Below are 106,704 nucleotides of genomic sequence, written 5' to 3'. Positions count from 1 at the left end.
AAGTGACAGTTTTCACTGATCACAGTTTTTAGATCACTAGGATAGTGACGGGGGGGTGATCTGGGGTGGGGGTGGCAAGTGGGGAATCAGAGGCAATCAGAAACAATCAAAGCCAATCACGAGAAAACAAAGCCAATCACGAGAAAACAAAGCCAATCACGAGAAAACAAAGCCAATCACGAGAAAACAAAGCCAATCACAAGGTAATCAAAGGCAATCACAGGGCACTCAAAGCCAATCACGGGACAATCAAATACAATGCCAGCACAATCAAGTACAATGCACTGGGAAGGTGATTGGGGGGGGGGGGGGGTCTGAGGGCGATCTGAGGGTGTGGGGGGTTGATTAGGTGCCTGCACGGGGGAAGACTGGGTCCTGATCTGATGGGTGGCAGACACGGGGTGACGATGGAAAATCAGTGAGGGATTACAGGGGGAATAGATGTAAACAATGCACTGGGGAGGGTATCAGGAGGGGGGGGGGTCTGAGGGCAATCTGAGGGTCTGGGGTGATCAGGTGCCCCCAAGGGACAGTTTAGGGTCTGCTCTGATGTGTGGTGGTGACAAGGGGTGATAGACAGGTGATCAGTGAGTAAGGCAGCTGTATACAAATGTATACAGTATACAGGGGGGTGGTCTGGGGGTGGGGGATCTGAGGGTAGGGAGGGGTGATCAGGGGACCCTAGGAGGCAGTTAGGGACCTAATCTAGGGGATAGCGTTGACAGTTAGTGACAGGGAGTTAATTAATGGGTTTTTAGGGGGGTGCTTGGGTGCAAATACTGGTGTGCTGGGGTGGTCAGGGGGTCTGGGTGTGCAAAAATGTGTGTGTGTGTCACAACTTACAAGGCTGCCGTCCTCTCTGATGGTCGCACGGCGAAGTGACCATCAGAGGAGGAGGCAGCCTGTATAATACACTTTGTTACATAAACAAAGTGTATTATACACTTTTGATTGGCCAGATCGGAGGTTTTGAAACCCGCCGGCGCTGCTAATTGGCCAGCGGGTTTTGCGTCAGGTGGGCGGAGTTTAGTGCCGGCGGCAAATGCGTCACGAATGACGCGATCGCCGGCCCCAGCTAGCAGAATGACCCGCCGCCCATCGGCGTATTGCGGTCGTTCTGCACACCACTTTGCCGCCGCCCATTGGCTGTGGGCGGTCGGCAAGTGGTTAATGTGCACATCTACCAAACCAGCATCCCTAAAGATACTATTTTTAATAGTTATATAGAGGTCCTTCTCAAAAAAATTAGCATATTGTGATAGTTCATTATTTTCTGTAATGTACTGCGCGATCGGCGCTGTCCGCTCCGGCCCACGTGGCGGTGATTGACAGCGCCGATCGCGCAGGTGCAGTACAGAGCGACCTCAAGGTCGCTCTGACGTCCTCACCGGGGACCGGGTCGGAGCTCCGGCAAACGGCTGAAGGCAGAGCTGCGGCGAGGGAGGTTCTGGGAGCTTGGGGTTGGAGGAAGCCCCCAGTAAATAACACTCAGTTTACTTTATATGCCCTGATAACTCCTTTAAGCTCATCCAGAGTGTTGGGTCTTGCATCTCAACTTTCTCTTCACAATATCCCACAGATTCTCTATGGGGTTCAGGCCAATTGAGCACAGTAATACCATGGTCAGTAAACCATTTACCAGTGGTTTTGGCACTGAGCAGGTGCCAGGTCGTGCCGAAAAATGAAAATCATCTCCATAAAGCTTTTTAACAGATGGAAGCATGAAGTGCTCCAAAATCTCCCGATAGCTAGCTGCATTGACCCTGCCCTTGATAAAACATAGTGGACCAACACCAGCAGCTGACATGGCACCCCAGACCATCACTGACTGTGGGTACTTGACACTGGACTTCAGGCATTTTGGCATTTCCCTCTCCCCAGTCTTCCTCCAGACTCTAGCACCTTGATTTCCAAATGACATGCAAAAGTTGCTTTCATCCGAAAAAAGTACTTTGGACCTCTGAGCAACAGTCCAGTGCTGCTTCTCTGTAGCCCAGGTCAGGCGCTTCTGCCGCTGTTTCTGGTTCAAAAGTGGCTTGACCTGGGGAATGTGTAACCTGTAGCCCATTTCCTGCACACGCCTGTACACGGTGGCTCTGGATGTTTCTACTCAGTTTCTACTCAGTCCACTGCTTCCGCAGGTCTCCAAGGTCTGGAATCGGTCCTTCTCCACAATCTTCCTCAGGTTCCGGTCACCTCTTCTCGTTGTGCAGCGTTTTCTGCCACACTTTTTCCTTCCCACTGAGGTGCCTTGATACAGCACTCTGGGTACAGCCTATTCGTTCAGGAATTTCTTTCTGTGTCTTACCCTCTTGCTTGAGGGTGTCAATGATGGCCTTCTGGACAGCAGTCAGGTCGGCAGTCTTACCCATGATTGCGGTTATGAGTAAAGGCTCATACACACATCAGACTATAGTCTTTGGAAACTGAAAGATCACAGACCAATCTTACCACCCTTCATGTAGTATGAGAGCCATACCTACCCAGTCTTTTCTATGGAGCTGAACTCCACTCAGAAAAAAATCTTTGCAAGATGCTGCACAGACACAAAAGATCAGTATCTGCAAAAGATCTGTTCCTGCCAAAAATCCATTCCTGCAAATTGCAATGATAGTCTATGAGATCTGCAGATCATCATACACACATGATTTAACTGACATTCATCTGCAGATCAAGTAATCATCCGCAGATCTGAAAATCCATCCTGGTGGATCTGATCTGCAAATGAATGTCAGTTAAATCATGTGTGTATGATGATCTGCAGATCTCATAGACTATCATTGCAATTTGCAGGAATGGATTTTTGGCAGGAACAGATCTTTTGCAGATACTGATCTTTTGTGTCTGTGCAGCATCTGTGTGTGCAGCATCTTGCCAAGATTTTTTCCTGAGTGGAGTTCAGCTCCATAGAAAAGACTGGGTAGAGTATGGCTCTCATACTACATGAAGGGTGGTAAGATTGGTCTGTGATCTTCCAGTTTCCAAAGCCTATAGTCTGATGTGTGTATGCACCTTAATGAACCAGGCTGGGAGTTTTTAAAAGCCTCAGGAATCCTTTGCAGGTGTTTAGAGTTAATTAGTTGATTCTGATGATTAGGTTAATAGCTCGTTTAGAGAACCTTTTCCATGATATGCTAATTTTTTGATATAGGAATTTTGAGTTTTCATGAGCTGTATGCCAAAATCATCTATATTAAAACAATAAAAAAGGCTTGAACTACTTCAGTTGTGTGTAATGAATCTAAAATATATGAAAGTCTAATGTTTATCAGTACATTACAGAAAATAATGAACTTTATCACAATATGCTAATTTTTTTTAGAAGGACCTTAATATCATAGCCCAGACAGATCCCAGCACCTTACCTGTCCATCTTAAGAACGGTATTTAAAACCTCGCCAAAGATCACATTCTGGGCTGTAAACAGAAATGGATCTTTGCGAAGAGGCGCTACCTCTCGTTCAGAGACTGAGGCCCTCAGCTACTGATCAGCCTCAAAGTCCTGCCCCCTCACATAGCTGTCCATGGCTAAACATCTCCAATTTCTACTTTACTTACCTACCGAAAAGCTACTATATCAGTCTTGAAAAAGGACCGCCACTCCAGTATGTGGCTCAGCCACAAGAGACCAATAAGAGGGACCATACCTCCAATTCATCTTGTAGGCAAGAGTAAGGGCCCGTTCTCACTTGAGCTGGAATCGCACGATTCCCGCTCAAGGCAACCTGCTAGCGGTTTTTAAAAAACGCTACAACATGTAACACTTGGCAGTGTTCTCACTGCCATGTTTGTGGTTAGCGTTAACCGCAAACGTGTTACATGCATCGGTTTGGGGGCGGTTCGCGATTAGCGATCACGATTAGCATACATAGCACCACTAATCGCGATCGTTCCAAAACCGCCGCAGTGTCCAGTGATTTTTTCACACAATCGTGGGAAAAATCAATCCCGCAAAACCGGTGTTTTGCGATTCTTAGATGTGAACGGGCCCTAAGGATTTTAAATCCAGGTGGATGAATCCTGCAGCAGAGTTCATGATGGACTGTAGAGGGGCCAAGCGGTTGGCAAGGAGGCTGCAGGGCAGAGAGTTGCAATAGTCGTGAGATAATCATGGCGTGCACCAGAAGTTGTCAAATTCCCAATATGGTAATAACAGATCACAATATAGTAATACCCAAAAAAAAAAAATATTTTTTTTTAAAAAATCCACAATACCATGATTGTAGACCAACCAGTGGTCGACCATTGATTAGATATATCAATAATACTTACCAATAGAATGTTGGAGCTTCCATCTATTTCTAACAATTCAGTACAGTCTTGCTTATCCGGCACTAACTGGGATCAGTCGATGCCAGATAAGCAAGGCAAAGGGGGAAATTGCCCCAGAGCTCCAGCGTCCATAGGGGTCCTCCCCCAAGTCCTCATCACACTTCTGAATAATGTGCCCAAGCCCCCCCCCCCCCCCCCCCCCTTCGCACTCATCTCTCCCCACTCAGCGTTATGTAGGCTACAATGCTTGAGAGAAAATGGAGTGTGTTCCAGTATGCCCAAGCCATGAAAAGTGGCCTATAGCATGTCAAATCAACCAGCTTAGTTGATCGATTGCACAAGAATCGCCTACTCTTCACATATCACTCGATCGATCGCATTGCATAGGATAGTGATTGTAGTGTGTGGACCACTAGTCAATCGACATACAATCAATGAACTGAATTTGATTGCTTAGTAAAGTTGCTCACATTGTTGATTGAATAAAAAAAATCACCAGATGTATGGCTACCTTAATACTAGGTACACACCACACAATTTTCTGGCAGATTTACTTGCCAGATCAATGATTTCCAATGAACAAGGTCCGCACGAAGTCTCCACAATCCAACGTTTATTCAGGACGTATCCAAATCAGATAAAAAAAGCACTTAGACTAAAGGTGGCCACACACGATACAATAAAATGATCCGATTTTACTCCCGAAAAAAATCGAAAGCTTTTTTTTCATTCGACTGAAAAATCTGATCGGATTTCCTGTTTTTTTCGATTTTTATCTATCCGGAATGCCAGCTATTTTTCTTCAATTTCTCTAAAGATTGTATGGTGTGTGTTAGATTGTCAATTTATTAATATACACACCCAAGCAATTTTCTCAGAGTTTCCAATCATTTTTATCATAATTGGGGAAAAAATGAACACAGGTGTGTGGTACATTGGTCAGATTTTTTAAATGTTACAATCAGTCAGAAAAATTGATTGCAATTCTTAAATTGAACAGATTTTTAAAAAATTGTATGGTGTGTGGCCACCTTTAGTGCTTTTTTTATCTGATTTGGATACGCCCTGAATAAACGTTGGATTGTGGAGACATCGTGCGGACCTTGTTCATTTGATCTTACGTTTGGGCTGGGCAGCCCTTTGTTCCAGCACTGTCTCCTTTCTGTGAGTGGAGCGGTATTTCCTCTGGTCTACATCAATGATTTCCAACATGTCCAATTTGAATTTCAATCGATTTTTTGAACGGTTTTCTGATCGATTTCCATAGAAGTGAACGAAAATCGATCAAAGAAAACGATCGAAATTCAGATCGGACATGTTTGAAATAATCGATGTGGCAGGTAAATCTACCAGAAGATTGTATGGTGTGTACCTAGCATTAGACTTCTGGTGAATTGAGTTCTGGATAACCGGGACTCTACTGTACTTGCTTTCACAATCTTCTGTACAGTGTTCTCATGCAAGTCATAGTTGTTCATCAGGCAGCTGTAGAATTACATATCAGAGACAGCATGCAGCATTCAGGAACTCTGATCAACCACTGCAATTACTTGGCATACAAACGGCAGTCACTACAGTCTGTTAGAATACTCAAATTCAGTGACATGTAATGAACAGCAGTAGATCAGTTATTGTCCGCTTAATTCACAAACACTCAGACACCAGTTCAAACACCATAAATGGTCTGCTCTAGGCCTTTCTGGCCACTGCCTGTGCAGCTCTCCCCACTGATCAGTGTGGGAACATGACACTGTTCAATACTTGAAGAAGAGACCTCCTCTGGTTCTTCTCCTGAGCACAGACAGGCTCAGAGCTCACAAAGCAGTGGTTTCAAGTTTCACCCCTCCTCTTCCCCATGTTCTCTGCTTAACCCCACCCCCACTGCCATTCTCTCCATCTGCAAGTTCAATTTTCAATCAGCAGCAGAATTACGTTCCTACCAAGCCTTATCAGGGAGCTTCAAGACCACTGTGTCCTGCTGCAGATAATAAACAGCTCACTGCTGAGAGAGCCATTTCACCCAAACTAGAACAGGCTGAACGTTTTGCTTTTTTATGCCATTTGTTGGGCTCATCTTATTTCTGATGTTTACAACAATTTATGTTCACATCATTAGGTCAGGTGGGAGAATCAGGACAGACAGTAATTGGGCTAGGGACCCACTGCTTTTTAGCAGCAATTTAAAGAGAACCCGAGGTGGGTTTGAAGAATATTATCTGCATACAGAGGCTGGATCTGCCTATACAGCCCAGCCTCTGTTGCTATCCCAAACCCCCCTAAGGTCCCCCTGCACTCTGCAATCCCTCATAAATCACAGCCGTGCTGCTGACAAACAGCTTGTCAGAGTTGGCTGTGTTTATCTCTATAGTGTCAGTCTACTGCTCTCCCCGCCTCCTGCAGAACTCCAGTCCCCGCCTGCATCCCTTCCCTCCCTGCTGATTGGAGGGAAGTGACGGGGGCAGGGACCGGAGCTATGCAGGAGGCGGGGGAGCAGCTGAGACTGACACTACGGATGTAAACACAGCCTCACAGCACGGCTGTGATTTATGAGGGATTGCAGAGTGCAGGGGGACCTTAGTGGGGTTTGGGATAGCAACAGAGGCTGGGCTGTATAGGCAGATCCAGCCTCTGTATGCAGATAACATTCTTTAAACACACCTCGGGTTCTCTTTAAGGCTCTTTTCCACTAGGAAACGATAAGATCACGTTTCTATTTTCCACTACCGCAACTGAGCTACTATAGGAAGTATAGATGCTCAATTCCACCGAAAACACAGCAGGACAGCGATTTTGCTCTGGAGAAAATTGTGCAAATAGATTGCACTAAAGGAAATTAAATCAGATTGCGAAATACAGCCAGCTGCAAAAGTATGCAAGAAGCATGACCTGGAAGCAACATCACCAAATGATGGGGGGGGGGGGAAGACTGCTGTCCAAGGCGCTGCCAACACTGGGGGAGCCGCCTACACCCCCCTCCCCACAAGAAGGTGATGTTGCGCCCAGGTCATGCATATTGGATACTATTGCAGCTGGTTGCAATTTGCTACAAGGTAGGGAATCTTTCCTTTGGGGGGGGGGGGGACGTGGGCAAGCCTGGGGGTGTGCTGTTTGTGGTTCTCTGCCCCCCTCCTCCCGCTGGGTGTAGCTGCTGTGCCAGAGTGGTGGCAGTGCTCAGGGTGCTATCAGCGCTGCCCCCCCCCCCCTTTCTTGGAGGCATGGGCGGCCCACAGGCCGCCTGTTGAGATGTAAAGAATTTTGCATGGGACAACTTCTGCGGGGCAAAGCACTGAGTTAGTTTAGACCCTGCACATTCTGGTAAGCAGATGCAATATGCAATTATTGTGCCATGTTAATTAGTCAATAGACATTTGGCAGCCAGTATATAAGTCAGGTGATACCTGGTTTACAATGTGAATATATATATATATATATATATATATATATATATATATATATTTTAAAAATGCATAGCAAGTTCCTTCTTTCTGCACACTGTATGCAAATTGCATGCAATGCTTTCCTTGGGAAATAAAATGCATGGGATTTGCATACCTTTTGAAAACTATGGTTCTTTTCCGTTAGCCGGGCGCAACCACTAGGTGGCGCTAAAACTCCGTTAGTCGGGTGACTGAGGTAAGTGATGTAGAATGTAATCTCCCTCGCAGAGTTACATTTTTCCCTACTATCCATGGCGGCCTGGAGGGGGGATAGTAATTAACGCCGCTGGGATTTTGCAGGCCGAGGGGGATTACTTTCTACATTACTTAGCGCCACCTAGTGGATGCGCCCGGCTAACAGAATAGTACCCAAATTATTTGATCATGTGTTTTTTTTTTTCAGTTGTTGAATGTAAATATTAACGCAACATGGGAATGCACAAAAAAAGTACACAAATGCGATTCATAAAATGCAAAGAAAACAAAAACCTCAAAAGCTCATGCTATTCCGCACAAACAACTGTACTCCCAGCCTAAGGTATTACCAAGCATCCTGATTAGGGATGGTTAAAAATTGCTGAATTCCAAATCCACCAAAATTCAACAAGAAATTCTGAACAAATTCCAAATTTAGCAGATTACCGAATTTGCACTGTGCAATCATTAAACAGTTATTGTAAATAATGACATAATTTGAGCATGCCCTCCTCTTTTTGTGTCCTGCCTGATCATGCACCTCCATTACTGTGCACCCATGCTATGCATCTGAGTGATCTCAACTTGCCTAATCTCCATGCTCCCCTCCAGTGACTGACTAAGCATTACCTTGTACTCATACTGTGCTGCATGATCTGTTCTTTCTGTAGTCCTGTATTGTCATATTGCTGTATCTCACCCTTATATATTGTCTATAACCTAAACTAATGTCCAGCGCTGCGTAATATGTTGGTGCTTTATAAATACAATAAATAATGCCCTGTAAATATTAACACGCTTACGACAATCAGAAATTGTTTTTGCAATTCATGCAAAGTTTGAACATACTAAGGGGGAATCTCTGCCAGTATACAGTGCATGCAAAACTAGTTTGTTTAGTTGCATACTTTCAGCATATCTTGTGTTGAACAAAAGAAATAGCTTACTGCAGAGTGTAGTTTGTAGATAAATCAGTCTTCAAAAGTCCATAGGCCTGGTATCCACCATACAGGCTTCAGAGTAGTCACAATACCTTCTCACAGCACATACCAGCTTGCCGTTCACCTGCTGCAAACTCTAAAAACCATTGTGCCTCCTCTTTAGGCAGACTCCCTGTATAGATCAAAGACAGGTGTGTACCAGGGTGGAAACTGGAATAAATGGGAAGGCCCATCCAAAGCCTTCCCTCCCATTCCAGAGTCCAGGCCCTATTGCTGGGTACACACTAAGATTTTCTGTGCAATTTTTGCAACCTGATCATTTTTTCCGCACGATTCTTCGCTCGATTCTCTTATTTTCATTCGTTTTTCTTTTTCCATTCACTGCTATGAGAAATCAAGCGCAGAAATGATTGTGAGCAATATCGGACATGATGGATTTTATCAATCGGATCCATCTATCGCACGGAAAATCGTACCGTGTGTATTAGGCATAAGGGCTCTTTCACATCAGCTCTGATTTTGGGCAATTTTGACACAACGGCCATTGGGCTCTATTCACAATCCATTTTCGGTAATTCCAGCAAAAAAAAAAAAATCGACATTCACTTATCGATTTTTTCTTTTTTATCACCTACTAGTTCTTGGTAATATATTTTGCTTCCCATTGAGTTAAAGGAGTTATCAGGCTAAATGAAGAAAGTAAGCGCTGCTTACCCCGGGGCTTCCTCCAGCCCCAAGCTCCCAGCATGTCCCTCACCGTAGCCCTGCGCACAGCTGTTCACCGCAGCTCCGTCCCGGTCCCCGGCGATGACGTCAGGGCGACCTCCAGGTCGGCCTGTACTGCGCATGTGTGAGTGGTGCAGTCTGCTCCGGTCCACGTGCATGGTTACCGCATGGTTACTATGTAATTATGCATGCTTCCCCAGTTTTTTTTACACATACAAAGAACATGCGGAAAATTTTAGTGAATGTGGAAAAAATGCGGAAATTATCACTGGCGCTACTATAGCGGTCAAAAATCTCTTACCGCATGTGTGATTGTAAATAGAGCCCATTGTGTGCATTTTCCAAAGTAAAATGAAAGTCCATAGACTTTCATATCACGTTTCACATCTAACATTGCGCAGCGGCGGTAGTTCTAATTCACCCGACAGGAAAACGCCAGCGCTGAACGAAATGAAGCACCCAGATGCGTTACAACGCAATGCTCTGGAAAACTTTGTCTAATGTGAAAGTTAACATGAAAGTCAAATAGACTTTCATGTTACCTTTCTAAGTGCATCCTAGGAGCGATCCGTCAAAACGCATGGATCAGCTCCCAGTGTGAAACAGCCCTGAGATGGCCAGCCTCCAAATGCAGAGTAATGCAGGAAGAACTTGCATATTTACCTAAACCATTCGCTGCATTGGGCTCTATTCACAAAACCATGTGCGGTAACCAGGGCCGGCTTTAGGGGGGGGGCGAGAGGGGGCAGAGCCCCCTCAAACAGACTCACTGCCCCCTCAAATCAGAGCCGCTCTCGCTATGCCGCTGGCTGCTTCCTGGTCCGCGGTGTGGAGCGCAGAGCGGTCATGTGATCAGTCACATGACCGCTTCTCCCTCGGACGGCTCTCCGAGACGAGTCTCTGGCTCTCTGCTGTGACGCAGGCAGTGGCGACCGTAAGAGCCACTCCGCATAGAGGAGGAGTCGATTCTCTCCAGGCCCGCCATCAGGGGGGGACATCCCCGGCCCTTCCCTGGCGGGTGTCGCCCGGCCGCCGCTCAACCCCCCCTGGCCGGTCGGGTCGCCGCTGATCTTGAGGTCTGACGCTGCTGGCAAGGTAGGGGAAGCAGCGGCGGCGGCTGGGGGGGGCCCTCCCTGTCACTCACTCACTAGCTAAAGGGGCTCCCTGTCACTCACTCACTAGCTAAAGGGGCTCCCTGTCACTCACTCACTAGCTAAAGGGCCTCCCTGTCACTCACTCACTAGCTAAAGGGGCTCCCTGTCACTCACTCACTAGCTAAAGGGGCTCCCTGTCACTCACTCACTAGCTAAAGGGGCTCCCTGTCACTCACTAGCTAAAGGGGCTCCCTGTCACTCACTCACTAGCTATAGGGGCTCCCTGTCACTCACTCACTAGCTAAAGGGGCTCCCTGTCACTCACTCACTCCCTAAAGGGCCTCCCTGTCACTCACTCACTAGCTAAAGGGGCTCCCTGTCACTCACTCACTCCCTAAAGGGCCTCCCTGTCACTCACTCACTAGCTAAAGGGGCTCCCTGTCACTCACTCACTAGCTAAAGGGGCTCCCTGTCACTCACTCACTAGCTAAAGGGGCTCCCTGTCACTCACTAGCTAAAGGGGCTCCCTGTCACTCACTCACTAGCTATAGGGGCTCCCTGTCACTCACTCACTAGCTAAAGGGGCTCCCTGTCACTCACTCACTCCCTAAAGGGCCTCCCTGTCACTCACTCACTAGCTAAAGGGGCTCCCTGTCACTCACTCACTCCCTAAAGGGCCTCCCTGTCACTCACTAGCTAAAGGGCCTCCCTGTCACTCACTAGCTAAAGGGGCTCCCTGTCACTCACTCACTAGCTAAAGGGGCTCCCTGTCACTCACTAGCTAAAGGGGCTCCCTGTCACTCACTCACTAGCTATAGGGGCTCCCTGTCACTCACTCACTAGCTAAAGGGGCTCCCTGTCACTCACTCACTCCCTAAAGGGCCTCCCTGTCACTCACTCACTAGCTAAAGGGGCTCCCTGTCACTCACTCACTCCCTAAAGGGCCTCCCTGTCACTCACTAGCTAAAGGGCCTCCCTGTCACTCACTAGCTAAAGGGCCTCCCTGTCACTCACTAGCTAAAGGGGCTTCCTGTCACTCACTCACTCCCTAAAGGGGCTCCCTGTCACTCACTCACTCCCTAAAGGGACTCCCTGTCACTCACTCACTACCTAAAGGGGCTCCCTGTCACTCACTCACTCACTACCTAAAAGGGCTCCATGTCACTCACTACCTAACCTGGGGGTCCCTGTCAGAATCCAGGTGAGAGGTGTCTACCATAATAAGGGGTCATTCTGCCTATTTATGTGAAATGCTGTCTATTTATGTGCCTCATGACTGCTGAATTTGTCTTGTTGGGGGCCTCATGATTTGTTGGAGGCCTCATGGTTTGTTGGGGGCCTCATGATTGCTGAATTTGTCTTGTTGGGGGCCTCATGATTGCTGAATTTGTCTTGTTGGGGGCCTCATGATTGCTGAATTTGTCTTGTTGGGGGCCTCATGGTTTGTTGGGGGCCTCATGATTGCTGAATTTGTCTTGTTGGGGGTCACATGATTGCTAACTGCGAGACTATGGGAAAAGCTGAATCATTACCATATGAGACAATAGCATTAAACCTACTTTTTTAGCTTTTTTAAACAGAAAATAAAACTGGGAGGTTCTAAAAAAATGATGGAGCACTTCCTCCTTCCGGCTTGAAGGAGGAAGTGCTCGATATCGAGGCTTGCAACGCGTCCATTCGGACACTTGCACCTCGTTGAAATGCTGGGCGGAGAGCGGCGTTCTGGGTAATTAACCCCACTGCATCTAGCCGCTCAGCTGTGGCAATTAGAGCTAACTTGAATCACGAGTATCCACCGTGGTTATTCGTGATTAATTTGTTAGCATTTGAAGAAAATTATTTCTGTGTTACACCTGAGAACATTTTTTTGATAATCTGCAGTGCGCAGAACTGTATTTGTGGTAGAAAAAAAACACGCAATATCAGCATATTAGCATTTGACGAAAAATATTTCTGTGTTACACCTGAGAACATTTTTTTCGATAATCTGCAGTGCGCAGAGCTGTATTTGTGCTAAAAAGAGCAGAGCTCAAACTTCCCTGGCAGACCTTTAAAGGACTTCCGAGGCCAAAAAGAAGAAAATGACACTATACCTTTTTATTATCAGAATCCATGGAGGACGTCCAGCGCGTCCTCCGCACCGAAAAGGGCTGCAATGACGGCGGAACGGTGCGGAGGACGCGCTGGACGTCCTCCGTGGATTCAGATATTAAAAAGGTATAGTGTCATTTTCTTGTTTTTGGCCTCGGAAGTCCTTTAACACCACTGTAAGGTCATGACATGTTTATTTGGCCCCACCCATGACCACGCCCACAGTCTGCTGCATGACCACGCCCATTTTTTGGCGCGCCGCGCTACGCGCGGCGCTGGGTTTTTTTATGCCCCCTGCACATTTCTGTCTGCCCCCTCATATGTGCCTGTCTAGAACCGGCCCTGGCGGTAACTCTTTTTTGGGTGAAAAATTACCTCCAGTGATAATTCACTAAAAATAGTGAAAATAGTGAGTATTCACTAAAAATGTACCAAGTGTGATAAATGTTTGATAAAAGTGCGATAAAACAGGTGATAAAACAGTCAGTAAGGGCCTGTTCAGACTATGCGCGTTCCTAGACGTTTTCAGGGAACACGTACGGGTACCAAAAACGCATAGGAACGGCTCCTAATGCTTTTGAATGGGCTAGTTCACATGTATGCGTATGAAACGCATACGTTTCTTATCCGCATTGCTGCACGCAGTTCTGTGCGTCACGCATAGAAACGGACGCAATGAAAGTCTATGGACGCGTATCAAAAACGCGTACTATTGCGTTTTTAGCGTCCGTTTTCCTCTGCAGTTCCCATAATTTCCCCCCCCCCCCTGGGTCACGTGTGTGTGCAAAACGCAATAGAATACGCATTAGAACGCAAGAAAAACGCATGCGTTTTTCAACTTGCGTTTCTTTGATTTTAAACGCATTCTTCATACGCAGATAGTCTGAACAGGCTCTCATATGTACGGAAATAAAGCTTTTTTGACCACTGTAGGGCAGCCCATATACTTGCCACCCATTACACAGAGACGACCCAGGAAAGCCTGTCACATTTACAATGGGACCTCAACTCTTGCACAGGACAGAAGGAAAACATATAGAAATGCACCCTGTATGTATATAATTTAGCCTGTCTAATTCCCCCTCATCTGTGATTAATCACAACTGTAATTTTAGCTCTCAGCTGTGTCAGCTGGCTACCTCAGCAGAGCAGCTAATGTGTAAACACAGGATGTTAACCCTATGTCTGCTTCCATGAAAGCAGGAAGTACATACACTGGAGATTTTTTGCTGGATTTGTATCAGCTGTAACAAAGAAATGTTTTTCTTTAACGGTAATTATGCTGTTGCTTATCTTTTAGAGCAGAGAGGAATTTCCTCCTCGGCATCTATTAAATCATCTAAAAGACTGTACGAGGTCTGAAAGTGCGCCTTGAGATTAGACACACTCGTCTTTTCTGCCTTCTATGTAAAATTGACATAAACTCGCGCAAACAAAGCTCAAAAGGCTCCATCCTGACGGCCAAAAGCAGGGAAGTGATAATTATCACCTACCATTTGTAGGTGATAGAAAAATCCTTAATTAACACCAACTTTTCAATTGAGAATCTCAAATTGGAGACACATTTTGAGGTAATTACCACACTTTTACCGCATGAGGGAGAAAAAAAATAGTGAATTTGAAAATGGAGATATTTTGGTCGGTGTTTAACACTACCTAATTTAACTCATGCAGTAACCCATTGAGAATAAAGCCCAATGTGGCGATTCTTTGGGTGGGGCCTAATCTCTCTATTGATTCATCCACCTGTGGCATGGGATACCCATGAAATTTGGAAATTTCTTTCAGTCTCTGGAAATCATTTCGGAATCATAGAGTTCCGTTGGGCTTGGTTACCAACACAATTGAGATTGACTATTCACTCTGCGACTCCTCAGTGACATCCAACTTTAACATTCTTTTCACCTCTGACGGCTGGTGCACACCAGAGCGGTTCTGGAGCGTTTTTTAAAATGCCTGCAGGGGGAAGACTGCTTGGCTAATGTAAGTGAATGGGATGGTGCACACCAGAGCGGCTCTTTTTTTCCACAAACGCAAACTCGGGGGCTGCAGCATTTTTTAGATTTCTGAGGCGTTTCTGTCTCAATGTTAAAGTATAGGAAAGTGGAAAACAGCTCTTAAACATTCTAGATCAGAGCGGTTTTCCAGGCATTTTTGTTACAGTAGCTGTTCAGTAACTGCTATACTGTAACAATATTTGTAATCTGCTACACAAAAACGCTACAGAAAAAGCTAGGCATGTTTAGAAAACGTCTCTAAACATGCCTAGAATCGCTCTGAAATCTGCTGCAAAAACCTCTAGCGTTTTGCATATCTGCTAGAGGTTTTTGGTGTGTACTGGGCCTAAGGCCACATACACACATCAGACCATAGTCTTTTGAAAATGAAAGATCACAAACCAATTTTACCCCCATCCATGTAGTATGAGAGCCATACCTACACAGTCTTTTCTATGGAGCTGAACTCTCAGAAAAAAATCTTTGCAAGATGCTGCACACAAAGATGCTGTACAGACACAAAAGTTCAGTATCTGCAAAAGATCTGTTCCTGCCACAGATCCGTTCCTGCAAATTGCATTCAGTCTATGAGATCTGCAGATCATCATACACACCTTGTTTAACTGACATTCATCTGCATATCTGACAATCATCTGCAGATCTGAAGATTCATCCTAGTGGATCTATTCTGCAGATGTATGTCAGTTAAACAAGGTGTGTATGATGATCTGCAGATATCATAGACTATGAATGCATTTTGCAGTAACGGATCTTTTGCAGGAACAGATCTTTTGCAGATACTGATCTGTTGCATGTGTACAGCATCTTTGTGTGCAGCATCTTGCAAAGATTTTATCTGATGGGGAGTTCAGCTCCATAGAATAGACTGTGTAGGTATGGCTCTCATACTACATGGAAGGGGGTAAAATTGGTCTGTGATCTTTCACTTTCAAAAGACTATGGTCTAATGTGTGTATGAGCCTTAACCACCCTGGCGTTCTGATTAAATCGCCAGGGTGGCTGCGGGAGGGTTTTTTTTTAAAAAAAAAAAACTATTTCATGCAGCCAACTGAAAGTTGGCTGCATGAAAGCCCACTAGAGGGCGCTCCGGAGGCGTTCTTCCGATCGCCTCCGGCGGCCAGAAGTAACACGGAAGGCCGCAATAAGCGGCCTTCCGTGTTTCGCTTACCTCGTCGCCATGGCGACGAGCGGAGTGACGTCATGGACGTCAGCCGACGTCCTGACGTCAGCCGCCTCCGATCCCGCCCTTAGCGCTGGCCGGAACTGTTTGTTCCGGCTACGCTGGGCTCGGGCGGCTGGGGGGACCCTCTTTCGCCGCTGTACGCGGCGGATCGCCGCGCTGCAGCGGCGATCAGGCAGCACACGCGGCTGGCAAAGTGCCGGCTGCGTGTGCTGCTTTTTATTTCATTAAAATCGGCCCAGCAGGGCCTGAGCGGCAGCCTCTGGCGGTGTTGGACGAGCTGAGCTCGTCCAGACCGCTCAGCAGGTTAAGACAGCCTTCCTGCGGGCCTCTGAGGTGCAGTAGGGTTGGACAAACACTTTTGCTTTGGGCTCAGTAATTATGTTATGCTCTGTCAAATTAATGAAACCCAGCAAATCTGAAAATATCCCCCGTTTTCTCTGAAATAACTTTTTACATGTTGAGTCTGAGATTTGGAAAGTGTGGGCGCTATTCTAATATTGTCAACAATAACTTTTGTTCCAACTCTCACACCAGCCATAGTCCCAGAACTGTACTTCTGCAGGGCTTTAACAGGTTAATGAGGTATATTTGATCTGGTTTTCATTTCCCAGGCTGATGAACTTTGTAGTTCCCTTCTCCCATTTTTCAATGATCTCAAATAGACCTTGCCACCTGGCCAGGACTCTCCACTTTTGGTATCAGTACAGCCACTCTGTCCCCTGACTGAAAATGCCTTATCTTGGCTGACTGATTGTATACTTAGCTCTAAAGGCGCGTACATACGCCATACTTCCGCAAACGATGGGTCTGCCAGACCCTCCCGCTGGGCGGATGTTCTGCTGACAGTAGCACATGTGTACACGCTGTTGGCAGACTGATAAGGCCTTATCAGTCTGCCGACCATGCGTACACCTGTGCTACTGTCGGCAAACTGTCCGCCCAGTGGGAGGGTCTGGTGGACCCGTTGTTTGAGGAAGTATGGCGTGTGTACACGCCTTTAGCCTCTTGGGCATTCTAAAGGTGTTCCTTAGCCAGGGGCATTACTTGTGTAATGCATTCTTGCAATTAGGAGACATGTTCTATAAGGCCTCTTTCACAGTGCGACGCTAAAGTTGCAGGTTAGAAAATTTAATAACGCAGACTAACGCACCGCAATACAAAGTCTGTGCGACATTCACAATGCACACGTTGAGTTGTGTGTAACATGTAGCAATATTTAACTGTGTGTTTAGCAATACATTTGCTGCGTTGTGTGTTGCACATGCTCGGTAAGGTTTTTTCTTTTAAAAAATTTAACGCATGTGCCGTTTTCGTTCCATCACTGTGCGATGAAAACGGCGCACCAAACGCATATCCTTCTCAGTTTAGGAACCTCTGGTCAACCATGAAGAAGGAGTGGCCACCTTCTCTAAAGAGACTAACCAAGAAACCATAACTTTCCAAAGGAAGGGAAGTCTAAGGGCCCGTTCAGACTACAAAGTGCGGACCGCAACGCATGCGGACCGCAACGCGTACGTACGCACGCCATCCGCGTTCGTATGCGTTGCGTGGCTGATCCCATCACTGAAAAGTGAATGGGACAGCCGTGCGTTTTTGTAAAATCTGCGTGCAGCATGCGTTCCCGGACCGCACAGGTCCGGAACGCATGCTGTGTGAACATCAGACATTGCACTCTATGCAATGTCTGATGTCCTGCGTGTCGGCCCCCCCGCACGCGTTTCCAAAACGCATATGGAAACGCGTGCAGTGTGAACGGGCCCTAACTTGAATTGTGCAAATTTCAGGCCAATATGGCCCCGTTTCCACTATCGCGAATCCGCATGCGTCTTGCGTATGCGGATTCGCATAGACAATATAAGTGAATGGGCCTGTTTCCACTTATGCGTCTGCGGGAGCGTTTTATTGTGCAGAGAAAATCTGCACGGAACACCCTGCAGAATTCGCCTGCATGTGGAATGCAGGCGAATCGCACACAATGTATTTAATAGGGAAATCGCATGCGTTTTCCCCATGCGTTTTTTGCCGCGAATTCGCATGCGAATTCGCATAGGTACCAATGTAAATTCACACAGGCAGTGACATGGTTAAAATCGCATATACCATCACCTATGCGAATTCGCATGCGAATTCGGGGCAAAAAACGCATGCGGAATCGCATCTGCATGCGATTTCGTCAGCGGTGGAATCCAGGCGATTCCGCACCGCAATAGTGGAAACGAGCCCTATCACTCCTAAACTGTGACGTCAAAATTTATGCAAAAATCTTGGCAAGTAGACTGAGTGGGGTAGCTGATAGAATTCTGGGCAAACAACAGGCAGGTTTTGTCAAAAATAAACAAATCCAGGATAATATTTATGCAGCAATACATTTGATACACATATGCAGAAAAAAGGGGAGTAGAAGCAATAATGATTGCTGTAGACGCAGAAAAAGCAGACTCTCTAGGGACTTTGTATTCTCAATTCTCGAAAGGTTTGGCTTTGGCCTCAACTTTATTAATAAAATTAAAAGATTGTATATGAATCAAAGTGCCGGAGTCAATGTTAATGGACACATATCTAACATTTTTTACATCAAAAATGGTGTAAGCTGTTATTCAATTAATTCAGTTTGATAACCAGGTAAAAGGCGTTAAAACAAAATGAAGATGAGACTAAAGTGCTTGCCTATGCTGATGATCTGTTACTAATCCTGACTGACCCGATTAATTCTATTGCTCGGTGTGAGGAGCTTTTTAATACATTCTCACTGTATTCCAACTTTAGGGCTCGTTCCCACTATCGCGAATCTGCATGCGTCCAACGCATGCAGATCCGCACATGTAATGCAAGTGGATGGGCCTGTTTCCACTGTAGCGTTGTTGAGGTGCGTTTTTTTCAGCGGTAAAAAAACGCACAAAAGAGCCAACGATTTCGCCTGCGTCGGGAATCCGTGCGAATCGCCGCTAATGTATTTAATAGTAAAAACGCATGCGTTTGTTACATGCGTTTTTACCCGCGATTTCGCGTGCGATTTCGCACCTTTTTCAATTTTATTTTGCCCTGGCAGTGTCATGGTTAATTTCGCATGGCACCCTGCCATGCGAAATCGCAGGTAAAAACGCATGCGGAAACGCATCCGCATGCGTTTTTACAAGCGTCGGAATGCGGCCGAAATCGCGTCGCAACAGTGGGAACGAGCCCTTAAGCTTAATCAAGAGAAAACTACAATTTTGAATCTAGGTTGTTCAGTTGCTACTGTACAAAATATTAAACAACATTTTTTTTTAAATGGAACGAGTGTGTAATTATCTCAGAATCTCTCACACTAAAGACCCCAAGGATCTGTTTAGGGCTAATTTCTCAAATTATAAAAGACTATGGGTATCATTCATAAAGAGGCTGTCGGTAGTGCGGGAAAACACCGTTCTTCTCCGCAACCGGTAATTAAGACTTCTGGGTGGTCATTCATAAAGAAGTTGCCTGTTGCGGTAGAAGTGCGGAGGTTTTCTGGAGGAAGCTGGCGGTAGCGTTGCGGAAGACATGCGGAAACATAAAAGCTGCACGATTCCCTCCGTGCGCTCCTCTGCCTGATGCTGCTTGGGAGGTCCGTCCCATTCATTTATATGTAATCCGCCCGCCTATCGCTACTGTCGAGCAAGCGGTATTTTCCTTCCAGATATCGCTTGCTCTAATGTTTATGAATGGATGTGTTTGTTACTTTTTCTACATTAATCTAGAAAAACTCCGCACAAGGCGGAAATGTATCGCTCTACACGGGAATGTAATTTTTTCATGCGGAAAGAGCCTTTATGAATGCTGACTTTGCCGAGTGGTCGGTAAAGTCAGCTGTTTTTAGCATTTCCGCATGCGGAAATGCTTTATGAATGATACCCTATAAGGGAAAACTTCAGTCATGGGATCGCCCTTGTTTTAACATCATTGGAAGGATCAGTATTATAAAAATGGTTGTACTACCCAAGCTCATCTTTTTATTGTGGAGTCTGCCGGTGACTATCCCAAGTTCATGGTTCCAAATCTGGCATAACATTTTTCAAAACTTTATATGGAGTAGGTCCAGACGTAGATTAAGCTACAAACTAATCTGTAGGGGGAAAGAGAGCCTAGCCACGCCAAACATCCAGAATTACTACAGAAGTACACACTTGGCCAGAGTTTTGGACTGGAGGATAGAATCCTCTCCCAACAAAACAGGCAAAGTGTGGATGGTACTGGAAAAGGAGGAAGGTAAACTTGATTTATTTTTTTCATGGATACAGAGTAATATTTATAGTATAGTATATTCCGGGGGCGTGACCGGAAGTCAGGATGTGAGGACGCTTTCCCAGAGAGCTCCCGTGCAGGACACCTAAAATCCTGATAATACCGACCTAAATACCCCTTTACCTGGGAAAGCGATACAGATTCGTGTCCTACTTGCCTCCCTGAGCATTTTGACACCAAGATGTCCCGGATACGCAACACTGAGGCCGCATCCAAGCTTCAAAAGTTCAAGCATGGCCAGGAAGAAGACGACTCCTCAGACGAGGAACCGCCCACGCCCTCTCTTCGGCAAATAATGGAGGCCATTACCAACTGCCAAGCTACCCTCACTACAATAAATACCAAACTAGAGGAGGTTAGGACCGATGTGTCACTTCTACGACAAGATATGCACACTCTCCGCTCCCGGGTTACCGATATGGAAGACCGTATGGGGAAAATAGAGGACGAGGTGAAGCCTATTCCCCTCCACTATCCGCACTATGAAGCAAGATGTCAAGACGGTCTGTAGCAGGCAAGAGGTTTTTCAAAAACCGCAACAGTCGCTCGAACATACGCATAGTTGGGCTTCCAGAGAAGGCAGAGGGAATGGTGCCCGAAGATTTCACTGAAAAGCTTTTAATTGATACCTTTGGGCGGGACTGCTTTTCCACGGTATTCGTTGTGGAGCGCGCCCACCGCATTTCCCCGAGAGTACCGGCTCCTGGCCTACCTCCTCGAACCTTTATTTTTAAAGTACTGAACTATCGTGACCGGGACGCCATACTGAAAGTGGCAAGAGAGAAGGGAGACATCGCATACCAAAACACCAGGATCTCCTTTTACCCGGATTACTCGGCGGAGGTGCAGAAGCAGCGTGCGCAGTTTGCCTCCGTGAAGCGTTCCCTGAAAGAGGCCTCCATTCCGTACTCCATGCTATTCCCCGCCAAGCTGCGTATAGTAGTAGATGGGAAAACGCACTTCTTCGAACAGCCTAAATACGCCTCTAAATGGCTTGAAGCACAACCTAAAGCCTCAAGATCTCCATCCAGAAGCGACGACTGATATTTCCCCTTTACTTGAACACTAACCGTAAGTGCATTTGAGCTCAAAGTTTTGAAGGCCCTATACGTCCGATAATATAACTGCGTGGTACTATTACGCATCCCCGCTAGAGTCGTGGGGCTCCCCTTTCTCCCCACCTATGGAAATAATATGTCTATTACCCCCATGTGCTTTAGTAGCCCGGACATTAATCTCTCACTACATTCATTGCCATGTTTGAAAATGGGCCTTTGTCTGTGATGCATCGTTTACTGCTTTTTGTCACCACAAAGCAATGTGAGGTTCCTATGGATCCGCATCTCACTACTCAAATGTACAAGGACAGAACATTCTACTATCAGGACCTGCAAGCATGTTTTAATGCGCGTGTCATAATTCTCTTTGCATGGACAAGGCAATTTATTCAGTGTCTATATACCTGCACCAACCCAATAACTGGCAGGACTATACATACATTTTATACTGGCTACAATGGCGATTGCATCTGTACGCCAATAGTGGGTATGGGGGGTGAGAGGAGGCAGTGACCTTAAAAGCTTTTTAAGTACCACAGATGTCAATGGGTAACCTAATTAGAACACTTATATGCCTAAATATTGTGTCAAGAAAACGTGCACGGGGCTTTGCTCTCCGAATAGGTGATAGATGTATGAATAATGCATAAATAGTGCTACTATCATAAAAATGCATTGTATTCCCCCTATGCTGTCTACCCCTTGTCTCTCCTCCATGTCACCTATCCATATGTCTATACCGCAGAGGATTTGACTCCTCTTGCCGTCACTGGACCCCTTTAATCCTCCTTCCCAGTGTGTCATAAATGCTCATAGGCAAACTCTGTGCACTCCAAATTTAAGGCTGTACCACACTACTGGTAGTGAATACAGTATATTATGTGTCCTGCACCGGTAGATTTGTGCCTCTGCACTCTCTATACTAAATTATATTCTTTGCAGATGCTAAAGCAAAGAGATGTGGCTGCCACACATCGACCGGTTCCCCAGCAGGTGTATGTAGGTGCACCTTTGCACCTGTTTCTAACAGTATTTCTGTTTGGTTTGGGTTTAAGCTCAGTCAAGTTTTTAGGTCTGAGCAGGGTGGGGATACTCTGGGCTATACTGTATTGGAATGCAATAACACAAGGCAAGAAACATGATTATTTACAGGCAAGCAACGTATATCAGCCAAAGTGGCCTCTATGGGATCTGTCACTACTAACGCCTCTATTAAAAGATAATGCAAACATTTAACGTGATCAACTGGAATGGACTTAATGAAAAATCAAAAGAAATGTAGTGCTACAATATTTAAAGGGATATAAACCTGATATCATAACTCTTACAGAAACCCACCTTACAGGAAGTAAATTACTATCTCTATGTAGGGGGTGGATTGGCTGGTCTTATCATGCTCCATATTCACAATATTCTCATGGGGTGTCCATTCTTATTGGAAGGCATGTACTCTTCAGGGCACTGGAAGTGGTGACGGACCCCATGGGTCGCTATATTTTTATGCACTGTATAAAAGCAAGTGAGCCTATTCTACTTCTGGCAATATATGTACCTCCACCGTATAGTTCACAAGTACTGAAAGAAGGTCTTAAATTCATGCTCAAACACTCAGGAGCCTCTGCAATTTGGATGGGAGATTTTAATAATGTCTGTAACACTGCCCTTGATAGGTCTCCCCCACAGGTCAATAAACAGACGCCTTTCTCCCACTTAATAAAATAAATTGATCTAACAGAAGTCTGGAGGATCAAATATCCACAAAGCCCTGGCTACACTTGTGAGTCCAGCAAGTATAACTCCTTTTCCCGTCTTGATATGTTCCTGCTTACTAGGTATCTCCTCCCTTTAGTAGCCAGTGTTTCCATTTTGCCACGATTAGTGTTGGATCACTCACCAATATGCCTCAAGCTACAATGGGGTGTCACCCCTCCATTTAAATTATGGAAATTTAATCCCATCTGGCTTGATTTAATACCCAGTGACAATCCACTCTCAAAGCAACTCAGGGTTCTTTTTTTTATTCACAGAGATGATGAGAACCGAGCCCTAGTATGGGACACCTTCAAAGCGTTTTTGAGAGGTGCTCTGATACAGGTGGTGGCTAAATGCAAAGGAGATACCAGAACTAGACTAGAAACCTTAGCTGCTCAGGCTATCCAGGCAGAAACTTTATATCATAACAACAACTCCTCCTCCAATAAACAAGCTTGGAAAGCTGCCCAAAATGCCCATAAAGAATTAGTTGAAGAACTAGCTCTAAGTAAAATCTTCTTTAATAAACAAATGGTATATGAACAAGGTGAAAAGGCAGGCACACTCCTAGCTAAAATGGCCAAAACTTACTCTTCCCCGCCAGTCATTTCTCAAATTACTTCTAGCCAAGGTACTTTAGTCAGTACCCCTCAAGAAGTAAACTTTACGTTTGCAAATTACTACCAGCACCTATACACAAGCCGCACTATAGCATCACAATCCGACTCTGAAATATACCTGGCTGAAATCAACCTCCCTAGACTATCTGAAGCCCAACGCACCCAACTAGACCTACCCATTACCTTAGACGAAATTGAAATGGCCATTGCTAGTTTTCCCAAGAAAAAGGCCCCCGGGCTGGATGGTATCCCCTTAGACGTGTACAAAAATACTCTGACATAATAGCCCAACCTCTACTGGAGGTCTTCACTGAAGCATATGGGAAGCAATGCCTTCCCACCTCCATGAATGAAGCTCTACTAGTTGTTTTACCTAAGCCTGGCAAGGACCTGCTCTAATGAGACTCCTATAGACCGATTTCGCTTCTGCCTACAGATGTTAAGATCCTAGCAAAAGTTCTGGCTACAAGGCTAAATGAGGTAATTCTAACACTTGTACATGAAGACCAAACTGGTTTCATGCCAGGAAAGAACACAGCAATAAATATCCGGCGGTTATTCACTAACATACAGGCCAATCACATCAATAAAGGGACACAAGTTATTGCCTCACTTGACATGGCTAAAGACTTTGATATGGTTAAATGGCCGTTTCTGTTAGCGGTCCTTGCCAGGTTTGGTATTGGGGACTCTTTCCAGAGATGGGTTCGCATCTTGTACTCTAACCCCTCAGCTAGGGTTAGTACTAGTGGCTAGATCTCTCAGTCCTTCCCTTTGGGGAGGGGCACGAGGCAGGGATGCACTTTGTCTCCCCTACTCTACGCCTTGGTGGCAGAGCCCCTGGCGTGTCGTATCAGGGCCTCACCTGATATTATCGGCTTTAAGACTGCATCCACTGAGGACAAAATCAGTATGTATGCGGACGACACTATCCTATTCTTAGCTGATGGAGGCCCATCCCTGTCTCGTGCCCTTGAAATCATAGAAGAATCGAGTTACTATTCTGGGCTACAAGTCAATGTCTCTAAATCTGTACTGCTTCCATTAGATCCTTGGACTCCTCCCAACCCAAATATACCCACGCCTCTTCAAATAGTCAGTTCTTTTAAATACCTTGGGGTACAAATATATATAGACCCTGTGCAGTACTTAAAGCAGGAAGTATACAATTTGCTCCCCCTAGTACACTCTAGATGTAACACCTGGGCAAAGCTCCTCTTAGCTGTGATGGGCAGAAATAGTTTAATCAAAATGGTCCTACTCCCCAATATACTATATATACTCCATCACTTCCCTTTATACGTCCCTAATACATTTTTTAAGAAATTTAAATCAACACTCTTGAGTTTTATTTGGGGTAAGGGCAGGGCTAAGCTTAAAAGCTCAATTTTACAGAATCCAATGAATCTTGGCGGCATTGCACTTCCAGTATTTTCAAAATACTACTTTGCATCACAGCTACAACATATATCGGCTTGGTTTACTGTCCCCTCATCCACTAGTGTGGAGCCCCTTGGATACCCTTCGGACCCTGTCTTAGACAGCCCCGCAATGGACACTTTGAAGTGCTATATACCTAGAGACAAAAAACATAACACAATTCTGATTCAGGCCGCTCGGGTTTGGAAAGCCATCACCAAGTTATATAGTAACAAAGGTATAGGAAAACCTACTCCCTTATGGAAAAACCCCAACCTCCCAGAATTTAATACCGTCCCTGACCCCACTTTTTGGATATCCAAGGGGATAGTATTTCTTGAAAATATTACGTCCAATGGTCAGATAATTCCATTTAACTCCCTAGTATCTACATATCATGTCCCTCTCAGCCAAGAGTTTCGGTACTGGCAATTAAAGCATGCCTTCTGCAAGCAATTCCCTAAGACACCCATTAAAATGTATGGTTCACATATCATTGATATGCTTAAAAACGGCCCAGTCAGACACATGATAGGAGAGTTATACAAAACACTGCTAGACTATGGTGCTGAGGAACTTACCACTGAGTCTCGGAATAGGTGGGTTGCATGCGGTCTGGACATCTAGGATGAGGATTGGGATGATGCTTTATTTCTCCCCAAGAAGGTGTCCCCATGCATTCGTGAGCGAATCACTCAGACTTATATTCTCCACCAGGCTTATTTAACCCCTAGACAAATATGTAAGTACAACCCACAATACTCGAATACTTGCCCCAAGTGCCAAGAAATATCTCCTTTTTACCACCTCATCTGGAGTTGTCCAGCTGTATCCTCCTTCTGGTCCCAAGTCATTAAATTCCTGCATGATAAGATGGGCTGTCCCGTAAGCTATGACCCTCTACTATGTCTCCTTGAAGTTATACAAGATGAATCGATAGATAACACACTTAAACCATTTCTGACAGAAGTGCTATTTTCTGTTAGACAAGAGGTGGCGTGTAGATGGCTTGCGCCCACGCCACCCTCATATGATAATTGGATCAACTGTATTAGCACTGCTTTACCATACAAAAAGCTTGTATATATTCATAGGGGAGCACGAAAGAAATTTCACTTGATATGGGACAGATGGGAAAACCATTAACCTCTAGAGTGGGGGAAAATTTTATGTACACTTTTCTTCAACCGTACTAGTACATACACTCCACAGTTCATTTCTAATTATGTTAAGATAATACTATATGCACACCTAGCTTATCTATGTATTAGGTTCATCTATGAAAATCTCGGCTGCCAATATATATGGATATACATTGTCGTTGCTATAATGCCTGTATGCCTGAATCCTGTATTTCGAGATTACCTTGTATGTGAAGAATTCTTTCAATAAACCTTTATTTTTGGTTTAAAAAAAAAAAAAAAAAAAGTATATTCCACTACCTATCCGCTGAATAGGCCAACACTAAAAACCTTCTACTGGTTTGTTCTAAAATGGCAAAAAGAAACAGGCCCCTCGCCTCTGACCACCTTGAGGGACAATCCAGACTTGGTTTATAAAGAACAAAATAAGTAGTGAAACTCGTATTATTAACCTCAAGGCAAACCCCACTCTGAGAATACCTAAAGTATTAAATACCGTATATACTCGTGTATAAGCCGAGTTTTTGGGCCCCAAAAAGTGGCCCAAAGAGGGGGTTTCGGCTTATACACGGGTCACCTCCAAAGGGCACCCTCCCCTAGTGCACCACCACAGTGCATGCTGTGCGGGCTGAGAGCGACCATCCCGCCCCCCGAGTGGAGCGGCATGTGTGAAAAGTTGTTACTGAACGCAACCGGATTGTCCCGACAGCAACATGTAGTCAGGTGAGGCATCGCTGCATTGCTCTCACCTGTTGGCTGCTGCACGGACTTCCCCTGTATAGGATGCTCCGGTGGTGTTTAACTTCCTTTTCAGCCCCGTCGCCCCGATCTCCCCGCTGTCCATTACCGGGTCTCGGTAAACTGCGCAGCTCTAACATCCTCTTCTCTCTGTTGCAGTTATGATGCCCTCTAGTGGCATCACTGTACTGCGACAGACAGAGGAGGATGCTGGAGCTGCGCAGTTTACCGAGACCCGGTAATGGACAGCGGGGAGATCGGCGCGAGGGGGCTGAGGAGGAAGTTAAACACCACCGGAGAAACCTATACAGGGGAAGTCCGAGCAGCAGTCAACAGGTGAGAGTAATGCAGCGATGCCTCACCTGACTACATGTTGCTGTTGGGACAATCCGGGTGCGTTCACTAACAACTTTTCACACATGCCGCTCCACTCGGGGGGGGGGGGGGGGGGGGGCGGGATGGTCGCTCTCAGTCAGCCCGCACAGCATGCCAGTGACAGTGGGACAGGAGAAGTCCGTGCAGCAGCTAATGCAGCGATGCCTCACCTGACTACATGTTGCTGTCGGGAGCGTTCAGTAACAACTTTACACACATGCCGCTCCACTCGGGGGGCGGGATGGCCGCTCTCAGCCTGCACAGTGTGCATGATTTAACTATGATAACCCTCCGCTTGGGGGGGACAGGATGGCAGTATAATGTCAGAAAAGGCTACCTAATCATGTTTAGCTACCAGTAGCTAAATTTGACAGTGTAAAGAGTCATAATAAGCTTTCATTGCAAGAGTAATCCCTAACTTTCTGCCTCTTGTAAACAACGTGTTTGGTGACAATGGCCTTGATTCATAAAGCATTCCCGCATGCGGAAATGCTGAAAACATGTCACTTTGCCGACCACATAGCAAAATCTGTATTCATAAAGGCTTTTTCCACATGAAAAGCCGACATTCGCGAGCAGAGTGATAAATCACCGCCTTGTGCAGTGATTATCTTAACAAAAGTAACAAATGTCAATTCATAAAGATTAGAGGAAGCAGTATGCAGACGGGGATTACCGCTACCTCTGATGTGGCGAGAAGCATGCGGAATACATTGCAGTGAATGGGACAGACCTCCCAAGCAGCAGCAGAGAGAACACCGCACGGAGGGACTCGGCCAGCTTCTCCTGTTTCCGCATGCCTACCGACAGCCTAACGCTAGCCTACAGTGGAATATCTCCGCACTACTATCACAACTAGCAACATTTTTATGAATGACCACCCAGAAGGCTGAAATACCGACAGCGGTGTTTCCCCGCTCGAATTTACCTTACCGACAGCACTTTTATAAATCGAGGCCAATGTGTGTGCATTGCCCTGCAGCTATGTCCCCAGTCTTCTGAAGCACTCTCCCTTGGGCAGACTGTGGATTGCACTTGACTGAAGACTGATTGCCTGTGCTGACTGGAGACCGGTCAGCTGTGTCCCCAGTGCTTTGTAGCTGTGTCCTGCATGGCACCCCCTGTGCTTTGCCTGTGTGCTGCTACTAATGTATAAATGGGCAGTGTGGAGTGCAGTCAGAATGAAAATTGCATTTTACCCTGTGTCCCGTAGCCAACAGTAGCTGCCCCATCTCCTATCCCCGGCTTATACCCGAGTCAATCATTTTTCCCGTTTTAAAGGTAAAAAGTTGGGGGGGGTCGGCTTATACACAAGTATATACGGTAATTATGGGCAGAAAGATGCTTGGGGCCTAATCCAAGCCCGAAGTTTCCTTAATAAAGTGCATTCGAAATCTACTAAAACTAGGAAAGACCTGAATATTCTGGAAAAACACATCCTTCTTAATAAAAAAAAAAAAATGGACAAAACATTATCTAAACTAAATAGACTTATTGGCCCAGGAGAGAACGATAATTCTACTCCAACCTACTGTACAAAATGGGAAAGAGCCCTCAGTCCTACTCTCAGTTGCAAATGGCCTAAGATCTGGCATAGTAATTGGACTATACAGGATGCAGGATTGCAACTTATCCAGTACAAGACCACTGCTAAATGGTATATTACCCCGGCACATATCCAGAGATTCTCCAGCCACAGAGAGACATGTTGGAGGTGCGGGCAGGAGGACGGGATAGAGCTACCGTACACGTGGTGGACATGCTCCATAGTTAAAGTCTTTTGGGATGGAATAATCCATTTTAGTAGAGAATTACTGGAAGATACTTTTGATCTCTCTGCAGAAGGAGCTATTTTTGGCTTTACTGACACAGGTGGGAGTAAAGGTAGTACTTTAATTAAAGAAGTAGGTACCAAGGTTGCAAAAAAAAAATAATAGTAGACAAGTGGAAAGAACCAATCCCCCAAGCTTGGATAAATGGGTCTGCAGAATGGACCAGCTGTGTGGTGGCAGTACTCTTGTAGTTCAAGATACGGAGAAACAGGAAATGGACTGTGTTGGATGTGAATGGGTAGTAATTACAAAGAGGTATTTAAAAAAAACCCAAATATATACACTTTTTGGGGATAAAGGTATGTAGGGCATGATGCGGGTAGGTAATCCGCGGAAGAGAATGGTAACAGGATATTGGGTTTCGGTGTGATTTGTGAGTCTGAGGGGAAGAATGTGGATTAAGAGTTGAAAGGATGAGGGCTGAATGTGCATACAGTATGTGCGGAAGCTAGATTTTTAGCTTGAATCCCTGCCCATCGCCCTAAGGTAGGCGAGTTGGGACAATTGAAACAGTGCAGCCATTTTGGAGAAGGGAGGATTGGGCATGGGAAGGGTGATTATAAGATCCAGTAAACGTACATAGAAATTCATAAGCGCTACAAGAAAAATGACATAAATATTACACAAACAATGACGATGGCATTACCCAACGATGGCATACAGCCACTTAAGGCTGATAGGCCTCTAGCTGACAAGCTTTCCTCATTTGGTGTGCATCTGAGGTGGGAGAAAAAAAAAAAAGTTTAGGAACCTGCATGCGGAAATGCACTTGCAGTAAATTTCCGACTGAAATAAGACCATTTTAACATTCACAAAATTTTGCGCAAGATTATTTACCGCATGCGTAAAATTGTACGCACTGTTTACCCACATGCGTAAAAAGTTTGGTAAAAGTCGTTAATTGTCGCAAAAAAAAATCAAATTTCACAAACATAAAGGCGCATTATTTCTGAGTTAACTACCGATTTTATATCACCTACAAGTACTTGGTGATATATTTTGCTTCCCATTTACTTAAATAGGGACTGGAGCCTTGAGTGCTTTTTTTCCCGTATGGTTTCCACATGGTTACTATGTAATTACGCATGTTTCCGCATTTTTTTACGCATTGTTCCTGCATGCGGAAAATTTTAGCGAATGTGGAAAAAAATGCGGAAATTATCACCGGCAGTAAGTAATATAGCGGTCAAAAATCTCTTACCGCAGGTGTAAGTGTGAATAGAGCCCAATAAGGGAAAAAATAATCCCAATCTTTCCCATCCCACTATTTTAACCACATTTTTCCAGTTTTGTTAAAGAGACACTGAAGCGAAAAAGAAATTATGATATGATTTGTGTGTTGAGAACAGCTAAGAAATAAAGCATTAGGAGCAGAGACATAAGTCTAATATTGTTTCCAGTAAAGGAAGAGTTAAGAAACTCCAGTTATCTATGCAAAACAGCCATTGAGCTCCACGACTTTCAAAGTCGCAGAGAGTTCCTGTCTTGTTATCTCAACTGTCAGTCATTGTATTTTCTTTTTCTCAGCAGAGGACAGGTCAAAAGTTCGCTAGCCTGCTCTGTAAAATCATTTAGCATGCTGAGTAGTGAGTAAACTGCAAATATTAGATGCAATGTTATAAAAACAACTATATAACTGAAATAAAAATGATATTTTCTTTACTACTAATGTTCTAGTAATTATCCGTACTACACATACAATTCATATCATCATAATTTTTTTCCGCTTTAGTGTCTACCTAACTATTTTTCTGGGGATGGTAGACAGAGGTTTGCAACTGCTTCATCTGAAACAATTAACACAAGCCTGCCATAACTGTAGATATAAATGGAGTTCCCAGGTCTTCAAGGATATCCTTGGGAAAATGTATCCAGGTGAGCATATTGAATAGCTTTTGGGATTTGGATGAGGGACTCCTCAAGGAAATTGCCTCTGGGTAACAAGCAGCATAATCAAGTATTACTACGATATACTGGTGCCCTCAGGAGACTGTACCAATGGCCCCACTATATCCATGGCAAAAGTTCATAATTAACCTTTATTACGGACAAGGGCACTAAAGGCCTATAACATTTCCAAAACCCATGTGCCGCGGCTGCCTCTGGTATATGTCTCGGCTCGCTCTGTCTCCCTCGTCCTCCGCTCTGTCTGTAGTTAGGTCAAGACTACAGGAAAATGGCTACCAATGTCCACAAAAGCGGACATCGGCAGCCATTTTTTTGTAGCCCTGCTCTATGAGCGGAAGGCTGGCGGGGGGAGAATAGAGCAGTGAAGTGGGAGACAGAGCGGGGCGCTGGAGAGTGATGTCAGTGCTAGAATGCATGGAGCTGGTGAGTGAGCCGCCACAAGCACATGCTACTGGGGGCACCTATAGCTGGCTAACCTATACTGGGGGCACCTATACCTGACTACCTACCTATACTGAGTCTGAGGGAATGTTCTGGAGAGGGCGCACCGCGGCTATAACTGGCAGTGCAAATTGTCTGGTGCTGTGCGATCCTCGGGGGAGACCGAACTGTCCCACTGGTTGTTTTTTATTAGTATTCCTGAAATGTTCTAGGCTTCATTTGTAAGTGTATTCAGAATAATGCACTCTTTTCATCCATTTTGTGGTTATTATTAGTATTTTTCTATTATACATATGTGATGTGTCACGGAGGATCTGAGTGTTTGGTGTGATGTGTTACGACTTCAAAAAGGTTGAGTACCACTGGCCTATACAAATGTGACACTGCCATGGTTAACTGGCAGGTGGGGCAGGAAAGACAATATTTCCATACCTGTGCTTTCAACCATGGACAGTAAAGTCCATAATTACACTTACCGGTAATGTGATTTCCATAGAATCCTACGTGACAGGGCTTGGAGAGATTGCTCCTCCCACTCACCTCTCTGGACGGGTTTGTAGTCCTGGAAATCACATTGCCAGTAAGTGTAATTATGGATTTCCATTGGTCCTACATGACAGGGCCTAGAAAGATTACCAGATTATTACCTTCTTAGGGTGGAACCACAGTGGAAAATACCTTCTTTTCAAAAGACGTCTTGGCTCGACCAGACATAGAAACGATATTGCTTAATGAAGGTATTAAAAGAGGACCCTGTGGCTGCTTTACATATTTGAGAAACTGAAGCAGAGTCTTTATCTGCCCAAGAAGAGGATACTGCTCTTGTGGAATGAGTTTCATATTTTCTGGCGGTAACAAATTTGATCTAGTGTAAGTTAAAAGAATTGTTTGTGTTACCCAATTACACAATGTAGGTTTAGAGGCCTTGAATAGAGATGGCCTGAACGGTTCGCTGGCGAACTTCCGGTGGTTCGCGATCGCGGAGAACTGCAAACTTTTACGGAAGTTCGGTTCGCCCCCATAATGCACCATTAGGGTCAACTTTGACCCTTTACATCACAGTCAGCAGGCACATTGTAGCCAATCAGGCTACACTCACTCCTGGAGCCACTCCCCCCCCCCCCCCCGCATAAAAGGCAGGCACCGCCGGCCATTATACTCACTTGTGTGCCTGCAGTAAATAGAGAAGGGACAGCTGCTGCAGACTCTCTCATAGGGAAAGATTAGTTAGGCTCTTGTAGGCTTGTTAGTTTGCTCCTTGCTGATTCTTATTGCTAAAATAGCACCCCACAACAGCTCTTTTGAGAGCTAATCTTGTTCTTGTGATCTATTTTTTTCTGTGTCCCCCACTGACACTTGTGTTGCATAGACAGCCTTGATAATTCATACTGTTTGTGTGTTACTGCCAGGCCCAGCAGATTCAGTGACTACCTGTGTGTGTGACAGGTGCACATTGTAATATCCATCACTGCATATACCTACCTACCTGTTTGTTCACAGTGCACCCACCTACCGACGTGAGTGCACGCAGTGTCACTGTGCCTGTCCGGTACCTGTCTGTGTGTGACAGGTGCACATTGCAATACCCAGTACTGCATATACCTACCTACCTGTTGTTCACAGTGCACCCACCTACCTACATGAGTTGAGCGCACGCAGTGTCACTGTGCCTGTCCGTTACCTGTCTGTGTGTGACAGGTGCACATTGTAATACCCATTACTGCATATACCTACCTACCTGTTGTTCACAGTGCACCCACCTACCTACGTGAGCACACGCATTGTCACTGTGCCTGTCCGCTACCTGTCTGTGTGTGTGACAGGTGCACATTGTAATACCCATTACTGCATATACCTACCTACCTGTTGTTCACAGTGCACCCACCTACCTACGTGAGTTGAGCGCATGCAGTGTCACTGTGCCTGTCCGCTACCTGTCTGTGTGTGACAGGTGCACATTGTAATACCCATTACTGCATATACCTACCTACCTGTTGTTCACAGTGCACACACCTACCTACGTGAGTTGAGTGCACGCAGTGTCACTGTGCCTGTCCGCTACCTGTCTGTGTGTGACAGGTGCACATTGTAATATCCAGTACTGCATATACCTACCTACTTGTTGTTCACAGTGCACCCACCTACCTACGTGAGCACACGCATTGTCACTGTGCCTGTCCGCTACCTGTCTGTGTGTGTGACAGGTGCACATTGTAATACCCATTACTGCATATACCTACCTACCTGTTGTTCACAGTGCACCCACCTACCTACGTGAGTTGAGCGCACGCAGTGTCACTGTGCCTGTCCGCTACCTGTCTGTGTGTGACAGGTGCACATTGTAATACCCATCACTGCATATACCTACCTACCTGTTGTTCACAGATTCTCGTTAAAGGATTTAAAGTTGATTCATTTCACATATACAGCAGGGCCTCGAAAGTCCTCCTGTATTGTTATTTTTGGTCACTACCTTGGGACGTGCATTCCATGCCTGCTGCCTTCCTTGGATGTGTGGTGGTGGTAGCCGTTTCTTAGGCTCCCACTCCGGACCGGAAGCGAACCAGGATTCCCCGGCCATTACCTGTGGTCACTCGCAATGACAGACTTGCCCTCCATAAAAGATTCTTGTTGCAGGTACTGAACAGCAAGCAGAACAAGTATTTAAAAAAAAAATAGATGTAAGCTTTAACAATGGTAGAGAAAGAACCATTGAAAGTTGATAAGGCAGTGAGACATTACCTGACATCACTGAGTGAGGAAGAGCAATCTCGCCATGGTGCGCACCAGTCCAGCACGGCCGTCACTACGCAAACAGCTGTTTGCGGTGCGTTACACAGTGAGTTTGGTGTGTCAGTGTGAAGCAGTACTCTAATTACACTCCCTGATTGATGTATACACATGCAAGATGTTTTAAAGCACTTTAGGCCTGCAATTTAGCATTAAATGTGATTTCTGCCCTTAAAACGCCGCTTTCCGTCAAATCCAGATTTTTCCCCGGGACTTTTGGCGTGTATCCCACCCCGCCATGCCCCCCTCCAGGTGTTAGACCCCTTGAAACATCCTTTCCATCACTTTTGTGGCCAGCATAATTTTTTCTAGTTTTCAAAGTTCACCTCCTCATTGAAGTCTATTGCAGTTCGCGAAAGTTCACGCGAACCGAACTTTCGCAGGAGGTTCGCGAACCGAAAATCGGAGGTTCGGGCCATCTCTAGCCTTGAAACCTTTCTTACCCCTTGAAATTGCAATAATAAATCTTTTCTCCCATTACTAGTTCTGTCTAAATAAACCAGAATACCGTACATCTTCTGACATCTAGAGAAGAGAACTTATCTTCTCCAGCATGCTCGGGATTAAAATGAAAAGAAGGCAAAATAATTTCTTGCTCGAAATGAAAGGCAGAAACCACCTTTGGAGAAAAGTCTGCAGGAAGCTTGAATATCACTTTCTCCTCAGTAATAAACATGTAAGGAGGAGAGATACCTAATGCCTGTATCTCACCAACCCCCCTGGCAGAAGCAATAGCCATCAGAAAATAATTTGTAAAAGACAAATACTTCAATGGAATGTCCATTATAGATTCAAACGGATTTAAACGTATTTAGAACTAAATTTAAGCCTCAAGGAGCCACTGGCCTAGCTTTGATGGCTGACTTATGCTGGATGGCTCTCAAAAACCTTCTAATAAGACAAGGCCCTCTATCAATATACCCTGGGCCCGATCCATTGCAATCTTTTGGACCGATGAATCTATCAGTTTAAGAGAAGGAACAGACAACATTTTTTTGCAAACACCACATGATCTTGGTTTAAGTTTAGAAGCCTGATTAGATTGCTTTGGATCCTAAAACAAAAGTACAGAAAACCAAGTTTTAAAATCAAGGTGTTGCACAAAACATGAGAAAAACAATGCAGCATCAGCATAGCCACATACTACCTGATCCACTGTTGTACTGGGAATAGGGATCCTGTCCTGAGGAGATTCTGAAGCACCCTCCATGTAAGGAAAAAAAGGACACTGCTGGAGAGACGGTAGGCAATTTATAGTCTCCCAGCTCCACGTTCCCCCGGCATCCTCCTAGTGTGCCAGGCCCACTTCCACATTCCACATACCGGAAGTGATGTCACCCCCATCCGCCGCTCTGAGCACCAAACCGCCCGCATGTGTTAGCCCTGCACAATGCCCCCAGCGAGGGGCTATGCCAGAATCACACGCGGCCAACCCAAAAAAAGTTGCAAATGCACCACCAGTGAATTTCCAGAAACGGAGGAAATAAGCCAACTTTTGGTAGAAATGATATCATTCCTCACCTCATGGCCGCCAAAATGCCCACCATACTAGACCAATCCAGAGTCCGATGGCAGCAAAAAAATGGGTCCCCGCAGAGCCACATCTCCAGTACCAGTACAAGCAGACTACAACACCTGGTGGGTGTACCGCACCGGGATCCACCAATACAGCTTCCCCCGGCCAGGTTTGTTATAGCCCACCACTCACCTATACTAAGATAGTGCTGGTGCAGCTCCTGCTACATTTGTCCCTGGAAGAACACTAAGGCTTGCATTTAGGAGAAAGCAATATAACTTTTACTGCGCTTCCTGCCCCTTTCAGGTGGGAGAAGCAATCTGTCCAGGCCCTGTCATGTAGGACCAATGGAAATTGGTCAGTTATGTGGGTCTCTATTTTCTCAGCCCCGATACTTTATTTTATGCCAAGGATATCAAACCGGTCCTTCGAAGGCTGAGGTCCTCTCACATTTTTGACACAGCTCAAATTCATTGATGGGTCTGAATCAGGAAAGGTGTGGCCATCAGGTAGAACAAATTCCTCTTTCTCAGTCTATCCTAAACAGTGGCATGAAACTGGCCGTCCAGGCCTGGAGTTTAACACCTGTGTTTTATGCCAAGTGTAGTACTATCTGCCTAAAACTATGTGGCACCAGCAACCGCTCAATTATGTCTTCATGGACCTTTGTGACCTGATACAACAAATCACCATTGACCACAAAATGCAAAAACCTATCTTCAGCACCAGGTTCCAGAGGCACTCCATTATCCACAGATAACTGTTCTCTGACATTTGTGTGGCAATAAATAGTCCTTTGGACACATTCCGGTCAGGATTAGAGGAGGTCCCCTCATCATCCTCTCCTAGCATTAACCTGTAATGGGTCATTATCCCTTCTACCCATGGGTCAGCTCAGGGTCCATACGTGGAGGGTAAACAAAAATGTCATATGTTGTACTTCAGGCACAATTTCATGGGCATTTTTACCTGGGTGCTGCACACAGACCTCTCCCGATTGAGGTTACACAGACCTCTCCCGATTGAGGTGCAGGGACAACATCGCCTCCCACAATATTAAACAGTTCCCCATTTACTTATTTCCACAATCAGTGACAGGCATAACGTGGGTGAGGCTTTTTGTCCCCATGAGAGGTTTTACTACCATCGTGACCTCTCCAACCACTACAGCTTGCACCAGTTACCATGTTTCCTGTGTCCAACAGAGCTTTAGCAGGGACCTGATTCACGTAAATGGTACAATCATAACTTTCCTGTAAACCCACAGTGCACACCTTCTGGGCATAGAAGGATACTCTCCTTAGTTCTCCACACTGCATGGGTTCCTCCTGTAAGGGTCACTGAGCCCTAGTGTGAGTCCAAGAGCACAGCCAGCATTGTATAGTCGCTCCATTTCTATGTGCAGTGGTACTCCGTAAGGTGTTGTCTGTAATGCTGGGGATACACGGTACGTTTCTGTACCGTGTATCGAGCAGCTGATAATATTCAGCTGGTCCGATCACGCTGCTCGATCCCCGCCGGGGGACAATGGCAGGGATTCGAGCAGCTGATGAGCGACGGCGGGGACGAGCGGTAATCGATCCGCGCGCATGCACCGATCAGCGGGGACGTGGCGGGGGTCGATCACGACCCGTGTATTCCCAGCATAAGACATTGTTGAAGCCTTTTATACTGGTTCTGTACAGTGCACTTTTTTTATACTTGATGGTGAGCTTACCCCCGAAGTGAAAGCTGGATCTGATTAAGTCACTGGGGAGAGCAGATCCCCTATAACAGTATATTTCTCCAACACTGGTCTTTGGTTTTATGGTCTCCATGACTGACCTACTGCTGTAGTTCATAGTTGAGGGAGCAATCAAGTGAGGGTAGGGCTCAGTCCATCAATCAAAACGGAATTTAAAGAAGAACTGTAACCAAGAATTGAGCTCCAGCCCAATCAGTAGCTGATACTCCCTTTCGAGGCAGGGCTGAAAAGCGCACTACCTGACTTTGAAACGTGCTATAGCAGCAATGCTATAAGCCGCACCCCGCATACAGGTAATTCTTGGATCCGGTGATTGCTGGACCCCAAATTACTTCTCCCTCCAAATTGCTATGACCAGGGGCGGCGCCAGGGGGGTGCTTGGGGGTGCTCGAGCACCCCCTAGAATTGTCCAAGCACCCCCAAAGCACCCCCTGGAGTGAACTGACTTCAGGCGTCTAAAAGACGCCAAGTCAGTTCACACCGGCAGCACGGAGCAGCAGGCAGGGCTACGGTAAGATGGCCGCCCGGAGCCCTGTTCTGCAGACTTCGGGCGGCCATTTTCCCGTAGCCTTGCTCTCTGCATGCAGGCAGGAAGTCTCGTGGTGACGTCGGGAAGGAAGAGGATCGTGGGCGCGCGGGCGCTGCGCGCCACAATGAGGTCGGGACTCGGGACAGGAGGTCGGGAAAGAAGGTCTTCTGGCTGTAGGTGAGTAAATGGGTTTTTCTTTTCTTTTTCAGGTGATGCGGATTGTGCATATTGGGGTCATATCTGCTACGGATTGTGCATATTGGGGTCATATCTGCTACGGATTGTGCATATTGGGGTCATATCTGCTACGGATTGTGCATATTGGGGCGATATCTGCTACCGATTGTGCATATTGGGGTCATTTCTGCTACCGATTGTGCATATTGGGGTCATTTCTGCTACCGATTGTGCATATTGGGGTCATTTCTGCTACCGATTGTGCATATTGGGGTCATATCTGCTACCGATTGTGCATATTGGGGTCATATCTGCTACCGATTGTGCATATTGGGGTCATATCTGCTACCGATTGTGCATATTGGGGTCATATCTGCTACCGATTGTGCATATTGGGGTCATATCTGCTACCGATTGTGCATATTGGGGTCATATCTGCTACCGATTGTGCATATTGGGGTCATTTCTGCTACGGATTGTGCATATTGGGGTCATTTCTGCTACGGATTGTGCATATTGGGGTCATATCTGCTACCGATTGTGCATATTGGGGCCATATCTGCTACCGATTGTGCATATTGGGGCCATATCTGCTACCGATTCTGCATATTGGGACCATATCTGCTACCGATTGTGCATATTGGGACCATATCTGCTACCGATTCTGCATATTGGGACCATATCTGCTACCGATTGTGCATATTGGGACCATATCTGCTACCGATTGTGCATATTGGGGCCATATCTGATACCGATTGTGCATATTGGGGCCATATCTGCTACCGATTGTGCATATTGGGGTCATATCTGCTACCGATTGTGCATATTGGGGTCATATCTGCTACCGATTGTGCATATTGGGGCTATATCTGATAACGATTGTGCATATTGGGGCTATATCTGATAACGATTGTGCATATTGGGGCCATATCTGATAACGATTGTGCATATTGGGGCCATATCTGCTACCGATTGTGCATATTGGGGTCATATCTGCTACCGATTGTGCATATTGGGGCTATATCTGATAACGATTGTGCATATTGGGGCTATATCTGCTACCGATTGTGCATATTGGGGCCATATCTGATAACGATTGTGCATATTGGGGCCATATCTGCTACCGATTGTGCATATTGGGGCCATATCTGATACCGATTGTGCATATTGGGGCCATATCTGCTACCGATTGTGCATATTGGGGTCATATCTGCTACCGATTGTGCATATTGGGGTCATATCTGCTACCGATTGTGCATATTGGGGCTATATCTGATAACGATTGTGCATATTGGGGCTATATCTGATAACGATTGTGCATATTGGGGCCATATCTGCTACCGATTGTGCATATTGGGGTCATATCTGCTACCGATTGTGCATATTGGGGTCATATCTGCTACCGATTGTGCATATTGGGGCTATATCTGATAACGATTGTGCATATTGGGGCTATATCTGCTACCGATTGTGCATATTGGGGCCATATCTGATAACGATTGTGCATATTGGGGCCATATCTGATAACGATTGTGCATATTGGGGCCATATCTGATAACGATTGTGCATATTGGGGCCATATCTGATAACGATTGTGCATATTGGGGCCATATCTGATAACGATTGTGCATATTGGGGCCATATCTGATAACGATTGTGCATATTGGGGCCATATCTGATAACGATTGTGCATATTGGGGCCATATCTGATAACGATTGTGCATATTGGGGCCATATCTGATAACGATTGTGCATATTGGGGCCATATCTGATAACGATTGTGCATATTGGGGCCATATCTGATAACGATTGTGCATATTGGGGCCATATCTGATAACGATTGTGCATATTGGGGCCATATCTGATAACGATTGTGCATATTGGGGCCATATCTGATAACGATTGTGCATATTGGGGCCATATCTGATAACGATTGTGCATATTGGGGCCATATCTGATAACGATTGTGCATATTGGGGCCATATCTGATAACGATTGTGCATATTGGGGCCATATCTGATAACGATTGTGCATATTGGGGCCATATCTGATAACGATTGTGCATATTGGGGCCATATCTGATAACGATTGTGCATATTGGGGCCATATCTGATAACGATTGTGCATATTGGGGTCATTGGACGTGTTTTTTGTTAAAATCTGCTCACATTACGTGTATTTTCTTGAGAAAACCTGCACAATTATGTGAATTTTCTGGGAAAAGGGTCACCAAAACTTGGGCCCTCTGTCTTTGCGTTGCACTTTTAAAGGGAACCCGAGGTGAGAATAATATTGAGGCTGCCATATTTATCTCCCTTTAAGCAATACCAGTTGCCTGGCTGCGGTGCTGGTCCTCTGCCTCTTATTCTTTCAACCATAGACCCTGAACAAGCATGCAGCAGGTCAGGGGTTTCTGACAATATTGTCAGAACTGACAAGATTAGCTGCATGGCTTGTTTCTGGTGTAATTCAGTTCACTACTACAGCCAAATAGATCAGCAGGGCTGCCAGGCAACTAGTATTGTTTAAAAGGAAATAAATATGGCAGCCACCATATCACTCTCACCCTGGGTTCACGTTAAATTACAGTTAGCCCCGCCCTCACCCGGTCATGACCACGCCCATTTTTTCGCCGCGGCGCGCTTAGCGCGCCGCAGGTTGTAGCCACACCCATTTTTGGCGCGGCGCGCTTCGCGCGCCGCAGGTCGTCAGCTCCCCCGGAAATTGGTCCAGCACCTGCATAGCACCCCCTAAAAAAAATTCCTGGAGCCGCCACTGGCTATGACTCAGAAGGGAATTAGTAATTAGTGCTGCCTGCAATTTCAGCTGCAGCAGGGTGAGCCATCATTCTGAACCAAAAACAATGGGTGGCAAATGTACACCCCCCTTTCCCATGAGAAATCTTTATCTTTTCCTGAATAGTTAATGACTGATATTGTGATGAAAGCCCTCCCACAGCGTGATGTCAGCACCTAGGTCCTGGCAGTTCCCTGTCTGAGCCTTGTTACATTGGGGGAAATAACAGCCGTTCTCCTGCGCGCGTTATATGCCCTGCGGCGTGTCGTCGTGATGTAGCGGTGTGACGCAATCAGCGGCGGTAGTAATGAATTCAACCCGACGGGAATACGCCGACTCCCGACGAGTAAAAGCTCCCGCGTGCGTTGAATCGCAAAGCGTCCAAATGCACCGTCGGGTGTGAAAGGTAAAATGAAAGCCTATGAACTTTCAATTTACCTTGATTAACGCAAAGTTCTGCGGTTTAACGCAAAGTCGAAAAACGGGCTCTGGTGTGAAAGAGCCCCAACGCACACACACAAACGCATGACATAGAACGCGACCTTTAGGCCCTGTTTACACTGCACGCGTTTCCGTCCGGATTTCAACAACGCGTGCAGGAGGCAGACACGCACAACATCAAAAAGTGCATAGACTGCACTGACTGATATTCACACTGCATGCGTTCCAGACCAGTGCGGTCTGCAAACGCATGCTGCACGCATTTTTTAACAACACGCGGCTGGCAGCCATGCAACGCATAGAAACGCACATCGTACGCGTTGTGTTCCGATTGCACGACCATCCGTGTTTGATGATGTGAACTTAATGTTATGTGTGCACCTACCCAAATACTTTTCTGCAGGCTTGCAGAACAAGATGCTAAGCTGCTGGGGGTTCAGCTAAACAAGCCCTACCTATGCTGCCCACATGGCATATCTAGGCTCCCCCACACGCTACTCAAGCAATCTCCATCCACCTGCTCTGCAGAGACCCGTCCTGCCCAGTGTATATCTACAGAGTGCTGTAACCTTGCTATGGGGACAGCTAGACGCACTACGCTGCCATACAGGTTCATACATTTACTTCGCCATTATATTTTTCCTTTCATGTAAATGATTTGCGCCTCACACATGCTTGAACTGTTGTCCTCCTTGATAAGAACCGCCTCTGGAGCTCAGTGTCTCCCAACGACTGCAGCTACGTCAACCACCTCTGCTTTCAAAATTGGCGCTCGAACTCACTGACTTCCTCCAAGCCAACCGCGCGGCTTCGCTGAGCCACAACGTGGCGCCGAACTACACTTCCCGGCATCCTCTTGTCCCCGCCCCACCCACGCATGCGCCTTTTCTGCCTCTCCCGCCATTTTGTGAAACACAGAGTCTTGGAGCGATTAAACGGTGAGCTGGATGTCGCTAGACGGTTCTGTGGGGTAGTCGCTTGTGAGCCGCGTGTTCTGAATCGCTGGAATCTGTGCAGAAAGCAGAAAAAAACAGAGAAAAACTCGTCCTGGGGAGGTAAGACGAGGGGGAAAGGTAATTTGCAGGAGCTTTCTCCGGCCTCTAGGTGTCACGATGGGGCTCCGGTTTGGGCGGCTGATGGGGGTGTTTGTCTCCCTCTATCGTTATTGTAATTTGGCAGAAATGTCTGGAGCTGTGGTGTGGCGGTTCTCTGCCACTGGGCGCTGCGGCTCCGCATCAGCTGGCTGGAGAATGGAGCGGCTGCGGGCGGGAGGGACTGCAGCAGCCGCTCGCTCTAGGCCTGGCCTCCATTTTCTCTACACTGGCATTATGTGGCTGTACAGCGAGCTGGCCGAGGACTCCCCGCGCCACTTCCACGCGCCGCAGCTGCTGCAGCTTGCTGGCCGGGGCCCCCATCCTGGGCTTAGCTGGACGGGCCCGATGAGCGCTATGCGGTGCGCACCTCTCCTTCCCGCTCTTTTCTGGCCATTATTGCGGCTAACCTATAGATCAGCCTTATTCAACCCTGGAGGAACCCGGCAAACACTTGTTTTTGGATCTCAAGGAACCACTAATCAATTTATGGATTTCAAGGAACCCCTGATTTTTATTTTATTTTTTTGCAGGTGGCATGGTCTTTAAAAGCTGATATAGCGGTTATGTCACTACCACCTATTACAGTGCCCTTCATTATAATGGCTCCTGATTCTAGTGGTTTTTTTGTGTTCATTATTATTCTGACCCCTTATTTAGTGCTTCTTTTTACAGTACCCTCCTTATAGTGCTCTCTATCATTCTTCCCCCAAACTCCCCATGATGGGGATAAATGCCAGGGAACCCCTGCAGAATAGCCTGCCATAGATTATATAGGAGAGTGGGGGCAGCCAGTTGCAAGCTCCGGCTAGCACCTGTTGTATTGTTTTGCTTTTTATTGTATATGTGTATACTATAAAATATGTATCATTTTCTATTTATTTGTTAATTCCTGTGATGTGCATATATGTTATTGTAGGCATATATGTGATTTAACTTGATTGTATTTTTCTTATGGGTAAATGTATTTATAATTTTGTGTGTATTTTTGGTGTCGCTCATGATCTGTTTGGGCATATTTGTGATGAATTAGCCAGCGCTGTGGTGGTTTTTTGTTTTACTTTTGTTGTTAGGCCTCTTTTACATGGTTGGAGTTGAGTTTTAGGCTCTGTTCTATCCACAGGTTGGTGGTTAGGAGAGGGTTGGGGTGGTCAGGCTTTTCTACCTGCTGCATCTGTGTTTTGCAGAAACTATGTGAACTCTGCCAGGTTTTCTTTCTGTAGTGTGCTATGGAGACCTCAGCAGTGGTCTGGTATGCTGGAAGCCTGGATTAGCTTTCTCAAGACCACTGACAGCTGGCTAGCAAATGCTAGGAAGCAGAATGAATCACTTTTTTTTTTTTTTTTTTTGCAAAAGTGGGGAAGGTGACTAGATCAGTTGGTTGCGTTTTAGCTTTTTGGCTGTGTTTATCCTGCCTGCTTTCTTGCATTTTAACATGGACAAATTGGAAGACTTGCAATTATTTTCTGAGGGTGTACAAGGCAAAGATTGGGACTCGGGTGGCAAGGCTGTATAGGTGCATTGCTAGCCTGTAGGTGTTCTTTTGATATGTGGGGAGATTGACGACGGTGGTGTCAAGTGGCAGACTTAAGTCTGGCCATACAGTGGTTGATTTGTCATCAGATCGACCAACAGATAGATCCCTCTCTGATCGAATCTGATCAGAGAGGGATTGTATGGCTGCCTTTACTGCAAACAGATTGTGAATCGATTTCAGCATGAAACCGATCATCTGTGAATCTGCTGCAGTGTTCTCACCAGGCTCTTTTAGCCAGGTGCTCCACCCGGCTAGATTTGGTGACCACCCGGCTGTCATGGGATCACCTCACCTCCTCCTATGCTGTAAGCAGAGTTACCGTGCATTTTCATCTCCACCCACCCGGCTACTTTTTCATGCCACCCGGCTACTTTTTCATGCCACCCGGCTGGGAAAAAATTCTGGGGAGAACACTGCTGTATATCGGCGAGAAAATCGTTAGGTGTATGGGCCCCTTTTTAGTGAGTAGGAAGATCAATGCTCTTGGCTGACGATTGTCTAAATTGATCCACCAGGGTGATAGATTCCTGAGGTGTTGGAGTGGTTTGGGGGTCGCTGTACACATGCTAGATTTGGCAGAGGTGGTTGCTATCCGCCGCCTCAGTTGAGTTTCAACTAGTGTATGTACAAGGCTTTATACTATAATTTTTTTCTTTTTTACCTCGTGTTCTGCAAAGGAGGGTATGCAATTGGCTCACAGTGATCACCTGGTCTGATCATTGGTCTATAGTGACAAGCACAGATCGGCTTGAGACCACGTAAAGCCGCAGCGTATGCCTTGTTAGCTGCCATTCTACCTACTGCGGTCCTGAGCCGCTTCAGGACTTAAAATGGTTGACCTTGGCAGCTGCTCTTGTCTCTTTGAACCTGTTTTAAGAATCACTCAGTGTAGTCTGCTTAGAGGACAGGTGTGAGCAAAAAAGAAAACCAGATCTACATACCTGGGGCTTCCTTCTGGCAGCCTTTCTGTCCCGCGTCGCAGCTCCGGGATGCCCTCCGTTGCAGATGCTGACCTTGCCAGGTTGGTATCTTCTGCGGATGGCCACGCCGCTCGCAAGAAAGCTGCAGGCCACCCGATAGCAGGCCTTACGCAGGTGCAGAAGATATGACTTGACGAGGTCGGCATCTGCAATGGAGGGGATCCTGGAGCTGCGGTGAGGGTCAGATAGGCTGCCAGGGGCTGGAGGAAGCCTCGGGTATATAGACCTTGTTTTCTTTTTTGCTTGCACCTGTCCTTTAAGAGTTAACCACCCTGGCGTTCTGATTAAATCGCCAGGGCGGCTGCGGGAGGGTTTTTTTTTTAAATAAAAAAAAAACTATTTCATGCAGCCAACTGAAAGTTGGCTGCATGAAAGCCCACTAGAGGGCGCTCCGGAGGCGTTCTTCCGATCGCCTCCGGCGGCCAGAAGTAACACGGAAGGCCGCAATAAGCGGCCTTCCGTGTTTCGCTTACCTCGTCGCCATGGCGACGAGCGGAGGGACGTCCTGACGTCAGCCGCCTCCGATCCAGCCCTTAGCGCTGGCCGGAACTGTTTGTTCCGGCTACGCTGGGCTCGGGCGGCTGGGGGGACCCTCTTTCGCCGCTGCACGCGGCGGATCGCCGCGCTGCAGCGGCGATCAGGCAGCACACGCGGCTGGCAAAGTGCCGGCTGCGTGTGCTGCTTTTTATTTGGTGAAAATCGGCCCAGCAGGGCCTGAGCGGCAGCCTCTGGCGGTGTTGGACGAGCTGAGCTCGTCCAGACCGCTCAGCTGGTTAAAGATTAAAAACAAGGATTAAAATGCTTTTATCAAGGTGGACACAATAATGTTGAATTCAAGAACCAGGTGTATGTGCCCCTCCCTATTTTCTACAGTCTTGGCTACCTGGCTTCTGAGGACTGTTCTTACTTTATGCCACCTTTTTATTGAATGTGCTTAATTGTCTAGCTTAGGGATGGTCAGTGAGATGCAAAGGTTTTGCTAACTTCTGCAACTTAAAATTGACCAATCAAATAATGCTGCTGTGCTTTGTAGTCCCCTTTCAAATTGCATAAAATCCACATCTGCCAGAATTTCTCATTGACTCATTGACCCTCCTTAGTTCTGCTATAGTTCATAGTAATGTTCACTGAAATTTGTTTAGCACATGTTTCATGTCCCACGCCATCCTCCTACGATCCTCTGTTCCCCGATGCCGACACCGGTCAATAATTTGTCAAACAAGACGAATAGTGCATGCTCGCGTCTCTGGGAGCTTACTGAGCAGGGATAGTACGAGGTTTTCTCGTACTGCGCAGTAAGCTCCTGGAGGCAGGAGCGAGCATGCACACGGTCTGGCAGCTGCAGTCGCTTTAGATGGAAAAATTAGGGCAGCGGCGGGGAACTGATGATCGTAGGATGGCGCGGGACATGACAGCTGCAGGGGGCCGATAGAAGCCCCAGGTAAGTGTCAGTTTGTTTAACATGCCACAGAACCCCTTTAAACCAAACCCAGGGTGAAACCTGTACGAAAAAAACAAGATGCTTCTCTAGGTTGAGTGAAGCCTTTGGATCCTCCAAACGCTCCCCATGTCCTTGCCCCTACCGCCGCTGCCCGGGACTCTCTGGAAGTTCTGGCCTGTGCACCTCTTCATGTACGAGCACGGCCATGCTTGTGCAGTACAGGGACCGTGACCACGATAGCATCCAGCAAGCTCTTGTCAGATACCGTATTTTTGGAGTATAAGATGCTCCTGACCATAAGACGCACCTAGGTTTAGAGGCTCCTTTGGTGGTTAAGCTGCAGATTGCAAGCGGCTGCTCGCTTAAGTCCGGCCACTCTGGAAGTAACTCGGACACATCTCCAGTGCCTACTTGCACCGCACATTCTTCCAGGTGTGGAGGGTTGCTGGGAGCAACTCGCACATCTCCAGCACTCTTTCTTTCAGGTGAGGGAGATCAGAAACGGCAGCCCATGGGAGAATAGCCAGGGAGCAGCTCGGACACAATGCCTTCAGCAAGCACTGCTCTTCTTATGCATGGTGGGGGGGAGGGGGGTACAGACAAAAGATGCGTCCAGTTAAAATCTTAAGAACCCACACTTGGTTTGCCTGTGCTGTGTGTGCTCTCTAAACCACTATAGAGAACAGTAAAGTGCTTCTGCTGAAAGCACTGCACTCTGCACATTCAGACTATGATGCAGGAACTTTCGCGGGAGAATAAGTGTGTCCTACAGTCCAAAAAAACTGTATGTTTTGGGGTATTTGCATGTGGTACTGCAGTGTTCTCCCCAGGATTTTTTTTCCAGCCGGGTGGCATGAAAAAGTAGCCGGGTGGTGTGCGACGGGGAAGTGCAACTCTGCTTACAGCATAGGGGAAGGATGAGGAGACGAGCCGATGTACCTGCTAGGTACACACGATGCAATTTTCTGACCGATTTACTGTCGCATGGACTTTCCAACATGTTTAATCTGATTTTTAATCGATTTTCCCGTTTACTTCTATAGAAAATCGAGCTAAAATTTGATCAGAAATCAGATTGTACATGTTGGAAATAGTCCATCTGACAGTAAATCTGTCAGGAAATTGCATCGTGTGTACCTAGCATTAGGGAGAAAGTATTTCAGATTATGGTGCTCAGGTTCCTTTAAAGCAGACCAGCACTCAGAACTTCCTCTCTCCTCTAAAAGATGAGCAACCACATAATAAATTTTAATTGAAGACATTTCATTGTTACAGCTGATACAAATTCTACAATAAATCTGCACTGTTTCTACTTCCTGCTTTCAAGGAAGCAGACATTGTTGACCTCCTGTGCTTTCAAATTAGTTTATCTGCCATAGCAGTCAGGTGACACAATGGAGAAATAAAACTACAAATTGTGATTAGACAAGAGGGGTAATTAGACAGGCCAGACTCTATAAATACATGCAGGGTACATTTCACTGTTTTCCTTCTATGCAAGAGTTCAGGTCCATTTTGTTCCTGCAGAGTGATTGTTGAAGGGGGAGGGGGATCATTACTGACAGGATGCAAGCTAGGGGGTAGATAAAGACACAGCAGGAGAGAAGATTGCCTTTTTTTTTTTTTTTTTTTTAAAGAGAATCTGTATTGTTAAAATCGCACAAAAGTAAACATACCAGTGCGTTAGGGGACATCTCCTATTACCCTCTGTCACAATTTCGCCGCTCCTCGCTGCATTAAAAGTAGTTAAAAACAGTTTTAAAAAGTTTGTTTATGAACAAACAAAATGGCCACCAAAACAGGAAGTAGGTTGATGTGCAGTATGTCCACACATAGAAAATACATCCATACACAAGCAGGCTGTATACACCCTTCCTTTTGAATCTCAAGAGATCATTTGTGTGTTTCTTTCCCCCTGCATCTCTCATGCACTGAAGTTTCAGGCTGCTCTTTTCTTCCTGCAAACAGCTTTGCCCTTGTCTGAATTTCCTCAGTATGTGAAAGCCCAGCCAGCTCAGAGGACGATTTATCCAGCTTGTAAAAGATAAGAGAGAAGAAGCTGCCTTAATCTAAATAATACACAGGCAGTGTGCATAGAGGGGCCTGGAAGGGGGAGTTCATAGCAGAACCACAACACTGAAGAACTTGGCAGCCTTCCAGACACAGGCCGACAAGTCTGACAGGGGAAAGATACATTGATTTATTACAGAGACTGTGATAGCAGAAAGTGCTGCAGTAAGCCAGAACACATTAGAATAGCTTTTGGAACTTGTAGGATGATAAACAGGATGCAATTTTTGTTACGGAGTCTCTTTAAGTTTGGGACGGAGCAGAAAAGAGCTGACTGCAGAGGAGGCTGCCTCGGAAACACCGTCACTGTACATGCCCTGTAATGCTCTATCCTTCCCCGAACTGAACGTAAACAAAAGAAAGCAAACAAACTGAGCTCTGAAGTTATATCACCTCTTCTAGCTGATTAGACCAGCAGCTCCTTATCTAAACGGCATGGATATCTGCTGTCTGCGGGGGATGGAGAATGAAGGAGTCGCTCTTGACCGACTGTCCCTGATTGCAGAAGAACGCACATGGTCTCTCTCCTCTCATAACTTCTGCAGGCTGCTGAGAAAGATGTGTGGGTGTGCTTGCTTGGCTGCCTCTCTTTCCATTGGCCAGAGAGCTGCCAGCATAAAATAAAGCCTGTTTCATTGGAGGGCGGGAGGCAGAGACGGAGCAGAAGTTTCCAGCTAGATGACACGCATGGTGCCGCCCCTTCTAACCCGCCCAGCCAATCCCTGCTTCACCTGACTAGACAGCGTGAGGTGACAGGCAGAGGAGCGCTCCCCAGCTCCTGCAGTGCACAGCGTCAGCTCTCCCTATTGTGTGAGAGCTGGACGCTGATTGCTAGCAGGCAATGGAGCGCTCCTGCCTGGGTTTTTTTGCAGCTGGGTGGGTGATTGACAACAGCTGGGCGGGGTCTGAAAACAGCCGGGCGGCCCGCCCACTTAATTGGCCCTGGGGAGAACACTGTAACGGTGGGGGGCAGGAGGACACGGGGTGCCTCTTCATGATCTAGAGCTGTCCTCTACCTAGGTAAGTATGTGCAGTGTTCTCCCCAGGATTTTAGCCCGGTGCTCCACCCAGCTAATTTTGGGAACCATCTGGCTGTAAACGGCTCACCTCCTCATCCACCTCCTATGCTGTAAGCAGAGTTGTCGGCCCTGCATTTCCCCAGTTGCGCCCCACCTGGCTACTTTTTCATGAAACCCGGCTGGAAAAAAAATTCTGGGGAGAACAAGGGGTTTTTCATGCAGGTTTCACCTCAGGTGTACTTTAAAGCGTAACTGTCAGGCATAAAATCAATTCTTTATTTTTATCTCTAAACAAGTAATAAGGATGCTAACCAGGCAATCCAAAAGTTAAAATTACTATTACTTGTTGATAAATGATCATTCCCCAGTTTACCTGACTCTTTACATAAAATTTGGAACACAAAAAGGAAGTTGCAAGGCATGCTGGGTTGTCCTTTTTTTGCTGCTCTACATCCCCCTCAGACTTAACTAATGCAGCCTGATTGGCTGAAGCCTCTTTCCCTCCTGGTTTCCCCTCTCACAACTCTATTCCTCTCTGGCCAGTATTTTCTCATGCTGAGACAATGCACTTTTTATAGTGAAGGGGCAGCAAATCAGGCAAAGGAGAGTGAGGGAGGAAATGACATCATGATTGGCTTTAAAATAGCCACAGCTAAAATGGGAAATGCTAAGGATTTTCTTTTTACTGTAGAAAAATCATTAAAATTATAACGTGGACAATGCAATACATATGTAAATAGAGCAAGTATTTTCGGAGATGGTATGGCTGACAGCTCCTCTTTAAGGTCTGCTTCAGTGTTGGGATTTAGTGAGTATTAATTTAACCCCCCCTCCCCCACCATGCTTTCTCAAATTCAGTTCAACATGTGTCCAGAAGGGAATCCTGCTGGAGTTAGCATTTTAGACACGTTAACGCTGTATGCAGATGGGCAAGATTTAAAATAAACCAGAGACGTCGCTGGCTACAGATTTGATACTTACCAGGGCTTCCTCCAGCCCCATAAACACGTCTGAGTCCCACGCCACAGTCCTGCGGTCTACCCCAGTAATTTGCTCAGTCGAGTCCAGTCTGGGTCTTCTGCGCATGTGCAGACCTTCCACGCACGCGCAGTACACCCGGTCTGACGCAAATGAGCAAGTTACCGGGGTTGATCGCAACTGAATAGCAGACCGCGGGAGGACAGCATGGGACAGATGTGTTTATGGGGTGGAGGAAGCCCCAGGTAAGTATTAAATCTGTAGCTTGCGACATGAACCTAAGACCTTAACCTAGTGCTCTGCTTGCCACTCTAAAGCCAGAACCATTTGATAACCTGGTGGTGTTGCAACTTCATAAAGACGTGTGACTCGTTGCCGGTTTGCCAGGTCATGTCAATGAGAAAGCGACTTGAGTCCCACTGCCCAGTGCAGATCATGTGCGGGACTCCAAAACATCCAGGAGAGCAGGGAATTCCTTACCCTGAGCTGGGGATTACCGCTTGCAGCTATTTTTTCCTACCACAAGCTCAGGTAGGGGGTAACCACCAGGGAGGTTACAGAACTCCCAAGGTCAAAACATAGATGTAGTTTTACTTACCTGTGGCTTCTTCCAGTCCGTAGAAGTCATTTAAGTCCCTCGCCACAGTTATGGTCCTCTCTGGGGTCCCGCTGGCAGCCTGTAAGGATCGCTGACTGCGCGCGCACGCCTGCTCTGCACCCACATCACCAGGAGAGTACTGCGAGGATGTGGGGGTGCTCATACGCTTGTGCGTGCCTAAAGCTGAAGCGAACTCGTTCAGCTGGTATGACACAGCTTTCATTGGCTCCTGACCCTGTAATCATTGAGCCAGTCAGTGAAATCGGCTCCTGGCCATCTCACAGAGCTTTTCTGTTATACTGACAGCAGAGCGAGTGGGCTGCAGTGGCGGGAGCTTGCGGCTTTTTTATTATTTATTGTACTTATAAAGCGCCAACATATTACTTAAAACTGAAGCTGATAGGGAGCCAGTGTAGGGCTTCGCAGAGGGGAGAAGTGGAAGCAGAGCGGTGGGAAAGATGGATGAGTCTAGCTGCTGCATTCATGACTGATTGAAGGGGTTCAATGTGTTTTTTTAAGGGAAGGACAGATAGTAGGGCATTGCAGTAGTCAAGGTGGGAGATGAGGGCATGGATGAGAAGTTTGGTAGTGTCCGGGCTCAGAAAGGGGCGGATTTTGGAGATGTTGCGAAAGTGGAAGTTGCAGGTTCTGGTAACATTTTGGATGTGTGTGCTTGGTTTGTGTTTATGTGAAAATTCGCATTGTGATATCATACTTGGTGCAGATAGGTCCTAAATGGAAATAAATATGGCAGCCTCTTTATACCTCTGATATCTGGTTCCCTTTAAGATTCTAATGCTGCATGTCTGTTGATGCTGTTGTAGGCCACATTCAGTACAATAGTCTGTTCTTTTATCTGGGAGATGTGATATTGGCTTTCAATTTGGATACTATCGTTTGTAAACTCCACATTTTTTTTTCTTGGTGGTTACTAAAGGAATCTATTGTAGGGATTTTCTAATCTATTTAAGGCTCAACACACACCATACAATCTAGGTTCTACAATCTTACCACTTTCATGTAGTATAAGAGCTTATCCAATGAATCATTCAAGGTATTTTCAATCTGTTGGCCATAAAGCCCCATCTACACTATGGGACATTGCAGTGATCGCCTCTTCCGCCGCATCCCTGCTCGCCGCGCGTGCGCCGCATTCGATTCCCTGCTTGTCCCCGCTGGCGCCGCTTATCTTCCGCTCGATTCCCTGCCATTGTCCCCTCGCGTGGAGCGAGCAGGGAATTGGCGGTGCGGAGATCCGTCCTGTCGCATCTTATCAATCGAGCCGGATTGATAAGGAGCATTGCGGCCGCATCTACTCGTGTAGATGCGGCTTTATACTACATAGATTTGGTAAATCTGTACAACCAAGATTGTATGGTGTGTGTTGAGCTTAAAGAGACACTGAAGCGAAAAAAAAAATGATATAGTGAATTGGTTGTGTACTATGAATAATTACTAGAAGATTAGCAGCAAAGAAAATATTCTCATACTTTTATTTTCAGGTATATAGTGATTTTTCTAACATTGCATCATTCTATAATATGTGCACATTACACAACACTCAGCATTCAAAATGAGTCTTTCAGAGCAGTCTGTGAAGTAATGACCTCTCCTCTAGCAGAGGAAAAGTAAATAGTCCAGGAACAGTTGAGATAATAAAAGTCCGATAACGGCCATCTCCACGACTAACTTAGTCGGAGAGCTTAATGGATTATTTGCATAGAGATAACTGGAGTTTCTCAACTCTTCCTGTACTGGAAACAATTACACTGATGTATCTGATCGTAATGTTTTATTTCTTAGCTGTGCTACACATACAAATCATAATATCAATTTTTTCCGCTTCAGTGTCTCTTTAAGGCTTATGTTCTTTTTGAAAACTACCAAAATATACTGTTACCAGGTATTCAGCTTTCATCCTCCCTACCACCTACCTCCCTGATTGTCACTTGCTTTCTGTTATCTGCAGTGAAGTAATTTTACATAATTGCTTTGCGGGTATATCTTAACTTCCTGCTGATTCCATAATTTGCTGGCAATTACTGGGAAGACAGAAAGGGAGTCTGGAGCTGAAGAGGGTCCAAAGCGTCAAAATTTGCAGAGCTTTGGAATGTCAAGCAACAGTGATTTTGGAGCGCCACTAAACATTTCTGAACAGATGTGGTCTCTGCTTACTTTACTGTGGAGGTACATAGAGGGGAAAAGACTTTAGAAACCGGCACATACACTTCAAGCTGTCCCTGGAGAGTCCTCTTGTCTCATGTAACCGTGGCCCATATGCAATTCACTTTTTCTCCTAGGTGAAATTTTCACAACTTGTCATAAAATGCCTTTTAAGCCACCAACAAGCAAGAAAACACTCAGAATAAATTTGATAGCACCTTTTCACCAAGTTTGGGGTACTTTATCAATTGTAAAATACTGAAAAGTTAATTTAAAGAGATTAAAATTTTCTCCTAGGAGGTAACTCAGGTGAAAATATTCATTGCATAAGGGCCTGTGCCTCTGGGGGGGGGGGGGGGGGGGGGTTTATGTCCATGTTGTCCTAAGGGCCTATGGTGTTGTGTACCCCCCTTTTTCATGGATATCCCACCAGTAAGGTGGAGAGGAAGTTGTGTTAAAATGTGAATGAATAGGTCTAAAGGTTTCACCACATCTAGTTTGTCTCGTTCAACTATGCCAACTGTTGGCTTTGCATGGAGCTTTGACTTTAAAGTCGGGCATCCCAACCCTGTCCTCTAACCACCAATGTGTATATTTAGTGAAAATCCACAGAGGCATGTTCCCTGATAGATGACATGCCTCTGTGTCTCCCCCAAGCTCTGTCTTACCCAATGCCACCAGCGTGCTGCGCTATCAACATCGAAGGGAGGAGAGGTATTCCCTGTTTAAACGCCCACTGGGGGTGTTCCATAAGCAGCTCTGCCTCTCCCTGGCCGCGCCCCGCCTCCCTGTACTTCGTTCTGTGTGAGATAGAGTGGAGCTTCCAGCGTCATTAACCCAGCGGTTATGAAAACGAAAGCCAGCCATAGCAGGCCCCAGAAAAGGTGGGGTTTGCAGCTACCTGACCCGCCCATCCAATTTTTTTTTTCCTCTTTACTTCTAATCCCCTCCTGGAGTTCACTCTAATCAGATCTGCTGAGAAACTAATTGGGAAAAGTCAGAACCGGTTACTCAGTGCTGCAACCCAAGTCATTAGCAGGACCAGGGAGTCGACCATCCGTATCCACCAAGGGTGTGTACTTCATTTTGACAAAGAGATGATTACATCTAAAGATTCGATACTTACCCCGGGCTTCCTCTAGCCCCATAAACATGATTGTGGCTTAACGGCAGACTGTGGGAGGATGGCGAGAGACTCACATGGGTTTATAGGGCTGGAGGAAGCCCCAGGTAAGTATCAAATCTTTAGATGTAATTATCTCTGGTTTACTTTATAAGTGGATCCGAGATGAAAAGCTAACTATAACAAGTAACATGTCTATATATCTTATCTAAAGTTTAGATGGTTTACACCAGGGCTGTGGAGTCTGTACAAAAATCTTCCAACTCCGACTCCTCAGTTTCTGAAACCATGACTCCGACTCCGGGTGCCCAAAATTGCCCTGACTCTGACTCCACAGCCCTGGTTTACACAGCAAAACTAGCTGCAAACAGTTTTAATAGAATATGATTTATTCCTGTGATACAATGACAGCAGCCATGTTTGTAAACATTACACAGAGGCAGCCTTATCTGTATCTTGAGCCATCAGCCTAATCCCCTCCCTCCTCCCCTCTGCCTCTGAAATCAATGGTTAGAAACACCTCCCCCTCCTCCTGCCCAGACTGAGCTCCCATGAGCCCTTGCTACTGCCAAGGCTCTCTGAAAATTTGTGGGCGTGGCTTTTTTAGTTTATAGGGAATTAGAGTATTAAAACAAAGTATTTGGCTTGAGGAATGCCCTATAAACAATAGGAAAGGAACACAATTATGCAATGTGTAAAAGTTAACCTCGGATCCACTTTAAGCTATGAACCCATCGGATTAGTTAGCTTGAATTTGACAGTCGGTGACCACGTTTGATCAGCCGTGGGATTGTATTGTTAATATTGGGCAGCAGGTCTGAATTGGACATAATGAAATATGGTAACATGCTGCTCTTTGAAAGTAAATCTATTTGTTGGCATCCCTTCGATTCTCTTTTTAACCTCTTGTCTTCCATGCAGTCTTTGCAAGCACATTGTTAAACCAGCTAAAATATTTTAATTTGAAAAGTATCACTTGGGGCCCTTTTCCACTAGCGTTCGCGCTAAACGCTAGCCATTGCGATTCAGCAAAGTGAACAAATTTTCCCGGAGCTTGCGATCGTGATTTTGATATGCAAAGCATAGCAAAATCACTGCAAAAATCTCAATTGAGTATAAAAAACGAATCGCGGTAGTGGAAATTACCTACCGCGATTCCTATGTTAAAAAGCAAACCGTAGCGATTTAAAAATCTAGCGGTTTGAGATTCAGCATCGCAATCGCCGCTAGTGGAAAAGGGCCCTTACAGTATTCATCTTTTTTGATGCTAAGTACTTATGTGATTGAAGTTATGTTGTGAATTCTAAATACTTTATGAAAAATAAAGAATTTCTCTATCTAGTTGTATTCTATGCTTGTATTTACTTTTTTTTTTTTTTTCTTTTACGGTAAGTTGAACATTTCAGTAATGGTTTCCTTCTTCCAGTCTTACAAAAATGAGATTTTTCTTTTGCTAGTAAGTTGCACAGCCATGGTACAGGAAATTTTATTTAGGCCCTTTTCACACTAGCATGTTGCGATATTCTCCCCTGCCGCTCTCACTTCGCAGTGATCATGTCTCATCTCTATGAGACTGGTCGCACACAGACTGTAGTGCGTTGCTGAGAAATACTGCTCAACCCACATTTACATTGGATACCAGTTACCTGGCTATCCTGCTGATCCTCTGCCTCTATTTTATTAGCCATAAACCCTGAACAAGCATGCAGCAGATCAGGAGTTTCTCAGGTTGGCAGATTTGATAAGATTAGCTGCATGCTTCAGGCACAACTGCGCTGGATTCTATGTGTAATCCTGCCACCTTGCAGAAAAAGGGCTCTACCTTTGCTATATCTGATATAGAAAAGGCCATGGCCATTTTCTGCAAGGGGACATTAAAGGAGTTGTCAGGCAATGAGGGCCCGTTTCCACTAGAGCGAATCTGCATGTGTTTCCTGCATGCGGATTTGCATAGACAATACAAGTGGATGGGCCTGTTTCCACTTGTCAGAATTTCTGAGCGCTTTTCTGTGCAGAAAAAATCTGCACGGTAGACCCTGCAGAATTTGCATACTGCACACCGCTATGCGAATCGCACACAATGTATTTAATAGGAAAATCGCATGCGGTTTTGGTATGCAAATTTTACTGCCAATTCGCATACGATTTCGCATGAAAGCAATGTAAAAGCACACAGGCACTGACATGGTTAAATTCGCATATACACTAACCTGTGTGAAATCGTATGCAAATTTGTGGTAAAATTTGCATGCAAATTAGTTAGCGGGGAATCCGTGACGATACCGCACAAGTGGAAACGGGCCCTTATTATTAAAATAAGGGCTACTTACCCGGGGCTTTGTCCAGCCCCAAGCTCCCAGCACGTCCCTCGCCGCAGCTGTTCGCAGCCTCTGCCTCCCACAGGCAGTCAATCACCGCTGTCAATCGCCGCCACGTGGACCGGAGCGTACTGTGCAGGCGCAGTAGTTCTGCACAGTATGCTCCGGTCCATGTGCCGGTGATTGACAGCGCCGCTCGTGCAGGCGTAGCAGAGGTCAACCTGCCATCATCACCGCGGACCGGGAGGCAGAGGCGGCAAACTGCTGTGGGAGAGCTGCGGTGAGGGACATGCTGGGAGCTTAGGGCTGGACAAAGCCCCGGGTAAGTAGCCCTTATTTTAACAGTAATTGCCTGATAACTCCTTTTCATTTTATAACAATGTGTTGGGACTGTGTGTGTACCTCTGTGTGAGCTATGGCTCTAGAGGTCTTCCAGCAGACCACCTGCAATCCTAGTCTGAGAGTTTTTCACTCAGCTCTTGAAACCTCCACTATGGCTGCAGTTACTCCAGATATAACTTATTTCTGGTTATTCTCCTGAACTGATCAGTTGGGCAGAGTTATAAAAACTATACAGCATATGGTCAGCAAGATACAAATTATTCCGGCTTGCATGTTTGGGATTGGTCTAGTCCAAAATGATATGGAGTGTGGAAATGGAGCAATCAAATTCAGCCTGAAATTAGTAGCATCGATAGACATCAATTAACAGTATGGGGAATATTTTTTTTTTTCATCATAAAAGATTTTATTGAGCAGGTGTTAATTACAAAAGTAAACTTGCAGTTAAAAAGCTGTGAATCTTATATATGACTACAATATATGTAAGATAACAAATGTATTACAGTAAACATTAGGAACGATAAAGAATGAGAATAATATTTAAATCACTCCAAAACCTAAGAACCCGGATTAGTTGTTTTAGCTAAACCTGTGACAGGTAACAACCAACTTTGGGGTTGAAAATAAAGTGTCGAGGCCGGTAGCCCATCAGGCTTACGACACTTATTAGTACTGTGACTTTGTTGTTAGAGTGGCAACAGTTCTATAAGGGTGACTATTCATCTACATATAACCGAGGTAATAGCTACTAGGAGGAATGAAGAGCATTAGTAGAGAAAAGAGCAAGAAGTAGGATTTGATGAGAAAGAGAGGAAGAAAGGTACCGACAAGGCTAAAAGTATAGGGGTATCAGTTCACCAAGTTAGTGGTAATTGGCTAGCGTAACTCAGCCAGTGTTTTGGGAGAACAAAATGATTGTGGTCTCCTAATGTCCTGCTTCTTATTTTGTATTCCATCGAGATGTTTCTATTAACCACAGATAACACTTGGGTTATGTTGATTTGGTTTGCTGATTTCCAATTTGTCACTATTAGGGATATAGCTGATAGTAAAACATGGGCTATTTGCGGTTGTATGGGTTTGGGTAGGAGATGGAGGTCAATCAGTAGTAGTGCCAGCTTGGGTGAGATCTTAAAGGAGCTATAGAAGTATTTTTTTAATCAGGGACTCTACTTGGAGCCAAAACTTATTTATGATAGGGCAATCCCAGAGTATGTGCAGAAGCGTTCCTGTATTAGATGAGCAGTGCCAGCAAAGGGGGGAGCTATCGGGTTGGAACGAGGCCACTCTTCTTGGTGTTAAGTACCATCTAAAAACTATTTTACGGGAAGTTTCCCAGTGAGAGTTATTTTTAGAGAGTTTTAATACCTTGCAGTATGGGGAATATTGATTTAAATCTTAGGGCTGGTGCACACCGAGCGGGTTTTTTGGCGTTTTTTTTTTTACAGCCGCTTGCGGCTGCGGATACGTCTGGTTAATGTATCTCAATGGGATAGTTCACACCAGAGCGGGAGGCGTTTTGCTGGAACGCATACTCCCAGGGTGAGGCATTTTTTTGGATTGCGGGGGCGTTTCTGCCTCCAATGTACAGTATAGGAAAAACGCAAACAGCTCTGAAAAACGGCAGATCAGAGCGGTTTTGCAGGCGGTTTTGTTACAGAAGCTGTTAAGTAACAGCTTTACTGTAACAATATATGAAATATGGTACACTGAAATCCGCAGCAGCAATCCGCAAAACGCCTCATAAAATAAACTGTTCAAAATCTGCTAGCATTTTGCGGATCTGCTAGCGGGTTTTGGTGTGCCCCAGACCTTACTCAGATGTGACCACCCTGAAAACAGATCCCTGACGATAATGCAACAAACTACGTTTGATGACAACATGACACATGGGAAGTCAACGGAAGGATACTGATGGGATTGATAGGGGAAGCTCAAAACTGAGGATCTGGAAGTTCATAGCTAGCCACGCACTAAGGTTTTGAATGAAACCCTTGTTTAAAGTGGTCCCAAATTAAAAATACAAGATTTCAGAAATAAAATCTATTTTCAAAATCAGGGCTGTGGAGTCGGTCCAAAAATCCTCCGACTCCTCAGTTTAGGATTCCACCGACTCCTCGACTCCGACTCCTCTAATTTGCATATTACAATTTTGTTGATTAAAAGTATGTAACATGAAATTCGTCTCTTAACTGCCAACGCTTAGGAATTTTACAAGACAACTGAAGTGAGGATATGTAGACTACTATATTTATTCCCTTTAGACTAAAACTAGTCCTTGGTAAGCGTACTTGTAAAAGGTACAAACTGGAACGAAGAACATCTATCAGGCCCTAGGCAATGTAAGTGTGGGTGCATGTAAGAATGATGTGCAGGTACTCTGCAGGGGAATGAGGAGATTCTTCCTCTATTACACATTCTTCATGCACAATCTGAACAAGGTTTATGGGTGACAGACAACACCTCTGTGTTCAATGTGCACAGCATTCTCAGTGGATTCCCTGCAGCTCTGTGGGGAGTGCATACGTAGAGTATAGTACTACTGTGTAACAAAGTAAACCTGAGACAGATGAAATTAAAGTTTTTTTTTTTTGTTTTTGTTTTTTTTTTTTATACATACCTGGGGCTTCCTCCAGCCGCCTTCAGGATAAACAGTCCCTCGTTGTCCTCCTCCACCACCTGGTCCAGGTACTTGAGCCAGTCGGGCGTAGTGCGCAGGGCTGTGGAGTCGGTCCAAAAATCCACCGACTCCTCAGTTTAGGATTCCTCCGACTCCTCTAATTTGCATATTACAATTTTGCTGATTAAAAGTATGTAACGTGAAATTCGTCTCAACTGCCAACGCTTAGGAATTTTACAAGACAACTGAAGTGAGAAGGATATGTAGACTACTATATTTATTCCCTTTAGACTAAAATTAGTCCTTGGTAAGAGTACTTGTAAAAGGTACAAACCGGAACAAAGAACATCTATCAGGTCCTAGGCAATGTAAGTGTGGGTACATGTAAGAATGATGTGCAGGTACTCTGCAGGGGAATAAGGAGATTGTAAACAGACAACACCTCTGTGTTCAATGTGCACAGCATTCTCAGTGGATTCCCTGCAGCTCTGTGGGGAGTGCATATGTAAAGTATAGTACTACTGTGTAACAAAGTAAACCTGAGACGATGAAAAGTAAAGTTTTATACATACCTGGGGCTTCCTCCAGCCGCCTTCAGGATAATCCGTCCCTCGTTGTCCTCCTCCACCACCTGGATCTTCTGCTAGGAGTCCAGGTACTTGAGCCAGTCGGGCGTAGTGCGCATGCACATACTCCACCGCCAGGAGCATACTACACCTGTGCAGCACAATTGCGCAGGTGCAGAATGTTCCTGGCTGTGGGAGCGGCATGCGGCCGGACAGCGCTGACTGGCTGAATTACCAGGACTCATAGCAGAAGATCCAGGTGGTGGAGGACAGCGAGGGACTGATTAGCCTGAAGGGGGCTGGAGGAAGCCCCAGGTATGTATAAAACTTTACTTTTCATCCGTCTCAGGTACCCTTTAATTTGTAGTCACTAAACCAAATTTTAACATATCAAATTATTTGATTTCATCAGCAAAGGGAGTGCATACATTTGCATAAATCAGCATCAGTGCAGAATTATTTCCATCTCATTGACCATCTCTATTAGTGACACAGCTACACATCAGGCTTTATTCTTACAGCATAGATGTTATTTAGTATATATAACAGATTCCTGTGTACACATCATATATACAGTCACAATCAGATATGTATATCTGACCTTAAAAATACGGGGACTACTTTATTGAAGCAGCACAAGTAACTCATTTTGATTGGTTTATTTCATTTTTGTGGACTAAGCACAGCTATTACTGTGTATATACACACTGTATATATACATTATTTTTAATGACTATTATCTGAGAAATAGAACATTTTATCATATTTTCTATTTTAATTACAGTTACAAATTCATTAGGAGTCAGTCGGTGCATTTTTTCCCGACTCCGACTCCAGGCACCCAAAATTGCCCGACTCCACGACTCTGACTCCGGCTCCACAGCCCTGTTCTAAATTATAATAGCAGCTTTTTTTCAGCTGCATGATGACAAATATAAAATATTTTACATTTATTGGTGGAACATCTCCCTTCCTTTCATATTGCCGGGACAGAATCCAGCAAACTGGTGGAGTAGATGAAAGAGAAATTGCTAATGGCTGCCACCTGTATAACCCTAGTTAAGAAAATAGAAAGGTGAAAAGCATGCAATGAAATGCTCATAGGGTTGAAGGAGTGTTTGTTTATCTTTGTATGTGTCAACTAAATATTTAGAATTAACGTTTAGTTTGGGTCCACTTTAACATTGTCCGATATTTGTTTTCCACTGATTATCATCTGAATGGATCCACCAGGGCGGATTGGTATACATGGACCATAATCCTGTTCTGCTGAGGTCTTCGGAGGCAATTCAGTGTTCATTTTGCAATGACTTTTAAAGGGAATCTGAAGTGAAAATAAACCTACGATTGAATTGTAAGTGTAATACAGCTAAAGGCTCGTACACACGCATGTTTAAAGGCAACGACTGGTCCGTCATCACCTCCTGCTGGGCATGTTTTCAGCAGACAGTTCAGCGTGTGTACAGTCTGTCTGTGGACTGATAAGGCTGTTTCTGAGTGATCCGCTCTTCTCTTTTGCCTATATGGGCTTGTAATTCGTGATGGACAAAAAAACTGAATAAATGCACCTTTATTTTCCCCTAAAAAATATTGGCACCATACATTTTACTAGGGAAATATTTTAAATGTTGCAATAACAGGGACAAATGGGCAAATGTGTGGATTTTATTCACAGTAGAATGTTTTTTAAGTAAACCAGAGTAAAATGCAAGAATCTATTTTTCCTCCAGCCCCATAAGCACGTGCGAGTCCCTCGCCACCCTCCCGCGGTCTGCCGTTCAGCCGCAATCAGCACTAGTAACAGGTTCAGTCAGATCCAGTCTGGGTCTTCTGGGCATTCGCAGAAGACCCAAACTGACGCGACTGAGCAGGATTACCGGGGCTGAACGGCAGACCGCGGGAGAACGGCGAGGGACTCGCGTGCTTATGGGGCTGGAGGAAGTCCCGGGTAAGTATGGATTTTTGCATTTTCTCAGCTCTGGAACACTTTAAAACTATAATGGGCAAAAACTAAGACTTTTTTTATTATTCCCATTAAAATGCATTTTGAAGTTAGTGGATCTTTTTCTCGCTTTTAGCAGGGTCGATATCGCCTCCTCTGAGCATCCTATTCTCTATACTTTCTCCTTTCAACCTCCATGCCATCAAACTGAGGCCGTTGATGTTTGAATAAAGGAGATTCCCTTGAGAGAGCAGATCCGGAACTGTTGAAAGTTTCCATGGTTCCTCCAGACTCATAATCCAAAAGTAGAGGTAACCACAGTCTCCTTGGCCAGTAAGGCAAAATAGCAATGATCTTGCATGATTCTGCTAACTTCTGCAGAAACTTTGGGATCATCGGAAAAGGAGGGAAGGCATACCTGAGGCTGAATGTCCATGGGTGTGCTAGACAATCTACCCCTAATGCTGCTGGATGAGGGAGACGTGAAAAGAAATTGGTCAACTTCATGTTCTCTGCAGATGTTAATAGATCCACTTGCGGTATTCCCCATCGCTGGACCACTGTCTGAAAACACTTCCTGGCTCAAGGACCACTCGTGAGCACTGGAGAACTGCCTGCTGAGCTGATCCGCTAGGCAATTCTGAGACCCTGGTAGGTAGGTTGCCATCAAGTTTGACAGATTCTTCTGAGCCCAATCCATAATGTGGGTAGTTTCCTGCAAAAGGGATTGACTCCTGGTTCCTCCCTGCCTCCTGATGTATGCAACAGCTGTCGTATATCTATTTGAAGCAGTACTGATTTCCCTGAGATCAAATGATGGAACGCTCTCAATGCTAGAAATGCTGCTCTGAGTTCTAGGTTTGAAGGTACTCTGACCTGTGGAATTTTCCAATTCTCCTGTACACATACTACTTTGCAGTGGGCTCCCCAACCCTGCAGACTCGCGTCTGTTGTAATCACTATGGGGATTTCCGGCTGAATGTGGTGACAATTTCTTAGATGAATCCTGTGAGTCCACCACCAAAGGGAAACCTTTACTCTCCAAGGTAGAATGAATTTCTGAAATCCTTGTTCCAGGATTTGAGGAAATGGTTCTGAAATATTCTCAGTTGCCAATGTGCCCTCTTTACCATTGGAATTACAGAGAAGAAAGTTCCTAGAAGACTCGGGCACTGTTTGGCGTGTACACTGTTGCGAGAATTTTTTTTCACTTTCTGCTGAATCAAAACTATCTTTTGATTGGGTAAACATGCTTTGTTCTCCGTGGTTATAAATCTGGCCCCAAAAAGATCATATCCTGTGATGGATCTAGTTGACTTTTCTGAAAGTTAACGAACCATCCCAGCTTCTGTAGCTTTGAGAATAGAATCTTTTGGTGCTGCAATAGAACAGAATGGACCTCATTAACTAGTAGTAAGTCGTCGAGGTAGTGAAATACCCTCAGGCCCCTTTTTCTCAAGGATGCAATCACTGGGAGTAGTACCTTCGAGAAGGTCCTTGGAGCTGTCGAGAGACCGAATGGAAGGCTCTGGAACTGCCAGTGCTTGCCGTTATTGCGAACCTCAGATACTTCTGAAAACTGTCTCTGATGGGTATGTGTAGGTAAGCATCTGACAGATCGACTGTAGACATCCAGTTGTTCACTTTCACTAGTTTTATCCATCCTAAAGTGCCGTACCCTTATGAATTTGTTCAGAAACTTCAGGTCTAAAACAGGTCTCCATCCTCCTGATGTATTTGGAACCAAGAACAAGGGTGAATATACAGTGGGTTGCAAAAGTATTCGGCCCCCTTGACGTTTTCCACACTTTTCATATTTACTGCCACAAACATGAATCAATTTTATTGGAATTCCACATGAAAGACCAACACAAAGTGGTGTACACACGAGAAGTGGAACGAAAATCATACATGATTTCAATTTTTTTTTTTTTTACAAATAACTGCAAAGTGGTGTGTGCATAATTATTCGGCCCCCTTTGATCTGAGTGCAGTCAGTTGCCTACAGACATTGCCTGATGAGTGCTAATGACTAAATTGCACCGGTGTGTAATCTAATGTCAGTACAAATACAGCTGCTCTGTGAGGGCCTCAGAGGTTGTCTTAAGAGAATATTGGGGAGCAACAACACCGTGAAGTCCAAAGAACACACAAGACAGGTCAGGGATCAAGTTATTGAGACATTTAAAGCAGGCTTAGGCTACAAAAAGATTTCCAAAGCCTTGAACATCCCACGGAGCACTGTTCAAGCGATTATTCAGAAATGGAAGGAGTATGGCACAACTGTACACCTAGCAAGACAAGGCCATCCACCTAAACTCACAGGCCGAACAAGGAGCGCTGATCAGAAATGCAGTCAAGAGGCCCATGGTGACCCTGGACGAGCTGCAGAGATCTACAGCTCAGGGGGGAGACTCTGTCCATAGGGCAACTATTAGTCATGCACTGTACAAAGTTGGCCTTTATGGAAGAGTGGCAAGAAGAGAGGCATTGTTAACAGAAAGCATAAGAAGTCCCGTTTGCAGTTTGCCACAAGCCATGTGGGGGACACAGCAAACATGTGGAAGAAGGTGCGCTGGTCGGATGAGACCAAAATGGAACTTTTTGGCCAAAATGCAAAACGCTATGTGTGGTGGAAAACGAACCCTGCAAATCACTCTGAAAACACCATCCCCACTGTCAAATATGGTGGTGGCAGCATCATGCTATGGGGGTGCATCTCTTCAGCAGGGACAGGGAAGCTGGTCAGTTGATGGGAAGATGGATGGAGCCAAATGCAGGGCAAACTTGGAAGAAAACCTCTAGGAGACTGCAAAAGACTTTGAGACTGGGGTGGAGGTTCACCTTCCAGCAGGACAATGACTATAAACATAAAGCCAGGGCAACAATGAAATGGTTTAAAACAAAACCTATCCATGCGTTAGAATGGCAGAGTCAAAGTCCAGATCTAAATCCAATCGAGAATCTGTGGCAAGATCTGAAAACTGCTGTTCACAAATGCTGTCCATCTAATCTGACTGAGCTGGAGCTGTTTTGCAAGGAAGAATGGGCAAGGATTTCAGTCTCTAGATTTGCAAAGACGTACCCTAAAAGACTGGCACTGTAATTGCAGCAAAAGGTGGTTCTACAAAGTATTGACTCATGGGGCTGAATAATTGCGCACACCCCACTTTGCAGTTATTGATTTGAAAAAAATGTTTGGAATGATGTATGATTTTCGATCCACTTCTCACGTGCACACCACTTTGTATTGGTCTTTCACGTGGAATTCTAATAAAATTGATGCATGTTTGTGGCAGTAATGTGACAAAAAGTGGAAAACTTCAAGGGGGCCGAATACTTTTGCTACTCACGGTATTCCTGTAAATTCTTCTTTGCGAGGAACTGGAACCACTGCTTTCACTTGAACCAGAGAATCTACATATTCCATGAGGTACTCAAGCTTCATTATATTCATTGGTAATTTTGTTTCCATAAATTGACCTTGGAGGCATCTTCCTTGAACCTCCATGAATGACCCTTTCTTAATGTTCTGTGCACTCATGCATCTTCCATTACCTCCACCCAGACCTTCCAGAAGTAGTGCAATCTTGCTCCCAAGGGGACTGACTGGGTGGTAGCACCTTCAGAAGGATTTCTGATTCTGTCCAGAACCGAGAGTCTATTTAGTCTTACCTGACTTAAAGGATGATTGCGAACATCTCCAATTTTTGTTAAATTGCTTTCCTGGCCTATAGGTTTTAGCCTGCTGTAATCTCCCTGAAGACTGCTTTCTGGACGTTTGCTGACGAAAAGGCCGCGCCTTTTTGTCTTGGAGTAGCAAACCCGCCTTCCCTCCGGTATCTTTAGCTATTGCTCCCTCCATTTCTGGACCAAACAGATGTTTCCCGTCAAATGGTATCTTGCACCAGTTATTCCTGGACGACTGATCCTCTGACCATGGTTTTAGCCAAAGAGCCCTTTTAGCTGTAACATTGTGGAGCATTGCTCTGGCTGATGATCTGATGGTATCGATAGCCGCTTCCCCCATAAAATCGCTTGTTAATTTCAGCTCATCCCAACGCTTTTATTATGTCTTGTCTGTCAGTATCAGAATTCAAGGCGGTTTTGATATTTTCAATCCATACCTTAACAGCTTTAGCCAAGGAGGTCAGGGCTACTGCTGGTCTGCAAGCAGCCCCTGCCGCCAAAAAAGTATTTTTGATGTCAGTGTCCACTTTCTTAACAAGAGGGTTGCTGAATGACCCTGCATTATCCATAGGCAGGGTTACGTGACGGGCCAATCTCATGATTGATGCATCTATCACTGGTGGAGATTCCATAACCTTGGCGTCTTCATCACCCAATGGATATAGCTTTGCAAAACTGTTTGAGGGACGGTTTCTGATCCACTTTGCTCCACTCCTTAGCAAAGATTTCCTTGATCACCTTCATAAAAGAAAAATTATTTGGCTGTCCAAGTGAGGATAGTACTTATCTGGCTCCACTGTTGCTCCCTTGTCCTCCTCCCAGCCAATTGATCTCAGATCTCCACTTGATCCTGCTGAGGACCTCCATCCCTGTTGAGGACTCACGGAGCGCCTTTCAGATCGGTCTACCAGATCTATAATCTGGAGAATTTCTCCTGGGAGACCTTCTGCTCCGAGAATGGTGTCTGTGCCTTGGAGAGCGACTCCTATAGGAGCTATAGTATCTGCTCCAGTAACGTCTCCTAGGAGATCTACTCCTACTGGGTGAGAGTCTCTTAGAGCTGCGCCTCTGGGGCGAATGTCTTTTATCAGACTTGCTGCTGTGCTTCCTATGTGATTCTTTTCTTGACGCTCCATCTCTTCTCGACTTTGAGCGAGATCGAGGCACTTCAGAGGATTGGTGACTTTTAGACCCCGTATTCCTCTTTTCTCCCTCTTGCGGACGGCCGAAACACAAAGATGTTTCCACTAAAAACATCCGCTTCTATTTTCTGGTAGATTGCCTCTAAGATTATGTGAACACCCTGGTGCTGAGAATAAAAGGGAGTGATATAAAATCACTCCTAACCTCTCCTTAATTTGTACACTTGCTGACTCCTCCATCTTTAAGAGAAAAGCAAATCCCAGCCATCAGGAAATGGAAAATATTTCAATATTACCTGATCCTGCAGAAATATCACGCCTCCCACCTTCCGGAATACCAGTTATGAATTACTCATCCCACAAGCTCCTGCTTGGTAAATAGCTAGGATTGCCCCAGGTGCAGAGCGATACCGCAGCGAACGTTCTGCCACCCGCACTGGCGTTCAAACAATCGCTTCCGGGTAGGACACCTCAGTCCACCCAATCTATAGTCTTAGTCTCGAGACTTGTGACATTATGCGCTCTGCTCAGGAAATGGAGATGCAGCCGGAGAGAGGCGGAAGAAAGTCTGCAATGGCTGCCAGAATACAGCAGCCTGTCGCAGCACCAGGGAGTGGTGGAGAGAGATTGCCCCCACATCTATAATCCCCATTTAGAGGCCGCAATGTACACCGCCAACTGCCAGAAAAAAAATTGATTTAAAGAAAAAATGCCAGGTAAAAAATGAATGGCGAAAAAAAAACTGTCCATCCGAGGAAAAAATAATTGGGGGGGGGGGGGGGGGTGTTTAAATTTATAAACATGCTGTCCTGTCAGGGGGCGGAGCCTAACCCAGAGGTATGCTGCCATCTCTGTCCAGGAAATAGATCATTTAGGTGTGATAAGTGGTGATGAGATTATTGGCGAATGAATTGGAGGCGCACTGATGCTCCTCCTGTCCTAGAGGTGAAAATAAGTGGTTAAAGAAGGTAATTACAATGCCCAAAGAGGATTGAACGCAGTCAAATTTTACTAAAAAAAAAAATCTCCGATCCCATTTTAGTATAAGTGGTTCAGGATACAAAGCGTGTCCGTAGATCTTCAAAATGAATGTTTTGATGTTGATTCATTATAAGCTGTTCTTCCCTTACCTGTTTCTGTACCATTGAGTAATTCCACCACATCCTGTGGGTACAAGTGTTTTTTTGTTTTTCTAAAACAAAGGGTTTGTTTTTTTTGTTTTTTTTAAATCTAATTTTCAATACTATACCTCAAATCTTAGCTTTTTGTATCCTTAAAGCGTATTTTAATTGAAAAATGTAGTGCTTGTTTACTAACCTGTGACGTCTTTCTGGTCCCTCGATGGTCCCCATCCGATTGCTGCATTCGCAGCCCTATGCTGTGCGCTTCCTCCATCGCGCTCCTGTGGCCGGGAGTGTTCTGCGCTTGTAAAAATTCCCAGCAATGGAAGTTTAAATGGATAGGTGTACGGCCAGCGCAAGCATGCACCGTGGCCCTCGAATCACGGGGGCAATGGAGCAGCACGGAATGACAGGAAGATTTAAGGGGGCTTGAAGAAGCCCCAGGTAAGTAACTGGGGTGGCACTAAAATGTTGCCTTAACATTCCTTTTAAGGCTATCCATGTTCACTCTGAACATGTGAATGAATGAATCTGTTGTGTTGGTTTCAAAATAGCTCCCCTCTGAAGGGTAATTTCCAGTACACATTTCTGTGGCATATTGGTATGTAACATAGCTTTTGCTCCATAGCGGCTGTATTGCTGAAGACATGCAGCGTGCTTTATGTATGCACATTTCTGCGTCGAGTCCTCCTCTTTTTCTGTTTGTTTTACTCTCTGATTTCTCTCTGGCCACTCCTGCTACAAGCACTACTGTGTAGAGGGAGGATATTAAGCCAGGCATAATCCTATACATTCTCTGCTCTGCATCCTCCCTCTACCCACACAGTTACAGTGTGTTCCGCCCAGAAGGCAGCAGCCGCTGAGATGGAAGGTCTTGTGACAAGTCAACACTGATGTGCTTCACAACACAGATGATGAGCATTGAAATCTGTGTTGCTAATAACAGTCTGCTTCCTTGTATCTCCTACTCTGATGGGTTTAGTGACGAGTAGATCGCTAGTCCAGGTTGAGCTCTAGGCTTTTTAGGGCTTTTCGGTCTTTTATCCCCTATACATTGCTAGTGCTTTGGGTCACCCTGAGCTGCTTGGTTACTCTGTAGTTTTTGTTACAAAACCTTATGTATAATAATAATAAAAGGGTTAATCAAATTCACATATAAAACTATACCCAAACAGGCTTTTGGGGGCGGGGGAGAAATAAAAAAAAAATCTGTATTTTTATATTTAGGACTATATCTGCATGAACCATTTTAGTCACATGCGAATGTCTTTGGTAAAACTAATAAAACTGGCTAATTTAGAAATATTAAGCCCTGTATTTGTTGCTTACTGCACTAGAAAACCTCTTATAAATCTGCAAGTTTCGTCTTCTGTGGGCTGGTGCACACCAGAGTGGGTCTGAAGCGTTTTTAAAACTCTTGCAGGGGGAAAACCGCTTGGCTAATGAAAGTGAATGGGATGGTGATTTGTGAGGCGTTTCTGGCTCAATGTTAAAGTATAGGAAAGTGGAAAACTGCTCTGAAAAAATGCTAGATCAGAGCCCATTTCCAGGCGTTTTAGTTACAGAAGCTGTTTGGTAACAGCTTTACAGTAACAATATTTGAAATCTGCTACACAAAAAACGCTCTGAAAAATGATAGGCATGTTTAGAAAACTTCTAAACATGCCTAGAATCGCTCTGAAATCTGCTTCAAAACCCTATAGGTTTTTGGTGTGCACTGGGCCTGTGTCAGAGCTCCCCAACCCTGTCCTCAAGGCCCACCAACAGTACACATTTTGCAGGAAACCACAAACCTTCACAGGTGGGGTAAATAGTGTCTCGGCAGAGCTGATTACCTCTGGATTTCCTCAAAACATCCACTGTTGGGGAACACTGTACAATCTTGGGCAATTCATGGATGGCTTATAAGGTCCACATAGAACAAAGTCAGCAGTCAGTTGCGAATGGAAATGTACACCCTGTATTCCTGTGTGTTGCTAACCAGTCCATGTAAAAATACAGGTAACGATTTACAAGGAGACTATTCCTAGGGTTGCTGCGGTATGACTGTATTCTGCAGTTTGATTATGCATGGTAATCCTACCATGCACAATCTCTGTTTACCAGTTTTTGGGGACGCGCAACGGCGGTCACGCAAACAGCAACTGGGTGAAAGAAACACTCACTTGCCCCAACTGGGCGCTGTTACAAGGAGATGGAACGCAAGGACAGGAAGAAAAGCAAGTACACACGCATACAGGATCCCCCGATTCTTTATACTGGCTGCACCTATCCCTGGCTACCTATGCTTCGGCCACCTATTATTGGCTACACCTATCCCTGGCTACACCTATGTTGTGACCACCTATTACTGGTTACACCCATCCTAGCTACCTATACTGCGGCCACCTATTCCTGGCTACTTATACATGGGGCACCTATACCTGGCTACCATCCAGGGGTTGTGGGAGTGGAGCTCTGTGAAAACAGCCCCAGAGATTTGGTCGCAGCCAGTGCTGCCATAGGACGTAATAGGAATTACAGCTATAGCAGCGCTCAGTAAGTAATTTGGGTGGCGTCAAATGTCAGAGCACAAATGACTATAAAAATGCTGTAATTCAGCCTCCAGCAAAATAATCTTTTCACCACTATTCACGGTAACCTGGAGGGGTAAAAGTACGTAATGCTGCCAGGACGCATAATTATGCCTATATCCATTTCAAAACATATACATACGTACGTACATTCGGACTATAAGACGCACCTACTTTCCCCCCCAATTTTGGGGGAGAAAAAGTGCGTCTTATAGTCCGAAAAATATGGTAATTTCCCTGATAACTCCTTTAACCTTCCTGGCGGTAAGCCCGAGCTGAGCTCGGGCTATGCCGCGCAGGAAGATATCTCAGCCCCTGGTGGGGCGATTTCCTCCATTCTAAAATGCTGTACGCGCAGCTAGCACTTTGCTAGCCGCGCGTACAGCTTGATCGCCGCCGCTCTGCGGCGAACGCCCGTACGCAGTGGCGCAAGAGGAACCCCCGTCAGAGCCCTGCGCTGCCCGGACCAGTGAGTTCCGGGCAACGCTATGGGCTGGATCGGAGGTGTCTGACGTCCATGACGTCATTCCGATCGTCGCCATAGCGACAGGAGAAGCCAAACAGGGGAGCGCGTTTATATACGCGTTCCCCTGTTTGCTATTGATGCCGGCGACGATCGCACTAGAGGGACACATGCGCCCTCTAGTGGTGTTTCATGTAGCTACCACTCTGGTAGCTTTACATGAAACACACACACAAAAAAAAGATTTTTGCCAATTTGGCAAAAAAAATTAACCGCCAGGAGGGTTAAAGAGGAACTCCAGTGAAAATAATGTAATAAAGTGCTTCATTTTTACAAGAATTATGTATAAATGATTTAGTCAGTGTTTGCCCATTGTAAAATATTTTAAATCCCGGATTTATATTCTGACATTTATTACATGGTGACATTTTTACTGCTGGCAAGTTATGTAGCTGCTACTTGCTGTTTTGGCAGTTGGAAACAGCTGTAAATAGCTTTCCCACAATGCAACAGGGTTCACAGACAGGAAACTGCCAAGAGTACCTACTCAGAATTTTTGTGGGAGGGGTTTCACCACAATATCAGCCATACAGCGCCCCCTGATGTTTGTGAAAAGGAATAGATTTCTCATGTAAAAGGGGGGTATCGGCTACTGATTGGGATAAAGTTCAATTATTGGTCGTAGTTTCTCTAGAAGTCTAGGAGAAAAGCGCTATGCAAGTATGAAACTAATGAAATTCTTCCCTGGTTCTCTCCATTTTATTTTTTGTCACAAGTTAGCGGAAAATGACACTTTGAAAAAAAACAATTAAAATCAATTTCCGCTAACTTGTGACAAAAAAAAAACGGAATACCTTGCGGTGTCTTCTTTCTAAAATTGGGTCATTTGTGGGATTCCTATACTGCCCTGGCATTTTAGGGGCCCTAAACCGTGAGGAGGAGTCTTGAAACCAAATGTCGCAAAATGACCTGTGAAATCCTAAAGGTACTCATTGGACTTTGGGCCCCTTAGCTCAGTTAGGGTGCTAAAAAGTGCCACACATGTGGTATCGCCGTACTCAGGAGAAGTAGTATAATGTGTTTTGGGGTGTATTTTTACACATACCCATGCTGGGTGGAAGAAATATCTCTGTGAATAGACAATTGTGTGTAACAAAAATCAAAAAATTGTCATTTACGGAGATATTTCTCCCACCCAGCATGGGTATGTGTAAAAAATACACCCCAAAACACATTATACTACTTCTCCTGAGTACGGCAATACCACATGTGTGGCACTTTTTTGCAGCCTAACTGCGCTAAGGGGCCCAAAGTCCAATGAGCATCTTTAGGCTTTACAGGGGTGCTTACAATTAGGCACCCCCAAAATGCCAGGACAGTGAACACGCACCACAAATGACCCCATTTTGGAAAGTAGATACTTCAAGGTATTCAGAGAGGGGCATGGTGAGTCCGTGGCAGATTTCATTTTTTTTTTTTTTGTCACAATGTCATTTTCCGCTAACTTGTGACAAAAATAAAATCTTCTATGAACTCACCATGCCTCTTTGTGAATACTTTGGGATGTCTTCTTTCCAAAATGGGGTAATTTGGGGGGTATTTATACTATCCTGGAATTTTAGCACCTCATGAAACCTGACAGGTGGTCAGAAAAGTCAGAGATGCTTCAAAATGGGAAAATTCACTTTTTGCACCATAGTTTGTAAACGCTATAACTTTTACCCAATCCAATATACACAATGTTTTTTTTTTTTTTTTTTTTTTTTTAAGCAAAGACATGTAGCAGAATAACTTTCGCTCTCAAATGTATAGGAAATTTTACTTTATTTGAAAAATGTCAGCACAGAAAGTTAGTCATTTTTTTGACAAAATTGATGTCTTTTTTTTTTTTTTTTTTTTTTTGTTTTTTTTTTGTTGAATATAATAAAAACTAAAAATTCGCAGCAGCAATCAAATAGCACCAAAAGAAAGCTGTATTAGTGACAAAAGGAGGTAAAATTCATTTAGGTGGTAGGTTGTATGACCGAGCAATAAACCGTGAAAGCTGCAGTGGTCTGAATGGAAAAAAAGGCTCTAGTCCTTAAGCGGCGAAAAGACTGTGGTCCTCAAGTGGTTAAAGGAAACATCCAAGCAATAAATAAAAAAAAAAAATCCACTTACCTGGGGCCTCCTCCAGCCCCTGGCTGCCATCCTGTGCCCTCGCTGCAGCTCAAGTGGCTCCCGGTGTCCTGAGCTGCAGAAATAGACCTCGCCAGGTCGGCTTCATGTGCGCTCCACGACGTGGGTCACGTGGGCCGGCTGACGTCATCAGGTCTGTACTTTGCAGTAGTTGTACGCCTGCGCAGTACATACCTGATGACGTCGGCCAGTCCACGTGACCTGCGCACATGAAGCCGACCTGTTTTTATTGCTTGGACCTTCCCTTTAAGTACCAATTAGCAGTGAAGTATTTCAAAAGGCCTTTTTTTTTTTTTTTCCCCACTAGGGGGATGTCCTGTTGGGGGGGGGGTCTGATCGCCGCCTAGTTGTGCCTAGCAGGGGGGTGCCTCAAAGCCCCCCTCCGCAGCGCTATTCCCCCCCCCCCCCCCACACACACACTCATTCCCTCCTCCTTCGCAATGTAGGCGGTACAGGACAACGATCCGTCCTGTACCGCCTCAGATAGGCTTCAGCCTTTCAGATGGTGGCAATCCCCGGCCAATCAGAGGCCGAGGATTGCCGATCTCCTTTACATTCCTGTAAACACCTGGGATTACGTCCCCGGGTGTTTTAAATTTAGCCTGCGAGCTGCTATCGGAGGCTCGCAGGCTGTTTACAGAGCCCCCCGCTGTGAACTGACAGGAAACACAGGTGGAACCAGACGCTGGTCGTTAAGTGGTTAAAATAACAGAATGCAATGATCTATATTGCAATATAAACATAGATAATTAGGAGTCATTGTATAGGTGGCCATACACCATACAATGAAAAGATCCAATTTCTCACCAAATCAATAACTTCGATCGGTTGTCCTAAACAATCGAAAGCTTCTTTTCTTTCTTTTTTTTATTATTTATTTATTCTCCTCCCCCCCCCCCCCCCCTGATTTTTGGAGATTGGACATGTTGGAAATTTCAGACTAACTTTGCCAAGAATTGTATGGTGTGTGATGGATTGCCAATTACTTGTACAGTTCCAATCAATTTTTTCCTGAGCTTTCAATAGTTTTATTCATGATTGTGAAAAAATTGCCCAGGTGTGGGGTACTAATTGGGCAGATTTTTGAATTGTTACAACCAGCCAGAAAAAATGTATTGCTATTCTTTAATTGAACAGATATTTTTTAAAAAAAATGCAATTGCCAGTGTTTTTAACCTCCTTGGCGGTAACCCCGTGTGTGACACGGGGTAAGCCGCCGGAGGGTGCCGCTCAGGCCCTGCTGGGCCGATTTTCATAATTTTTTTTTTTGCTGGACGCAGCTAGCACTTTGCTAGCTGCGCCAGCACTCTGATCGCCGCCGGCCCCTGCCCGATCGCCGCTATCTGCTGCGGCGCGGGTCCCCCCCAGACCCCAGCGCTGCCTGGCCAATCAGTGCCAGGCAGCGCCGAGGGGTGGCCCGGGACTCCCAATGACGTCCCGACGTCAGTGACGTCATCCCGCCCCGTCGCCATGGCGACGGGGGAAGCCCTCCAGGAAATCCCGTTCTATGAACGGGATTTCCTGATCGGAGATCGCCGAAGGCGATCGAAGCGGGCGGATGCCGCTCAGCAGCGGCCATCATGTAGCGAGCCCTCGGCTCGCTACATGATTTAAAAAAAAAAATTTTTTTTAAAAAACTGCTGCGCTCCCTCCTGGCGGTATTTTTCATACCGCCAAGGAGGTTAATGAACGTTTTTTGTAAGCGATTTCTTGAGCGTTTTCTGGTGATTTTGGGAGCGATTTTAACCACTTGCCGACCGCCTACTTCATATTGGCGGCGGCAAAGTGGCAGCCCCAGGACCACGTAACGCAGAATGGCGTCAGGTCCTGGGGCACTCTTTGGCCGGGGATCGAGCGCTGGGAGGTTGGGCCCCTTAGCGCACCTAGGCTGCAAAAAAGTGTCACACATGTAGTATCGCCATACTCAGGAGAAGTAGTATAATGTGTTTTGTGGTGTATTTTTACACATACCCATGCTGGGTGGGAGAAATCTCTCTGTAAATGGACAATTGTGTAAAAAAAAAATCAAAAATGTGTCATTTACAGAGATATTTCTCCCACCCAGCATGGTTATATGTAAAAATACACCACAAAACACATTATACTACTTCTTCTGAGTACGGCGATACCACATGTGTGACACTTTTTTGCAGCCTAACTGTGCTAAGGGGCCCAAAGTCCAATGAGCATCTTTAGGCTTTACAGGGGTGCTTACAATTAGGCACCCCCCAAAATGCCAGGACAGTGAACACACCCCACAAATGACCCCATTTTGGAAAGTAGACACTTCAAGGTATTCAGAGAGGGGCATGGTGAGTCCGTGGCAGATTTCATTTTTTTTTTTGTCGCAAGTTAAAAGAAATGGAAACTTTTTTTTTTTTTTGTTACAAAGTGTCATTTTCCGCTAACTTGTGACAAAAAATAAAATCTTCTATGAACTCACCATGCCTCTCACTGAATACTTTGGGATGTCTTCTTTCCAAAATGGGGTCATTTGGGGGGTATTTGTACTATCCTGGAATTTTAGCCCCTCATGAAACCTGACAGGTGCGCAGAAAAGTCAGAGATGCTTGAAAATGGGAAAATTCACTTTTGGCACCATAGTTTGTAAACGCTATAACTTTTACCCAATCCAATAAATATACACTGAATGGTTTGTTTTTTTTTATCAAAGACATGTAGCAGAATAACTTTCGCGCTCAAATGTATAGGAAATTTTACTTTATTTGAAAAATGTCAGCACAGAAAGTTAAAGTCATTTTTTTGACAAGATTCATGTCTTTTTTGATGAATATAATAAAAAGTAAAACTCGCAGCAGCAATCAAATAGCACCGAAAGAAAGCTGTATTAGTGACAAGAAAAGGAGGTAAAATTCATTTAGGTGGTAGGTTGTATGACCGAGCAATAAACCGTGAAAGCTGCAGTGGTCCGAATGGGAAAAAAAGGCTCTGGTCCTTAAGGGGTTTTATGACTGCAGTCCTTAAGTGGTTAACAAGTGTAAGCTTTTTGCCAGCAATTGTGTAGCCATTTTAATTCTGATTGGTCCTTTCAATGTATCATAATTTTATTTACAGTATGCATTAATTTTAAATCGCTTTCAAATTGCTATGTGTAGTGATTTCATGAGCAAATACGCCAGCGTTTATATACTTTGCAGGAATGCTAACGCTGCATGCCCTGCGATAGGCATTTTTCTAATCACAATCGCTCCAGTGGAATTGGGCCCATCCATTAACATTAGCTGAGCATTTAGGGAAATCTCTATTGTTTTGAATCGCTCTAGTGGTTTCCGGGCCTCACACTGTAAAAGTAGTTGGGAGAGTTGGAGATACAAATACTCACCAGTACAGACTGTGCACTATCTTATACTGAGGCTACTAATTGTGGCCTCATGAAGGTTCCAGCGTACATCTAGGCACTGATTACACACACTCACCTGGAATGGATATATTGGGTCGACTGGTGGAGAGCATCAGATAGCTATGACTGCCCCTTTCCTGTGTTACTTTGCCTTTAGTGTGGAAGCTGACACAAGGGTATAAAGGGAGGCATACTGAAATACTGCAGTGTGGGGTAACCTAATGGCAGCGCTGGATGTGGTGGAAACACATCCACTCCATACCAGAGAGTGAATACTGCACTAGCCATGATTTTTGTATAACACACTGATCCTTATGCCTTGAGCACACTTTAAAAAAAAAAACTATTTAAATTAATAAACAAAAATGCAGCCATGGAGACCACCAAAAATTATTACTATTGGTAGCAAGAAAAGGGGGCAATATTCATTTGGGTGGTAAATTCTATGGTAGAGCAATAAATGGTTAAATCAGTGAAGTGCGGAATGTGTGACGTAAAGCACGCCCCCACAAGCTATAACGCCAACAACCACGTGGGAGTGCAAATTGGAAAGTGCAAGAACATGCATGGCGGACAGGTAAAGTATGACTGTACAGTCACCTGGGGAGGCATAAAACATTAGGTAGGCAGCGGCCAGCGGTTTATGGCCGCCAACAGATCCCTCCTATCAGAGAGAGGTTTGTCTCTTGGTCGACTAGCTGCCAAAATCGCTAGATGTATGGCCACCTTTAGTATTCCTAGTCAAAGAATGCTGTGTGATCATGAAAAATCAGTAGCCTGTTAGTTATTCTTAAAATGATTGTTCTTTCTCCTGGATGTCCCTGAATCCTGCTTCTGTCAGGCATCGGGGTGATAAATCTCTAGATTCAGCTATACATAGTGTCCTGTTTCCTCCTTATTACCTAAATCTGTTAAACCCTCAGATTGTTTTTATGTTACGCTGACAGTAGAGCTTCTGTATATCGAGCTGGAGCCAATTTTATTGGTCTTAAAGCGGCCTGAGCCGTCTGGTCCTGAAAGGGTTAAGTTCTGAATAATGATGCTTTGTGTCTGTTTGGTTTGATGGTTGTTTGGCCAGACGGGGCCCAGAATTTGAGGCTACGTAGGTGCAGTATTGGACTAGGTTCACTGGGGTGGTGCCTGCGCTGTAGACATAGGATCACAAAAAAGGGGAAAATGTTGCACCCTGCAACCTGTATTCATTGTATGTGTTTGAGGCATACAGTTAAAGGGGCACTATGGCGAAAAATGTTAAATATGTGCAAACAGACAAATGAGTCCATTTCTTCTTCCAGAGAAAAATGAGCCATAAATCAGCACCTGAATTTTCCCAATTCGCTTTTAGGCCCCGTTCAGACTGCAGACCGCAACGCATGCGGACCGCAACGCGTACGAACGCACGCCATCCGCGTTCGTATGCGTTGCGTGGCTGATCCCATCACTGAAAAGTGAATGGGACAGCCATGCGTTTTTACAAAAAAATGCGTGCAGCATGCGTTCCCGGACCGCACAGGTCCGGAACGCATGCAGTGTGAACATCAGACATTGCACTCTATGCAATGTCTGATGTTGTGCGTGTCGGCCACCTGCACGCGTTTCCAAAACGCGGCTGGAAACGCGTGCAGTGTGAACGGGGCCTCTGTCTACTTTCAGTGTCATAGCATTGGACAATAAGACTGCATTGCTAACACTACGCAATTATATTGTACTGGTGTTATTACCTTGTGTGTTAGCAATGTGGCGTGACCCAATCCATACTTTTCATTAAAGGGGCACTATAGCAAAAAATTTCAAAATTTAAAATATGTGCAAACATATACAAATAAGTACCTTTTTTTTCCAGAGTAAAATGAACCATAAATTACTTTTTCTCCTATGTTGGTGTCACTTACAGTACGTAGTAGAAATCTGACAGAAGCAATATGTTTTGGACTAGTCCATCTTTTCCTGGTGGATTCTCATCAAGGCTTTTATTCTTTATAAAGCTATTCCCTAAAAAGGATTTAAACAATGATGCTGGCCAGCCTCCCTGCTCGCTACATAGTTTTTTGGCAGTTGGACAGAGAAACTGCCATTTACTAAGTGCTTTTGAAAATAAGTCCTTGAATACCCCCCCCCCCCCCCCCCCAATGAAGAGATGGACTAGTCCAAAACCTGTCGCTTCTGTCAGATTTCTACTACCTACTGTAAGTGACAGCAACATAGGAGAAAAGTAATTTATGACTCATTTTACTCTGGAAAAAATGTACTTATTTGTATGTTTGCACATATATTAAATTTTACAATTATTATTTTTTTTGCCATAGTCCCCTTACATTCTGCTAATATGAAGAAGGTGGAAATGTGTACAGCAGATGGGAGGGACCATTTTGTGTGGGTTTGTCTGTAGTATGGAAGGGACAGAGGCAAATCCTTCTGTTTATAGCAGTGTGGGGTCTCCTCATGCTTGACATGTTGGGACAGAATCGCTGTCTGGGAATCCCTACATTAGCAGTGTAGAGTTTGCTTCATGTCCACATTTTTGAATGCTTGTCATTCTACACAACTAAAAACATAACCGTTTAAATGAAAAGGCTTTTCTTTTTTTAGTTTGAATTTCTTCTAGTGTGAGGTTAGTGAACTTGCCATTAACCATGCCTTTGTTTGCTTCCCCCTCAAACAATTCTTATGTCACCATTGGCCATTTTAATAGTTTAAGCCAGAATAGCAAGCTAAAAGCAACAATAGACTTCACAACAGACATCGTTGGGCTGGTTTCCCACATGTGCTAGATCAGGTACGGCCAGCAGGAGCGAGCAGTGTAGTTGGGGTAGATGCATTACTCCCATAGGCTATATGGGGAACGCATCTGCTCTTCCGAGATTATCATGGACTGTACAGAAGTGAGGTCCACTTACTGCACAGGCTGACTAAATCATACTTTCAAGGCTTTTGCTGGGAATACACGGTTCGTTTCTGCCGCGCTATCTCCTCTTGGTTGTTTTTGCTGCTCGATTCTGCAGTTGAGTGACTCGAGTCTCTTATCTTCCTCTCGTTTTTATCTTTTTTCTATGCACTTCTATCAGAAATCGAGCGGCGAAAGAATCGAAGGGGAGATAGAAAATGTCGGAAATTATCTATCGAACCATCTAATCACCGCAAAAACGAACAGTGTATTCCCAGCATAAGTTTGCTCTCCTAGGTTTTTCATTGTTAGAGTTGTATAGAGGACTGATATTCGCCAGTTTTCATTTGGGTTCTAGAGAATTCCATTTTGGAAACCTCATTCACATGAAATCTAGAGCTGCTGTGCATGAAATATAGAGCTGCCGACAGAAAGGTTATGTCTTCCTGTCTACAGATCTTTTGGCCAAGCTCCTGCATTCTCTTGTGGGGCACAGGGGGTGGCCAGGGTCAGCTCTGTGCTTAGAGACTGGCCTTGAGGGAAGGTGGAGGGAGAGTCTGTTGGAAAACCATGGAGCTTCTCTACCCTCCCTCCCTTAAAGGACAACTGAAGAGAGAGGTATATGGAGGCAGGGCTGTGGAGTCGGTCCAAAAATCCTCCGACTCCTCAGTTTAGGATTCCTCCGACTCCTCTAATTTGCTTATTACAATTTTGCTGATTAAAAGTATGTAACATGAAATTCGTCTCTTAAAGAGACTCTGTAACAATTTTTTCAGCCTTAGTTCTTCTATCCTATGAGTTCCTATGCCTGTTCTAATGTGCTGGGGCTTACTGCAGCTCTTCCTAATTACACTGTCTCTGTAATAAATCAATGTATCTTTCCTCTGTCCTGTTTGTCGGGCTAAGGCTTTGATTGTGTGGAATGTGCAGGGCTGCTTGTGATTGGTAGAAGCGATACACACCCTCTGCAGGCCCCCTGCATACTCACACACTATGCTTAGCTGAGCCTATTAGAAGCTGGTTAGTTTGTTTGTAAACATTGCCTAAAACTGTTAATTACAAGCCAGGATTGCAGCAGAGAGTGGCAGAAACAGCACAGAGGGGCACAGGAGAAAATAAGGAATAGAATGGTATGCTTTTTAGTGTAAGAATATTAGAGTACAGATTCTCTTTAACTTCCAACGCTTAGGAATTTTACAAGACAACTTAAGTGAGAAGGATATGTAGACTACTATATTTATTCCCTTTAGACTAAAACTAGTCCTTGGTAAGAGTACTTGTAAAAGGTACAGACCGGAACGAAGAACATCTATCAGGCCCTAGGCAATGTAACTGTGGGTACATGTAAGAGTGATGTGCAGGTACTCTGCAGGGGAATGAGGAGATTCTTCCTCTATTACACATTCTTCATGCACAATCTGAACCAGGTTTATGGGTGACAGACAACACCTCTGTGTTCAATGTGCACAGCATTCTCAGTGGATTCCCTGCAGCTCTGTGGGGAGTGCATATGTAGAGTATAGTACTACTGTGTAACAAAGTAAACCTGAGACAGATGAAATTAAAGTTTTTATACATACCTGGGGCTTCCTCCAGCCGCCTTCAGGATAATCAGTCCCTCGTTGTCCTCCTCCACCACCTGGATCTTCTGCTATGAGTCCAGGTACTTGAGCCAGTCGGGCGTAGTGCGCATGCACACACTCCGCCGCCAGGAGCATACTACACCTGTGCAGCACTATTGCGCAGGTGCAGAATGTTCCTGGCCGTGGGAGCGGCATGCGGCCGGACAGTGCTGACTGGCTGAATTACCAGGACTCATAGCAGAAAATCCGGGTGGTGGAGGACAGCGAGGGACCGATTTTAGCCTGAAGGGGGCTGGAGGAAGCCCCAGGTATGTATAAAACTTTACTTTTCATCCGTCTCAGTTACCCTTTAATTTGTAGTCACCAAACCAAATTTTAACATATCAAATTATTTGATTTCATCAGCAAAGGGAGTGCCTACATTTGCATGAATCAGCATCAATGCAGAATTATTTCCATCTCGTTGACCATCTCTATTAGTGACACAGCTACACATCAGGCTTTATTCTTACAGCATAGATGTTATTTAGTGTATATATGAGATTCCTGTGTACACATCATATATACAGTCACAATCAGATATGTATATCTGACCTTAAAGAGAACCCGAGGTGTGTTTTAAAGAATGTTATCTGCATCCAGAGGCTGGATCTGCCTATACAGCCCAGCCTCTGTTGCTATCCCAAACCCCACTAAGGTCCCCCTGCACTCTGCAATCCCTCATAAATCACAGCCGTGCTCTGAGGCTGTGTTTACATCTGTAGTGTCAGTCTCAGCTGCTCCCCCGCCTCCTGCATAGCTCCGGTCCCTGCCCCCGTCCCTTCCCTCCAATCAGCAGGGAGGGAAGCGATGCAGGGAGGGACTGGAGTTCTGCAGGAGACGGGGAGAGCAGCAGACTGACACTATAGAGATAAACACAGCCAGCTCTGACAAGCTGTTTGTCAGCAGCGTGGCTGTGATTTATGAGGGATTGCAGAGTGCAGGGGGACCTTAGGGGGTTTGGGATAGCAACAGAGGCTGGGCTGTATAGGCAGATGCAGCCTCTCTATGCAGATAATATTCTTCAAACCCACCTCAGGTTGTCTTTAAAAATACGGGGACTGCTTTACTGAAGCAGCACAAGTAACTAATTTTGATTGGTTTATTTCATTTTTGTGGACTAAGCACAGCTATTACTGTATATATACATTATTTTTTAATGACTATTATCTGAGAAATAGAACATTTTATCATATTTTCTATTTTAATTAGTTACAAATTCATTAGGAGTCGGAGTCGGTGCATTTTTTTCCGACTCCGACTCCAGGCACCCAAAATTGCCCGACTCCACGACTCCGACTCCACAGCCCTGTATGGAGGTTGTAATATTTCTTTCCTTTTAAGCAATACCAATTGCCTGTTTGACCTGCTGATCCTCTGCCTCTTATACGCTTAGCCATAGACCCTGAACAAGAATGCAGCAGATCAGGTGTTTCTAACATTCAGATCTGACAAGATTAGCTGCATGCTTGTTTCTGGTGTTATTCAGACACTATGGCAGTCAAATAGACAATCAGGGCTACCAGGCAACTAGTATTGCTTAAAAGGAAATAAATATGGCAGCCACCATATACCTTACTTCAGTTGTCCTTTAACTACAAGTGGCGTGCCCCCTCCACAGCCATACAGAGCAGACCTAGCAGGTCGCTGAGTGCACTGTCCTTTTCTCTCTTTTACAGCTGCTTACTATGCTGCACTATAATATGTATGGCTTCCGGTACTTGTCACGTGACATGCATTGGGAGCTGTATAGAGAGGGTGAAGCAACACAGCTGGCGTCTGTAAGGAAATGTGATGACTTGTTCACACTACAAATTCAAATACTCGCTGTGCCTAACTCCATAGAGTATATGTACCTTTTGTTAAAAACTTGGGATCTAAATATGGTTTGTCTGTCATGGATGTTCTACAAAAACAAGCATCTGTATTTTTGTCTTCATTTGTGCTAGGCTTGATCACCGTATGTGTTTGTTACCTATACTTATCTGCGATTTTGTGTACATCACCATAAATCCTAGCGCTGTGTAAAACTGTGAATTTTGTTTTTTAGCAAATGATGATGGAAGGCGATATGGCGGAGGCCATTGTTGACGACTCTGAAACGTTCATTAAAAGAAGAGAAACGAAGACTTACCAGAGACGGCGAGATGGTGTTGCTGATGAAGATGGCTGTGTAATAGTGCAAACTCATGCTGATGGTACTGAAATCACCCATGTCGCCCATGATGTTAATAGCAATGTCCAGATGGTTATGATGGAACAACTTGATCCTACAATCCTGCAGATGAAAACAGAAGTAATGGAAGGTGTGGTGGGCCAGGAAGTGGATCCGAATGGGGATGATACACAGATAATAACACTACAGGTGGTGAACATGGAAGAACAGCCAATAAATCTTGGAGAACTCCAACTTGTCCAGGTGCCTGTAGCTGTTCCAGTTTCTGCCAGTGAACTCCATGCAGCGTATGGAAACGAACTGGGAAAAGATGGCCTTCAAGAAGGAGAACCTATGATTTGCCATACACTGCCTCTTCCAGAGGGTTTCCAGGTTGTAAAAGTGGGAGCAAATGGTGAAGTGGAAACGTTAGAACAAGCAGAGCTACAGCCACAAGATGAAACCGCTTGGCAGAAGGACCCAGATTATGCCCCACCTATCAAGAAAATTAAGAAGACAAAGAAGAGTAAACTGCGATACACAGAAGAAGGAAAGGATGTCGATGTGTCCGTGTACGATTTTGAAGAGGAGCAGCAAGAGGGATTGCTTTCGGATGTTAATGCAGAAAAGGTTGTTGGAAACATGAAACCTCCAAAACCAACAAAAATTAAAAAGAAAGGTATATTTCAAATTGCGTCAACAGTAGGCTTGCCCAACCATAAGCAGTTTCATAAACCTGTTACACCCCCAGATATAGGTCTATAGAGTTGTTTTTAAAAGATTATACTTTCCATAAGTGATGAGGTTTACATGCATTCTTTTAGATAGAAAGTATGCCAGACTATGTTCCAGATCCTTGCTGGCCGTCCACTTATTCCTGGACGTACCGGTGTTTGGCTGGTTTCCGACGATGCTGAAAAGTAGTACCGGCTTCTCGGCATCGCACTGATAACATTGTAGAGACTATGCTATTGAATATCCCTGCCATATTTGTAGGCGCCAGTTTCTGACAAGACATAGTCATAACATAGACCCGCCTTTCCCTTCGCCACTATGGCTCACCCAGGTTTTGTTTTTTTTTTTTCTTAACGAGGGGTGAGCTTGCAACATAGCAGTAGACTTCTGAGTATGCACGGAGTCCTACTTTGTTGTGTTTGCAGACAATAAATTGAATTGTTTGTTTTTTGTTTTTTAACCAGGTGTGAAGAAAACCTTTCAGTGTGAGCTTTGCAGCTACACATGCCCCAGGCGCTCCAATCTAGATCGTCACATGAAGAGTCACACTGATGAACGTCCCCACAAATGCCATCTGTGTGGAAGAGCTTTCCGGACTGTTACTTTGCTTAGAAACCACCTTAACACACACACAGGTTAGTTTGTGGATTGTGTAAATTTCCCATTGAAGTAGCCATCATTGCTAGTGAAACATTAAACCAACCGTACCACAATATATTTCAGCTATTTTGACAAGTTTGTTTTGTTTATTTCACTGCCTTGCCTGTGTTTTCCCTGCTCCTTTTCTTTTTATCTTCTGAACTGCTCCTGTAGGTAACTGTGAAAAACCCTTATTGGCCATCGGCTGTTGGCGAAATGGGAGTGTTTCGACGCAGTAACCCCAGCTTAGTTGTAGGGCTGTGAAGGGAGCAATAACTGTTACTTCCTGCTTTGTGCAGACTTGTGAGATGAAGAGAATTCCAGCAGATTTACAAAAAGATAAAATTATACCGTTCAGACCAAACTTGAAAGCAGCCTGTTATCCAGCACCGGCGGGAATTGGCTGGTGCCAGATAAGTGTGCTTTCTGGTTGTTTGAGACTTGATGTTAAAAATAGGCCTAGCCGATACAGTAGTATACCCAACTCCATATACATACCAAGAACTCTGTATTAAATGTTAAAACACAGTAATTTAAAGTAAATTAACCTTGGTGGAGCCGTGAAACTTGGTGTTTAAACAGCATAGCCCACAAAAAGCCTAAGAAGTTGGCCTTTGGTGATTTGTGCTGGTTGGTTGAGACTTCTGGTTAGTTGAGTTCCAGTTAACTGGGACTGTATTGTAGTAGCATTCACTTACAAAATCACTTGTAGTGTTATGTTATAGACTTCTCTATAAACTATCCAAAAGTTTTATTTTAGTTTTGATAGTGTGGATAAGGAGGGCAGGAAATAAAACCTTATTCCCAAGTGAGACTAATTACATTTTATTGCTTTTTCTCATTTTCTTCTCCAGGACTTAATCTTTTCTTATTGAAGCTATTGAGGTTCAGCGGCTGTTTGCATTAATTAATAATTAATTTTTATTGTTTTATGTGGTCAAGAGACCCGAATTTTACTGTGATCTTTTGGTAGCGTGTAGCTTTACTTATAGTGTGGATATGGTTACATGATTCTTTACTCTTCAGTGCATGACTTACAACTTTGTACATATAAAACACGCGCGCTTAGACTTGTACAGTTTATGTGAGATGCTTTAAGAGTCTGAATTTTATGTTTTCAGGTACCAGGCCTCATAAATGCCCAGACTGTGACATGGCCTTCGTGACCAGTGGCGAATTGGTCCGACATCGCCGATACAAACATACACATGAGAAGCCATTTAAGTGTTCAATGTGTGATTATGCCAGTGTTGAGGTATGTATTGCCTTGCCAAGTTCTGTAGATTTTTTTTTTTTTTTATATTATACTGTTTGATCAGTTTTAAACTCACGATCGTATATGTACTAACACGCATAAGAATCCTAGTTTGCTGCTCTTTCTCTTGACTCTTTTACGCAGTATGTTAAGGTACCTGGGATTATTTTTAAATGTTTTGTTCTTCTCTTGTCTATCTTACAGAGGATCTGTTGTAGTAATAATAATAATAATAATAAAATCCCTCTGGGGGATACTTACCTCGGAAAGGGGAAGCCTCTGGATCCTAACTAGGCTTCCCTCATCCTCCTCTGTCCCTGTTGCTTTGCCGGGCCACTCCCCCCACCCCCGAGTCGCGGCGAGGTAAATATTTACTTATCACGATCCGGCGCAAGTGCACTAGCCGCTCTTCATTCGGTTTCAGGCCGAAATAACCACACCTAATCCGCTCTACTGCACTGGCGCAAGTCCTTTTTTGCACAGCAGAGCGGATATGATCGGGCTCGGCTATTTCTGCCTGGCCGGAACAAAGAGCTGCTACTGCGCCTGCGCTGGATCCCGGAGAGGTAAATAAATCAAGCTTGTCGGGGGGGGTTCTTTAGTCTCTTTAAATAACTGAACACTCTTTTTATTGAATCTCTTCAGATTCTGCAATCCTTTCTAATTATTTCAGAAATTCTTTAATTTCTAATTTTGTGAAAACAAACTTATAAGAAACCTGGGCAATTCAAAATAAGTAGATGTTGCGAACATTGCATAACCAAGAGTTGCTTGAAATATAAAAACTGAATGTCCGTGTTCATTAGTTTAGAAATACACACCACTGGCTACGCATTTACGATTTAGTCATTTGATATTTTATAATATACATTCTCCCATATGTGCGCTAAAAGAACATCTGAAGTGGTAATAGTTGTACCTAAATATGGGCACTATTGATGAATATTGCTCGCAGCCATGCTCCCCTCCTCCAGGCACAGGAATAGAAGGCTGCCGAGTGCTGTGCTTGTGCAGTGCTTCGATGCTCGTACATGGAGGGGCGCGCACAGCCATGATAGACAATCTCAGCCACCTGCAGAGGGGTTGTGGATCATTTTTAATTTGTTTTTTTTTTTTTTTCCACATTGCCAGTGTACGATAAAACCCTTTTTCCTTAGTGTACCCAAGGTGAGAAAGATATGCAGGCTGACATGTTTATTTTCTTTTAAATAATGCACACTGCCTGGTTGTCCTGCTTATCCACTGCCTCTAATATTTTTAAGCCATAGACCAGTGTTTCTCAAACCTGTCCTCATGACTCCCCAACAGTGCATGTTTTTCAGGCAACCTCTCCTATGCACAGGTGGGGTAATTAGTGTCTCAGCTACCTAGCTGAATCTATGTAGCTGAGACACTAAGTACTCCACCTGTGCATACGTGAGGCTGCCTGCAAACCATGCACCGCTGGAGGGTCATGAGCAGTGATGGTCACCAGATGAAATCCAAATAGGTTTTATTCGGATTTCATCCAGGTAATTAAAGCACCTGTGGGGGGGGAGGGCGTGCGTGCGTGTTAATCTTACCCATCAGACGTTGTCTTGGATCTGTCTGTGTTCTAATCGCGTCACGTGACTACAAACACTTCCTCCAACCCGGAAGGAGGAAGGGTTTGTAATCACTTTACCACGGCTTGGAACGCATCGTGGGAGGCGCCGTGGGACAGATCAAAGAAGACATCTGATGGGTAAGTTTAACGCCCCTCTCGCCCACCTGCACAAGTGCGTTAATTACCTGGATGATATCCAAATGAAAGGCATTCAGATTTCATTCGTATATGGATTTAAAGTGAACCTCCGGACTAAAAATCTACTTATCAGAACTGAAAAGGCTTGGTGTTTAACAGTTTCACAGGATCAGAACTTTGTTTTTCTTACCAAAGCATCATTTTTAGCTAAGCTCCACCCATCAAAGAATTCTGCCCAGCCGTTTTTCCTTGATGCTGTACAAAGCATGATGGGATTTCCTATGTTTGTATTCACATTGCCTAGCAACTAGGAGGGGTGATCAGCACACAGGACAGTTGGAACTGTGTCTCATGCTCCCTGTCACCTCCTTTCAACCAAAAAGATGGCTGCCGTCATGAAATCAAACATTTGCCTGTTCTTTTAAAACAGGGTGGGTAAGAGATTATATTACCTATCTATTTTAATTAACATAACTAATGTAACCTAATGACAGTATTTTTGTTTAGGCTGAAGTTCCTCTTTAAGAGCATCCCTGGTCACGAGGACAGGTTTGAGAAACATTGCCATAGACACTGAACAAGCTTATGCAGGTCAGATGTCTTGACAAATCTGACAAGATTAGCTGCATGCTTGTTTCAGGTGTGATTTAGTCCCTACTGACAAATATCAGCTGGACTGCCAGGTAACTGGTATTGTTTAAACGGAAATAAATATAGCGGCAACCGTAGGTCTCACATGTTGGGTTCCCTTTAAAACCCGCAATATTCAGGCTCCACAAATGGCACAGGTTGGTGCAAACCAGATAATTAGTTGTGAAGTCAGATTTCTTGAACTAGGTAGACTGCAATCCTGTTCATACAGCTGAACAATATGCAAACCTCTTTTTTCGCTCTTTTAAAAAACTTACATTGATCCATAACCACTTGCTATACAATATAAATGGCATCAAGCATTTAGGTGGTCCTTTATGCCTTCTTAACAGAATCTCTGCAGCAGCTTTGAGGTCTCTGGGGAAAAAAGTTTCCCAATGTCTTCCAGCTCACATCTGTCGGCCTTTCTATTCCTGAAGGTTTTAAATTATTTATAGATCTTTGGCTTTTAGGCACTGACAGTTCAGCCATCTCTATTGAAAGGGGGGGGGGGGGGGGGGGGTGGCAGCTTTCCTCCCATGCTTTTCTCCCCTGTCCTGGGCTTCCAACAACTCATTATTCCCAGTGTGCACATAAATGAAAACTGGCTTCTTCTCTATGGCTAAGCAGTGTGTTGTCTTTTCACGCATGCCAATGCAAAATCCAACTCTGAATTTGACTTTCCTGGCAGAGTAATGCTGTGAGCATACATGAGTTTTATCCAGCAACCGACCAGGTACCTATATTGAAGAAATACAGGCTCTTTTTGCCATTGTTCTTCTAGTGGCAAGTCTCTCCATAGGCCTCCATTGACCTCAGAAATTATTTTTTTTTTTTTTGGCTATGATAAGGAGTGACCACAAGCTCCGATACGTGTGAGCTAATATGCCGATTCTTGAATAAAAAAACGGACTTTTATCCATCCAGTTGAGCGGACCTTCTCTTCATTCTATCTCTTAATTCTATAGCGGTTTGGCCTGGCTGTGCTTGGTCCTGCACCTGGTGGGAATGGCGGTGGGAGTGGTGAGCGGTGTTTCCCTCTTCGTTCATGTAACATAATATTCTGCTGTTGAGTACCCTTTAAGACTTTGATGTGATGGATTTTGTTTGGCCAGTAGGGGAGCTCAGGAGTGCAACTTCTCTTGCTTTCAGTTTCAGCTTGTCTATCACACTAACTAGAACTACGGAACATTTTAATACCACTTTTTACTAAAGAGGACGAAGAGGTTTCCTTTCATTGTATGTTTATTTCCTGATGTCTATATGCGGGACCAGTTTATGTCAACCTCTTTCTATCTATTTGAGGATAATTGCTATAAGCTGTTAATAATTTTTGAACAGGTTAGCAAACTGAAAAGACACATCCGTTCTCACACTGGTGAGCGACCTTTCCAGTGCAGTCTATGCAGCTACGCCAGCAGAGACACCTACAAACTCAAGAGGCACATGAGAACTCATTCTGGTAATTTTTTATTTTTATTTTTAATTTTGAACTTAATTGGTCATTGTTGAATGAAGAGTTATAGATGTATATGACATGCATACATTGTGAATCTGCAGGACACTAGAAAACTACACAAGGAATCCTGTGTACAGGTGCATTGAGGGTACTTTACATTAGAGAAAGTAAGGAAGCATAAGAACTATGGTTTTTAGGCAGAGGGACATTGGTAAACTCACATTCCAATAACAGGAGCAACAAGGCAGAGCTGTCCTATGCAATAAGTACGTACACTATGCATGCTCACAAATGCAATTATAACTATTTAAAAAAATGACGGTCCATTTTACCACTGAATCAAAACTCTGATACACTAGAATCTCTTTATAGTAAACTCCAAGGGGCCAAGTAGTTTACTATGTCAGAAATTGTCCTTTGCATTTTCAATAAAATGCCATTGGAAAGAAAAAATGAAAAGCAGTACAGTACACAGGAAGCATAGGTGTCTCCAGTTAATGCAGGTACAGATAGTGTGCTTCTCTGTCCATGTGTCTGTGCAGCTTTGCAGCCATGCACATGTAAATACTGTACATGGCAAACGTGCACAAGCAAGTCACAGAGGCAATTCCCTCAGCAGTCAGGCAGCAGCTTGCTCAGAAAGCTTATGTCTCAGTTGATCCAGCTTGCAGTCTAGCCCATGGATCAGCCAGCACCCAGAGTAGCATGCAGATAGAGAGAGCAGGCTACAAGTAAGTGCCATCCTGCCCACCAACCATGGATGGCTAGTAGGTCTGACGCATGCACCCTCCCACTTTCCACTATAGCCAAATAAATATTAGAGGTAAAAAAAAAAACAGGTTCGCTATAACCAAAGTTCTATTATATTAGGGTTTACTACACCTGGTGTTACACACAGATACATATAATGCACTTGGCCAAGACCTGGACACTTTGTACTATACTATAGCTGAGTTTCCTATAATGGGATTATACTGTAATAACCATACATCTTGACAGAACCCATACAGCATACTGCATGTAATGTTTTTTTTTTTTTTTTTTTTTAAATAGCTGTGATCTCAGTAGTTACATGTGCTAAATAGGTTTTTTGTTTTTGTTTTTTTTCCCCTTCCAGGTGAAAAGCCATATGAATGCTATATTTGCCACGCTCGCTTTACACAGAGTGGAACCATGAAAATGCACATATTGCAGAAGCATACTGAAAATGTGGCCAAATTTCACTGTCCTCATTGCGATACAGTTATTGCGAGAAAGAGTGATTTAGGTAAGTGACAGATCCATGTTGGTTTTACTGGATTTTTTTTTTTCTTCTTAGTATATTGAGGTCTTGCTGTACATTTTTATGACTATGGATGAGGGAAGATTTGTTTGTATAAGTTAATGTCCCTCACGAGGGAAGGCAGATGGCATATAAAGATCATCAGATGGCAGTTGCGTCAAGCCTCGTACTTGCTAGAGAAAACCTTCCGCCTCATACAATCGTGCAAGGTCTCTGCTTAGAACCTTGTGTGTGTGTGTGTGTGTGTGTGTGTGTGTGTGTGTGTGTGTGTGTGTGTGTGTGTGTATAGCTGCCCCATGACTAAAGGCAATTTGGCAAGGCCTGATCACTAAATGACAAGTGATGAATCAGAACATTATTTTTTTTACATATCCACACTGCCGGATGCTCTTCACCTCTGCGCTATCCGTTGTCCCTTTCACTGAGCAGTGCTCTTTCCCCAAGCTGATGCCTTAACAATCGTTAGGGGTGGCAATAACTGCCTGTGTGTACAGCTGATTGATAAAGAAGGCTTAGCACGTTGATTAGTTAGCTCTGCTTCTGGGTTGAGAGAAATTTGCATGTGCAATTTAAAGTGTACCAGAGACCAGATAATACAAACATTTTATACATACCTGGGGCTTCCTCCAGCATCATCCGCACGAAACGACCCCACACTGTCGTCCTCGGCCTTCTCCAGCTCCTGTACCGGGTCCTGTAACTTTAGCCAGTCTGTGCGCCCACTACGTAGCTCTCCGCCAGCTGCAGGAGAGATATGTAGAAAGCGCACTTCTCTTGTGCAGACTAGCTGTGACTGGCTGAAGTTATGGGAGTCGGTAAAGACTGAGGATGGCGGCGTGGGTGCAATCTGTGCGGATAGGGCTGGTGGAAGCCACAGGTATGTATAAAACTTTTATATTATCTGGTCCCTCATTTCCATTTAAATCTTTATTTATTTATCCCTACCATAACGCGATGTTTCATACTGTGTTTAAATGTTTATCAACTTCATGATGATTCTCTATCCTTTAACCTCCCCGGCGTTCTATTGAGATCGCCAGGGAGGCTGCGGGAGGGGTTTTTTTTAATTAAAAAAAAACTATTTCATGCAGCCAACTGAAAGTTGGCTGCATGAAAACCCACTAGAGGGCGCTCCGGAGGCGTTCTTCTGATCGCCTCCGGCGCCCAGAATAAACAAGGAAGGCCACAATGAGCGGAGTGACGTCATGGACGTCAGCCGACGTCCTGACGTCAGCCGCCTCCGATCCAGCCCTTAGCGCTGGCCGGAACTTTTTGTTCCGGCTGCGCAGGGCTCAGGCGGCTAGGGGGGCCCTCTTTCGCCGCTGCTCGCGGCGAATCGCCGCAGAGCGGCGGCGATCAGGCAGCACACGCGGCTGGCAAAGTGCCGGCTGCGTGTGCTGCACTTTATTTGAAGAAAATCGGCCCAGCAGGGCCTGAGCGGCAGCCTCCGGCGGTGATGGACGAGCTGAGCTCGTCCATACCGCTCAGGAGGTTAAGAAAAGTCATTCACTAAGTAGCTTTTTATTGAAAAGTCAAGTAATTATAGACTTGTACAACTGTTTTATCATCCCACAGGCCTCCAGCCTCCTCTGTGTGTAGCTGATCGCATTTTCAGCCATGCACAGTGCATGCGATCCTCAGACATCCGTGTGTGGCGATTCACTGCGGAATCACAAAACATGGTTGCATACATTGTTGTGCAATCGCAGAGCAAATCACTTCATTATAAATAAATGGAATCACAATCACATTATACGATTCTTTGTGCGATTTCGATTACAATTCTATTTACGATCCGATTTAAATCCGACATGTCCTATCAGGATTCGATTTGCCATTGTTTTGCAATGGCAAATTGAATTGAATCAAATCGATTCCCGATCGGACATGTCAGATTGAATCTGGTCGTAAATAGAATTGTAATCGAATCGCACAAAGAATCCTATCGTGTAGATTGGGCTAAAGAGGAGGCTACACTTTTATGAAATATTAATATTTCAGGTACAAGACTTAGAGGTTTTGAGGCTCCATCTTTTGTAAGTTTGTGATGGCCTGTGACTCTGTGCTCTAAAGTTTTTTTATTTAGTTGTGCATTCTGCATAGATTCACAAAGGCGAACTCTCTTTTCACAAGGTTTTAGTATGACCACTATTTTCTAAATCGTAATCTTAAGTCCTTTATCGGGTTGATCACTTGGATAAAACAATTTTTTTTTTCTAGGTTTTGGGATCACCTTTGGGTTTTTTAATGATCATAGTGTATTCCTTAGTAAATTAGGTTTCTGGTTGCCTCTATTGCATAGCGAATCCAAAGTCAAGATTAGGGATGATCAATGAGTTGCAAATATTTCCGAGTTCATGCAGAATTATGTACATTTTTATACAAATGTATGCAGTTTGAAAATGGACAAATCCATTTAAACCTTGGTGGGACTTGATTGGTCCATTTTCAAGCTGCACAAATTTGCATATAAATTTACATAATCATGCATGAACTCAGAAATTTGCATCTCATTGCTCATGCCTAGTCAAGATGGCATTGGTGCCCCGTACTTCCAGTGTAAAAGGCAGAGCCTGTCATGTCGAGCTCAGTCTTAATGCTGCTATGATCAGGAGGGGTCTCAGGTTAATAACTTACCTGCTTGCCTGTAATTCAATATACAGGTGACCCTCCACCTCCCTCTTCAAAAGCTCCCTATGGACTTTTTTTTTTTTTTAGTCTTCCGAAGCACTTGCCACTCCCACATGCGTTGCTGCAGGCCACCTCCAGCTCGCCAGCCATGGCCTAATTGGTGGCTGCTGGGGGTGGGCCACAGCAACCTAGGTGGGGGTGGCCACAGAGCTTCAGAAGAGTTTTTGGAAAAATGGCCACAACTGTCTGGCTGAGAAGGGGGTCTAATAAATTACAGGCAATCGGGTACGTTATTAACCCTATGACCCCTCCTGATCCTGGCAGCATTAAGACAGAACCTGACATGGCAGGCTGTGCCTTTAACACTGGGAGGACTCTTCAAACGTCAGTATTTTAAATGCTATATTTGTCTTGTAGCGGTTAACCATGTTTTTTGTTTCATCCAGGGGTTCACCTGAGGAAGCAGCATTCTTTTATTGAGCAAGGCAAGAAGTGTCGCTACTGTGATACAGTCTTCCATGAGCGTTATGCTCTTATCCAGCACCAGAAGTCTCACAAAAATGAAAAGCGATTTAAATGTGACCAGTGTGAATATGCCTGCAGACAGGTGATTTTTATTTTTTATTTTATTTTTTTTATTCTCATCAAGAATAGTTGGTTTACCCCATTTAAACTTGGTGTAACTGAATAGAGGTGGCTAATGAGATCCTAAGAATTCCTAATGAATGCAGATATATACAAGTATATGCATCTTGAAAATGCCCCAATCGCATTTTGCCTTAATTTGGTCCCTTTTCAAGCTGCCTAAATTAGCAAAAAATTTTGAAAACTTCTGCAGCAATTTGGGATTATTTGCATCTCATGGATCCTCCCTACAACTAAACACCGAATTTGTAAACTCAACATCTTAAGGTGGCCATACATCAGACGACTTGGCAGCTGTTCGACCATCCAATTCAATTATTGTAATCGAATTGGATGAAAATTGATGCTGCCAAGTGCATGCTTGACCGACAAAGCGACCAGTTTCGGGACGGAAATTGGTGGCATGGTCGATCGCGCACGCCGCAAGATGTCGAGCCGAAGTTGGCTGGTCGGGTGTGCAGCGATACGGCGGTGATTTCCGGGACGAGATTACGAAGCCCCCCCGCCGCCGCTACCGTCGCAATGTATAAATCTGCCCGGTGTGTGCATTTATGCTTTACCTGTCCTGTAGCAGCCACTGCGCGGTGTCCATAACCTCTTGGCGGCTCTCAGTACGCGCCACCGGTGCATATTGTCTAATGTCAATCACTATGCACCAGTGACATGTACGGAAAGCCGCCCAGAGGATTACGGACACCGCGCGGAGGCTGCTACTGGAAATGGGCCTTAAAGCGAACCAAGCACCAATGTAAACATTCTTCTGAACTGAGTGTGCTGCTCATTACTTCTCACCCCCCCCCCCCCATTCAGATGCGCCATCTTCTACATATCCCGGCATGCATTGTGGCACGCACATGCTCACAACACTGCTGGGAGAGGGGCAGGAGGTTTGGTGCTGCCTCAATGGCGCGTTCCATTTAGAACCTCCCTTATTCGTGCTTTGTTCATTGATAAATATGTGCTATTTATGGTTGCTTTCTTTTATCTGCATTTTAATCTTGTGCTTTCTGATTTCTTCCTCCTCCCCCTTTGAATCTCCCAGGAGCGTCATATGATCATGCATAAGCGAACGCATACTGGAGAGAAACCGTATGCATGCAGTCATTGCGACAAAACATTCCGCCAGAAACAGCTCCTGGACATGCACTTCAAAAGATACCATGATCCCAGCTTTGTCCCTGCTGCTTTTGTGTGTTCCAAATGTGGCAAAACATTTACTCGGAGGGTAAGTTTTTTTTTTTTTTTTTTTTTTTTTTTTTTTTTTTTTTTTTTTTTTTGTGTCCCCCCCCCCCCCACACACTTATTACATGCAGACATTGTTTATATAACAATCATTAAATTGTTTATGTATATTACTTCAACAACCCATGCATAGCATCGCACTAGGCTGTAGGTGCCGTCCGATTAAGCTATATTATATTGCCATACAGCTTAGATCTGTCGCATGGCAATTTTAGCTTTTTTGTTTTCTTATTCCAAGCACAGTCATGGTGTACAGAGGAGGATCCCACTGTGCAAGTGGAGTTTTAGTTGTTCCCACAAAGCCGGTCAGTCTCGCTGTAGCCTGACACCTTGTTCATAAGGCTGCACTACAGTGTTTTTCTAAGCAAGGGGGAAGAAGTCTCCTTCCCTGCTGCCCCTCTCGCACAGTTAAGAGGAGGCGGCAGAATCTTGGATAACTATTGCTGCAGCTGTTTTTAGCCCTTCAAATTGTCTGAGACAACCTCCTACAATAACCACCTACTTATACCTTAAAGCCAGGGCTGATTTTTGGACTTAATGAAACCACTATAGCCTAACTTTGTGTTAGTGATTTCTGTGAACCTTTAAACTATGTAACCAACACACTGTAGACCCACTCTACATAGGTTCACCAGGCTAACATAAGAGATCTTGGAATCCTGGTCTAAAAGTGTCTGCATACTTAACCTTCCGGGGTAAGCCGTGCAGGAGGTTTTCTCAGGCCCAGCTGGGCCGATTTGCACAATTTTTTTTTTATTTTTTATTTATTTGTTTGCCGCACGCAGCTAGCTGCATGGGCACACCGATCGCCGCCGCCCCGCGCCGATTTGCCGCTATTCGCCGCGCATGCCCCCACCCTAGACACCTTGCGCAGCCTGACCTATCAGCGCCAGGTAGTGCTGAGGGGTGGATCGGGACTCTCGGTGACGTCATCCCGCCATGGCGACAGGGGAAGCCCTCCAGGAAATCCCGTTCTTTGAACGGGATTTCCTGATCGCCGGAGGCGCTCGAAGAGGGTAGGGGGATGCCGCTGCACAGCAGCTAGGGCTCGCTACATGATATATAAATAAAAAATTACAAAAAAAGGCTGCGCTGCCCCCTGGCGGTTTTTAATAGACCGCCAGGGAGGTTAAAGGACAACCGAGGTGACCTGTATGTACAGTGCCAAGCACACCAATAACTAGGCTGTGTTCCTTTTTCTTTCTTTCTCTGCCTGAAAGAGTTAAATATCTTAAGTGATTTTTTTAGGAGACTGCGGATAGATACAATTTTCTCTTCAGTTTATTTTCACCTCGGATGTCCTTTGTGTTAAGTGTGCTTTAAATAGTTTCAAATAAAGCTGATCAAGATTGCAGTATAGTTGCATTATTTATTGTACACACTCGATAAGATTTAGGCATGTCCACTCTAGTATGCGCAGTATAGGCTGTCAAGCTGTGTTTATACTGATAGTAAAGAAGCTGCAGTGTGTTCTGATCTATGCTTGAATAACGAGTCTGAGTCTTTAACCACTGCTTCTACAGGGTTATATAGGCTATCTGCACTTAAAATATCCCTCTGAGTAGGGCTGAACAATTTTCTGTTTAAAACCAAAAATTGCGATGAGGGCAATGACTATCTTGGGATCGTCAAAGCGGTGGTTTTTGCCGCTGCCGCCTGGTCTGCTCCGCTCCCTTCCCCTGCTTGCCGCCCCCTCCTCCAGTAATTTCCCGTCAGTCGGGCTCACCGCATTGAACTACCACGCGGTGAGCCGCATGAAAGAGACGGCGAGCATTCTCGGCCTGTACCAAGAAGTGTGATGTCACTTCCTGGCTGCCACCGTTACTAGGCAACACTTGTTGCCTCTTCCATGCGGCTCACCGCGCAGTGTGCAACGCAGTGAGCCCGACTGTAATGGGAACTTACTGGAGGTGGGGGGCCGCGAGCAGGGGAAGGGAGCGGAGCAGGTAAAGTCAGAGGGGAGATCTGGAGGCTGCAGCACCTACACAATGCCTAACCTGTCCTGTGGCCTCTACTCAGTGCTTAACCTGTCCTGTGGCCCCTACACTGCCTAACCTGTCCTGTGGCCCCTACACTGCCTAACCTGTCCTATGGCCCCTACACTGCCTAACCTGTCCTGTGGCCCCTTCACAGTGCCTAACCTGTCCTGTGGCCTCTACACAGTGCCTAACCTGTACTGTGGCCTCTACACAGTGCCTAACCTGTCCTGTGGCCTCTACACAGTGCCTAACCTGTCCTGTGGCCTCTACACAGTGCCTAACCTGTCCTGTGGCCTCTACACAATGCCTAACCTGTCCTGTGGCCTCTACACAATGCCTAACCTGTCCTGTGGCCCTCTACACACTGCCTAACCTGTCCTGTGGCCCCTATACACTGCCTAACCTGTCCTGTAGCCTTATCTTAATTCTGCAATGTATGAATTGTCTCTCCAGAATACAATGTCAAGACATGCTGATCATTGCACTGGTCCTGATGGAACTGATGGTGAAAATGGAGAAGGAGAGATTGTGCACAAAAAGGTGAAACGTGGGCGAAAAAGGAAAATGCGCTCCAAAAAGGAAGGCTCAACAGATAGCGGTAAGATCTCTTGACAGTGACCTTGATTTGAAATGGTAATCAATAGACATATGACCTCTCCAACACTGCTACTGCCTACAGAGTGTGCCCTAGTGGCTGCAGCTCTGGTGCTTTGAGTCTTCCATGAGAAAATATAAATGTTCTGTGTCTTGTCTCGCGTATTCTTTGAAAGTGCTGAAGAACAGGTCAGTGCTATCTAAATAATGGTGATTCTTTTTTTTTTTTTTTTTTTTTTTTTTTTTTTACAGGGTTTCTTTAACAGACCTTTTCTTATGCTAAACAGTCATATCTGCCTGTAGGCTTCTCTAAAATAACACTAATCTAAATAACTAAAAACAAAATAATACACAGGAGGAAGGGGAGCAGTGCAAGGAACCAGCTACTGACGGAATAGACATTAGAGGTAGTGAGGATAACTGAGGAATGAGACCTCCCATATAAGCATACTAGAAATGTGTATAATCCTATTTTAGGATTTCCCAAGCTCAGTCAGTCTAAAGATTTTATATGGACAATGTGGCTGCTTACATAATCTATAGAGTATCTACAGCAAGTATTACAGATGTCCTCTCCAGCTTTGGCCGCTTACCATTACCTTTCTTTTCCTTGCTCCATATGTTTTACATCAGCAGTAACATGCAATGCCCCGGTTTCAGGACCTCTCAAGGAAAGCAAAAATGTGGTTTACAACAACCAGATGGGAATACCCGGTTTCATTTCTTTTTTGTTTTATATATAGCATATTTATATACAAACTTTGCTCTGGATTTCAGGTAGATCTGTTTAACCACTTTTTATAGCCCCCTAGTGCACAGGCGATATATATTTTTTTTTTTTTTTCCCCCAATTCAGTCTTCCACAAGTTTAATGGTTTATTGCTCTGCCAATCAATTGTACCTTTTCTACTCACTAATAGAGCTTTCTTTCAGTGGTATTTGAATGCTGCCGCGATTTTTATTTTAAAAGTTTGTTTAAAAAAAAAGGCCCTTTTTTTTCTCCCCCCATCCCCCAATTAGCCCTATATTGCATTGCATACACTACACATAGGCTTCCACCTATGATGGGGATTAGATTGTGAGCCACTCATGTGGACCGTTAAGTGACAAGGACATCCTCTACAGTGCTGCGCTAGATTGCAGCACTGTATAAATATATTTGGGGGGTTTTGTGTTAAAATCAGCCTGCCAGCAAGCACTCGTTCTCGCGAGATCACGCCATATGGCATGATCGAGGAACAAGAGAGCCACTCTGCGGCTGCCATCCTGCGCTAGGCGGTCACAGAGAGGTCAACCTCCTTGGCTGTATGATTTCCGGGTTTTAGGGTCTTTTCGGCATGTTTCAGACTCAGGGGGGAAAATCATGCCGCCAGAATGCCTGCAGCAGCCCCTGCTCTCACTCACCTCCCTGGGCTCTGGTGCTGCAATTTTCTCTGTCCTCCGGATTGCGCTTTAACTCTGTAGTGAGATCACTGTCGGCGATCTCACCAGAGTGATTCAGAGCCTCGGAGGACAGGAAGGAGAACGGCTCCTGACGTCTGCATCCCCCAGGAGGTGAGTAACAACGCGTACTATACTCTGCATTGAGCTCCTAGCGGCTAGCCCGAGCGTAGCTCAGGCTTACCGCCAGGGAGGTTAAGCATGACTACAAAGAAATTTAAAATTCAAATCTGATAATACATGGTGAGTTCAGGTATGGTTTTAAGTATAATGGGGTCCTGTGCAAAATTTACATGTGAGGCACCTTTTAATACTGTAAAGTTCTGACCTGTACAGCAGTCCTGACATATGGAGCCCCTTTGGAACTTGAGGTCCTTGGCAACTGCCCATTTTGACCCTAAAGAAGCACCACCCCTGGGTGAGTCACAGGCGAGGCTTGCCATACTTTTCTCATAGGGAGTAATGATCGGTAACCCAAGGCTTCCCCACCCCACCAGAGATTTAATGGAAAAATGCCATATTGTATTTGCTTGGAGTAGCATTTAAACCTGTACATCCAAAATGAACACCTCAGTGAAGCTGAAGGAAAACGTCAGCTGATGTCAAAATGTCTTCCATTTTTCAGAAGAAAATGCTGAGCCAGACCTTGATGATGATGACGAAGACGATGAAGATGATGAGGATGATTTGCCAATTGAAATAGAAGGCATAGAAGGTGAACCTATTCATGACGTGGAACAACCACTTGCTCAGTTGCCACCCCCCGCGAAAAAACGTAGGGGACGACCTCCTGGAAAAGCTACTCAGCACAAACAAAGTAAGTTTGTAATTTTTGACCATTGGTCCATTTTAGAAAGTGAAATCAGTAGGCACATGTCAATATTGACAAATTGGAGACTGGTTTGTAGAGATCTGTACTACTGCAAATATTAATCTTAGTTTATTAAGGCCTCTTTCACAGTGCGCCGTTAAAGTCGCATGTTACAACAACATGTAACGCACAATGACTTACTGTAATGAAAAATCAATGGGCTGTTCACAGTGCAGACGTTGCGTTGGTGTCTAACGCTGCACATTAAATGAAAGTGCTGCATGCTATGTGGTATACACGTTCTTAGCTGCGTTAAACTGTTTGCACATGCTCAGTAATGTTTTCTTTTTTTTTCGCATGCGCCGTTTTCGACGCACAGTGATAGAACGAAAACGGCGCATGCGTAAAAAAAAAAAAGAACATTACTGAGCATGTGCAAACAGTCTAACGCAGGGCTAAATTAAGGTTGCATCAAACGCAGCGTCTTACTGTGTAAGAGGTCTAAATGCTTAAAGACCTACAATAAAAAGAGCTGTAAGGCAACCAGGTTTGCAGGTGATAGGCGACCTCTGCGATCAGTGTGCACAACATTCTCAGTGGATTCACAACAGCTCTGCTGGGAGTACGTATGTATAGTACTACTGTGTAACTTAATTTGTAGTCGCCAACCCCAAATTTAACATATCAAACTGATTTCATGAATTTTATCATATTTCCTATTTTAATTACAGTTTAAATTTATTAGAAGTCGGAGAGTTTCCAAAAGCTTTCGGAAGGGGGGGGGGGGGGGAGGAGGGTCCTATAGATACTTGAAACCAGGAGAAATGGCATGAGAAAAATTGCTTGGTTCCCTTCAAAGGATACCCGAAGTGACATGAGATAGACATGGGTATGTACAGTGCCTTGCACACAGATAACTATGCTGTGTTCCTTTTTTTTTTTCTTTCTCTGCCTGAAAGAGTTCAATATCAGGTATGTAAGTGGCTGACTCAGACAGGAAGTGATCACAGTGTGACCCTCACTGCTCAATAATTCCAACTATAAAACACGTTCCTAGCAGAAAATGCCTTCTGAGAGCAAGAAAGCGGTAAAAAGGGGAATTTCCTGTCAGGACTGAGTCAGCCACTTACATACCTGATATTTAACTCTTTCAGGCAGAGAAAGAAAAAAAACCACAGCATAGTTGTGTGCAAGGCACTGTACAAACACGTCTGTCTCATCATGTCACTTCGGGTATCCTTTAAAGACAAACTGTAAGAACACCGCAGAACCTAATCAATTATTCAGGAGACACATTTTATTGTTTTACCCTTGTCTGGGTTTCTGCATCAGAAAAGATTCTATGTATTTCTGTACATTATTGTATATCCCTGCCTTCCCAGTAATGTTTAGCCTAGGCTGTGATGTCAAACTGCCTACCGCCCCAAAGCACTCTGGGAGATCATGTGCTGTTTCCACTCACTTCTTAAGCCTCATCTACACGCATAGATGAGGCTGCGATCCGGCGGCTCGATTACCCGCCGGATCGCCTCTTCCGCGTACCCGCCGCGCCCCCCGGATTCGATTCCTCCGGCCGGCGCTGCTTATCTTCCGCTCGATTGCCTGCTATTGTCCCCTCGCGGGGAACGAGCAGGGAATCGGCGGTAGCAAGATCCGGCGGTAGCAATCGGCGGTAGCAAGACCTGTCGGATCTTATCAATCGAGCCGCATTAGCGGCTCAATTGATAAGCCACATCGCCTCCTCATCTACCCGTGTAGATGAGACTTAAGGGGAGGGAGTTGCTATTTTATTCAGCTTGCATGCAAATGACATTGAAATTGTATTTGGCTTGGAATTGGGCATGTCCAAATCAGCAGGGAGTTGATTTAATTAAGCCTATTCCAAACAGCATGTTGTTTACATTACTTTAACAAGCCAGAGCTGGGAATCAGCTGAACTGTTGCCCGTACAAGTTTTGTATTGATCAGTGTAGTGTAGGCTAAGTGCCAGTCAATTCTTCCCTCAGCTATTCCTAATTAACAAAAATGCCAAACTTTTACAAATGGCTGGGATTTCATTCTTCCGTTGATTCTTGTTCGATCCCCTGTTTCAAAAAAAATATAATAAAATGTTAGTGGTCTTTACCGTGAATGATAAAATGGTTGGTAAACAATTGATCCATCATTGGGACATTTAACTTGGAGTAGTATTCATTTGACTACCATTGAATCTTGATCATGTTTCATCTAAAAAATTATTCAGAATCAAATTGCTGCCACCACTAGCTTTCTCTCAAGTGGTGCTATACAGAGGTATGTGACTGCTGTTCCTCCCCCACCTGATTGATAAAATGATCACCACCTGTTAAGTTTGTTAGTAAATAAAGATATAGGCCTCAATTCACTTAGGGCCCATTTCCACTTGTGCCGCACGCATCAGGGAGACGCGGGGCGGCACTTCCGGGTGTGCCGGATCGCAGGCGAATCCCATAAGCCGTGCCATGCATGGCTATGGGATTCGCAGCCTCTCGAGCGAATTCTGCGGGCAGTACCGGCTGAATCGCTAGCGCAAGCGATTCGGCCAGCAGCGCCATTATCCTCTATAGCAGTTTCCCCGTGCGATTTGTGTGCGGGGAAACTGTGGATTCGGAGCGGTTTCCGCGCCAGTGGAAACGGGCCCTAAGACAATGCTGGAGATAAGGCAAGAGAAAACTTGCCACCACACAGTGAGAGTTATCTTATCTCTTTATTCCTTAAAGAGAAACTCCGACCAAAAATTTAACTTTATCCCAATCAGTAGCTGATACCCCCTTTTACATGAGAAATTGATTCCTTTTCACAAACAGACCATCAGGGGGAGCTGTATGACTGATATTGTGGTGAAACCTCTCCCACAAGAAAAGTACGTACTTTTTTAGGCAGTTTCCTGTCTGTGAACCTTGTTGCATTGTGGAAAATAGCGGTTACAGCTGTTTCCAACTGCCAAAAACCATGCATCAGCTACATCACCTGCCAACACTAAAATGTTCACTGGAGTTCCTCTTTAAGGCAGGGGTCACACTTGTCTTTCAGTTTCTACACTTTGCAGAAAACTGAAAGACAAGTGTGTACCCTGACTTACAGCAGCTAATGTAATTTATAGAGAAAACTGACAAATTGCGCAAGATGTCAGTTTTTTTTCTGCATGCGAAATCTGCATTAAAGTGTGACCTTGCTTATTGATTAACATGAGTTCTCAGTTGAAGTCAGTTTTTCTGTGCAGAAAACGCGTACGAAAGCCGGTAAGTGTGACCCCTGCCTAAGTGTTGGCAGGTGATGTAGATGCTGCATGGTTTTGGCAGTTGGAAACAGCTGTAACAGCTATTTCCACAATGCAACAAGGTTCACAGACAGGAAACTGCCGAAAAAAAGTTCGAACTTTTCTTGTGGGAGGGGTTTCACCAAAATATCAGTCATACAGCGCCCCCTGATGGCCTGTTTGTGAAAAGGAATAGATTTCTCATGTAAAAGGGGGTATCAGCTACTGATTGGGATAAAGTTACATTTTTGGTCAGAGTTTCTCTAAGTTTTTAGGTTTGCCTGAGGTAAAATGTTTCCTAAATACTACATGCCTCATCACCATGGTGATAACTATAGAAACGTTATTAAGACAGGAGATAAGCTTAGTGAATTGAGGCCATAGCCTTCCAGTAATAAGCGCACACCAGAGGATTTCCAAAAGTGGTCTTCAGAAGATGGTTTACTTCAGAGTGCAGTACGCTTAAACTTGCATCTGTTCTTTACCATTATGGGTTCTTATGACGTCTCTTTACCTTTCAGCTGCAGCTGTGATTCAAGTAGAAGATCAAACCACAGGGGACATTGAGAATATAATCGTCCAAGTAAAGAAAGAATCTGACATGGAGGCAGTGGGTGTAATAGAGGCTCCACCAGCTCCTCCCACAGTGGAAGCTCCGAATGGTGACCTTACTCCAGAGATGATTTTGAGCATGATGGATCGGTGATGATGGCGATTGTCACAGCTTTTCTGAACTGAACCGGGCTGTGTTTAAATGGCTCGCTTCTATTTTATGGAGATTTTTTTCCCCCACCCCCAATTTTGTTGCTTTTTGACTTAATTTTAATACCCTTGTTTTATCATGCCCATAGTGTGTTGGGAGGGATGGGCAAGCTCACTGAGTGACCAAAAGTACACGGAAATCATGGCTCTCTAATTGCTTTTTAGGTAGCCTAGTGACTCTCTTTTTTTAGGGACTCCACGGGGTCGTCTTTGCTGTTTCCAACATTCATTTAACAGTGAAATGTCGCGTTCCCTCCACTTTCAGAGGCTGCACATGAGTCTTCATTTTATCCAGTCATTTTCTATTTTAAACCGTAATAGGCTTGTCTGATTTAAAAATAAGAAAAGAGCTTTAGAAGCCAGTGGACTAGAATTATGATATACCAGTTGCCTATTACTTTTGCTTAAATTGTAGTGTCGTATTAAAAAAAACAAAAAAAAAATGGAATTTCACTAAAGCCCTGCCTTTTTTTCCTTTTGAAATGCAAAATCATTGTTTTGAAATTCTGCTTGTATGTTCCCTGAAAATTTATCTGTTTGCAAAAGGACATTGTTTATATTTATAAATATATATATATATAGCATGCTTAAAGTTTATTTTGCCTTGTTGTGCAAGATCTGGTTATGTAAATAACTTTTTTTTAATATTTTAAGCTTTTGTTTTTTTCTATCGAACAGCATAATAATTATGGGAAGATGTAGCAGGGAAGTAATTTTAATGAACTGTTTGGGTAAAATGCATATTGTTGGCAACACATTACGTTTTTATCAATTCCCCCCCCCCATCATTGTGTTTTGTTTTATTTTATTTTTCCCCCACTTCGTAGAAAGTGTTCAGCTCTAACTCGCTACTATAGGTACAATGATGTAATCTATTTTTTTTTCCTGTTTAAATGCACATGGATCGTGCTCAAAATAAGTGTATATTTCGTCATGGCGACTTCATTCTTTTTCTGGAGTAAAAGGGGCTTTCCACTTTAAGGTGTGAGCCATGCTCGACTGCTCGCGGTCTCGCCACCCGAAACCACTGCCAATCAGCTGTTTGACGTCAAGAGAAAGGAAGCTTTGGCGTTTTCAGTGGATCTCCTCTCCATACTGTAATGCTGATCTCCTATTGCGTGAAACGGTGGACTGGTGAATCGAATTTTTGATAGAGAACTATTAATTTTCCCCTCACCCTAAAGATAAAAATCAACCGGGTTAGATGTTTTCTGTCTGACGGGATGTAATAAAAGATAACTGGTAAAGTCATTCACATTAAACAATTTGTTTTTGTTTTTTATGTACTGCAAAGCTTATTAATCATTTGTTGGATATTTCTAGAGTTCTCCTGTGTGTGTGGTCAGCATTAAAGCAAAGCAGGTCCAAATCCTGTCAGCTCTGTAGCTGCTTCTCTCACCACTGCAGATAGCTGATTGGTGGAGGCTCCTGGCTAGTCAGCATAGGCTGGCAAAGTGGAAAAACCCTTTTCTTTCTTTTTTTTTTTTTTTAATTTTCCTGCTATGTGCTGCCTACAAGCGCTGTCTGTCTAGATTTTTTGAATAGGCTAAAATCTTTTTGTAACTTGCTGTCTTGTGTGATACTTTGGTTATATTGAGGCCAACATTTATGAATTAAAAAAAGTAGGATTTCTGAAATGCGAATGTACCACTGTATAGCTAATAAATAATTCATGTAGGTTTATGTGTTTCACTGACCACTTCATAACCTGAACTGTGTTGGCTTATAATTCTTTGTGTTTAGTGTGTCCATGCCTCCGTCCTGGTACTTCGTGCAGATAATACTGAATGTTCTCTGGCAGAACTCCACAGTAACATACATTTGATTGGTCACCTGTCAAAAGCAGTCTTGTTGACTTGTCTTAAAGTGTAACTGTCGGGCATAAAATCAAAAATCAATTCTTTATTTTTGAGTAATAAGGATGCTAATCAGGCAATCCAAAAGTTAAAAATCTCGATTACTTTTCTTGTTTATAAATGATCATTCCCCAGTTTACCTGACTCTTATTTGGTACATTGCCACAAAAAAAGTTGCAGGGCATGCTGGGTTGTCCTTTTTTGCTTCTGTACATTAGTTAAGTCTGAGGGGAAATAAAGAAGCAAAAAAAGACAACCCAGCATGCCCT

General features: G+C 44.7%; 1 protein-coding gene across 1 annotated transcript; it reads left to right on the top strand.

The window, feature by feature from the left end:
* Positions 1-42,390: 42,390 nt before the first annotated feature.
* On the top strand, positions 42,391-106,292 carry CTCF (CCCTC-binding factor). The gene is made up of 11 exons (XM_068261738.1): positions 42,391-42,553; positions 83,371-84,154; positions 84,675-84,845; positions 85,971-86,104; positions 89,799-89,919; positions 91,034-91,183; positions 94,276-94,436; positions 95,517-95,699; positions 98,149-98,293; positions 100,355-100,546; positions 104,339-106,292. Exons 2-11 carry the CDS (start codon positions 83,374-83,376, stop codon positions 104,521-104,523), a joined length of 2,223 nt encoding a protein of 740 aa, XP_068117839.1. The 5' UTR covers positions 42,391-42,553; positions 83,371-83,373; the 3' UTR covers positions 104,524-106,292.
* The last annotated feature ends 412 nt before the right edge of the window (positions 106,293-106,704 follow it).

Source organism: Hyperolius riggenbachi, chromosome 11 (genome assembly GCF_040937935.1).
Source record: "Hyperolius riggenbachi isolate aHypRig1 chromosome 11, aHypRig1.pri, whole genome shotgun sequence".
Taxonomy (NCBI): Eukaryota; Metazoa; Chordata; class Amphibia; order Anura; family Hyperoliidae; genus Hyperolius; species Hyperolius riggenbachi.
This window is presented reverse-complemented; position numbering and strand designations above follow the sequence as displayed.

Bases quoted from the DNA above. Each gene is read 5' to 3' on its own strand.
- CTCF (XM_068261738.1), top strand. From the start codon at position 83,374: ATGATGATGGAAGGCGATATGGCGGAGGCCATTGTTGACGACTCTGAA. The intron at 86,105-89,798 runs GTATGTATTGCC...ATTTTTGAACAG, and splicing joins GTGATTATGCCAGTGTTGAG to GTTAGCAAACTGAAAAGACA. The intron at 98,294-100,354 runs GTAAGATCTCTT...TCCATTTTTCAG, and splicing joins GGAAGGCTCAACAGATAGCG to AAGAAAATGCTGAGCCAGAC.